This window comes from Alosa sapidissima, chromosome 2, assembly GCF_018492685.1.
Source record: "Alosa sapidissima isolate fAloSap1 chromosome 2, fAloSap1.pri, whole genome shotgun sequence".
Lineage (NCBI taxonomy): Eukaryota > Metazoa > Chordata > Actinopteri > Clupeiformes > Clupeidae > Alosa > Alosa sapidissima.
In genome coordinates this window covers 27361440-27505618 of record NC_055958.1, presented here as the reverse complement: position 1 = coordinate 27505618, position 144179 = coordinate 27361440, and the positions used below count along the sequence as shown (strand labels likewise).

At 42.6% G+C, this 144179-nt stretch overlaps 8 protein-coding genes and 2 long non-coding RNA genes across 30 annotated transcripts in view; 4 read left to right on the top strand and 6 right to left on the bottom strand.

The window, feature by feature from the left end:
* sik1 (salt-inducible kinase 1) overlaps positions 1-838 on the top strand; it is an 11965-nt gene extending 11127 nt beyond the window's left edge. Inside the window, exon 13 of the mRNA XM_042079516.1 lies at positions 1-838. This exon is cut by the window's left edge and continues 2684 nt beyond it. The gene's annotated coding sequence lies outside the window, so the exon portion shown is untranslated.
* Positions 839-25415: 24577 nt separating this feature from the next.
* LOC121696249 (cystathionine beta-synthase-like protein) lies at positions 25416-42767 on the bottom strand. 3 transcript variants are annotated; one of them, XM_042077633.1, is made up of 17 exons: positions 42623-42767; positions 39157-39510; positions 38516-38622; positions 34862-34996; positions 34355-34434; positions 34016-34220; positions 33651-33742; positions 32960-33085; positions 32762-32846; positions 32483-32588; positions 31779-31856; positions 31074-31208; positions 30072-30180; positions 29286-29370; positions 28477-28554; positions 26646-26794; positions 25416-26607 (listed from the first exon to the last, which is right to left on the bottom strand). In XM_042077633.1, the coding sequence occupies exons 2-16, from the start codon at positions 39501-39503 to the stop codon at positions 26652-26654; spliced, it is 1911 nt and encodes a 636-aa protein (XP_041933567.1). In that variant the 5' UTR covers positions 39504-39510; positions 42623-42767; the 3' UTR covers positions 25416-26607; positions 26646-26651. The 3 variants fall into 3 exon arrangements, with proteins under 3 accessions (XP_041933567.1, XP_041933563.1, XP_041933572.1); XM_042077629.1 differs by having other exon boundaries at positions 25416-26794; XM_042077638.1 differs by lacking the exon at positions 28477-28554 and having other exon boundaries at positions 25416-26794.
* A 693-nt stretch (positions 42768-43460) lies between these two features.
* On the bottom strand, positions 43461-51924 carry LOC121696268 (splicing factor U2AF 35 kDa subunit-like protein). Of its 3 annotated transcripts, none has more exons than XM_042077653.1 (8): positions 51799-51924; positions 51023-51110; positions 49452-49518; positions 46328-46386; positions 45729-45827; positions 45415-45548; positions 45128-45220; positions 43461-44195 (listed from the first exon to the last, which is right to left on the bottom strand). In XM_042077653.1, the coding sequence occupies exons 1-8, from the start codon at positions 51840-51842 to the stop codon at positions 43991-43993; spliced, it is 789 nt and encodes a 262-aa protein (XP_041933587.1). In that variant the 5' UTR covers positions 51843-51924; the 3' UTR covers positions 43461-43990. The 3 variants fall into 3 exon arrangements, with proteins under 3 accessions (XP_041933587.1, XP_041933596.1, XP_041933605.1); XM_042077662.1 differs by having other exon boundaries at positions 46328-46383; positions 51799-51868; XM_042077671.1 differs by having other exon boundaries at positions 46328-46377; positions 51799-51867.
* Positions 51925-53755: 1831 nt separating this feature from the next.
* LOC121697039 lies at positions 53756-54430 on the top strand. The gene has a single exon (XM_042078313.1). The coding sequence runs from the start codon at positions 53756-53758 to the stop codon at positions 54428-54430; it is 675 nt and encodes a 224-aa protein (XP_041934247.1).
* Positions 54431-56758: 2328 nt separating this feature from the next.
* On the bottom strand, positions 56759-62957 carry ehhadh (enoyl-CoA, hydratase/3-hydroxyacyl CoA dehydrogenase). Of its 2 annotated transcripts, XM_042067987.1 has the most exons (7): positions 62821-62957; positions 62200-62303; positions 61903-62072; positions 60731-60842; positions 59191-59295; positions 58696-59037; positions 56759-58367 (listed from the first exon to the last, which is right to left on the bottom strand). In XM_042067987.1, exons 1-7 carry the CDS (start codon positions 62892-62894, stop codon positions 57115-57117), a joined length of 2160 nt encoding a protein of 719 aa, XP_041923921.1. In that variant the 5' UTR covers positions 62895-62957; the 3' UTR covers positions 56759-57114. The 2 variants fall into 2 exon arrangements, with proteins under 2 accessions (XP_041923921.1, XP_041923929.1); XM_042067995.1 differs by lacking the exons at positions 62200-62303; positions 62821-62957 and having other exon boundaries at positions 61903-62092.
* tmem41aa (transmembrane protein 41aa) lies at positions 62941-67115 on the top strand. Of its 2 annotated transcripts, XM_042068046.1 has the most exons (6): positions 62941-63021; positions 63457-63536; positions 63990-64140; positions 64337-64498; positions 64877-65015; positions 65680-67115. In XM_042068046.1, the coding sequence occupies exons 1-6, from the start codon at positions 62965-62967 to the stop codon at positions 65898-65900; spliced, it is 810 nt and encodes a 269-aa protein (XP_041923980.1). In that variant the 5' UTR covers positions 62941-62964; the 3' UTR covers positions 65901-67115. The 2 variants fall into 2 exon arrangements, with proteins under 2 accessions (XP_041923980.1, XP_041923972.1); XM_042068038.1 differs by lacking the exon at positions 62941-63021 and having other exon boundaries at positions 63243-63536.
* Positions 67116-67557: 442 nt separating this feature from the next.
* Positions 67558-70200, top strand: LOC121688435. The gene is made up of 3 exons (XR_006024579.1): positions 67558-67823; positions 69946-69980; positions 70124-70200. It is a non-coding gene; the product is annotated as an uncharacterized LOC121688435 (long non-coding RNA).
* Positions 70201-71702: 1502 nt separating this feature from the next.
* Positions 71703-126017, bottom strand: igf2bp2a (insulin-like growth factor 2 mRNA binding protein 2a). 4 transcript variants are annotated; one of them, XM_042068016.1, is made up of 17 exons: positions 125951-126017; positions 125084-125272; positions 123851-123911; positions 96411-96459; positions 94147-94198; positions 90662-90725; positions 90088-90390; positions 86698-86832; positions 85903-86025; positions 84169-84304; positions 82550-82684; positions 82048-82116; positions 81248-81367; positions 80575-80649; positions 80107-80238; positions 79761-79874; positions 71703-73324 (listed from the first exon to the last, which is right to left on the bottom strand). In XM_042068016.1, exons 2-17 carry the CDS (start codon positions 125256-125258, stop codon positions 73229-73231), a joined length of 1839 nt encoding a protein of 612 aa, XP_041923950.1. In that variant the 5' UTR covers positions 125259-125272; positions 125951-126017; the 3' UTR covers positions 71703-73228. The 4 variants fall into 4 exon arrangements, with proteins under 4 accessions (XP_041923950.1, XP_041923951.1, XP_041923943.1 ...); XM_042068017.1 differs by lacking the exon at positions 125951-126017 and adding an exon at positions 125374-125393; XM_042068009.1 differs by lacking the exon at positions 125951-126017 and having other exon boundaries at positions 125084-125934.
* A 1523-nt stretch (positions 126018-127540) lies between these two features.
* Positions 127541-138797, bottom strand: tra2b (transformer 2 beta homolog). 12 transcript variants are annotated; one of them, XM_042066848.1, is made up of 8 exons: positions 138644-138797; positions 136712-136857; positions 129955-130156; positions 129372-129572; positions 128968-129083; positions 128251-128394; positions 128007-128083; positions 127541-127871 (listed from the first exon to the last, which is right to left on the bottom strand). In XM_042066848.1, the coding sequence occupies exons 1-8, from the start codon at positions 138674-138676 to the stop codon at positions 127861-127863; spliced, it is 930 nt and encodes a 309-aa protein (XP_041922782.1). In that variant the 5' UTR covers positions 138677-138797; the 3' UTR covers positions 127541-127860. The 12 variants fall into 12 exon arrangements, with proteins under 12 accessions (XP_041922782.1, XP_041922783.1, XP_041922788.1 ...); XM_042066849.1 differs by having other exon boundaries at positions 129384-129572; XM_042066854.1 differs by having other exon boundaries at positions 129997-130156.
* A 942-nt stretch (positions 138798-139739) lies between these two features.
* Positions 139740-140993, bottom strand: LOC121686808. The gene is made up of 3 exons (XR_006024302.1): positions 140910-140993; positions 140556-140600; positions 139740-139927 (listed from the first exon to the last, which is right to left on the bottom strand). It is a non-coding gene; the product is annotated as an uncharacterized LOC121686808 (long non-coding RNA).
* Positions 140994-144179: the final 3186 nt, after the last annotated feature.

Here is a 144179-nt window from a genome sequence, read left to right as displayed (position 1 = left end):
AAGTTGTTTTGCTCGAGATACAATTGCTCTTAGGTGCTAGAAGTAGATTGCGACCCTGTGTCTAAGTTTTATGTGCTTTTTTTATTTTATTTCAGATGAACTGTATGTTGTTGAAACACCACCATTGAATTTGCTGTGACAATTCTCCATAAGTGGTGTTCCACTTTTATGCTCTGCTTGGTCGATTCACAATATCTTTGAAAAGCGTTTCTCCTTGTCAAGAACAATACGAGACAATGTTCAAAACTTTATTCAGAAAAAAGGTTTGTGGTGGGATCAGTCAGTCATTACACAGTGTTAACATGTGCTCAGTCCAATGATGTAGTTTGATTGCACTCACCACCAACGCTTGTGCCTTTTTCCGAACAAATCTTACATGTGGAAAAAAAATACAGGTTGATTTCGGTTCAGGATTCGAAAAGCACATAAACCGGTTACCCAAACGCTTCTCTATGGTTTTCAAAACAAAATCCATTTTTTTGATAATTCTGTTTACTTTGCTTTGTTGGAAAGAAATGCACTTTATTAGAATATTGCTCATTTGAAAAAAAAAAACCTCTTTGTTTCCGAGGAAGAATTCAGAAGGTTACGACCAGTGATGTAACATGTAACCATGGGAAACACTACACCATAGATGCAGTTCAGTAAACATGTCTCTGTTTCTTTTTGGTTATTTTCAATTGCTGGTGTAATTTCCCAATTTCCTTGCTGTGTGTGTTTGTGTGTGTGAGTGAGAAAAGTGTGTTTTGTATGAAGGTGAAAGAGTGAACTAGAAATGAAAAGATTGTTTTATTTATGTGGCTATTTATTTGAATAAAATTCACTTCCTAAAACTTCACGTGATGCCTTGTTTTCCTTGGAACTGAATCTCCCTTAGTCAACTTTAGACAATAAATAATAATAAACATTAGAGAATTTCAAAAGAATTATGATTTACAAAAATATATGTTCTTTCAAAATCACCTCCGCTGACAACATGTTTCATAACCTAGCTGACATCACAGAGGTACTGAGTTGCCATCTGTAGGCTAGGTCATTAGTTTTCTTTTGAAGCACAAGTATCCAATTACCAATACACATCAATGATAAAGTATTACTTTGATGCATTGATGGACCAGTGCTCTTTTTCCAGGAAATAATTGCATTTCTTCTGCAGCCTGTAAGCATGAGTTAGTAGTCCTCAATCCAATCAGATGAATTAGCTGCGGTTCGAGAGAGACTTCAACAAGTCTTCTAAATGAAACCTCCGATGCATGACCAATACATACCAAAGCACCATCTACGCCAATTGACGTTATTGAAGAGGCGATGGCGCATATTGATGGTGCAAACTATGATACTATGATATGCACAGGTGACCCTGCTGGTCCTGTGTTACTCATACAGCCAAGGGTCCACTGAGTCCATGCCAGGGCTGTACCAGATCTGAGCCAGAGTGAGACAGGCACACATGCCAGAGAGCCTTCTGAGCTTCTCATGCACCACCAGAGCTTTCTGCACACAAGCTAATCACAGCTACAGCACGACATATAGCTGCACTCTTACATAAAACGAATGTTTTGGAAACAACACAGACTGTGTTATCCCTATCTGGACACAGAGATGTGTTAAAAAACAATGCAAGTTGTGTTGTTTTCAACACAATTGCTTTACAGTAACACAGAGTGTACATCTATGAATATTATACATGACAGAGAAACATGTCTATTTTAAAGAGATTGAGAGATTATGGTGGTAACATACACAAGCCCAATTATAGCTCTCTCACTCTCTCTCACTCTCTCTATCTCTTTCTTTCAATGCATCAGCTACATCATATTTCTATCACTTTGATACTACTGTGCTAACAAGAACAGCCTACAAGTGGTGAAGATCTACGTACATTAGGGATGGTTTCCATTGTTGCATTGTTGAGAGATAAGTCAATTAACCAGTTGAACAACCCGACATCTCATCAAGTGCAAGTGAAAGGCAGGTAGCATTCTGGGGCGTAAACAAGGCCACTCCACTTACTGACAGTGCGTCTCTGAGAGGACAGCTGGAACTAAGCCCAGGAGGTTTTTTTTTTTTTTTTTTCTTGAGGATTGATCGGAATGCTGAGCTCTGAAGTGGTCCGCCAGGGCGGAGCAGGGCAGGGCAGGGACCGTGGAATAGGCAGCCGCCAGTGATCCATCATTCTCAGGCGTCTGGCTGGGGAAGGAGGTGGCCATGTTCAAGCTTCAGTTAATGAGGCTGTTTTGCCAGTGAAATGATCGCCACTGGCTGATGTGATGATTTGTGAGTCTGCCCCTGCAATAGAGTGTGAGTGATTGAGCGTGTATGCGCGCATGTGTGTGTGTGTGTGTGTGTGTGTGTGTGTGTGTGTGTGTGTGTGTGTGTGTGTGTGTGTGTTTTAAGTGTGTGGTGTGTGTGTGTGTGTAGATTTATGTAGACGTATGTGAGTCTATATGTGTGTGTGTATGTGTGTGTGTGTGTGTGTGTGTGTGTGTGTGTGTGTGTGTGTGCGTGTGTGTGTGTGTGTGTGTTTGTGCGTATGTGTGTGTGTCTATGTGTGTGTATGTGTGTGTGTGTGTGTGTGTGTGTGTGTTTTGTGAGTAGATGTGAAGTATTTCGGGTGAGCCGCAGCTACACCCCCTCCCGCCCCTTCCCTCCTGCTCAGCGCGGGGACACGCTGTGGTTCTGGCTGTAAGCTGAGCTGTGGACAGGGTTGAGATGTGCTGAATCTGGCAAGGTCAGTTGGTGCAGCGGCTAACAGTACACCCCGTTAGCGTCAGGCGCACTCTGATCAGAGACACTGCTCCACGCTGAGTTCTGTAGGAAAGTACTGACAACATAGTGCTTAATGGAAGCACAGCTCAACACAGCACTTCAAAGGCAGCCAGGTTTAAATGCATTCCGAATGGTTTGTGATGACGTATACAGCAGATGTTTGGTAAATAGGAAAACAAAGGCGGCTCCGTCACTGATAAGGGTTGAGTGAGAGAGAGAGAGAGAGAGACAGACAGAGAGAGAGAGACATCAGTTAAATCACTCTAGGAATATAAACAAGGAAAGTCCCTCTGCTATGAAGCGCAACCATGTAAAGCCTGCAGGAGAAAACATCATGCCACACACATACACACGCACACACACACATGTGCACAAAGTTAAATTACAACTTGTTTGTCTGTGCATCTCCTAATGTCAAAATAATAATGCATCAAACTTTTTACAGTGTGTAATTCGGCCATTGAGGATATTTTTAATTGCGACAAACAACAACACTGATTAAAATAGACAATAGATCCAAGTATGGTGACAAATCCCATTTGTACTCTCCTCCACCAGTTGCTAGACATCCAGAGCTTCGATTCAAGGCCAAATTCGCTGCACAAAGTTTTCAGGAAATACTTGTATTACACGCGAGAAACACGAAGACGTGCATTTGTTTGTAATGACGCGGAAGCGATGCAGGCCATAGTTTTGCACAAATTGAAGCAGAAATAGACCTACACCAAATGTTGAAAAAACGTTCACGTGTGATGAAGTCTTGGGTAGGCTATGTTATTCACCTAGATTCTGATTCTGAAGGAGAATATCTGCCTTTTGGAGATTATGATCGATCGTCTATTGACAGTGATAGTCACGGTGCGTCTGTGAATGGAGCTGCGTCTTTGCGTGTATACGACAGTGTCCACTAAGCATAGGCCCTACCATGCTTATTTCGACCCTCTTCCCAACATAGCTGGAGGTGGCAGTGGTAATCTTCATGATAAGTGTCCGTAATGGACGTGGTACAGACAGTAAAAATAGGGCTCTGAAGAACAAAGTCACCCATGATAGGAACCGATTTGACCAGGCTACTTTATTGTAGGCCTATAATAACGGTTTGTGGTTATAGGCTAGTAATAGTTTACTATTGTTGGTTTACATAGGCCTACTGTTTTCCTGTTCATTTCTTATGTGGGTAATATGACAAAACCTGTAAACCTGCTCAAATATGTTCAACATCCAGTATTTACTGAAAGGTGCATAATTTGAGGTGCTTGCCATCCAGTGGCAAATTAGATACATTTACCCCCTTCATAAACTTTTTTATTTTTTACTCAAAGATTCACAGTAGGACTTTCAAGCCTTACAAAGACTACTTTCAAGCCTTTTGAAATTTTGATGTCAAAATCCAATGTTGTTGTTTTCTTAACCCTGGTGCCTAAAGTTTGCCATGCAGGTTTAAATAAGTTATGAGAAGAAAATATTTTTATTTGGAGTGAAACACACACATACCCGTTTTTATGCTTTTTGTTTTTTATAAATTGTATTAATATTTATCATAATTTTATTTATAAGCTAAGGTTGTTAGCACAGGTGCACAGATTTGCACTTTCTCTTTGCAGTGTTGTGTAGTATTTGAAAAAAAAAAACATTGCATTTTCAGAAATAGCCCGTCTTTTTGTATTATTCTTTAACACTGGCGTGGCCCTCCAATCAGATGACGTTGGCCGAAGTGGCCCCCAGCTCATTTGAGTTTGAGACCCCTGCCTTAGAGTATAACTATGGATTTAGTGTACAGCAAAGAAACCTATTGCCATGAATAAGCTGTTCTTAAGCATCTATCTGTGAACAATGCAGATATGAGTGCTTCACATCCACTCTGTTTCTAGAAGGTCCCATTTTCATACCACTCTGATCAGCCCTGTGCCAAGACATTTTGGCTGCCACCTGGACTCCATATCCTTTAGGGAGGTGTAATAAGCAGGCAAGCCAAGACCTGTGTGAAAGTTGTCATGTTGTGACTGATGGTTAGGCCGGGGTACAAAGTCTTTTGTGGAGCCATGTTGCCCCCATTCATTTTCTCACACAGGGCAGAGAACTAGCAGTGGTGTGAGCAGAGACATTAGGATCACTATGCATTTGTATCTTTTCAACTCAGTACTCTCTCTACCTCTCTCTCTCTCTCTCTCTCTTTCTTTTCTATGTATCTCTAGTTCAGGCTGTCTTCCTCCTCTCTAGCACCTGCCATTGAGATCTTCACTGTTTGAACACAGCGTGCTAAAACACTGACAAATACAGTAATTTCCTGTGTATTAGCCGCATTGTGTATAAGCCGCATGACAGTGTTTTATGCAAGTTAAAATAAACAAAATCATATTAATACCATATTAACTGGCCCCGTGTATTAACCTCATAGGTGAAGAAATGTGCAGAATCAATGTATAAGCCGCGGCTAATAGTTGGGAAATTATGGTAATAAAACTACATCCTCTAACTGGACCATAAAATGCTCATCTTATTTACACCTAGGGCAGACTGCTCATCTTATTTACACCTAGGGCAGACAGACAGACGAGTGAGACTCGACTACCTTGTCACTGCCTTGCCTTGCCTAGTCATTGTCAAAATTGGCTTGTCACATCTGTAACTTACTTCACTGCATGACAGCTTCTCAATGTGACTTCAAGGATTTATGGCTCCATTGCATAGACATCACCCAGCATACTCATTCACTACACTTTTGGAATGTATTGATAATATGTGTTCAGAAATATATATCTCTTAGCTTCATTGTATAAGCAGACCCAGGTGAATGGTGGAGTAATTAAGATGCCATTATAATGCCAAAAACAAAGGGAGCCATAATAGATCATGGCCTGTCCATTAGAAGTAAGTATGTGTGTGTACCGAGCAAGAACAGAGATCAAGATATCCCCAGCATGTAGTAAATACCATGTCCTCTGATGGCGTTCCAACAGCCATTTGAATCTTGGCTGTATTCATGAACAGCATTTCTGGGAATGGGGGAAAAGGAGAAAGCTTTTCAAATACAAACTCTTCCCTCCAAGCAGTCCCTGTTTCAAAAGCTTCAAAAGAGCAGTTGTGAAGTTTAGAGATTAACACACAAAAGGGTTTTGATTGAGAAAGCTATTAAAGTTTCCTACATCAATAGGTTTCTCATGTATGGTTTCATGTCTAGTGCTTGTTCATGTTATTGACCAATACTTGCCAATTACTTTCCAATACAAGTGTGTTGAGTCAAGTTTCTCTTTGAGTTTCTCTTCTAAGTAAATCATTCTGAGATATTTAAGAACCCTTTTAGATGCAATAGCTCAGTATATGAAACTCTTAACCCTTTTAACTCTGCCGAACTTGTCAAAGCGCTCTGATTTTCTCCCATGAACTGCACTGAAAATGATGCAAAACTCAGAAATGATAACAAATTAGGGTGTGCATTAATCTACAGTATGTCGTCACTGTTTGTTACAGCCCTTAAGTGACTTAAGCCTTTCACACCCATTCCTACAATGGCAGCACCTCACTAACACAACTTGTGACTAATGCCAGTTAGTTCCTTTGGTAAAAGCCCACATTAATGCAACGACACCAACACCTCTCACAATACGTGCAAGTCATAACATGTCACCTAAACCCTGATTCATTTTAACTTCATGTTCCGAAAACAAAGGTTGCGCCAAACAAAAATTACTTTGTGTTTTCTTTCAGCAACATTTGAGTTTGAGTGGATCTTTGAACTAGCCTGTTCATGTTTCAGTTCTGTATTTGTATCATCTTGGCTTCCTGTCTCTGATACATTTGTGTGACTATGGGCCTTCTGTCACAAGGGTATCACTCAGGAAGATGTGGGCCTTAGTTCCTGACTTATAGGGCAAAAATCAATATAGTTTAGAGAGAGATTTTATCCCCAAAGAGAGTATCACTCTTTCAATGGATCTGTCTGTGGACATCAGTCTGACATTGAGGAGTTCCCCCTCGGCAAGCATAATTCAATTCTAAATGTCAGAGTTTATTTACACTGGCCTAAGTGAATCATTTTTATACTCTATGCCAATCAAATCAAATCACTGTTTTAGAATTTGTTTGTCAGGGGACACCGTTTTACAGAGAACACATGGTCGAAGTCCACCAAGCGACCAAGCGAACCTACGTATTAAAGATAGTGGTTCTCCCTGTGCTTATGCAGATAGCTGCGCATTCATTCTTCACTAAAGCTAATCATTAGCTTGTTATCTAGAACCCGGCACAATTTAGTCAGTGATCCGTAGCAGGGGTAGTGGTAATATAACCCAGGCTTTGGAATTGTGCACAGGCAGAGAGAAAGAGAAGACTAATGATTCAAAAGAAAAACAAGAGAGAAAGAGAGAGACTGAAGGAAAGTGAGATAGGGATAAAGAAAGAGAAGAAGGGAAAAGATTGGAGAGAGAGAGAGAGAGAGAAAGAGAGAGAGAGGCCAAATCAGCACACAGCTGCTTAGTGAACTCAGCGTGAAAGGGCTCTAATGGAATGCTCAGTCAGACGCCAATGCCTCCTGTACAATATTAACTGGGGCTCAACGTGCGTCATTCAGCAAACAGCTGACCCTGGGAGGGAGGGAGGGAGGGAGGGAGAGAGAGGGGGAGAGGGGGAGAGGCTAATTCTCACCCTCCTTTTATCTCTTGTTCTCTTGCCACCCAACCCCCCCCACACACACACACACACACACACACACACAGAAATTATTCTCCCTCATTATATTCTTTACTGTACCCTTTGCCGACATGTTATTCTCTACCAGCTTGTTGCAACATGGGGACAATACGTAAGCTGCTCCTCACAAGGATTGCATACAAATGCAATAGAGATGAACCCTTTAACAAATGTTAGTTTCAGTATATTTAACACTGACACAGAAGATCTTGATGGATGGCATTTTCTTGTCACGTTTTCAAGGCTGCATAGCCTGCCTAAGGTGGGGCTCCTCTGCATGCATCATGTGTCAAGAAACTTGACCGGTAAAATATGAAAGCAATTTGACTGCATCACTAGTAGCCATATTTGCTATAGTTTATTTTCTCGAGCACACGTCATCATCCTCTGCAAAACTTCTCTGGTGAGTCTCTCCATCTTTTGCAAGCGTCACCACTGGCTGCCTCTTCCACTCTTGTGGATGGGCTAGGACATGGGGCCGTGGGTACAGCTCCGTGCCAAATGGAAAGTTGACGGAGAGTGGAAGTGCAGCAGGCCCCAAATGCGTCACACAGCCCTGCTCTACTTCCCTGGCTCCCCGCACACTGATCTCTCCTTGGAACGTTCAGTCCCCGTACATGCACTTGTGTGTGTGTGTGAGGTGTGTGTATGTGTGTGTGTGTGTGTGTGTGTGAGTGTGTGTAGTGGGTGTGTGTGTCAGGAGGGTTTGTGTGTGTGTGTGCGTACGTGTGAGGTGTGTGAGTGTATGTACGCGCGCATGTATGTGTGTGTGTGTGTGTGTAACTGTGCACATCAATTTGGGTTTTTGTAGTCTGGATTTTCCCCCTGTTCTTCTAGGTCTGGGATGCTGCTGGAAGGACAAGAAGCAATCCTAATGCAAATGCCTTCCTCCTCGGGGCTTTTGTGCATGGCTGTCACTCGGCTCGCTGTTCGCATGTTGGATAGAGGGGTGCTGATGTCATAGCTGTCTGGCTCTATTAGACATACCGGGCCGCAGCGTGCCATCATCGGGCTTGTTGTGTCAGACATGACTGCATCGGTGGACGTGCTTCAAGTATAACAGTGTTTTCAGTGATTGTCAGTACCGATTGCTTCGAAGTCAGTGAGGGATGCTATGATGACGTAAGCCTCCCTATCTCTCTGTTTCTCTTTCTGTCTCTCTCTCTCTCACTAACACACACACACACACACACAGTCTCTCTCTCTCTGTGTCTCTGTTTCTCTCTCTCTCTAACACACACACACACACACACACACACACAGTCTCTCTGTGCCTCTGTTTCTCTCTCTCTCTAACACACACACAGACACACACACACACACACACACACACACACACACACACACACACACACACAGTCTCTCTCTCTCATACACAGTGTCTCTGTCTTCTGTCTTCTGTCTGCCTCTCTCACATTCACTACTCCTTACAACACACATACACACACACATACATTTTCTGGCTGCCACCCTAAGTGCTATCGCACTGTACATATAAATGTGTGCGTGCGTGCGTGAATGTATGTGTGTGTGTGTGTGTTTGTGTGTGTGTGTGTATGTGTGTGTATGTGTGTGCATGCGTGTGTGTGTGTGTGTATTTTGGAATACTTTTCCTCAAAGACCTCCCTTGGAGACCTACAGCCTTTTAGTAATGAACAAGGCTCAGAAAGAGGACTGAGGGCTGTTAGGAAGGAAAAAGAGAAGGCCAGGGCCGCTTCACACACCCTCCCAGGCAGGACATATCTGCTGGATAACCCCAATGATGGAGCTGTTCTCAAATCAAATCTGCAGACCAAACAGCAGTATGCACTTAAACCTCCCTCCCCTCTCTCCTCGCCACAGTTACACAATCCCTTTTCTGTGTGTGTGTGTGTGTGTGTGTGTGTGTGTGTGTGTTAGAGAGAGAGAGAAACAGAGACACAGAGAGAGAGAGAGACTGTGTGTGTGTGTATGTGTGTGTGTGTATGTTTTTTCCCTATCCCTCTTTCTCTCTCTCTGTCTCTGTCTCTCTCTCTCTCTCTCTCTCTCTCTCTCTCTCTCTCCAGGGGCGTAGAGGTTATCCTGAATTGCACCCTCCTTTTCTCAACCCTCATCAAGTTGGGAAGGTCAAGGCACAGCGGCAGGAGTAATGGTCGATCAAGTCGCAGGCGAAGGAGACAGAGAAGCTGAGGACCAGAGAGAACCAGTGAGGCCAGTGGTTGAGGCCGAGGAGACGTACGTCACACACACCCCTCCCTCGTTTGGCTTCACATTCCATAAAAGCCTGGCCCGCTCTCCCGGTAAATCATCCTTGTCCTGGGGGGGGGGGGGGTTAAAACTTTTGTGTTTTCATGTTGCAATCAGGGCCACTGGAACTCGTCCTTCTTATGTCTTATTCATTTTGTCTGTGATAGAGATGTATTGCTTTACTGATGTAACAGAAAACAGAAAACTACTGCTTTCTCATTTCTTTCAGTAATGTAATTATGAAGACTAATTGTGTTTGGGTAAAAATGTGCCAGTGTTGGTGAAAACCGAAACACCATGACAAATGGGGAGTAATCCACACTCCAGAAGACAAGTAAACACAAACAGCGCTGCTATCCTCTGTGTGTGTGTGTGTGTGTGTGTGTGTGGGTGTTCTGCTCGCCTTTGCAGTTATTACTTCATGTCAGCACATATTTCGTGCTGATGCCAAGGAGGTAGTCTCTCACCTCGGGGCAGATGTGTGTGGAGCATGGGGGGCGCAGACGGTGCAGTCACACCGTCACCAGGCTGGGCTGGGCTGGGCTGAGCTCTCGTTTGCTTGGGGGAAAGATGTCACCAACGTTATCAGGTGTTGTTCTTGTTTGGGGAGATGGAAAACATAATGTACCTCCCAGTCTCCAAATGCTATCAGATGTTCCTTTTGGCGGACGGGAAACATAGCGCCTACCTTCCATTCTTCAAATGTTGTCAAGTGTGATCATCATAGGTGCACATGTTTCTTCCTTGGTTACAAGCCCTGTCTCTCTGCAACACCACTGCCACTTGGCTCCCCAGCAACACACTGACGTGCCAGAGCTCATTAAGGAAGAGGGAAGACATTTGGGCTGGCTGTCATGCTACAACAGTCAATGCTACAAGAGTGAAGCAAACATCAGCAGACATCCCAATTCCAGAAGAAACTCATGCAGTCAGATATATTTGTCATGCTCTGTATACGAGGTCGTAGAACCCAATAAGGTTATAATTTCTCAAGTCTGTAATAATGGTGTAGTGTAATAACCCAATTACACTACACCATTATAACCCAATAATGTCATACAAATGTCTTCTTAACTCCATCAAAAAAGCAATAAAACCTTATCATGTAACCACTTCCCAATAATGTAATACAATGTTAGTTAACCATATCTTTTTGAGAATGTAAAAAAACATTCACATTGTATTAACTTGATCAATGTTTTGGTAGCATGCCACCAATAGTAAGGGTTAAGCAGTGAACTACATAGGCACCCATTGTGTGCCTACCTTATGGGGAACAATCAGAGAAGCTGTGCATACAGGCACTGATAGTGTTGCTAATTTTTAACACCATAATTAAAAAGCATAACTGTAAATTATTACATCATTGGGTTCTACAAGCCTTGCGTGTTGTTTGTGCGTCCGACAATGGCACATGTTGAGCCACAAGGAGCCATTGCTTAATCTGTCAGTATAACTATTTGTAAGTAATCATTATCACTAGTTTTGTTTGTACCGTTAGTAGTATCGCTTGTTTGCTAGCTTCATTAAAGGATAATTCCGGTGTGATTTTGACCTAAAGTGTGTTGAAACATGATACCGAGTGTGAATGTATGTCTCATAGCTCACCTCGGCTTGTCCCCTGCACTCAGAAATCTGGCGCTAGTTAGCCAATGCTACCAACACAGTGTTTCGTTGTGGTGCCTCGGGCATCGGCCTAGCCATGCAAATAAATCACTGTCTTACACTATTTACGAGGCTCAAAGTAGCTCCATACTTCATTGGTAGACTTCCGAGGGCCTTGACATTTAAAACGAGACATAGAGAACTTTGAAAAAGCACTGGTAGTTTATTTACAAGACGATTTATACAGACAGTACCTTAAGGAATTTTACCGTTCGACGCCATCTTGAATTTAGTCACGATAAGTCGAGTGACGAGTACGAACGAACAAGTATGATAAGGGATCAGATTCCAAAAATAATTCCGTGAAAATGCATGGATTCCAGTTGCTGCTACTGGAAGCAACTGAATCCATGCATTTCCACTTAATTAATTTTGGAATACGTTCACACTCGGTATCATGTTTCAACACACTTTAGGTCAATATCACACCGGAATTCTCCTTTAAGCATTAGGCTAAACCGGAACTTAGATGCCGTCAAGAGGAAGTATCGTGTCTCATGGCGAAAGTTGCTTGCCTCGCAGGAAAGTTGTGAATGGATATACTATTAGACGTGATTTTCAACTCTTGGTAGCCTGTCAACGATGAGTCAATGAACCACAGCACAATAAGTAGACCCCCCCCATTCAGCCAATCACCCCCACAGAGCATCACAAACTTACCTGACAACCACAACAACACCGTCACACAGAATTATGATATCAAACTTTGTAATCAATCAACTAAAGCCATGCAACAGAAGCACATTGTACTGTTAAGCTACAAGGCAACAGAGGCCAACAAAACAACAAAAACAACTTCAAACAACAAAATAGTTGATCTAGAGAATACATGATCAGCATGGCAGATTAGGACACCATGACTAAAGGACCAGAGTGAACAAAACAAAAGTAAGCGGAGAAAACGCAAATGGGATCTCTTCTTTCCCGTCACTGCATCTGCCTTTGGATCCAAGAAGCTGCCATTGTGAGCGAAATGGGTTTCTCCAAAATTCAATCAATCTAATCTGTTTTTCATATCAGTTATCAGGAGGACACAAAGGAGTCATACGAGAAAAGTCATTCATACTCATTTAGAAGAGTGTCTATGTCTTGGAAGAAGGCCTGCTCTCTCTTTCTTTCCCTCTCTCTCTTCTCTCTCTCTCTCTCTCTCTCTCTCTCTCTCTCTCTCTCGATTTCTCTCTATCTCTCTAACTTCCTGCCATGTGTTTCCATAACATACACTGAGAAAGTAAGGTTACTCTTTACGTGTAAATAAAAGCGTGTCACAGGTTATTAACCTTGCATGTGTTATAAACGGGCTGTCCTTGGCCTCACTCTGCCTGCCGACCCCCAGTGGAAAAAGGTCACTGAACAGCATGAGTGCTTCGTGTCGAGCCTTAAGCAGGTCCCATGACCAGGTAATTAGGAGAGGTACAGCTTATTTTTTTGAGGAGCTTGAGGGTGAAAGTGCGGCAGCCAGTGCCTAATCTGCGCCCGGGGGCCGGTGAGAAGGGCTGATAGAGTGACGCACAAAAGAACATCAACAGCAGCTGTGCTCTCTCTCTCTCTACCTCTCTCTTCCCCCCTCTCTCTCTCTCTACCTCTCTCCCCCCCCCTCTCTCTCTACCTCTCTCCCCCCCCCTCTCTCTCTACCTCTCTCTTTTTCCCCCATCTCTCTCTCTCTACCTCTCTCTTCCCCCCTCTCTCTCTCTCTACCTCTCTTCCCCCCCCTCTCTCTCTCTACCTCTCTCCCCCCTCTCTCTCTCTACCTCTCTCTTCCCCCCTCTCTCTCTCTCTACCTCTCTCCCCCCCCTCTCTCTCTCTACCTCCCCCCCCCCTCTCTCTCTACCTCTCTCCCCCCCTCTCCCCCCCCTCTCTCTCTCTCTACCTCTCTCTTCCCCCCCCCTCTCTCTCTACCTCTCCCCCCCCTCTCTCTCTCTACCTCTCCCCCCCCCTCTCTCTCTACCTCTCCCCCCCCTCTCTCTCTCTACCTCTCCCCCCCCCCTCTCTCTCTACCTCTCTCCCCCCTCTCTCTCTCTACCTCTCCCCCTCTCTCTCTCTCTCTACCTCTCTCTTTTTCCCCCATCTCTCTCTCTCTCTGCATCTTCTCCACTTTTATTCATTTTTATTCATGGTTAACTCCAATTTCCCGTCCTCTCTCTCTCCATCCTCTCTCTCTCTCTCTCCCTGTCTCTGTCTCTCTCTTTCTTTTTGGTAACCACAAGAACATGCAAGAGCGGGTCTCATAAAGAAGTGTCATCTCCATGATTTATGGCATTCGTAGAGATGACGCAAAACAGCCAAATTAAAAGAGATACCTTTTACCCCCCCCCCCCTCCAACATACACACACACACACACACATGCAACCAGAAACTTCTGCACAGATTTGTCACCACACCACCTTTACTGCAGTACAAAATCAAATCAGCACACACAATGTGCTTCATTGTGCAGCTTTCACCCCACAGGGATCGCAGGTCTCAAGGCTCCTACATGCAGAACGTTCGTTCCCAGCCTGTCAGCGTGCTAAATCGCACAATGATGTGTCAGCGCGCTAAAACGCACAATGATGTGTCCCAGTTCAGCATGTGCGTGCGTCGCTGAGTTTATGGACATATGCACAGTATATGCTTTTGTTCAGAGTTAGCAGAGATGAATGGGGTGTGTGTGTGTGTGTGTGTGTGTGTGTTTCACTACAGTTACCTATTGATAAATCAGAACGATGTGACCTCACACGTTCTACCCTCCATTCCCTCCTGTTCCCTTTTTCCAGACCCAGTTCTGCTGATGGGTATTTCTGTGTATGATGATGACTGGCACTCCATTGCACAGTTACAAAATTACATCAGTTTTGGCTTCAGACCAAACACACCTCACCCCATAGCAACAACACAATGCCTCATCTCTCCTCCTAGTATAGCAACAAAAGGAAGACAGCAGTACACCCAAGATCTGACATATACACAGTTGGTGTCAATGTCCAGAAAATGTACAGAAACTAACCTTTCACTGGTTGCTAAGCAAATTACCATCATTAACGTTACCATTGAAGAAACATGCTTTCTTAAGAATGCTTGGTACATTCTTTAGAAAGAACATTCCTAACCACTGCTATCGCTAGGGCGCTGAGCCACATGCATTTCAGACTGGCTCCTTTCTGCTTGCATTCTCCCCACCTCCTCTAAATCTGGACTATGAACATCAACCAGCACAGTTGGATGTGTTTGTGTTCCTCGCAGTTAGGGTCAGGAAGTCATTAAGTTGTTCATCTGTGGGCTTCTCTCTGTGTCCCAGCGTGGGTCATGCTGGCTAGCCAGCAGTAAGCGTGGAGCTTGGCACACATGTTGAACCACCCAAAGAACTGGGCAACCTTTATTTATGTCTTTAATTTATTTATAACATAAATGTGTGTGTGTGTGTGTGTGTGTGTGTGTGTGTGTGTGTGTGTGTGTGTGTGTGTGTGTGTGTGTGTGTGTGAAAGAGAAAGAGAAAGAGAGAGAGAGTTAGAGAGATACAGAGAATTGAATTGAATTTTCAAAAACCCTTTATTACATTCTTGCCACAAAGTATTTACATGATCACTTTGTCACAATGTACAGTCGCATTAAAAGTAAAAAATAATAAATAAAATCAAGGGGCAAGTCAATCCTCCAAGAAATGTGCAAACTGCAATTCACCATCAGCAACCCTACACAACACACTATTATAACACCAAATTTCTTCAAAAGATTCAATATTCATCATGGCTTTGTAAAAAGGAAAATCAATTAACATGCGAGACCTCACAAGTATTGAAAAGACCATTACTATGTTGTCACTAGAAGTTTGCTCAATTTTGTTTCTACGACTAACATAGATACAGAGAGAGAGAGAGAGAGAGAGCGAGAAAGAGATACAGAGATAAAACATGAAAAAAGACAGGAGGCTTGTCACTGGGTCTCTCCAGGCATCTGGTCAGATATGCAGCCGAGTGAGAGGCTACACTGGAGAGCCGTAGCTCCTTGGGGCTGTCACTGACACCGGTCAGCCCATACATACAGTAATGGCCCTCTGGGACATAACGCCCCATGCAGTGATGCCAGTAACGCGTTACTTTGATCACTTTTTTCGGTAACGAGTAATCTAACGCGCTACTATTTACAAACCAGTAATCAGATTAAAGTTACTGTGCGTTACTATTTTTGTCATTTTCCTTAGTAAAAAGATATATTCTTTGCTTTCTTCTTGTCTCGGGGATTAACGTCATGTACTGTAGGCTATGCCAACCTTTTCAGCATGAGGACAACTCACGTGTAAAACCATGCAGCGACACAAACGTAAACAACAATGGAGGGAGGAGAGAGATGCACATTTTATCTAGTCATTATTTTGAGTTTGTGTCAGCTAAACATGACAACATTAAGGTACATTGTACATTCTGTGCTGGCGACAAAGTGCTGTCTAGCTAGACATCCCAAGTCTCCCGAAGTTTTGGGAGTCTCCCACATATTGATATCCTGACGCCCGCAAATTACATAAAATCTCCCGGAACCTAGAGCGAACAAGCCAGACCGGACTTCAAATCGTGTGTGCATCTGAGTTTAACGCGCACACAATGGAGAGGGGGAGAGAGAGGAGTGGTGCGTGTGTGCCTGCAAGCGCATCCAAGACAGAGAGCATCCTGGTCTGTTTTGCTAAATCAACCAATCAGTTTTCAGTGTAGGTGGGTTTATATCTCTAAAGGAACATCAGACTACACAAAAGTGTACCAAATTGTCTCATAAGAGTAAAACATAATGATAGTCTTGCACACTGCACTGTTTGTAACAGTGACTTTAGCATTGCTCACAGCGGGTTAAATGATTAAAAGACTTGTTGAGGTGAGTTTAACAAGTGTAACTTCATTTGCATATTACTCAGGCCTATACTAGATGACTAGTTGCCAAGGCTACATGAAAAGGCCAAACTGCCAAAATCTACATATTTTAGCCTACTATCACAATTTCTATCAATAGGCCTTCCTTATTTGGTGTACTGACTAGACATTATTGAACAAACATCTGAATTTCAGTATCTAAGTAGGTTAGGTTGGGATGTCTGCTATACATTGTTGGCATTACTGTTAAAATGCACTTCCAGTATAGTGAGTATTGGCAAAACCGGTTATCATTTTTATGTTGAGGCGGTGGGGGTGTTGTCGGCAGCTGCTGAAAGTAACTAATAAAGTAACTTGTAATCTAACTTAGTTACTTTTAAAATCAAGTAATCAGTAAAGTAACTAAGTTACTTTTTAAAGGAGTAATCAGTAATCAGTAATCAGATTACTTTTTCAAGGTAACTGTGGCAACACTGGCCCCATGACCGTGGCCATGTAACATACACCAATGCCCCCTTCCCTACGTCTGGACATGGACGCACCACAATGCTGGCGAGCGAATATGGCAGTCTATTAGTTCGAATTACCAAACACGCATGTCGTCCGGAGGTGTCAGATACTGTAGTTTTCAACGTCAATCTCACTCACTCACTCTCTCTCTCTCTCTCTCTCTCTCTCTCTTTCTCTTTCTCTCTGTCTCTTCTTCATAACAGCTAATGGTCTTTTAGTGTACGGTGGGCCCTGATCATCACTTTTTCTTTTCAAAATAGCTATGGTAGCTTTACACTGTTGCAATCAATGGACTCTAGTCGAATCTAAAATAAATAAATACATAAAAGGGTGTGTATTGACACTGATAAACATAGCCGGTGCTGAAATGTCAATCTATTAAACTTTTAAATATAATAGTTAATGCCCCGGAGACAAGAAAAACTATTTTCTGATTGGCAGACAGGGGGAAACCACAGTCACAGGGGTATAAAATACTGGATATTTGGGAGTCTACACCATATAGTTGACAGTATTCATTGTCAGGCCACACACAGGTGCAGAAGAGGGGTAAAACTGCCCCCCCCACACACACACACCACACACACACACACACACACACACACACACACACACACACACACACACATACACTCATACTGTATAATGTATACTCATAATGTGCTTTTGTTTCTTTTTGTTCTTGTTTAGCAGAGAAGAAGTCGTGGATGGGATGGCAGGGTTTGGGGGGGGGGGGATGTAAAGGTGGCATGCTTGCTTATTTACTTTGACAAATTATCGTTCATGTTTTGGAACTGAATGTAGGCCTATGGTAACTAGGGGTAATTGGGAGGCGCGAAATAGATTAAGGGGCAATGGTAAAATATGGACAGGACTGATAGGCTATTAATTAGCATCCTTCAAGAAGCAGTAAGAATCCACAGTTGGTTTATTTAGACTGTTAGTTAATATTTAAAAGTCTGTGATTAAATTAACTTTACACACACACACACACACACACACACACACACACACACACACACACACACAATCAAATCAACACTATCAGACACATGCATACATCAGCACACATAAAATAAAGTCATCAAACTCATTTGACCCAACATCAGCAGGAACTGCATCTTTGCTGAATTTCAAAGAAAAAAAACAGTCAAAAACAACAATACAATGTGGATGAAAGGCCAGACGGTTTATTAAAGTCAAACGCAAAAACATGGATTTTAGGGGGCACGGGTACAAATATGACGCACATTACGGCCAAAGTGCAGAGCAACAAAAACAGACCAATTGGCCCAAGCCAAAAACTACAATCACAGATACAATGCAGCTTTTGTTCCACAACAACGGCCGAGTCTGTCTAATGCCTGAGTCGAGGGTGAAAGAGTGGTTAAACCCATCTGAGAACAGAACATATCTTATGTCAAAAGACCACAGTCATAAGGCCTTTTCACACAGAGATCCCGCTAAATTTGCGGGAAGAGGAGACGTCTTTTTGCTGTCTTTTTGTGTCTGAAAGCGAGATGAAAATTTGCCGGTGTTATACGGTAACTGGCTTTCATGTTAACTGGCTGAACTGTTTACTTTGCCTCTGGAGTTAACGTAGCCCCCTTCTTTTGCAGATGTGTTCAGCTGATGATTTAGCCTCCGATACCTGGCCGCAGATTCGTCTGTTTAACTGAAGTTCAAATAGAAACATTTGTGATGCTCCACTTTGTTGTTTAATAAAGCTTTACAACGCGATGTGTTGGCGTTGGAAGTGTCAGGTTGTCTGTAGTAGGCTACATGCGCTGGACCATGAATATGCTACCAAATAAATCAAACTAAATAAACTCCACGTGGGTCTCGAACCACTACTAAATTAAACTGCTTGCATGATAACCTGACACCAACATGCTTGCACCACTAACCAGTTGACACTTCCCAGCAAAATTGGTAATACTAGGCCTACTAGTAAATGAGGTCACCTAGTATGTTATTGTGTTTAGCAGGTTAACACAGCGGATTGTGACTGGCTACTGTGTTATCTTGGAATGTTGCCCAAAGTAGCCTATCATGATTCAGTTTACAAACGTTTCACTGATTGCTGCCAGGCTGTGGCCGCCTCTACTTGAAGTGTCGTATTATGAACACCAGCAAATAAATAAAATAAAAAAGTTCAACTATGAGAATCGAACTCGAATGACAAAACTAGAACTATAATCTGCATATTAACCTGATGCATATCGCAACGAACGTGAAACACGCATTGAAACTCACAATGTGCAGGAGAAGTCTATGTCTTCATTTTACACAAAATGTTACATATCACAAAAGATATGTAATATCAAATATCACAAGATACGTAGGCCTAGGCTATTTACGTTCGTGTTTTGACATGTTAACATAGGTTTGAGATGTATTGGATTTTTATATATTTTAGTAATTTATTTCTTAACAAGTGATAAGTTGCATGTGGCTCAACAGGTTGATGCGTTGACAATGTTTTTTTAGACTAGCCTACGGGTTCAATCCTCACCATTCACAGTTTTTTAAATGTATATATTTTTAGACAAGCAATGCTTCCTCAATTTAGGCTGAAGATAGACTAGGTGGCCGCGGGCCGCCTGACCAGCAGTCAGTGAAACGTGAAAACCATTAAGCCTAGGCTATACTTTGAAGGTCTAAATGGCTTGGGCAATGCAGCAAGATAACACAGTAGCCAGTTACCATGATCCACTGTGTTAACCTGCTACAAACACAATAACATACTAGGTGACCTATTTTACTTGTAGGCCTAGTTAATAAGTATGGCCAATTTCCCTAGCTTGTGTTAGCTTGGTTAGTGGTGCAAGCAGGTAAATGTCAGGTTATAATATAAGCAGTTTAATTTAGTAGTGGTTCGAGACCCACGTGGGTTTTATTTATTTGGTGGCATATTCATGGTCCAGCGCATGTAGCCTAGCCTACTACAGACAACCTGACACGTCGTGTTGTAAAGCTTTATTAAACAACAAAGTGGAGCATCACAAACATGTCTATTTGAACTTCAGTTAAACAGACGAATCTGCGGCCAGGTATCGGAGGCTAAATCATCAGCTGAACACACCTGCAAGAGAAGGGGGCGGTTACGTTAACTCCAGAGGCAAAGTAAACAGTCCAGCCAGTTAACATGAAAGCCAGTTACCGTGTAACACCGGAACGAAAAAACTCGGCAAAATGTCTAGGGGGCTTGGTAGTAAATTTGGCGAGACAAATTTACGCCGTTCCGCCTCGGTCTATGTGAAAGGGACAGTCGTTCCGCGATTCTGGTACATAAAATCGCGGCGATTTCGCCAGTGTGAAAGGATATATGCACAGAGAGGAAAACAGTTGTCCAGAGGGGTTAAGGCCAGTGACGATAACCACTGATGCTGTGTAATGTTCTCTCTAAACCACCTGCACTCACATACAAACTATTGATGCTTGAAAGCCAGCCAGAGTGGAAACTCCAAAAACTGTTTGATCACATTTAAGAGGCACATTATAAGATCACTATGGCGTTCTTATTGACTAACCAACATGGTTAGTTTGCAAACAACAGCAGCACTGCTGACATCCAGGAAATGTCGCAAGCTTGCTACCTCGCCAAACATACTTTTGAAATGTCAAATGCCTTCATATTGCGTCTTTATTTGCCCATAATTATATGTTACAATTACATAACACATTTCCCTCAAACCGTTTGAGACGGGAGGTATGACTAAAATTTGACCGACCGCTTGAATATGGGACCCACCACACCCATGTCAATGACTCGTACCAGGGTAAAGAAATGAAGACACTCAGGTTACACACAGAGATGAAATGATGAATGCCACGTCTCTGTTTGTTCTCCTCTCAGAGGTGGCTGGACAAAGGCCAGACACACCTCTCAGGTTAGAAATGTTCCACTGTGTGAGTGAGGAACACTGGGCACAAAAGAGGGGGAGAAAGAGAAAATGTTCCCAGGGTTTTTCTTTTCTTTTCCATGGTTCTGTTTTGATTAAACGTCTTTGTATTTTGGATTTATCTGTCTCCCCCCCGTAATGTTCCAAGAGGCACAATTCAAGATGATGTCCTCGCAGTGTTACATGTGCACGATGTTCCCGCCAAGGAACAATGCAGGGATTTCCCATGTGCGTGCTGGAGAGCGAGGGCCAGGTTTCCAGAAGGTTCACAGGAAGAAAAGAAGAGGGTGATGACAAGAGGAGAATCCACTGGAGGAAGTCGACCTTCCAAAACAAAAAGGGAGAATGAAAGATACAGCACAAACTCATAGAAGAACACACACACACACAAATTCACACACACCCAATCAAATACAACAAAACATCTACATAAATAGAGAGAGAGATTGAGTGAGAGAGTGAGAGAGAGAGGGAGAGAGAGAGAGAGAGAGGGGGGAGAGAGAGAGAGAGAGAGAGAGAGAGAGAGAGAGAGAGAGAGAGAGGGGGAGAGAGAGCCCTAGAGGCAGACAAACAGAGCAGGCAGCAGACAGATGGTCTTACCAACTGAAACCAGGTCAGGAGGAAGTGATGTGGTGATGTAACGGCACTGGGCCCCAGGCAAGAGGAAACCCAGCAACTGGGGACAGGTTTCCTCCATAAGCACTGCTCGTCTGTGTGTGTGTGTGTGTATGCCTATGCGGGTGTGTGCATGGGTTTGCTTGTGTGGAAGTGTCCAGCTCTGGCTGGCAAAGGTGACGTGACCATGACTGTCCAGGATGGTGTGAAAGTGGGATGCCGGCTGCCTCTGCCCGAGAGAGTGCGAGCAGGGCAGGTCGTTCAGACACCCAGACACACAGGGGGCCCGTAGAACCCGGAATGTCCGCAGCGGAATTGCCAGTGACCTCAGCGGCATCATGACTCACATTAAAAACATACACCTCAATTAGCCCTGCATGGTGGCAGGCAACACATAGTGCGCATTTAGAAGTACAGTTATATTGGACCTTTAATGTGATAGGACAGTGAAGATGCTGACAGGAAGCAAGTGGGAGAGAGAGAAATGGGGTGGGATTGGGAAATGACCCAGGTTGGACTGTAACCTGGGCCTCCATGGGCACTTGGACCCCGAATGTAGTACAGACACTGCAGCCAGTTGTGCCCCAGTGTCCTAGCCTGGAGAGCCAGACCCACATTAAAATGTAGGGTCTGGGCACTCACCGTTCGCAGTGCTCAGTCCGAGGGGCGGGATAATCGGTTGTCTTTCAAATTCCCTCTGCACACAATAGGACAGTGCTGAGTCTTATGCATTTTCCCACCAGCGGAGCTAGTTGGCTAGTTCAAACTTTGGCTAACTTAAAACAAGCTTAACTTGTGTTACACTGTTGGCCAACAGCAACATCCATCTTCTTTGTTTTCAAGTAGCAGGGAATTCAAGCCAAACCGTTGCAACTCTGCCATCAATCATTATGTTAAGCCCGCCTAACGACTCTATAGGCTACACGATTTGATTGGCCTGATAGAAGTTTAATTTTTCGAGCTCGCAAGCCAACGGAGCGTTGCTAGACTAGCCCTGGAAGCAAATGTAATTTGCTGCCGCTAGGGTGCGTCTAGATTTCTAGGCTACCAGTGTCCCACAAGAAGTACAGTTTTAGAGCAAAGTGCAGAACACTCCAGAGGGGTAAATCAGACTGCCTGTAATCACCTGTGGAGATGCTCCACTACGCTCCAATAGCACAGCGGAGGTAGTTCACTTTAAGTTCCATTCAGCAGCGCGAGCAAACACTGGAAAATGAAAACACTGACTGCAAGCACTTTCCCATCTGGCTTCTGCTTGTTACCATCCTCTGCCAGTTGTCTCCTGAGCTTCTGGGCCCAATTAGGTTACCTGGACAACTGGCCTAATCAACGTAATCACTGAAGAGGCACAGGTGAGACCGGTAGCAACCAGGAGCTCTCCTCACTGCAGCAGCAAGACATATTAACACTCCAGCTTATCCAGGGATACACTGCTGAAAGATTCATGTGTAGGTTCAAGGTTGAAGGTTATTTTATTAGGGAGACATTTGTTTCGGATAAAGGTAAATGGTTAACTGGTGGTCAAACGACCGTGAGAACACCGCAGTTGGTGCAGGTCCTGGTCTGTCTCAGGGACTCTCATGATGACGTGAGTGTAGATATCAGATAAAACAATAGGCTTTTATAGGTTTGAATACAGTGGAAAGCTGCAAATGTAATCTTAATTGATGGCATGTTTGCAGAGTATAAAAGGACCTAAGCTCAGTGATGTCTCTATGTTTGTGTAAAAAGTGACTCATCTCCACCACATTACCAGTCCACCTGGGGTTCTGGCTGCCTGGGGTTTTCCTGCAGGTGTGGAAGTGTTATTGTTCGTGAGGGGTTTGCCTGTGATGACTCCCCCTCCTCAGTGCTATTGAATTGTATGGACTTTTGGCCACGCGCGCACGCTGGCTGGGCACAGAGCGCACGTGGCTCTACCCTTTTTCCGCCATTCACAATTTCCTGTTTTCTGTTCCACCGCGGGTGACTACACCATCCTGGTCTGGCGCCCGAGCCACACATTCCACTAGCGTCAGATCTGCTGCTACTTGGGATTTTTGTTTGTTCTGTAGTTTCGTGTGCTCGCTGGTGGCCTGCGTGGTCAAATTGATGACCAGTATTTGAGTTGACATCGGTTGCACTTTTAAAATATGTCTTGAAATCTGAACTTGAACTGATATTCTGGATATCTGGGTGTATCAACCTTATTAACCCAAATGTTTCGTTGTTATTACTAACGAGTGATACAAAGCTAACTTTGCATTCATTGCAAATCTCCATTGTGCAACATTGCATTTAATATCTGTTCTACAAAAGCATGACTTGCAATACCTCAACAATACAAAATGTGACTATTATAAGCAATCCCCTGCGGATGGTTTGTCTTGGGCTGCCTAGCCTCTCAACCCCCTTCCCCTGCACTGCCCCCTCTAGCCCATGGCCCACTGGGTACAGTAATCCCTTAAAGGGACACCAGGCAACGTTTTCGTGTTAATTAATCATCTTCGTAAGTCGGTATATGGTTAAATGACTCATTACGGGGCGAATGAAGGCTCTCTCGCCCGCCCCTACTGCCTGTAGGAAGAATATCCCACTTGCAAGTTCGGTGTATCCTACCCGCCGACCGAAGCAGGATCAGTTTACAGCACAGAGGCAGGCTAACGAAACGCTAGAGATTGTTGCAAACGTGTGTATAATGGCAGAGCCGGCGAAGAAGCAGCGAAAACCCTTGACGGAAGACGCAAAGAAAAGGAAAAGAGCTTCAGACCGAGGGAGGGGGAGTTTCGTAGAGAAAAAGCATCAGGCTTGCCTGGTGTCCCTTTAACCTTAATGAGGGAAGAGGGCCAGAGGAGGCTTAGTGAATACCAAATGCCTCCCTCAAAGCGCTGGGGCCCCAGGGCTGGGTGTGGACCAGTCGGCACGGCAGGCCCTCCTCATGGCGTAGTGAGTTACCGAGCAGCGGACACAGTGGCGCTGAGCCGAAGGTCTGGTTCCTCACAGCACGAGGGGACGACACTAGAAACGGAACCGAAATTAGCTGAGCGACAGAGGAGCCGAGTGTCGGTATAGTGGGAACGTAGCTGAGCTGTTGTGTTGCATGCTGTGCAGGTCATTCAGGACATGATTGGAATGAGCAATGTCCTGTTTGTGCTCGCAATTACAGGATGTCCCACAAAACTAGCATGTATTCCCGTAACATGCAAATTGTGGCCAGACCGCCAATGTAACTATTCCCTGTAGGACACTAGCGGTTTTACTGTTGTAAACTCCATCACTGACTTCATAGTCATTATCATTACTCATGTGATGTAATATTTAAAAGATGTTAATGATTTTCCTGACATATAGGCACAATGGAGTATGATATTAACACATGATTACATGAGACCGTGTATGTCAAAATATCTATGTGTACGCATGTAGGTAATAAGCTTAATGCTGCACATTCCAAGAATGGACACTGAAGCTGTACTGATACTGCCCTCAAGTGTTCAAAGTGGGCCACAGCAGTATGAAAAATACTAGGGCTGTCAATCGATTAAAAAAAATGAATCTAATTAATTACATACTCTGTGATTAATTAATCTAAATTAATCACATAAACAATTGTTTCTGTGAAAGTATTTTACATTTTTAAATTCAAATAAATCATTGAATAATCAACATTAGTGACATTAAAGTTCAAAAACTCTTTTATTATTATTTTAATAATGACCATAATAATCTATGATATGACCAAATATGCTGAGAAAATAAATTCAAAAGTGCTTTGGGAAGAAGTTGTTTTTCACATACAAGGTATTTCAGGCCACAGATATAACCTAGGGGACACAATAAAAATAAATTAACACTTCCCTCAATGTCAAAACACTATTTCTTTGCATTGATGTGTGACTTTAGAGTTGATGAACTCCGGTGATATGCAAATTCCTTGCTGCAGACATTGCAGAGGACTTTATTTTAATCAACACTTTATTTTTATCAGCACCATCAGGCCGTTGTTTAAAAGTAAATGTTCCAAGCAATGATCTAGTCAGCACATTTTCTTCTCTCTCCTTCATTTTACAGTCTAATGGTTACTGACTACAACGGCTCAGGGTCAAAGGTCATACGGAATCGATTAATCTGCAATATTTTTTTTAATCAGTTATTTTTTCTCAAATTAATTAATCAAAATAAGTTATTTTGACAGCCCTAAAAAATACATTAATCTGAAGGTCGCATCAGAAGAGAAAATCTTTATTTGAAGCAAACTTATGCAATTACAAAAGACATGAGACATTGGGAAACAAAAAACACAAAACTAAGGTACTTACATTGGTTTGTACACATAAGCATCAACTACAAAGCAAAACAGATGGGGGAAAAACACAAAAAGAATAACTGAAGAAAAACTGAAGCATATGATTCATTCATTTTTAATTTCTTTATTCTCAATCACTCTGTATTTTAACCCTCTAGAATTCAAGAAATGACACATTTAATCTAATTTCAGATACATTTATTCATTTTACATGTAGTCAATACCATACATTGTAAGCGTAAGAAAATAACCCCACCCCCCCAAAAAAAAAAAAAAAAAAAAACAACCCTGTTCCATACATGGAGATCTCTATAAAAGATCTGTCTGTATAAACCTAACCTCAAGTACTCTCTTTAAATACACCCATCAAAACTAAAACATTTTTTTTTTAAAAGATCTTGTCTCAATACAAGAAAGAAATTAACCAACACAAGTCACCTTGGTTGGGAGCTGTTTGGTGTCTGCCAAACACACCTTAGTACTTGCGTTTAGAGGACTTTGTGAGCCAATTCTTCAACCCTGTCAATCACATTTGACCAATAACTGTGCTACCTTTTTCTGTCACCAGGTGGCAGCATACCCCTGAATGAATGCCAGTCGGAAATTAAGTGTAGGGCTTTTTTTCTTTCAGTATAACACCATTGATCATGAAATGAAGTATGAGCTATGACATTTTCGCATGGCCTCATAAACAATATCATAGATATTTGGAAGTCCCAAGACAAAAAGACAAGTGTCTCAAAAGTATCAAATATATACACTTTCCAATGGGATTATAATGTGTGCGCTTGCTCTGGTGCTAGGCTTTGGTTCACTAAATCTACTGTGCATTCTGTTTTCAATGTAGTACTCATGAAAGAATAAAATGCTGACGTTATGGACAACAACAAAAGGAGATTGCTAGATTTTGCTGGCCAAAGAACCCTTATTATGACGCAAGGCAAAATAAACAGATAAATCATATATATTTCTATACATTCTCGACTAAACAGTAATACAGTAATTTTTTGGTAGTACCGACTGATTTTTTCCCAAGCTTGATGGAAAGAACTTGTCATAGTGCAAGAATTTATGACATGTACCAAGAGAGGAAATGCAGAAAAGGTCTGATTAGTCAAATGCAGAACATCAGAAGTAGTCCATACATGTGGTCACTGCTCGTCATTGCTGGTCATGGAGCACTCAGACAGGGACCGCTCCCTCCGCTCCCGCGTGGTCACGTAGTTGAGAAGGTCGATGGCCGTCACGACCCCGAACACCATCTGCTTGAGCGTTGGCGAGCCATCCGTCATGTCTGCAGCACAGAGAGAGAGACGAGAAGAGGAGCGAGACGACAGGTGAGATGTTTAACGTACGAATGACAATGACAATAATAATAATAATAATAATAATAATAATAATAATAATAATAATAATAATACTACAGACCAGGGGCCTGTACTACGAAGGGAGCTTAACCTACCCAGATATAACCCAGGGTTACTTTGTTAAACCGGGGTTGACAAAACCTGGTTATCTTAAGTGGTGTTAATCGGTACTACGACGCTGATTAAATAGTTGATTTGTTGAACCGGGGTTAACCTAATTGGAGTTTGTGCACGTTCACATAAAAGGGGCCGGTTGCAGCGCAAGTCACCACTTTCAATGATGACGCGATCACCTTATTTTACGGAAGAGGAAAGCACAATTATTGTGACAAGTTACGAGGAATTAAAACTCACTCTACGACAAAAAAAATCTTTATATACACACACACACACACACACACGTATATATATCTGGTGGTCTCTAAAACCCCTCGCCCTGCGAAGAGAGCCCCTCACGATTTGCGCTCCAATGTCATATGGATCATCCAGGTACGCCGACAATGTCTCGGGAGAAATTGTTAGTGGAGGGGTGGTACTTATAAAGGGTGTGGTTAACGGAAATCTCCGGTTAACCAAGAACATAACCTGCTCGGAGCAGGTTTAAGATGCAGCGTAAATTGCCATGGCAGCATACCTCGGTTAAAACCTATCCACCTTTCGTAGTACGGGTAAGTAATGGGTAGTAATCGGGAAGTTACACCAGACGTGATCAAGTTACTCTCGAAGTTACCCAGATAAGCCAGTAACCCCGCTTCGTAGTACAGGCCCCAGACCAACAGTGAGAAAAGACAGAAGGAAAAACACAACAAAAAATAACATAAAAAGAAAAGGAGTAGAGAGAGAAAGCAAGAAAGAAGCAGTGTATTCTCTGTGCCAATTAAGATTCACAGGAATTCATTTCGAGCAGTATTTAAAATTGTTATTGGAATATAAATATTATATGTAAATATTCAATTTCAGATTTAAAAAGTCATGTTGTTTATATATGTTGAGATTGAAGACCAGGCTCTCGGAAACAGGTAGGCTAAATACATCATCAGCAAAACAAGCTACATTGGAGAACAATCTGCCAGCTTGCAAATCTGAAAAGCAAACAGAAAACTTGTTTGGAGCCCAATCAGACCATATCGCCCTGTGCCCTTGACCAGACCATGACACGTCCTTGGGGTGTCTATCCCCAAACACCCTTATTCGGTCATCCTAAGTTCCTGAAGTAACCCAGACAGATAAAAAAAAAAGTCTGCAAGCGTTGACATGGGCCTAAACCTGTGGACTTTGCAAGAACATGGCAAACATGCCAGTCATAAGATGCACAAATGGCCCACAGAAACAAAACAAATAACAAAAAAAAAAATTGTATGTCCTTCAGGAAGCTAAACAAAGCTTGATGGCTATCGGAAACCAACAAAACGAAAGTTGATTCACCTAACAAAGTTTAAAGACTATCCTCAACTGCAAACACATTCAAATTTCAGATAGAGACAGGAACAATTAGCTAGTGGCAGTTTAATTGATTTGCAAGGTGTGAGGGCTAGTGTTAAAACCCTAAGGAGATCAGAAGTATATGGATGAATGCTCTGTTTAAGGAGCTCTGTGGGGACGCACGCACCCTCTGAACACTGCCCATTTGCCATGCAGGGCTCGGTGGACGGACTCACTGGACTAGAGCTGCTGGCTGCAGACACGGCTATAGACACAAGGGAAAGCACATGCACAAGCTTATGGATCAAAGTGACTCCTGAACAGGGCACTGTCCAGAGGCCTCAGTGGAACTCTCAAAAGGAATCAAAATAACAGAATGTTGAGAGAATTCTGGATTCCATGACCCATTTTTATTCTGTGATAGTGACTACTAACACCATGTCCTAATAGGATCCGGGCGAGCAACTGTCTTGTATGTCTGTCTACACTGAATCCATTAAATATGCCCTTCTATTGCATTAGGGCATATTTCTCATTTAAAATAGCAGAGCAACGCGAGCAACAGAAAGAAAATAGAAATGGGGCGTCCGACAAAAGTTCTCAAAGCGTTGTGTTGCATCGCGCTGCTCACGTTGATACTGTACAGTCAGGACACTCCAATTGAAAACAATGTAATAAGACGGATTTTATCGCTAATGTTTGCTCGCATCCCATCCTGTTAGGACATAGTGTAAAAGTGATGACAAATGGGGCAACTTTTTTGAGCAATGTTGTTAGGCAGCCACATAATCGGTTCCATGTGTTCTGATTGGATGATCCTGATCATTTGTCAACTGATGATTAGATTACTCCATAAGAAACGATGGCAATTATCAATAGGAATGTACTCAAACAAACAGTAGTGAGGAACACTGTCCAGCAACACAGCTCAAAAAGTTGCCTTGTATATTAGTAGTTTAAGAGTGGTTAAGAATGTTTGGAAAGGAAAAGACTCACATTGGATCTGTTCGTGCACCACCAGGGCGAAGTGATCAGTCTCCAGGATACGAGAGAGTTTGCCCAGGTTATCAGTCAGCCGCACCTGAGAGAAGAGAGAGGGTTAGATCCTGAGGGAAACCAACTGATTAACATTAAATGAATAGCTTTTTAGTGCTAGCACAACATCATCTTACTAGTAGTTTGACCACTACTAACAAAGACAAAATCTAAAAAAAAAAAAAAAATCTCCATTTTCATTTTTTTACAGTAACCATAGTAATAGTGATAGTAAGTAAGTAAAAGTAAATAGCAAGTAATAACCGTATATCAAGACATGGCTGCTCTCGTGTTAAAATAAGTGCTTTTGGTACATTGTGCATGTCCAGCATATGCCTGCCTGTGCACCTCTCTGGCTTTATCCAGAGACTTTCTAATGTGGAGACACAGCACTCAAAAAAATACTCCATAGAAATGCATGGGGCTAGTTTGTCACGCCAATATGGCCGTTGTCTACACATATCCCACCCCTTCCTCGGCAAAACGTCGACATGTGAATACATTGAGCCAATCATGTGGTGTGATGTGAATACATTGAGCTAATCATATGGTGTGTTGTGAAGACATTGTGCCAATCATGTGTTGTGATCTCGCCGCTGGAGCAAGATTGGTGTCGTGAAGCCTTGCGCACGCGCATTTCTGCCGAAATGGATGCCCAACGAGTGCCCAAAAAGCGTTGTCAAATGGCCGCCGAGTGGAGGGACTTGCCTAAAAGGACTTTGCTTTCTCACTCAGAGAGATCCTCACCTGTTTAAACTGCTTGTACAGAACCTTGCTCACAGGGTCCGATGGCTTGACCTTCCCAGCCAGCACAGAGGAGAGCATGTTCCCCAGAGTGACCATGCCCTGAATCACCCTGTGGACAGAGAGAGACGGTTACAGGGAAATTGGTTAGAGGCAAATGAAAGGCCTGAATTTAAATATTCTCACTAGACACGAGGAGGCAGAGAGTGATGGAGAGGAAGATAAGGTGAAGGCAAAGTGAGAGGGAGAGAAGGCTACTTGAAGTGAGTGATCTAATGGTTGTACCCATAATTTCCCACCGATTAACCGAGGTTTATACGCTGATTTTGCAAGATTCCTCCAGCTATGAGCTTAATACACAGGGGTGGGCAATACATGGGAATGCATTTCTTTTTTTTTCATTCTTCCTTATGATTAGAGCACTAATCTGATTCTGATTCATTGGGATATTGGCCCCTGTAGTTAACAGATGGGTGCCGATAATACATGGCTTTGTTTTTTTTATTTGTATTACTGTTCGGCAGTTGATAAACAATGTGGCTACATACACAGCAGCCGGTTGCACCAGTTGAACGTAAGTTCCATAGCAACGTGGCACAACCGAGTTTACGAACTACTAAAATATAACGGGTTGCACCACCCAAAATAGTTTCAACGCAACACTAAGTTATGACTTAAATTTTACACCTCTCTCTCCATAGGTGTAAGGTCATTCTTGTCCAATTTGTTAACATGGTTGTCTCATTTAAATGATGGGAAATTAAATTTAACAAAGTATAAGTCGAGAGAGTTACACGACCGATTACACATTTAACTCACTTGAACTGTGTTTGAATCTTGTATTCACTGGAAATCGTATGGACCAGTACAAATACCAAACATCTACCTATCAGCACCACACATTTCATTGCCGTTTCTTACACTTAAACTTACGATCGACTTTACATTCTACTGGTGCAACCAGCTGCAGAAAATGACTTGTATTGCCACAGGTAGAACTCTCACCCAGTCTCGTCCACCACTGGGGCCTGGTCGAAGGCCTTCTCCTTCAGGATCTTGATGGTCTTCTGACAGGTGACGGTGGGCAGGACGGTCAGAGGAGCGGACAGGCGTAGCACCTGCAGTGTCAGGTTCCACCACCTAGAGAGAGAGGAGAAAAGAGACAATGAAAATGATGAGCAGGATGACTCCATCCTGTTTAAGGCAACATAGCTATTGTGTTTCATAGCTTATCGTGTTTCCTCAAGCGTAGGGGGGCAAATGAGGCACTGGCATGACTAATGGATCTGATCATTTGTGTGTCTGTGACCCACATAACTTCTCAAAAGTCACATGTAAGATGCACAGAACTTAAACTGAAAGAGAAACAATCGTAAATCTTGTGGTAATGAGGGAATCAGCGTCCGTTTCCCCCGACAACCTGACGTTTGAATTTGGCTATCACGGTCTTCAGTTGCTCTGAATGCAATGGCCGGAAAAATGAGAAAGCCTAACTTTACCTTAGTGACAATTATTTGATTATTCTCAGCCGTAAAGAGTAATAAAATGAAAAAAAAAAAATTGTATTATAACTTTTACTCTCAAGATGACGAACACAATGACACATTCTAAAAAGAAGATTTGGGGCATGATAACAGAAAGTAAACACTGTAAATAGTGGGGTGGCAATCACTGGCAGGCTATAACGCTTTTAGTGCAAGCTTGACTTACCAAGGTTTCTTCACCATCAGGTCTTCATATCTCAGAAAGCCCTTGTCACACATCCACTTATCACTCAGGAATTTGGACCTATGGAGGGAGAGGCAGTTAGGAGAGAGAACTGTATGTGCTTGGCATTCTGCTGGGCACTTGCATCCAAAGCCCTCAGACCAGAACATTGCATGCCACAAAGTTTCAGAATAGTTCACTGCTTAAGAACAAATACATTTTAACCGCAGTATTGTGAAACAAAAATAGCCATTGTTGAAACACTTAGCAGTGGAATGCAAGTGTAATGGAACACCACTGGCCACTAGGTGGCAGCAGTACACTGTTATGGTTTGCTAAGGCCATAAAATGAAGGCAGCACAAAATAGACCCAGCAGGCGATCATCTTACCACAGAACCATCTACAACTCTAAGGGTACATTTTCTCATTGCCCTTTCATGTAATTTCATCCTTTCTTACAAACTTTCCTAGAGTGTTTTTAAAAGTGAACGTGAATCACTGCACGTAGCAGTTAACGGTTATCTCAATATTGAGTGAGCAATTGTTATATTATATAATAATATATACAGTATACTGTAATATTAAATACAGTGGAGTTAGCCTAGAGCAGATTCCAAGTTTACTGTGCAATTCTAGGCGACTGTACATACATCCATCAGGGACATGGCCCAAACTCTAAGAAGATAGAGCACTGATGTGCATTTACATGTAATTGCGAATGGAGTCGGGCAGAATGACCACACAGCGCTGACCCTCCTTCAGCTCCTTGGCCACATTCACAGCAGCAGCCATGGCCGTCCCAGAACTGCCCCCTACACGCAGGAAAGCACCGAGAGAAGGGGAGGGAGGGAGAGAGGGATGGAAGGAAGGAGGGAGGGAGGAAGGGAGAGGTTATTGCTTGAGTAATGAGTCATTAGCTCTTGAGGAGTGTGTGAAGTGCGAGGGGAAGTGGTGCAAGGGTGAGAGAGGTGGGACGTTAGCGTACCACACAAGAGTCCTTCATCTCGGATGAGCATGCGCGACATAGCGAAAGACTCGTCGTCATTCGATTTGTACCAGCCATCGATCACCTGAATAAGGGACACACAAAAAGAGGACGGTGGAAGTGTCCATTTGAATGTGCCCATAGGGAGAACAGTAGAACTGGGCCTGTTGAGAGATTGACAGACTGGGACACACTTACCGATCGGTCCAACACAGTTGGGATGAAGTCGTAGCCAATGCCCTCCACTTCGTACTGGGTCTTATCTGTGACGTTCAGTTCCTCCGGTTCTGCCAAGATGGAGCCCTCGGGGTCCACACCAATAATCTGACACACACAGAAACATCAGAATCATTTTATTGCCAAGTTTTTTTTTTTCCCAACACGAAAAAGAAAAGACAAGGAATTTGACTAGGTGAAATGGTACAAGACACATAATAGTATTACGAGAATTTCCCTCACGGGATCAAAAGAGTATAAGAGTAGATATAATATATACTTTAAGAAACATTACTAAGAGTCCGGGAGAAAGCAGTCAAATATGTAAATGCCCATCATTCAGTTCATCTTAAAAATGGTCATGACATTGGGAATATGTCACGTCATATGTGCGGTCATGTGTTACATGTTATATATGTTGTCGTGCCCACATTCTTCGCTGTGAACATGGAGTGATGTGTAAAAGTCGATTATCCCCTGGGCACATCCATCCATCCATCCATCCATCTATCCATCTAGAGTGAATTGCCCTAATGTGGGCCATTTCCTGCCTTTCGGACCTCTGTAGTAGGCTATGTACAACATTAAATTCACACTAGGTGACCAACATTACGGCAATTCACTTGATCTTTGACCAGGAAACGCGAGATAGCGGTGTGGTGTGGTGCTTCACCTTGATGTTGGGGCATCTCTCCTTCAGCTTGCGGGCAATGCCAGTGATGGTGCCACCGGTGCCAGCTCCTGCCACCAGCATGTCCACCTTTCCTGTAGAGGACAACATGAGGAATAGTCAGAACTGAAGCCATTCACTTTATTATTCCCCCAAAAACAACAACAAAAAACAACAACAACAAAGAACTATACAGCTGCCATGCAAATCTACACAGTGGTAAGAAACTGCTTGTGAATCATACTTGGACCAGAGAAAAAACATAATAACAATGTACAGAAATTGCTATGTTGTGTAATCCTATGTTGTGTAATGTAGTTGTGGGCTGCCTCCCACTTGTTTGGATAAGAACACAACAGAGGCCTCACCGTCACACTGCTCCAGGATCTCCTCAGCGGTGGTGTCGTAGTGGGCCAGGGGGTTGCTGGGGTTACGGTACTGGTCCAGGATGTGGGCATTGGGGATCTCGTTCTTCAGCCGCCAGGCCACACCCACGTGAGACTCCGGGGAGTCGAAACGAGCGGCGGTGGGTGTTCGGACGATCTCGGCACCCAGGGCACGCAGTACGTCCACCTACACACACATGGACGCCCCTCAATTAGATGTACTTACTGCTAACAATCTTAAAAGGATTAACCTTCTCACACTCACATTCACATTCACACTCACATTCACACTCACACAACTCACACACACACACCCACAACCTTCTCCATGCTCATCTTCTCCGGCATGACAATGATGCAGCGGTAGCCCTTCACGGCGGCAGCCAGAGCCAGACCTATGCCTGCAGAGAGGAGGACCAGAGAGAGAATTGGCTCCAGGGTCACTAACCAGTCACATACTTTCCCTACTTGTTAATAATTGCATTGCAGGATTCTGTCATGTTAGGTCTTGGACAAGAGCACTAAAGGGCATGCAAAGGGTTGAGCACTTGGTTCAACATGGGGGATATATGAGAGAAAACTAATTTCTGCTTAATCCTTCACTAACCTATCTTCCTGGATAAGCAGGGCTTTGGCTGCAACCGTACATAAATATTACAGTGCTCGCCTGCGGGTCCCGCTGGCGCCTGATTAACTGCTCTCAGATCAGATGCCTTAGATGGATTAGGTGAGGGGGAGAATGAAAGTTTTAACTGGAGAGCAGATCTTCCTGGGGGTAGCGTGAGCAAGTTAGTGCCTCTTCTGGGAGAGGCAGGTCAAAAGTCATACCTGTGTTGCCGGAGGTGGGCTCGATGATGGTGTCTCCAGGTTTGAGGATCCCTTCCCTCTCCGCATCCTCCACCATGCGCAGGCTGATGCGGTCCTTTACACTGCCGCCGGCGTTGAAGTACTCGCATTTTGCCACTGTGGGTGAGAGAGAAAGAAAGAAAGAAAGAAAGAAAAACAAGGTTGAGTGAGATTGGCCAACTCAAATGGTAGCCTGTGTGTGTACTCCTTATCAGGTACTGATACACCACTGCATGATAGAGGTGTTTTCTGAGGAAGTGGCCTTCAAAAAAGGCTTGCCAGCAGTAATTGCCAGTGTGTACAAGCCTAATGAAAAGCAAAGCCAACGCCTACTGTTAATCTATAGATCAGTCATTCACCTGCCCAGATGATGTTTTTCAGATCTCTTTATTGGCCCCTTTGAACTGCATAAACAAACAAGTGCATTTCTAAGGCATTTGCGGTGGCACAAAAAACACCATTGACCTAATGGTAACTTGGCGACAAACTAAAATTGTAAAAACAAGTTTTAAAGCAACACCAAACAGTTAGTTGCACCTTAAAATAATGTTTCCAAAATCGTTTTAGTGGTTCATCAACTCGTTTTAGGGTGAACGGCACTTCTGCATTCGCTTCGCGGCCCTCTATCGGCTATAACCGCACTATGTAAGTTTGCCAGATCGGGTAGCGGATCTGTAGTTCGATGGAATGAGACATAAGAAACTACAAATTTGACTTGCATCTGAAGTCGCAATACATCGTACTTTCATAAAATCATGCAACATATTCTACCTTGTCTGTGGACATTGTTATTTGCAAAGCCGGTGCTGGATAAACAAATAGTGCGTTTGACAGAGGAAAAGTTCTTTGGTGTTGCTTTACATGAATGTCTATACATGAACAAAATATCAAAATGAACACCATACGACTGTAGGACGTCCATAGGACCTCCGAATTTTGTACGTATGAAGACTCTGGGAAGTTTAACGGATCAGGACAATAGGGGATTGTGGATTCCTTTGTTCTTTGATGTAATTCTCAAAGGGTCACAGAAAGGTCGGTGAACTCTGTCTCTCCCTCTAAAATTCCCACACAAAGACCAGTTGGCACACAATTGTAAAGCAGCGAAATCCAGTGAAGATCAGATTTGCCAAAGACAACAATCCAGCTCGTATGAAAACTCCAGAAATCTCAAACCCCCACCACTGATTTTGAGCTTCGTTAAACCGTTTCAATCAACTAGGGCTTTGACTACACATTAGGCCTTAGCCAGCACAAAAAGTGGGCTTATTTGGTTTAGCCTAGAGCTGGTGAGAGTGGTTCAACCAGAGGAGCAGTGAACCCGCTCAACTATATGCACCGGCATCCAAATGTGCTGTGGCTGCAACAGTTCATTCATTTGTCTATAAACACTAACCGTCCTCCCCCCACAAGAAGAGCCTTTGCTCTATGTACACAGACAAGCCGACTCTTGTCTAGTTGAAACTGCAGTGTGTAGTTATTCGTAATAGTTGTAAGAGATGGATACAACCCTGCCTGTACTTCAAGAACTTCAACCTGTAAGTGAGAACTTAATTTACACAACAGGTAACAGATTATTAAACATTAGAAATGCAAATAGTTATTAAACACAGGAAAGAAAATGTTTCTTCATGTATTCCAAAGTACCTGTACTCTTTGCTACTGCTTATTATTGAATTGAACATGGAGCTTTGCTTCCACTTTCAGAATTCAATTCATCCTCAAAGTTTTGTTCCTTTCATAGATATTGAACTGAACTCTCTCTCTCTCTCTCTCTCTCCCTCCTCTGTGCAGACACATGGCTTAACAAGGCTCCTTAGGGTTTTACTGATTTTGCACTTGCTTGTTCTACAGCCTCCTCCAAGCCTCTTATTATTAAAAGCAATCTCCTACATTGACTCCAGACACATTCACACAAACAAACAACTGTTTCTAAAAACATTCCTCCTCCTCCTATCTCAACGAGATCTGGGGAGAACATATCCAATGCAATACCTCGGTGAAACTCCACAAGAGAGCTTTTTGGGAAAGCTTTCTAGGAGAGCTTTTTAGACCTCTTCTGGACACTTTGATCCTCAACCCAAACCCCACCCCACCCCCAACTCTTCCACCAACCACCCTGAGGACTCCGACACTTAACCCCTTATGACAGGGCCCAGCATACCCAAACAGGTGCTCAGGCCCCGGCCAAGTCTTTTTTCAACCTCAAACGGACGTGATAAGATGGCCATGTGAGATGGAAATAAAGGGACATGGACGCCCGCCTGTGCCCAGTCTGAGTGACTCGTGAGGGAACACGTGAGCTGGCACAGTGACATCACTCATGGTAGGAAATGAGAGGAGAGTGAGTTAGCCAAGGGCTTGGCTGTTATGCAAATATCAGGTATGGCAACTTTCTTATCCTAGTAACGATATGGGAACAGACAGAGATAGCCTGGCAGTAGCAATGGAAGTTCAACAGTGTACTGATAACTCCTTCATAACACCCCTTTATTACAAGGCCTTCTAATGACTTCAAGTGGGAACTATTACAATTTAACACTTTAGACAGATAGGCTAAATAAATAGCTCCAATAACAAGAACTAAATGTCATCTGGCAATGAAATCTGCTAACGCTGCAAAACTAATAAAAAGAACTAACAGCAAGATCATGAGTAAATAGGCCTACAGATAAAACAAATTATCTTAACTAGAAATCACACACACACACACACACACACACACACACAGAGAGAGAGTCAGGAACACCTGTTGCTTTCCACAGAGCACACAGCTGAGAGGCTGAAATCTGACCCACGCCTCACACACCCCCAACACGCCTGCTCACATCCCACAACGCACACGCACACACACACCTCTGAACACGAACGCTAACTTCCTGCAGAGTGCAGACTTATACATCTATGCCTTTCCTATGCTCAGAGATAGATAGATAGATAGATAGATAGATAGAGATAGATAGATAGATAGATACTTTATTGATCCCCGAGGGGAAATTCAGGTCCAGATCCAGGGTCAGTATGACAGGAACAGCATCTATCTGGGCCCTTCTAACAATAGCATATGGAGCGTCCATGCTCCAGGGACAGGCCAGCCCAGGCTACGCTCACACAACAGACATTCTTCTTCCTGGAGAGTAGGCACGCTCGTTAACTCCACTGTGCCCTGGGGGGACTACTAAGGCTGGTTTTATGGCAGGATGCTGGTAGGAGTTTCGTTGAGAAGTGCTGGGAAAGGAACATTCTTATCTGCCATTTTTTAGGAAAGTCACAGTACTGTACATCTGGTATGTGGAAAGAGGACAAATGTTTTTTTTTATTATTATTATCTATGGACGCTCATGGTGGTCAAGTTCCATTCATGGGTATCTGCTTAGGAACTTAGGATACGTCAACAACATGGAATGTGGCACATTTGTACAGAAGCTCAAAACTTGAAAACGTAATAAACTCAGTTTATGAGGTTGAAATGAGATGCAACAAACAAACAAATAATCCCTACACAAACATACTAAACATACATCTGGGGAATATTTCAAATATATTCATTCATTATTCATTATGTTGCAGAAATATTTCAAACATATTTCTGCAACATAATATCTCAAAACAAAATCTGAATACAACCATACTTACAGAGCTCACACTTCAGACCAAAGGCCTTAGGGATCTTATTGATACGGACAAGAGGGGTGTCTCCAATTCTCGTCAAGATGTTTGGCAGAATGCTGGGAGGCTTTGCCCTGAAATACCCATAGAGGAGACAAAAAACAAACAGTCAGTCACAATATCTCCTCTTCTACTCTTGAATTTTGAAGCCATTTAACTTTTTGGCCAAGAACTCCGTTGGAAGTTATATGAAATAGCCCTAATGGCTTAACTCTAGCACCAGCCAAACCAATTAATGGTTGCGCAATTATATGAACCTAAATTAAAAGGTTTTCTGGCGATAAAGCCTTTCAAAGTCTGGGTGATATTTTTAATCTTATGCAACGGTCACTGAATTTCTAAAGCCAACCAGCATTGATGGGCACTGGCCTGGCAAACTGGAAGCTTAAAAACAGCTGAGTCACTGTGATTTGATACTTCCTTAAAGAAGTGTTGCAAGCGCTCAGACAGGAAAAACAGAGAGAATGACTTGCAGAACAAACGCAAAACAAACTGTTTGTGTGGTTGGGCTTAGTGAGTGAAGCACACCATTCTCGGCGAGTACATCTTTTCTGCATATTCATGTTTAAGCATGTTAAGCTGTACACCACACAGTTACTGCCCAGTACCTTTCCACGTGGTGGTGAGGGTTGCCTAGGTTGGGGCCTCCAAGTCTCCAGGAGCATCTGCTGGGCAGGTCCGGCCTGATCCACTTCCTTTCCATTGGTCCCTCCTCTCCATTCTCGTCCTCAGCGCCCAGCTCCGCATGCACCTGGGCCATGCCATTGCCTTCTCCATTTGTATGTCCATTGGACACGTGACGACCGTTCTCTCCGGTCATCTTCAGTTTGGCGTCGCCGTTTAAGATGGCCTCCCCATTGGCTTTGACGTCACCACCGAGGAGCATCATCTTGGCAGCATGCGGGCAGATTTGGGCCAGGCCACCATTGTCTGTACTGGAGGGTACGGATGGCATGGCTCACCTGTTTAGAAGACCAAGGCATCGAGGAAAACATTACATTCTGAATTGCAAATGCTGAAAGCAAAGACAACAAGAGTTTTTTCTTTAGAAGTTTCTTTAGAAGAAGCCACAGAAACACGTGGTTGTTCTATTCAGAGAAAACAGGAACAACCTCTTCACGGAAGTAATATGCAAGAGAAGCACTCCAGCTGGCTTCAACAGCTGGAGAAGTTACTGTAAACTTTTGCTTGAACATAGTGAGTGGGTATCACTCGTGTTGTTACGTAAAGGTGACAAATCCGGACAGGCTGCGAGACCGAGCGCCAAGACACCGCTTCGCTGCCAAAATTCCAGTTCTGAATTTGTCCATCAAAGCTCCACACCCGACCACGCACACCCTGCATACACACCCTCATTTAACACCCCCCCATCCCCCCATAAACACACACACACACACACACACACACACACACACACACACCAACCACCCGAAGGACACTAAACACCATTTTGAGTTTGGCTACAACCAGACAGAAGAACTGGAATTCTCTTGAAAACATTACCAGTCTTGAAAGTATAGGGCTTCAGGCCAAAAACTAAAGCTGTTATTAAAATGTGTTCCTTCTTCAATCTATGCAAGCTTAACCAATAATTTCACAGGCCTAGCTAAAATGCATGACAGAACCGCTATCCAATCTAAAGAAAACTGCTAGCAATGAAAATGAGCAGTGCATGCCGAAGAATTAACTTCACCAAAGCATTACCTTTTACTACAACTGCTATTTTTAAACTGGCCCTTCACATTCAGATGAACCTTTTTGAAACCTGAGTATGACACACACACTTGTGCGCACACACACGACTGGTGAGAGTTCCATGTGCTCATGTGTTCAAAAGCTGTCTTATGGTGGTGCTGACTTACATCTGCAAACAATTGAGTCCAGTAACACTGTCCGAGTTAGTGTGGCTTACTCATAACAGATAATTGTAACCAGCCTAATTAATTAGAGTGAGGAAAGTCTATGATGAATGGTTGGTCATTAATTTGGTAGAAAAAGAATAACAGTTCTGGACACATTTAAACGAAACATCTGTTAAGCGCGCTTTATTGCCATTCAGAAGAAACACTGCTGTTTAGTTCCATGCTGTGCTAAATTCATTCATCTTTTTCAGCGCTTTAAGGCACTTTACATCATGGACTCAAATCAATTAGCCTAATCTAATCTCAATCTATACAGTCACAAGGCAAACACAGACTGTTCAAAACACAAGTTATATCATATTTTTCAGAGCTGCTACAATTGTTTGTCTTCCCAATGCATTTTTGAGTATCAAGTCAGAATTATGTCCTAGGTGTCTCAAATCACCTAAAACCTACATAATATGGAATTGCATAACATGCAAGCTGTGGCATAATTGTTTTATCATTCTAGAGTAGCATACAAAATTAACTGCTAGATCTGTTTGGCCAATCAACACATTCCAAACCAAAAACATCAACAACACTAGAGCGCATACCTGTCAACACTCCCGTTTTTCCCGGGTTTCTCCCGTTTTTCAAGGTCATCTCCCAGCACCCTCCTGTGTTATTTCTCCCGGAAAATTCCCGTAATTTGCATGGCCATCAAACTTCATTTTAAAATCATTGATCCATTCAGGTTGCCAGATTGTGTATGAAATACACCCTACACATACACGATCACTTAGTTTCAATTTCAACCGTTTTGTCATAAGCTAAAACCTGGCAACCCAAAACCCAAACAAGGAAGCGGGTGCCGACTGCGCAGCCCGAGTCTCGTCGTAAGCAAGCGGGCTAGTTGAATGGCCTAGGCTACTCCAGAACTAGCTGTTGTGAAATTGTTGGGAATTTAATTGATTAACACATCACATAAACTGTTATTGAGTGTTGTTGATACACTGAACTTGAGCCCTCGGAACCAAATCTGACAGCAAGCAGCTTTGGAGTTTTGATAGTAGGCTGCAGGCAGGCAGCTGGTGGATACATAACTGGCATGCGTAAGGTGATGGTAAGGTAATGGTAAGGTAAAAGCAACGACCGAAATGCATTTTTGAAACACGTGTATGAAACAAACACAGATTCGGTATAACCCCCCCCCCCCCCCCCCCCCCCCCCCGACATGTATGTTGACAGGTATGCTAGAGTGTAGAGAACCATTCCTTAGTCAGTAATATATTATGTAATATAAGCCATAAGAAAATGCAAAATAAGGCTTTGACTAAAATATTGCCTTTCCATTGGGGGCATTTACATTCTCATCACAAACAAAAGAACACAGCGGTTTCTGCCCCCTTGATATGGCTCTGATATTTGGGGGGAGTAGGCCACTCCAATGACATGCTCTTGATTTGTTAAGCCTTTGTAAAGAATTTCAATTGGTGTTGTTCACTATTAGCTAGGATAATCTGTGAGCAGTAGCCTACTTGCTAATAGGTGAAAATCCTTTAACTGCGACCCACTTAACGGGACAGCTGTAACAACCAGTTAACGTTACGTTACATTATGCTTTCAACAGAGGATCTAACGTAACTGCACCTCAGTCATCAATGTTCGCTCCTCTCTCACATATTATATAGCAGCATCAAACAGCAATTTTAAATGTTACCGTTACATTGACACCAACGTTACCATTGCAAATGAACTATACATTTGAGTTAACCATTTGCATCATTTCGCTGTCAACCATATCGTCAGCATTATGTTAGTTAACCCGAATAAACTACTAAACCATATTTTAGGTGCTGCAGTCAGATGATGCAATAGTCACATTTCCCATCCGCACAGGATGCTTTGCTGGTGATGCTCAGGCGTGACGTGAAAGCTATTTCATCATGTTAGTTCTCGCCACCCCGAACGACCTAGCCTATTCTCCAGTGTCGATCGTGTGAATAATTTCAGATACAGATAAATTATTAATCACGTCATGTCAGAATAATTGTCGCCAAACATATCAGGATTCTTAATGTCCTTAAATGTGTAGCTCAACCAAAAACGTTGGCGCTAGCGAGCTCCATGTGTGGAATTTATGTACGGATGCTAAATTGCGCCATGAAATAAAACATAAAACAATTTTACAAAAGGCATCCGTTAACCTGAAAACAAGAACGCATCTCACCTGTTGTTAATGACTTCGGAAAAGACGACGAGGTTGAATAACAGCGACGACGATCTTTCGTAAAATGAAAAGGATGCGCTCCTGCCGGTCAGTTCACATGCGTTAAAGCGACAAACCTTTGTCCAATCCCATCTCAGTACGCCTTGTTTGGTGTACTTGTTGATTGGCAATGAAGGGGGCGTCTGTTGAAATGTATCCGCCAATCACAGCAATGCCTTTTGTCGTGCCTCTCTTTTTACCAACTTCGGTTCGGATAGCCACGTTTCTTAAGATCTCATGACCACGAAGAGAGTAAGCAAACGAGTTTCGGTATTTATCATTCAGTTTTAACAAACAATTATCTTAATCTCTGAATTTGAGTAAAATAATATATACCATTTCATAACTTTCATGAGTGAAAACAAATGCATGGAGTCAATTAAAAAATGGCACCATCTGGTCGTTTTTCTATGATCCAGCTGGAAGTATGTAGGAACACTTACTCAGCATACAACAAAATAGTTGTCTGACATCTTCAATGCACAAATACAACCACGTGGTTTTGTTTTCACTGAGTGCAGCCCATAGACTGCGCTATGGCAAAAAAGAAGAGAGAGGGGGGCATTCCAAATAATCTCGTATTGACAGAGAACATCTACCCTTTACGATCGTAGGTGTCTGCTACATGTTCTGGTAGCCCATAACACGTGATGCCTGTTCTTGTTCTATTAAACGTCCAGGTGCAAATTTGGTCATCTGCTGTCAGTTTCCTACGAGCCTTCCAACACCGTGAAGAAATTGCATCATAACAAAATCAGAACTTAAACATATAGGAAATAAATGCAGACAAGACCAAAAGGAATATGAAACCGAATGTGTCGTTTAACTATTAAGTATGTGACACATTGTCCATTTATTCCCTGGTATGATGTGTCAACAAAGCATTGGCAGGAATTGGGTGTTAGTCACACACATAACCTTACAATAAGGACAGCCTCCCAAAACTGATGCAATTCATCTGATCTCTTGCAGCCTCATTCACACATGCATAGGACATTAAAAAAATCTTGTGTATTCACCAAACAATTTTGCACAATTTTGGTAGCTGTTAATCAGGTCACATTTACCATCAAAAGAGCAGATTCAGAAGTTTGCAATGCCAAAACATCAGATGGAAAAATAAGAACTGTACAAAACTCACCAAAAAAAGCTTTTTTTATTGAGAAGACATGTCTTTACTAAAAATGGGAGAAAGCTAAAAAAAAAAAAAAGAAAAAAAAAAAAGAGACAAATCCAACAATTCCATCACATTTTGGTCATAATGAGACTACTTCTACACCCATGAAAGGAGGGGGTGTGGGGTGGAGGGGGTTTAAGCCACAGCTCAGCTTAGAATCTTCCAGAACGTTCCCGGTCCCGCGACCTCCGCCTCTCTCGGTCTCTGCCTCCGCCTCCACCTCCGCCTCCATCTCGTCCGCCACCGCCACCACGACCGCCGCGATCACCACCACCACCACCACCACCGCCGCCGCCTTCTCTGCCACGGTCCCGGGAGCGAGAACGGCGTTCTCTGGATCGTGATCGTGAGCGATGTCTGCTTAACAAAATGGTTGGATTAGTAAATGCGGATAAATGGTCCAAACAACAAACAATTAAAAAGTACAAAAAAAAAAAAAAAAAAAAAAACCTCCTGGGTCAGCATCCTAATACCTTTAAATGTTCAATGTAACTAGCCAAGAAGATGGAATGCAGGCCAAGTGAGCCTTTTTCTTCAGGGTCAGGGTGTCCAGAAACTTTGTTTGTTTGTTTAAACTAAGGCTATTTAATGGCCAGAGCATTGTGTGTTAGGAGTTTAAATATGTTTTTTTTTTTTTTTTTTATCTATGTTAGTAAGATATTCTAAAACTTTCAAAAAGGTGGGACCTTACTAAAAACATCGTCCAGAAACTTAAACCCTGTTACTGCCGCCAGGAGTTTTTAGTAACCTGAGCCATCCTTGGCCAACTTTTTTCTAACCATTCCGTACTCACAGCCACAGTTTCACTTTCCTCCACTATTTTTATTTCGTTTCATTTCTCAAAATTAAAACATGCAAATGCAAATAAACACTGCTGGTGATAATGGAAACCTCATCCAGCTTAGTAATAAAGGCCAATTACCTAATATTACTTTGCAGTAATGATTATTGCCCAACCAAAAGCTTTAGCCAATTATCTAGGAGAGGTAAATATTCAAGCAGGCCAGTCAAAATGAGGTCACTCAGTGACACCCAATCCTCCAGGACAAGCATTCTTCACATACACAACTTAAAGGGGGTTAAGCTCAGTCTTGTGACCACATTAAGTGCACCAAGTGTTTCCCTCCCAATCTCACACCTTTTGACACGCAAACCTGAACACCTTTATGGAGTATGGCAGTGAGAGGAGTCATAAGGTGCTACTTGGCTAAAATAATAAGAACACTAAGCAAAAAAGCCATGTTTTTTTTGTTTTTCCCACTCAGTCATCCACACACACACACACACACCTTTTCTTGCGCCGGCCATAGAGCTCTCGCCTTAGCTCCCGTGAGATGGGCTTCAGGTGCATGAAGTTACAGAAGCCGCCTCGAGTGCACTCCCTGCAGGAAGAGAGCGGTACTGCAGTCAGTCAAATAGAAGTCAAGAGGTAAAGTATAAGTTAAAAAAAACAAACAAAAAACACTCTTCCTCCAGTTCACTCCCTGCACTGACTAAGTCAGAATTCCTGTAAGTGGGTGTTAAAACAGTTAGATGTGAGAAGAGCCACGTCAACATTAAAAAAAATTCCACTGACCCCATCTCATACTGACGACAGCAGGCTTCCCTGAAGTCGGTGACCGGGGACAGCTCGGCATGGATGGGCTGCCCATTAAACCAACGATTATTCAGGTCAATGACCGCTTTCTCTGCGTCCTCTTCACGACGGAACTATAGGGGAGCACACACAGACACGTTATAAGTTTACCAAAAAAAAAAAAACTCTACAAAAAGCAAACAAGATTCCAATGTCAGTAGGAGTGGCCCAACATTTTTTGCTGGGAAAAACCATAAACTGCCCTTCGAAATACAAAAACAAGTTGCCTCCCACCACCACTCCCTTTGACTCACCTTGACATAGACATTTCCCACGAGGTGATCTCCCAGGTTATCACACACGTTCATCTCCTCCACCTCTCCGTACTTTTCCTCCATCTCCGTGAACACCTCCTGTGGGGTAAACAGGGGAAGAGACAGGGGTAGAGATGGAGTAGAGGGGGGAGATTCGGACTCTGGTTAGCAAGTGTATGTAAAGCGCTCCGCACATTGATGCCAACATGAATGCGGTGCACAACACTTTCAATATTCGATTACGTTAGAGATCATTAGATTCTATTGTTTTCAACACAACTCAGCACAGCAGTGTCACACTTTGTTGCTGCCGAATTTGGAACTGAATACGATTCAGTTCGACTTTGTCGGCGCCGCTCAGTAAAATCAATTGTTTATCTAATAGTTGCTAATTATAAATGTCAGTGCTGACGTGCATGGCAAGTGACAGTACCCTCACGTCGGCACCTATTTGTGGAGTGTTTCAGAGTGAACTCTGAACACATGCATGCAACAATGTTCCATTCGTATTACAGACTGTGAACAGAGAACAAATGAAGAGAGCAAATTTGCTCTGGGAGCAACAGACACTTACACAAACAGTGCTACTGGGCACTCACCTCAAAGAAGTCGTCGTAATGCTCCTGCATCTCCACATCACTGACCGTGCCTGAACATGCAACACAAAGGGTGAAAAAACATAAAAAAAATGACATGGCAGTCCAACACATAAAGAAGGGCAAATCATATGGCCTCTTCTTGCTATATGGACTATAAATCCAGATAGAACTGGCAACAGCACACACTCATGAACCATTTTCTCACTATACTAAAATACCTGTGCTTGTGTGTGGACAGCTGGTCCACTTTTCATAATCAGCAATTCAAGATCCACTTTAGGAGCATAAACAAAAGTTTTACATAAGCATAAACATGCTGCAGTTTTTTTCTGCCACACAAAAAAACATTTTACAGAGGAAACTACTATGTGAATGTGATGTAACATCCTCAGTGGCAAATTAATACACTAAACAACCACAAACTATTTGGTTTAATAATGGTATTAGTAATGGAGTAACCGTTACTATGTACTTTGGGTTGTGATCCGGAAAACAGGCATATAGGAGACCTTTACATTTCATTAGGTTGTGCAACGGTAGTCAGGCATGCAACACAACATACAACTTTAAAGAATGTTAAATACTGAATGCAGAGAAATTTCCAAACAGCCCCATGGTTGCATGTTAACCAGAGAAGCATTTCTGGGAATTTCCCAGAAAAATATTCATGGCACCAAAAAACACCAATACAAAAAGGAATATGTGGAATATGTTCAATATTAATGCATTTATTGTAAGTCAGCAGACTAAGGCCCGTTTCGCTAGCCTGCCTCTGTGCTGGGGATGCAGGATGTAAACTGATCCTGCTTCTCGCGATGTCTGAGACTTTGTAAGACTGAAGGTCGACGGGTCGGATACACCGAACTTGCAAGAGGGATATTCTTCCTACAGGCAGTAGGGGCGGGCGAGAGGGTCTTCATTCGCCCTGTAATGAGTCATTTAATCATATAGACCCTTTCAACAAGGTAAACAAAAACAATGCTTCGTTCTATTTGGGCCCCAATCTACTTCCTCTGCATTAAGATAACATATGGAATGTTAAAAAGGAAGTCTTGTGGGGCCAACTATGATGCTGAGAATGGAACTCTTGAAAGGGTCCATACCGACTTACGATGATTAATTAACACAAAAACCTTCCCTAAAAACGAAGGAGGCAGCCTACCCTGCTATGTATTTTGTTATCCAAGATTTCGCTATCACGTGTACAAGATATTGACAGCACAATAACTTTTAAAAAGACCAGAAAACAATGTTAAGGCATTTGTGGAGAAAAAGGATGGTTTGTGTGTTCTTCCTACAGCTCACGGTAGGCTATTTCCTTGCTCTGATTGGTCTATCCAATTAAGTGCAGAGGCATGTATATGTATGCTAGCCTGGAAAAATCCAAACTCTTTCACAAAGTGAATAGAATCTGGGGACTCATGATTGGGATTCGTTTCCAACACTTGCAACATGATGGGCTTTGAAATCATTGGCCCAGACCAGTCCTTGCGCACGCCAGCCATTGAAAATAATGCGTTTCATAGCGCAGCACTGCCGTTTGCGTGTGCAATGTGAACCCCGCTTCACACACACACTGCATCATAAGTCAACAGTCAGTCATTAAATTCCTTTGCCTATTGCTTTGCTTATGGACCCTTTCAAGAGAGTTCCATTATCAGCATCATAGTTGGCCCCACAAGACTTCCGTTTTAACATTCCATACGTTATCTTAATGCAGAGGAAGTAGATTGGGGCCCAAATAGAACGTTCAAGCATTGTTTTTTGTTTTTATTGTTGAAAGGGTCTATAACTAGCTTCACGGCTGCGTCACCATCTTTTCTGGCTCTTGATTCTACTGAAAGACACGTATTTGAAGCTATATATGCTGCTCTTCGCTCCCTCTCATAGACTACTACTAATTTGCATGTTTGATGGTAATGGGGCTTGAGATTTTTTTGTCCTTGCGCAAAACAGACAGATTGTTGCCTCATTACTTAATGATGAAGAGCAAGTCACATGGTCTACTCTTCTTGAAACTGCTGATGGTTCTGGTCAACATTTCCCTTTCCTTCAGAAAGACATTCTGGGCAACTACCACATATTTGTGACCCACAGCCAACAAAATGCAAAACTGAGATGTGGGCCAAATCTTATCAACAAATATAAATAAATTCAAGGGGCCTCAAGAAACTGCCTGGCGGACCGGATATGGCCTGCGGGGTGGGTGTTTTGAACCCAAAATTATTCCAATATGTTTGACCAATATGTTTGTTCTGACTGAAAATGATACTGCCACATGCCAAAAGGTAAGAAGACACTGTTGTAGAAACATGGATTTTAAAAAAGTAGTGTTTTTCATCAATGGTTCTTATAATAGCTACCAAGCCTCTCCATGTCTCCATAATGATTCTGTACCACACCTTTTAAGCAACAACTCAGGTTTTCTAGGAAGGAACGGTACTTTGTCACCACTCTGGCTTTGTTCTCCCTTTTTGACAGATTCAGGTCTGGACTCAATATCAATCTCAGAAAACAATATAAACATTTTAAAGTGGCCCAGCCAGAGTCCAGACCTAAATCCAATCAAAGAACTATTGAGAGAGCACAAGGCCAGAGTGATGGCAAAGAACCATTCCAGACTAAAAAACCTGGTAACTGTTGCAAGGCAGTTGTGGTCCAAAATCACTGTGGTGACATGCAAAAAAGTGCATTGGTTATTACAAAAAACATTTTGGTTGCCTTGATGGCAAAATAAAGGCTTTCAGTGATTATTTAGGAAGGGTATGAATAATTGTTGACATGACATTTCTCATAAAAATGTTAAACAAATGACACGAACACATGTCAAAAGGTTGTAAGACATTGTGGTAGGGAACCAAAAGAACCTTTTGACATGTGTTCGTGTCATTTTCAGTCAGAAGAAACATAAAATCAACATTAAATTGATATTTGCCTGGGGTATGAATTTTGAACTTAACTGTACATGTTACTATGCCCATTAGGTTGAAATGACTGGAGGAAAGCACACACAAACTAGCTTGTATCAGTTCGCTTCTCTTCTCTTCATCAGCAGAGCACAATCACCAATGGAAAAAATGACCCCGCTCTCCTCTACAATAACAAAGAACAAATGAATACTTACTACGTAGACCATCAGCCGATTGGGCAGAGTTTTGAGGGTTTCGGTAAATATTCAGGAGGGCAATAGTCTGAAACACAAAGAATCACAAAATTAAGAGTAACCTGAAAAGGTGCAGAGAGTTTTAAGTCAGTATTTAGACTAAAAGTGTGTCCACATACAGCTGACTACTCTTATCACTGCCCTGTCATTGCGTTTATGGGTAACCATATTTAACCTTCTCTTCAGCCAATCAATTCAGAATCCCTTAGACTGTAGCTGTACAACTAACACATAATGGTCTTCAGGGATACCGTTATTGCCTGAACTGCATTGATATCAAGGCCTCTCAATTTCTTACACCGTGAAAGAGTTTTTGGGGGATTTAACTGTCCAAAACAAAACCCCTTAAGGTTATAACTTAAACCCAGTATTTATCCATGGACAAATCTGAAGAGAACAGACTGGCCTACTTTAAGGTTTATTTTTTATTTTCATTGGGGATGCACTGATACCATTTTTGGCTATGACTAATGAAAATAACCAAGCCAGTTAAAGTCAAAAATATGTTTGAACATGAGATTTTTCCCCCCACAAATGTAAATAAAAAAGAGCATGTGTGTGGTGGTGCAAGTGTGTCAGCTCAGTTGGAAATAATGTTACATCACTTTCCACAGCAGTCTCCAAACAGAGAAGGTAAAGGAGTCAAGGAATATAACGCTTATTCAGCTGTTTTGGGTGGAGATCAGCTAAGTGAATAAATGCTACTATGCCTACCAAATCATGAGTAACTCTCGACCATGTTCATTTGAAGTTCTCAGAGGAAAAAAGGTTGGAGACTGCTTAAGAGGAAACGGTGTAAGAAAGCGGAAGCTATCGAACATTTATTAGGAATAGGAGTATATAAGCACGGTATCGGCAGATACCTGATGCCGGTATCAGTACATCCCTAATTTTCAGAGTTTTATCCCCTCACAACATCAGAAAAAATGACTGCAAATGCATTTTAAATATACAAGATTCTGAAGACTTTTATAGATGTGTTAGTGACTATTCTATGCATGTTTTCATGGTAGTAAAAGCAACACCAAAGGACTTTTCCTCTGTCGCACGCACGTTATTTGATTTTCCAGCACCTGCTTTGCAAAAAACAAATGTCCACAGACAAGGTAGAGTATGTTGCATGATTTTATTAAAGTATGATGTATTGCGACATTAGAAGCAAGTCAAATTTGTAGTTTCTTATGTCATTCCATCGAACTACAGATCCGCAGCCCGATCTGGCAAACTTGCATAGTGCGGTTATAGCCGACAGAGGGTCGCAAAGCGAATGCAGAAGTGCCGTTCACCCCGTTACGAGTTGGTTATTTTAAGGTACAAAAACTCTTTGGTGTTGCTTTAATGCAAGTCTCTAACAATCCAGTTTTTCCATTTCCTTGCATCTTGATTTTGGAAAGGAAAGCAATTTACTTATCTAGAGGTTTTGAAAGAGACATCAGAAACGAATGATGAAACCTAGGGTGTATTATATACATTTGCTCTTGGAAATATTCTGAAAGTGAATGGAGAAACACTTAAGATGTTCAGTTACTAACCTGGCTGAAGGTTGGCTTGTTGTGAAGCCTGGAGCATCGATCTCCATGGCGGCATGCTCCGATTTTGAAATAAAATGAGCAATTGACTCTATGAAAAGATCATGTTTAACGTTAGACACCATCGTGAATTAAAACTTTCCTCGTCTGCAGCATAACAAACATAATGTTATATCAAGTAACAACAACGCCAGCTAACTTTGCACCAACAAAGCCACAGTTTTGTGCTTCTGCAGCTACGCATGGTTTTACATAAAATGTCAAAACCAAATCAACCATTAGCCTACTTATTACAGGCCAGTTTGGATAGTTACACTTGTAAGACATCTAGCTATGTGAAACATTGTTTCGGAATAATGAATCGGAGATATATTGAATCTTATATCAGGGTGAAACTCAATGAATGAGCTGTGCTAGCTAGCCATTATTAACTGTTAGTCACTTCGCCAGATATATAGCCGCAAAGTGCAAGTAATTAAGCCAATGTCCACGAAAGTCCAATTATGTTCACTTATTTATTTAGGTAAGTATGATGGAAATGCATCTGGGCGCTTGTAACATACTATTGAACGAGACATGGAAACAAGCATGTGAGCTTGCTAACTTAGCTAGCCAGCTAGTTAGCGTTCAAATCGCTAGTGAACTAACGTTAGCGTTTGCTTTAGCAGTTTCTGTAAACTTGATTCTCAAACAGTCAATCGTTTTAATACATACACTAGAACATCTAGGGGTCCACATGATTATACTGTTTTCGAAATTAAATAATAAATGTTACTCACTTATCTTTCTCTGTTCCGAAAATGGACGCCAGGTATTCCGCCATGTTTGAATTCGTCAAAAATCATTTGCATCAATGGCGTCATTTCCTCTTGACCTCAGAGAAACAAAAAGATTTTCGAATGCTGACCTCTATGGTCTCTTCTTCTTCTTCTTCTATAATGTTTAATGGCAGTTTGCATACTTCGTGCACTACCGCCATCTTCCATCTTCATTCTTAAAATGGAAAAAAAAAAAAAAAACTAAATTCTATTTGCTAGTTGGGTCTCTTTTATGAAAGCTTTATATAACAGCCTTAGCTGTGGACTGTGTGCTAGATATACTTAATAAGTTTTCCATGGTTAGATCTTTTTTAACCACTCCCTTCATGTTTTCTCTTTCTCTGTTATAATATGTGCAGTCTATAAGTATGTGTTTAACACTTTCTATTGCGCCACAGTGTGCGCATACCCCCGTTTGATGTTTCCCTATAATATGTAATCCACTGTTTAAACTTGTGTGTCCCATCCTCATTCTGGTAAGCCATGTTTCCTCCTGCCTTTTCAGTCCACTGATTTTACTAGATGTTACATCTTTGTGTATGTTGTATATTTTACTAGGCTATATTTTATTCTTCTATTTATCTAGGCCTATGTTCTATCTATGAATCTCTATCTATACTTTGTTATGCTTATTCATTTGCCATTTTTTACTAGCCTACTGTTTATGCTGATTTATTTGCTTTTATCTATTTATGAAATTCCTCTTTTAAAGCTGTTCCTCCTTCTTATATGCTGTATTATCTACTTGTTTGCTTCACCTGTAAAGCACCTTGGGTTAATCCCTTTTGTTTTAACATACTCTGTAAATAAAGTGACTTACTGAAAACTTGAAAGTGTTTTCTTCTATAATTGCATGTTTTTTTATTATTATTTGAAACCTGTTACTGCAATTCATATATTTGTAATAACAGTTCAGAAAATTAAGGAAGATTAAATCGACAATGATCCAGGCAACATATAGCCTTATAGGCTACATTATGGCCAAATGTGTTCAACTGACAGAAGGTCACTGAGGACATTCTGTTTTGAGTGGTTTGTCATGTTAGTTTGTTATGTTAGAGACCACAAAATGGATCCAGAACTGATTTACTTTTTTACTAGTGTATGCTACACTATTTTAAACACTTCTCAACAATACCAAAAGTTGAATAACAAAACTGGAACATTTCATCAGATCTAATTGAATTCTGATGTAACTAAGACAATAACACAGCAATAAGGACCAGTCTGAAAGAATAACACAATTTGATACCAAGCAGCATGATATCCTTTTAAATCAACATAAGCAAATGAGAGATGAGTCCCTGATGAGTGAGTACAAGCAAAACATACAAATCAATCAAGAAATATGCAAACTGATCATGCACTTCTTAAAGGCAAATATGGCTTCATCACAAAAGATTATCAAAACAGCGCCTATGATCATATTCCAGTGATCCTGCTATGCATTGCGTTCCTATTATGTTACATACAGATGATTTACTTAGAAATCCAATTAATCTAGACTGTCTCCCAAGCAAGCATCTTTGTGTAACGCAACGGGAGCGAGACCGTGTTGAACAAACAGTAGTGATGCAAAGCAGTACTACAGCACAGAGTATTTAACTGAGTACTAAATGAGCACAAGAGACAGAGACTCCAGAAAAGAGGCGCGTTCACCCACACCATGGAAGTAGATCCGACTTGTGTCATATTTTTCGCATTTAATGGGCCTATTTCTCTTTGTTGTGTTTTCATCAATGTATTTTTCATGTTTTGTATTTTTTCTCAAAAATGTGGAACGGCGGAGGTCAAACAACCCTTGAAAATTCTGCTGCTTTTTGTCGCGCTGTGCTCTGCTCTCCTTCAAGCTTCTGTTTTTAAGTTCATTGTCATGTCCCAGTCCCAGACTTTGCTTTCTCTTACAATATTTCACATCATGCTCAAAGACCTTGTGGAGATCAGTATGACAACAACCGTGTGGCTCAATGTTTTCTACTTCTCGCAGATTGTTCCTGCACAGAGGGCCTTTTTCGTGTGGCTGAAGTCAAATATCAAACTTTTCATATATTGTGGTTTGGTCTTTTACTGGGTATTTCTTCTCATCAATGGTATTTTTGAGGTTTTCATTTCATTGATAAAAGCAAAGAATACTGTCAATTCTACAGGCAATGGTACAGATCCACATGAATATTCACCACACCATGTCATTTCTTTGGTTGGTCATGTTATTAAGCTGCTGTATCTATTTCTGAGTCTTGTTGTGATGTTGGGATCTGGCTGTGCCACGGTTTCCTATCTAAGGCGTCACATGGAGAACATGAAGTCAAGCATGAAGTCTTCTCTGGAGAGTCAACTGAGGGTGACCACCACAGGCATCGTGCAAGCTGTTTTCTACTTCATGTGTGCCACATGGATCTGCATCAGCATGTTACATAATGACATCTTCAAATACAAATTTGACGAGAACGACTACATCTTCTACTCTGTTACGTCACTCTATTCTCTTGGAACTTGTATAAATCTCTGCATTGGTCAGTCTCTGTTTAGGCAGAGGGCTGTTGACCTGTGGCACAAGGTCTCAAAGATGGTTCAATCAAGGAGACATGTCTAAATACAAGACACTGTGTGGTTGAGGACCATGGTTAATTTAAACAACTTTTTACTTTCTACTTTCCATAGATGAGTGACTATTTCTGTTGTATAGATGAACCAGATATCTGTGTGTATATCCACCTGAAAGATAAGATTGTAAGATTTGTAATTAAGATAACACTTCCTGTTTGAACATAAGTGTACTTTTTACCTTTTGCCAGAATAATAACTGACAATTATGATAGATTATTGTATGAAACAAATTCTTGCACAGAAAGTGTGTACTTCTGTGCACTCACAATGTGTCACTATTAGTTTGCTACTTTCTGTTTTTTACCACCTTTTACAACTCATAGTACTATCTTAAGTTTGCTCTGGATTTTTACATATGTGGGCATTTTCTGCTCCGTTTCATGTAATGTTATGTAATATCATGTCATTATTAAATATTTAAATTTTATAATCCTGGTTGAGCTGTACCTTATTTTACACACTTATTTTTACTACTCTTATAATGTTACTGTTACTGTACACTGCACATAGCTGTACATGTACATACAGTATCTGTCTATTACTGTTAATACACTGCATACAGAATTATTGGCACCTCTGCTAAAGTTGACTAAAAACCTGTATAAAAAAAAAAAATCTGTTGGTGATTTATTGTATTCTCACAATGAAATAAAATAGGAAAAATCTAACCTTCAAGGGAAGCAAATTTATTTTGAGAAAAAGGAAAATCTCATAAAGAAATATCGCTCACAATTATTGGCACCCCTGCTTGTTAAAACTTTCTTAAGCCTCCCTTTGCCAATAAAACAGCTTGTAATATTCTATGACACCCCATAAAGTTGGAGAATATACAAAGCAAGGGATTTAAGACCGTTCGTCTTTATCAAATCTCCCCAGATCGTCCAGATTCCTAGGTCCACAATTGTGCATTCTCCTCTTTGACCCACCCCACTGTTTTTCTATGGAGTTTAGATCAGGGGACTGAGATGGCAATGGCCGAAACTTGATTTTGTGTTCAGTAAACCATATTTGTTTTGATCTGGATGTTTGCTTTGGTTCATTGACCTGATGAATGATCCAATCATGACCAACTTTTAGTGTCTTGGCAGAGATTGACAGATTTCCTTTGAAAATGTTCAGGTTTTTCTTGGTGTTCATCATACCATGCACCGTAATTAGGTTCCTAAGGCCTTTGGGAATAAAAACAGCCCCACAATAGCAAAGCCCCTCCACCATAATTCTCATTAGGCATGGGGTTGTTTTCAGTATAGTCGTTCTTCTATGTACGCTAAACTAGCTAAAGAGCCCAATTTTCATTTCATCTGACAATAGACCACACTTCCAGACAGTCACTGTACCATTCAATAACCCCTGCTGTTTATATTGTTAATTAAATGACTGGACAGGCCTTTACCTGGCATGCCCTCTAAATAATCTATTAGCAGAGAGGTCACTTTTGAAGATTTTTTGGGGGACTTGGTGACCCCAAGATGATACCTTTTTCTGTAACTTTCCAACAGTGGTTCTTATGAATTGTTTTGCCTATCTTACCATCCTCCATACTGTGCGTGGGGGCAAGATAACCATGGGTCTTTGTCCAAGCATGTTTGCCACATTTCCAGTTGATTACAACCTGTTAATCATTGTTTTAACTGTAAATATAGGCATTTTCAACAAAGTACCTAGTTTTTATAGACATCCCCTGACTTACAAATGTCAACACACTTTCTTTTTATTTAAATTTAGTGTATTCTCTTATCTTTCCAATGTTGAAAAATGACTAGAGGATTTATTTCTTTATGAGATTTTCCTTTTTCTCAGAATAAAAAATGCTTCCCTTCAAGGGTGTTTTTTTCCTCATTGTTTTCATTGTGAGAGTACAATAAATCACCAACAGATTATTTTTCATACCTGTTTTTAGTCAACTTTACCAAAGGTGCCAATAATTCTGGGAGTACTGTATATCTATATTAATTTTACTTCTCTTATGTTACTGCTACAACACTACACATATCTGTACATGTTGTTCATACATTGTTCATACTGCATATCCATATCTATTCTGCTCTCATAAGGCTACTGCTAATACATTGCACATATTTATATTTAAGTTTTATGAATGTAAACCGTACCGTTTTCTTAACTGTATACTACTGTCCACACTGCACTGTCTTATACTGTTTTATCACATTGCACTTTTCTGCACATCTGGTTAGACACAAACTGCACTTCTTTGTCTCTGTACTTGTACTCTGCACAATGACATGATATATTTATATCTAATGAGAAAGAAATCAATATCTTCAGGGATATATCAATGAAAACAAATCATGAGAACAGTATGAAAAATGTTTTATTTCAGTGTTTGCATTTACATTTAGAATTATGTAAATTATGGCTGAAAGCATGCCTGAATTACAGGTGACTGATATTTAGCAGACACTTTTATTCAAAGCGACAGACTCTCAACGGCAGGAATCAAATCTGGGTCAACCAACCATCAGTCAGTGACATTATGGCTGCTCCACCATGGTCACCGAATTAAAGAAATAATTAAAAAATCTGCCTGAAGTTATTAGATATTTTCAAAACCACACCTGAATTCTGACACAATGCCTGAGAATGTTAAGCGCCGTTGTTGTTAGTAGTGCAAAGGATTTGGTTGATTAAAATGACCTCAGACCCAACACCTCAGAGTTGACTGTGGGGTCTCTGGAGGAAGTCCCTCCATTTGTCGAGAGGAGGGCTGCCATTCACCACCAGCCTGCGTAGCAGCGAGCTGGGCTGCAGGTGAGGCACGTCTGGGTGGACCTGCTGGTAGTACTCCAGCCTCTCCAGCACTCTGGGCAGTCCCACCATCGCGGCGTAGAACATGGGCCCACCCCTGTGCCGCGGCCAGCCGTACCCGAACACGTAGATCATGTCGATGCCCTCAGGCCCCGTGGCCATGCCGTCCTCCAGGACACGGAAGCCTTCGTTGATGAGGGCGAAAAGACATCGCTCCAACACCTCCTGGCTGCCAATTTGACGAGGTCTGATGCCGTGCCGGACGCGGTAGTCCTCCAGGAGCTTATGGATGTCTGGATCTGGTGTGGCAACTCGGCCCCCGGGCTTGTCGTACAGGTACCACCCTCGGCCGCTCTTCTGCCCCAGGCGGCCCTGCTCGCAGACCAGGTCAGGCAGAGGGCTGTATCGGTGACCCTGCCGTCTCCGCGAGGGATCTTTTGGGTCGACGTTCGGCCCGGTCAGCCCGGCCTCCTTCCGAATCCTCCAGCCGACGTCGAGCCCGGAGAGGTCGGACACTTTGAAAACCCCCATGGGGAAGCCAAATTCCTCCAGGGCCCCATCTACCAGCTCAGGCGTGGCCCCTTCCTCCAGCAGGAAGTTGGCCTGGTCCAGATAGGGCCTCAGCATGCGGTTGCCCACAAAGCCAGAACAGTTGCCCACCACAACGCTGACCTTCCCGAGCCTCTTGCCCAGATGCATGGCAGTGGCCATGACCTCGGGGGACGAGCGGCTTCCGCGGACGACCTCGAGGAGCTTCATCACGTGCGCCGGGGCAAAGAAGTGCATGCCCACCACCAGCTCCGGCCTCTTTGTCACACTGGCCAGCTCGTCCACATCCAAGCCAGAGGTGTTGGTGCAGAGGACGGCATCGGGTTTGCACACAGATGAAAGCTTCTTGAAAACCTCCTTTTTGAGGGCCATGTCTTCGAACACAGCCTCGATGATCAGGTCAGTGTTCTTCAGCTCGCTCAAGTCTGTCGTGTAATGAAGAAGGTCAAGGCGCGGAACGGCGTTCATTTTCTGAGCGTCGTGCTTGAGCATTGCTGACACCATTTGTTTCCCCATTTCCAATTGCTTCTTGTTCGTCTCCACCGCTACAACGGAGAGCCCAGCCTTCACAAGAGCCACAGTGATGCCCCTTCCCATGGTGCCAAGGCCTGTTTAGACACAGAAGGACTCCTCAGTGGCTGACAATAGTGTGGTGAAGGCCAGGGAAGTGTACACAAGTATACACAAAACCTATACATAATAGGTGATGGTATATAGACCCTTTCAAGAGAGTTCCATTATCAGCATCATAGTTGGCCCCACAAGACTTCCTTTTTAACATTCCATATGTTATCTTAATGCAGAGGAAGTAGATTGGGGCCCAAATAGAACGTTCAAGCATTGTTTTTGTTTTTATTGTTGAAAGGGTCAATACATATACTGGCAGAGACTATTACCAATCTATTTCATAATCACTGACCACAAAGCATCTCTCACCAATGACGGCTGCCTTGGTCACAGGCCTTGGCTTGCTGTTGCCACTGTGAGCCCCGCTGGAAAGACTCCATTTTCCAACAGCCCTCTGGGCAAAGAAGCAGTACTGCAGGGCACGGGCCTGGCTGGAACGGAACAGGAAGGCCATCAGCTCCTGCTCCTTCTGCATGCCAGCCTGGTAGGGTAAGTTGACAGCTGCCCTCACAGCCTGGACACAGGCGACTGGTGCCATGGCGCCCCTCGCCCGCTGCTTCACTCTGGCCATGGCCTCGTCCAGGATGGTATCAACATCTGGAGGGCACGGAGTCAGCTGTGTGCTCAGCTTGCGGGGCAGCAGGGGCTGGCCTGCAACACAAGTTTAGATTATGATGACCAAAGATGTAAACAGATACACTGACGTAAGTAAACAATAAAAGGCTGGTAACACTGACCCAGTGATTTCTCATGACAGACTAATCATGGATCTAATGCAGATAGCAGACCCTAGATACCTCATACCTACAACTTCCTGGGCAAACTGTATAGCCAGGTCCTGAGCACTTTGGTCAGTCACTTTGTCCACGATACCATGTTTCAACGCCTCCTGAGCAGTCACATGACGCCCTGTGAAGATGAAAAAAGATAATGTTATACACTGACGATATCAGCTCAATTTGTCAACAAGCATGAATGTGTTATGACTCAGCTCTTTAAGACCGCTAAGATTATGAGTTTATAACAAGCTAAGGCAGATGCTGTCATTTTAACGTTGATCCTCCCAAACCAATCTACACCACAAAATATATTAATATGAGCCAATACCAGAAGCATGCCTCCTCTAAAATGTTTCATAATATAATAGAAACCGCCCATTCTCCCAGACAATCAACAACTGCACTGTGAATACAGAACCCTCTTCTGGTCATTTATATCAGTGTTTCCCATACATTGACTTATTTGTGGCGGCCCACCACAATATCAACATTGACCACCACACAATGATTTTCCAGGTTGTACTAAATTGTGCTTAAATTTGGTTAGCATCATAACCAGCTGTGCTAATTTGTTAAAAACTGTTGCATTCAAGTTAATTCTGCAAACCAACCACCACACATGGAATTCAATTTGTGGGCAGCCGTGGCCCACTGGTTAGCACTCTGGACTTGTAACCGGAGGGTTGCCGGTTCGAGCCCCGACCAGGGGCCGCGGCTGAAGTGCCCTTGAGCAAGGCACCTAACCCCTCACTGCTCCCTGAGCGCCGCCGTTGAAGCAGGCAGCTCACTGCGCCGGGATTAGTGTGTGCTTCACCTCACTGTGTGCTGTTTGTGTTTCACTAATTCACCGATTGGGTTAAATGCAGAGACCAAATTTCCCTCACGGGATCAAAAAAGTATATATAGTACTTATATATATATATATACACTATACAATTCTCTGGGAAACACTGTGTATATATATATATATATATATATATATATATATATATATATATATATATATATATATATATATATATATATATATATATATATTCCTGTCTGAGAGACAACTGTTGCCGGCAGCTGCTATTTCACAAAAAGCTTTACTCTCCCCTACTCTCTCTGTATCCCCAATTGTTTTGTTAGCTTTCTGCAAAAACAAAGTGAGGGTAGGCACCACATTGCAACATTATACAAAACCACATTACAACACTATACAATACCACAACTGTCACGTCACCAGAGGGGTATTTCACAAAAGCGGAATTAAGAAATCCAAGATAAGAGATAAAGCGAGGCTTGACCTAGCATTGTCGGGTCATCCTATACATTTCATGAACGCCAAGCCAGGATATGTAGGAGCGACTATGTCAAGACTAGGTCAAGTAATTCAGGATATGCACATCCTCATCTTTACTCAAAGGAACTCATGGTCGGAATAAAAAAAAGACACAGAAAATAGCATCATTCACACTAGTGAGCTACAGCTTTTGCTTTTGTTGTTGTTGTTGTTGTTGTTGCTGGCCACCAGCTGTGCTGAGGTATTCTCATGGCTGCAGTGAGTGGGGTGTGTTCAGTACCGGTGGTGATGAGCTCTAGGGCAGGAGCTAACCCGATGAGTCTAGGCAGACGCTGTGTGCCCCCAGCAGCAGGGAGAAGACCCAGGGTGACTTCAGGAAGTCCCACACGTGCCTGCATCACAACAAGCATACATCACAAGTGTATGTTTCTCTCAGATGCATGTTCAGTTAGACATAGCCTATTTTCATAAACTTAACCCATTATGTGATTTGTCTTGTAGTTCATCCCAAAGGTGCTTGATAGCATGAAGAAACCTGTTCTCTGTGGGCCAGTCAAACTCATCCACACCAAACTCGCAAAAACAATGTTTGAGATGAACTAGAAGAAAAATCACGTAATGGGCTATGTTTATGATATATATATTCTTAATAAATGGACAAAAATTCCTACAGACCCTGCAAAATTGTGTGATAAGCCTTTCTAGGTGAGTGGAAGCTGCAATAGTTGAAAAGTGGAGACCAATTCCATATTAATGATTTCGAAGAGACCAAGGACCACTTCACCAATAAAAAAAACCCCTCACGGACCACCTAGCTAAAACAAAAAGTGTAGACCTACTTAATTAGCATATTACATATTAATAGGCCTTGTCACTGAACCACCTTGCTTATTGTCTTTGCACCTTGCTTATTGTGTCAGAGGATTCATATAATCTGGCACAGCTTACATAGGCAGTGTTGCAGAACTGTTAGTTCAATATTGCAAACATCCCATCTATATTATATTTTACCACATCTGCTTGCGGACCACTCTGGATAGCTTGCCGACCACCAGTGGTCCCCGGACCACACTTTGAAAAACACTGATTTAGAATGAGATGTCATTGCCGTTTCTGTGGGTGAAATGGCAGGCGCCCCTATTCTTTTGTCTATTCATGGGTTTCATCAGGTCCCTTTCCACAGGTGTATTAATCAAGCACCATGCAGTCTGCATTCATAATCTAGGTGCTTGATTTTATACACCTGTGGAAAGGGACCTGGTAAAATCCATGAATAGTGTAGGGTTAAATTACCTAGCAATTAACACTGAGGTATTAATTACCAACAGATGCACTTGCACTTTACAGATGAGATATTCTGTAAATTCCCAGATTATCAAAAAAGGCTAAAATTGTAATGAGTAGCTAGTGCATCGGACATTGCACCTGGCCAACGTGCTGCAGAACACTGACCTTTGAATGAGCAATACGGTAGTGGCAGCCAAGGGCCAGCTCCAGACCGCCACCAAACGCCATTCCTTCAATTGCTGCTACCACAGGCTTGTCTCCTTCCTCAATGGCAGAGATCATGGGAACCAAAGGAGGGCCAGTCATTGGCTTGGCAAATTCACGGATGTCTGCCCCTGTTGTCCAGTGGTGTGTGTGTGTGTGTGTGTGTGTGTGTGTGGGGGTGGAGGGGGTAAAATTAATCTTTAACATATCCGTGTTCACCAGTTCACTGTTGATGTTTAGAAGTAGTCTATACTTTACCGCCACAGAAAACACCATTTTCTCCACAAATGACCACAGATTTCACCTTGGGGTCACGGAGGGCTCTTGTCACCGCTTCTGTGATGCCAAGGCGTACGGCAGCACTAGAAAGTGAGCAGTTGTAAATATCAGTTCAATCCAGACCTAATCATTTCATATTAATTTTACATTCATGTGATTGTTCGTAAGTCCAAATGATTAAAGTTGCTTATCTCTCCCTCTGTCTTTCTCTTTCTCTCTCTCTCTCACACACACACACACACACACACAGCAGATAGCATACAGTGATAAGAAAACAAATATGAGTTTACTGCACAACTGACAATCACTGTCATCAGCAGCACTGCAAGGTAAAGTCAAGGCAAGAGATAACTTGGTTAACTTGGACAGGTGTAGGCAATGATTTGCAACACGTTGTTTCAAACACAAAATTGAACACCCAGCCAGGGGCATAAATAAACATCCAATGCTGTCTATCAAAGCGTAGGCTACCCTGAATGAGCTTCTAACTTGTTACAATATTGCTACATTGTATCCACTAACCTCGACATTCGAAGTAGGTCAAAGGTAGCCTAACTTTATTTAGCTAAGTAGCCTACGAGTTAAACGACGACAACTTACCTAAGTGCATTTACGGGTGGATTCGTCAATGTGATCAATGCAACAGAACCCTGTACCTGTGCATATCGAGCCATTATGCCTCAACAGGCAATCTTGCCTCAGGCAGAGATCTAAATATTGCCACTTGAAAAACCGCAATTTGGAATGTCACAATCTTGTTTGTGGGTGGTCCGCACGCAGCAACTTCCTGGTGGATATGAAGTAGATTTACAAATCATCTTATACAAACCTTTTGCACAAGCTATCTTTTTATATATCAGCCCGCTCGCTCGCAGCAGAGAGGTGCTAACTTGGTTCTTCGTTTCAGCCTATTTGTGGAAAATGGCAGATTTGACTAGCTTTTATAGGAGGTTATAGGACTGTTCTCTCTACTTTGAAAATGTGCTCATAAATGCTTATTGGCGCTACAAAGTTTCGCAACTTTGAGATCAGCCACCATTCTAACGTTCTGAAGGAAACATGATTCCTTAGTGTCACGTGACTCACGCTCTAGTATTCAGCTTGACATACTGCTCCTGTTCCATCCCCTACTGGTTCAACAGTATGCGTTCTGTCTTAGGTTTAATTGTGGTGGTAATTGGGGCGACATTTTACCTATATTTGCTCTCTACCTACCTACCTCCTGTTCGCCGACAGGTTAGGGTACAAAATGAAGACGCGGAGCAATCTCATAATGAAGGACAGAATCAGGAAATCTTCAGAACAGTGGAATACAGGTCAGCTAACCTGCTAAACTAGCATTGCAGGCTAGGCAACGTTTGCTAAATTCAGTAATTTGTACAATAATGTTATCTGCTTAATCTTTTAATTTATTCAAGTATTGATTATTTGTGTTTGGGTATGGGTTTCAATGTATTTTGCAACATAGATTAATATTAGCATAATATGGAATTATTAGCCACTAGTCGTCGCTAGGTGAGGAATTGACGTTCTTGCTTTGCATTCTTGCCTAGTAGTGTATGAGACGAGTCATTCCAAAAGTTATGGAACCTAACTAAACCAGAGAAATGGTAGGCCTATCTGATAGTTGCTGTTTTTACCTTTTACCTAATGATGTAGTTAGTTATTTTGCTCAGTTCCTAGTTTGATGGACCTGCTAGATGTATGAATGAATGAATGAATGATGTAGGAAATTAACTGAGACAACTGTCTTTCTCGCATACCTTAAGGTTGAAGTTCCCGTCAGACCTGGTGGAGCTCAAAGAGTTGGCTGAACTCCTTCAGTTCTACAGGACGGAGCACACGTCTTACGTGCTGCTCATCTTCTGCAGTGCGTACCTATACAAGCAGTCATTTGCTATCCCTGGCTCCTCATTTCTGGTAAGAGCTTTGTCCATGCAAACATGAAACATGCACCATAGCCATTACTATGGCCCTTCATTTGTTAAGCGAGTTCACCCAGCTAGCACAACTTAGAGACGACTGCAAGAACACAGATGCGATTCGACAGGTGTTATGTTGTCTGCCTGTTGTTTACACACACATACTTAGTCTCACCCTCTCCTATTTCTCTAAGAACATCCTGGCCGGAGCTTTGTTCGGGCCATGGCAAGGGCTGCCGCTGGCCTGTGTCCTCACCACGACGGGGGCAACCTTCTGTTACCTACTTTCTCAAGCCTTTGGCAAGCAGCACATCATAAGGCTCTTTCCAGACAAAGTAACCATGCTTCAGAAAAAGGTGTGTAGATAACAACTTGCAAAATGATTAGTTGTGGTCTTGTGTTGTTTTGGGTTATATGTTCTTTCTTTGGATATTATTCATTATTCCCATGACTGTAGTTGTGCAAAATAACTTAGCAAGTGAGTTACTTACTGAGTGACCAAGGCTACTATTTCTTGTTAACAGTAAGCATACCATGTTAAATAAGCATTGCAAAACATACATTGTCACTAATAACCAATTTTGGGACATCAATTTGACCTTTTAATCAAAAATATTTTTTGGTCTGTTTTTTTTTTTATTTTTTAAATTGCGTTTTGTCTGTGTGTCCACCAGGTGGTAGTAGTAGCTTACACAATTGATTATTTCCTTCTGCACCTACTATTTGCTTTGTAGGTGGAGGACAATAGGGACAGCTTGTTGTTCTTTTTGCTTTTTCTTCGATTTTTCCCCATGAGCCCAAACTGGTTCTTGAACATGACGGCACCAGTCCTCAACATCCCGGTCACGTTATTTGCTCTCTCCATCTTCATAGGTAAGCACATATTCCAATGTTACAGTACAATGGGCTCTGTGCACTAGCTACTTGACTTGAAGTCGGCAAACCAGTTTCCTGTTCGTTGATACCGCGGTTAGGGATCGTCCGATATGTTTTTTTCAGGGCCGATACCGATATCAATTATTACCGAAACAGGAGGCCGATAACCGATATGTAAAACCGATATGTCAGTTGTCAAAAAGGGGGGTTGATAGTAAAAGCGATGTGCTGCAAAAAATTTATTCAAAAGCATTTAATTATGCAAACTTTTTTTCTTTTCTTCTTTTGATACACAATTGTCTATCAGCTTCACAGCATCACAAGTGTAAATCCTGTGTATCATGTTAATCCAAGATCTGAGTGATGTGAAGCAATTATTTTCATAGACTAGGCCTGTTTTTGTAAGTTCAGTGTAGATTATTGTGATTCATTGCAACCCGAAGCCCATAGTAGATTATTGTGATTCATTGCAACAGAGCCCATAGTAAGTCAAGTAGTGTATAGAGTTGCTCTTAATTCCAAACACACATGACCATCTTAAGATATGGTGTGTGTGTTTGTGTTGAATCACGAGTGTGAATCTCACTTACTTTTTTTGTGTGTTGAATCACAAGTGTGAATTTCAGTTCCATTTCCACTGACTGTCTTCATTTCCCCGTAGGTTTGATGCCGTACAATTTCATCTGCGTTCAGACAGGTTCCATGCTGTCTGAGCTCACCTCGCTGGACGACCTGTTCACCTGGGGCACGGTGATGCAGCTGCTGGCTATCGCCTGCATGGCCCTGCTGCCCGGGGCTCTGATCCACCGCTACAGCCAGAGCCGCCTCAAGCTGGATGGCGTAGAGCAGAACGGAGTCAGCCAGGACCGCAAGAACAGATAAACGTCCCCCAGTGATGCCCACCGTCACTACTACCACCAACACCAGCACTGGACTGCCACACAGAGTGGTTTTGAAGTGTTTTTAATGAGGGAAAGACTGAATGAAGTGTTCACTTCGGGTCTGTGGCCTAATATTTGTTTGAGTCTGGCTAGGGTCAAACGCTGAGCGCCAGTGATGAAAATGAGAATGTGTTCTAATTGCTGCAGATGCTGCAAATGTCCACAGTGTGGACCAAGCAAGATGTGCCTCCAAAGGAGCTATGGCCATACATTTAATCTGCCTAGATTTGATAGAGAATGTTGTATTTCGGTGTGTAAAGGGTCGTTCACACCAGGAACGATAACTATAAAGATAACTATAACAATATGAGTATCCAAACAGACCAACGATAAGAGAAGTCTCTTGTTGGTGAATGTGATGTCTAAAATGTGATTGATTTGATGTCAGCTTTTTATCCTTCTCAAAATCGCTCTGAAAGTGATCCCCAGCGATATTGTTCTTCATGTCATTATCGTTATAATTCATGTGTGGAGTGGACGTTGTAATTCATATTAGCTAGAGCAATACTTTTTAGCTGTTATTGTTATAGTTATCATTTTTGGTGTGAATGGCCCTAAGACTGGTCAGAACAACATTGATGTTGTGTGTTTGTCATTTTGATTATCACAATTCAATCATTTGATGTGGGCTTTGTGAATCTGTGACTACGTGACTAAAGCTGTCTTATTTAAATCACAGGCTTTGATGTCTGACAAACCAGTTTCCTTAAAACTTTTGTTTATACTTGGGAGTCAAGTGTCAAGACACTGGCTGAATTTTTAATGAACTAGCCATTGTAATAGGAAACCCACAACTGAAGGTGGATTCAAGGTCCAAGTCTGCATGACTAACTTGACATTGGTTCTCCCATGGCTGATGGTGAGGGCATTAATGCAAAATACAAACTGCACCCAACGCACCTGTTGGTTGTTCAGTTGCAAATAGAAACAACAAAAATGTATGTATTTTGTATGTGCTATAATGTTTGATGTATGTAAGGGATTGCTTTTTAATTGCATCCAAAGCTTTGGTCTTTGTATTAAACTGCCATTTATAGAATATGTTCAGATATGCAAGTGCCTCCTGGATCTAAATTGTGATGTTTTTATTTAAAAAAGGGATCTATCTCCAAATAAAAATTGAATATGTCCTCTTTTAATATGATATATAATTGTATTTTGGGTTTGTGGGTGATTTGTTTTTTTTTTTTTTAGTACTTCCAGATGCGCAAGTGGTCTCTGGATCCATCCATTTAGCAGTGTTTTTTTGTGTAGTCATCTAACACACAAGACCATTTAAAGCAAATGTGCTTATTATTGTTTGTCTTGCTTTAGAAGTTATGTTCTTCGAAGGTCCTTCAGTGGTTAGACCTTTTGATGTCATATTACACCACCAATGATGTTGCGCACAAAGAAGCCTATGAAAAGAATGGAGAAGTATCATAATGTGTCAGTATACTAATTACTGTTGTAATATAGTTACAAATATAATTTTAATATTTTGTAATTGAGTCTTTTCTGTTTCTTTAGATAGAAATGAGGGATAGCCACAAATAGTTTCCTGAGAATTATTCAATTCTAAATCAAAGGCACGAGGACACACTGCTCTTACATTTTTTAGAAAGACCTTTTTATTGCTCAGATCCATGTTGATCAGCAGTACAGTTCACCTACTATTCAAAACAACAGCATGGCTGTTAGCAAAAAAGAGTGATCATGAGTCAGCTCTCAGCTCTCAACACCCTAGTTACCCCCTACCAAGGTTAAAACTGGGATCATCATGCGTGCTTGTTTGTGTATGTCTGCAGGGGGGGCGTTCAGTGGCAGTGCAGTGGGCTGAGAAACCAACCCCATATCGCTTCAAAAGAACAGGGGACAACTCAAGGTATTTAAAGTCGCTGTTCAGAAATGGATCCTCCGTTTAAACTAGGGTGTAGAAAAAGGTTAAAACCGGTGAAGCGTTTGAATGACTCGGATCTTTTTAAGCAGAGCCTAGTGAATGCGTAATGACTGCTCGTGCGAATGTCTCCTGTGGAATCTCGTACAAGGATGACGAAAGGACCCCAACAAAAAGAGCAGGGGAAAAATGGCCTTGCAAGTGCCGCTATAGTGACACGAGGTTGTGAATGAGTGTGAGCTATCCTATTGCTCCATGCTATATATTTAAGTGATGGTGGAATAAGCATCATGCCTGCACCCTCTCATACACTGGAGCTGGAGCACTGGAGAGGATGAAACAGCATTGTGTGTCTTTCCCATTTTCCACTTTTGCATGTAGACTACAACTATCACCCCACACTGAATACCACCTGGTAGTCTAGATTAGAACAAACATTTTGAGCAAAGAAAACCCAGCTACATTTCAGAGCTACATTACACTGATTGACAAGACAGCTGGTTCACCACAATAGAAGACACACTGTTATGAAGACATCAATGGATGTGGCGGCTGATACAACTCTTGTATAATGCCTTGCTCTGGCCTAGATGGGCGATCTGTTCATATCTAACATACATTACAAAAAATAAAAAATCATCCATTTCTGAGAAAAAGGTTAAGAATCACTGTAGAAAGATTTGATTAAAATGCTTTGTTGTTGACTACATGTTGTGTCTGTGTCTACCACATTACTCCTGAAGCAATACTGTTAACAGCTTTCAAACACCTGAACGATTCAGCTCTACCACCATCACTGTAATGCAACCTGGCCTCAGTCTCTATAAGAAAAAGCCCCGAGACGCAAGGGAGATCTGTCAGTATAGAAGAAAGAGCCATGAAAATCAGACCTAGGAATAGACTTACAAATGGCGGGAAATGCTGTTACGTAGAAATAATCTAGATGGTGTTGGGTGTCTACATCAGTCGGTGTATACAAAGGAGATTTAGGGGTTGGAACTTCCCAGAAATACACTTGGGACATACAGCAGCATTGTATATTTTTCACAGAATTCACAGATCTGACAACAGCTTGTTTTAAATCAAAATGACTCCTTTAACCTATGCAAGTGACATGCAAAAGTGAGTTCAATTAAGGTTCACCTTAATTAGTCAAAAAGAGCAATTAAGGTTCACCTTAATTAGAATTAGTCAACAAAAGCAAACTCCTGCAGCATTGATAGCTATAGAATTTGTTTGATTGTAGAACTTTCATTGTTTTAAAATCATATCTCAAGGGAAATGTGCATTGAGCTGCTTCTTTCACACATAATTAACACCTTACATCACAGACCAGGTGTGCTAATTGAAAAAAAGCACAGTGAAACAATATGACCCATGGGCCAAATAATGTTTTCTGTCTCGTTTTACAGTAAACGCACACAACATTGAGTTTGTCTCCTCTTGTACTCTGTCTTTTATTGACCTATCCCCTCCCTTTGAAAATGTTACCTTCATCAAGGTCTAAAATGTCAGCCGTAAGGTAGGTGAGTGAGGTCATTCACACATGCACAGCATCAAGGTGAGGAGAATGAGTCTGATAGTGAGTAGTCCAGGGAGGGAGACCTCAGAGGAGGCACTCACACACCTGGCCAAACCTCTCCTTCACAGAGCATGGATGTACAAGGGTGGTTACAGAGATAAAACACACACACAAACGAATGAACCAACCGGTACAAAACAAACAAAAGAAATTTGAAATTTTGTGAGTCTATAGTACATGTTTACAGATATACAGTTTGCTCTTTATCCAGACAAAGTGACACCCTAAAAAGACAAGCGTGGTTCATTATACATGACAACTGAGTGTTACACATTGTTCAAGATAGTATCAGTGTGTTTCTTTTTTTGGCTAATTTAGGTCCTACTTATCAAGTACACACATTCTTTTTAAAAGTTTAACTTGGTGATTAGGTCAGTATAGGAAAAACAAAATCTAAAACCGGTAGAACGTTTGTCAACTGGTCTGAAGCAATATTGACAGTTATCCGTGAGACAATTTATTATTTTAAAAAATTGCTGTTTTCTATTTGTATAATTTTTGTTTGTTTGCCTTTGATCATGACATCAGCACACAGCGCCCATATTCAGAACCACTCCGGGCTGGTAAGGACCCCTGCAATCCCATTCATCCTATGCTACAGAGGTTGATTTGAAAATAAAAAAAATAATTATAATAACAAGATTTAAAAAAAAAAAAAAAAAAAAAAAAAAAAAACATAACTAATCATCTTGTCTTGTTTCACCAGAGACAGAGTGAATGTCCACTAAGACAGGGGTGCACTACGTGTTCAAAAAGCTTCAAGACCCATCCTTCCATTTCCAGCCAACTGGACATAAAAGTGTCAACTCTTAACTTGCAATCTTTTTGTTTTATTTAAAAAAAAAAGAAAAAGAAATTTAAAAAACTAGTTTTACAAGGCATACAAAATATTTTTTTGTGAGGGAGAAGGTTTGGGGGGTTTAAAAAGGGGGGGGGGGGGGGGAATGAAAGATTGGACTGAGGTACCCTGAAGCCTGAGGTAGATCATAAAAACTAACATGCGCACTGTTTACATCCTGATCAAAGTAATGCGGTGATTCATGTGTTTTATTTTCTCCCCATTAGCGTTGAATTATTACAGAGCCTCTATGGGGACATAGTGGGTAATTATTTTTTAATTGGGGTGGGAATTTACTTTGTAAGCACCTATTGCTTTCTTAACAATGGTTTTGCATTCCCTTGCAACGTTTTTTGCGTTCCCTCACAATAACTTTTGCATTCCCTCTCAATAGTTTTTGGTCCCCTCACAATAGTTTTGCATTCCCTTGGAATGGTAAATGCAAAACTATTGCAAGTGAATGCGGAAAATATTATGAGGGAATGCAAACATAGAGCTAAAAAAAAAAATCCCACCTCATATAAAAATGTCCCACCATAGCCCTTTAAGGGCCCTGTAAAATATACTGTCATTATTCATAGTCATATTTTTTTAATTCTTCTTTTAGTTTCTCAAGAAAATAAAACACTTCCCTTCAAAGCAATATGGCAGTGTCCCCCCGAATCAGTAATAGTTATCGTCATAAAATATAAAAAAAAAAAAAATAGATTCATAAATATCTTCTCTTTCTCTTTATATATATAATATAAACACACGCACGCATACACACCAATGGAGGAAGCTGTGCGTATTGGCATTAACCTTGCGTCTGGAAGATGCAGCTGGTAGCTCGCAGGTTGGGAAGGAGTTGGGAAGGAGAGGGGAACTCATGGTGAGGTTACTGACTTGGTGACAATTAAGGCCACAAGCTTTCACTCGCACAAAGAATAAACAAAATGAAAATAAACGAAAGCACAAAGGGATAAATCTGTACCTGGGTGTTGAGGAAAATGTGAAAAGAGCTGAGATTTTTCGTCCTTTTTGTCTGTTTGATTGTTTTTTGAAATGATAGAAAATTTTAAAGTATCAAGATTTAAAAAAAAAACAAAACAAAAACACATTCTGGCTGGCCCAACCACTGCACTAAGACACATAGTGCAGGTGCTACATATTTACATTCACATCTGTCAAGCCACTTAGAGAAGCTCCCTGACTAAGAGGTTTAAAGCCAAACGCTGTTGTGTGTGTGTGTGTGTGTGTGTGGGTTGGTGTGTATGTGTACCACAGGTCATACTAATTCTCTCTCCAACAAATGTCCAAAACCCCTTTGTCACACGCATGCGCCCATCCACTCCTCACTGAACCCTACCCCCCACCTCACATCCCACCCCACCCCACATTCCATCCCACATCCCACATCCCACCTCACCCCACCCCACCCCACCCCACATCCCACATCCCACCCAGCCACCCTTTCCTCTGTCACACGCTTTTGCACTGCACTGCTCCCCTCTGCTCAGGGTATGACAAAACGCACCGGGACAGACAAACTCCACGCTCGATTTGAGATTCTTCAACAGCCCCTCCTACGACAAAATATCTAATTGAGCGGTCACTCTCCTCGTATGGATGATCAATGTGTATATGTATATATGTATATATAGGCCTACAGTCTCACACTCTCTGTAATGATTTATCTCATGTCTTCTTAACCGAGAAGAGGCAGTCAAATCAGCCGTGTAAAAGTCAAAAAGTCAAAAAGGCTGCAAGGCAATATCACAGGCAATGTGGAATTTCACTGTGACGCAACAAAAGAAAGCAAAAAACAACAACAACACAGACATCAGCTGACGCTGATGACAGCACCCGAGAGTGAAAAAAGAAAGTTAAGCAAAAAGACTGAAACGTTAGTAACAACAAAATACAAGTAACCAGCGTTGGATATGTGAACTAAGAGCAGTTGGCACACACAGGCTGAATAACATGGATTCCGAATAATCCACTAAGTTGTCTTTCTCTCTTCTAAGTTTGTCAATGCTTTTGCGTATCTTTGTTTCACTTTAAATATCTCAAATGCAAACAAATAATAGATATGAATCAAACTCTTCCCCCTAAGTATGCCCCAAGATCCCCTCCCAAGTTTCTTTTTAAAAGATCTTTATCATCTATGAAAAAATATACTGTTATATACATACAACTATATATGTATACACAAATATACACATCAGTCTGTATATAAGTGCTTATATACTCCATGTATAAACAAGATTAACAGTACATCTTTTCAGTATATAACAGTATATTTGTTCTAACGTTTGTTAATACTGCTAAGGAAACCGACACTTGCAATCTTAGCATCAAAACCGTTGGTGAAATAAAAAAGTGTTTTTTTTTTAAATATCTTAGTCACTATTCCACACCTGTACCTAAGTCTACACCAATCCCTCAAACACTATGCATGAATGTACATACTGTCTGTGTGAACAGAGCTTTTCTTGTGAGTGTGGTTGTTAGGCCTATATTAGTCCAACTAAATGAGATAACCTAACACAGGAGGATGATGCTTCCTGCTTTTAAACTTGTGAACACAAAAGATACCCAATTCTTTCAAGATACCCAATTCTTTTTTTGTCATTTTTTTTTTTGTCAATGTTTTAGCACATGTGTGAACAGAGTGTGTGTGTGTGTGTGTGTGGGTGGTAGTTTTTGAACAGTCATGTCTCTCCGCATATATCCACAGCCCTCTTAGGCTGGCAGCCGACTTAGCCCCGTTAGCCTTTGGCTCACACCTTTTCCCCCATGTGAAGTTCTTTGGTTATTCTTTTGTTCCCGATGCCGCTGGTCTTCCTCTTGCCTGTTCCCCTCTGACTCTTCTCCGTCTCGCTCTCTTCCACTCTTTTCTCTCTCGCTCTCGTTCTCTCTCTTGCTCAATCTCTCGCTCCAGTTGGGAGGGCTACATTCATTGGCTGGTGCCCGCTGGGGCGGCCCTGCCGGTCACTTGGCGTGGCGTGGCACGGGACCCCCCTGCTGGTGCTTGTGTTCTTGCTGCTTCACCTGCTGGATGATCTCCCTGATCTTCCTCTGTGCAGTCTGCAACACACACACACACACACATATATACTTTAGTGAACTATTCCATGCACTCCATGGAACACTTCTATTCCAACACAGAGATACAGTGTTACACCTGTCTGTCAGACATCTATTCAAGTTTTTCATTTCCCAGAGCTATATCAAATGCTTTAGATTTCTCACTGCGAAAATCAAATTATCCGATTACGTTATATCATATTATGTTATACAATACAAAACACACAAAAGGTGATTGAATGTCTTGTATGTGAAATCTAGAGTTGAGTCACAAGACAAAGGTATTACTTCCTTGAATAAAATAGTGAACGGGCTACAACCAGGGTAGCCTACTTGAGTGGCATTGTATTATGTGTATGTGTGTGTGTGTGTGTGTGTGTGTGTGTGTGTGTGTGGAGGTGGAGGCTTCTGGAGTAAAGACTATCTCTATCTTACAAATTACATAAATGCTACTCTTCACATAAAATATAATTTGGGTGTGAGCAATCTACATTAGTTTTTTTTATTTTTATTTACACATGGTTCAGGCCTAAAAAAAAAAAAAGACAATTTCTGAGCCTGAATTATCAGGCATTTTTGAAGATGTCATAGGCTTTATGGACATTTATTAGCATAGCCTACTACATAACTACATTAGAGAATACCAACACTCATTCCTGGAAAGATTTTTCTGCAACTCTTTACTAAACGGATTGTGCTGCTTTACTCTTTAAAATATCCCAAAGATTTTCTTTTATTTCAAGTCAAGTGATGCACTTGGCCAGGGTACAGTTTTCTTTTTTTTCTTTAGAAAAAAACTCTTGCATAATGTCGTCATTGTGCTTTGAATCCTTATCATGATGGATTACTCCTCTTCTGCCAAGCTCCTTGACACTGGGAGTTCTTTTGCCAGCCAGTAATTTGGTATAGAGTATTCACACACATTCAGAGTGCCATCTATACATTTTATAATTTTTTTCTGCAACACTTTTTTTGCACTAATACAATACAGCCCCATATCACCACACTGCCTCCTCCCTGCTTCACCTTTGGGACTGTGAATTATGTGTGCTACTCCTGGCCAGGTGAACGCCAAACATGCTTGACCCAATCTGACCAAATTTATCTTGGTCTCACCTCAACAAAAAGAATGGCAAAGTTTTTGTGCAGTTGCAGTTCTAAGTGTCTAACTGCATGTTTGGTGTAAACCAGGGTGTAATATTTTTATTATATATATATATATATATATATATATATATATATATATATATATATATACATATATATATATATATATATCACCTTTTGTGTGTGTTCGTATAACAGTATGATGAAATAGACTAGGCAGGATTTTGGAAAATGGAAAATGTCCTAAAGGCAAATCATGTTAATTTTTGACAACATGAAAACATTTTCAGGGGTTTTGAAGGGTGCTGAATTCAAATCTTCTGTATGCCGGGCTCAAAAATGTCCCATAATGCCTCAAAATGGAGAAATCCAATATGGCCGCCACCACCATGTCAAAATCTAATTAATCACTTATCTTTTGGACTGTACGAGGTAAAAACCTGAATGTAATGTGCTTTTATAGGTTCACACATATAGGGTATTCAATGCCATGCTCAGATTTAAGATCAAGACTAAAGAAAATGCTTGAAATGAATGTATAACATATAACAACAATGTTTTAACATGGTTAAAATTGTTGTCTTGGATAATGAATAATTCATGAAAAAAGAGGACCATGAAACAGGTTGATGGCTTTCTGAAGAATTAACTTGAAACATGTTTAGAAGCAAGGTTGATTACCATATTTTAACTATCTATTTATATGATTTATCTGTATTTTAACTATTTATTTAATACATTCCACGATCACATGATCGCAATTGAAGTTCTCTCACAGGTCCCGCTAAGGTTCTGTTGGCGCGAAAACGGCTCGGCTATAGACCGGTTTCAGGTCCTTAACAACCATTGTTAAGGACTAACTCGGAGGACAAGCAAACCCAGAGCCGTATAGCAATACATTGAGAGAAAGACGCAAGGAGCTTGAAAATTGTTAACTTTTGGCAGAAAAAGGCAGACGGAAATTCCCCTGTGTGGTACAGGAGACATTTCATTTTTTTGTGATGTGTCCGTTCAAAGCTAAAAATGTTTAGAACGCCAATAAAGTAGGCAGGCCTAGGTGCTAGACATTTGGATACGAAGCATGCATTATGAAGCTACGAAGTTATGCCACAAATGTTATCTTCATGCTCAAGAGGAAAAACTCAAGTCATGTAGGCTAAATAACATAGGGTAGTGACGTTAACAAAGTGTTTTTATCATATTTCTCAGTATATCATTTTAATGAGAGACTTATGATCCATGAGAACGGAGGCTAACGTTAGCCTACATTTCACGCAAATTACAATATGCAGGATAGCCTAAAGTTAAAGTTGACACTCCATTTGAGTTGTTTTAAGAAAGAAGACATGGGCTTGCAAGTAACGTTATTGCATAGGCCTACTATAAGGTAGCCTAGCTTATAGCTAATCCGTCATAGGCTCCTGTCCTGTCAGTTTACATCCAGCACAATGCATTTTGTGCATTGTAACGTTATTTCAGTCAATCGTTCAATGTGTGGCCAGCATAGGCTACTTTATAAAGTAATTATCCTCTGACCTCAGGGGGAAATGATTGTCCACCCCTGTCATTATGTACCCTTTGAGTAAGTAATGTTCTCACTAAATCTAAACTAATTGTTTCTGCAGTCAAAGCCCTAACGTTAACATTAGCTTAAGCCTAACCTAACTTTACAGTGACTGGCCACATGTTTAGCCTACCTTCCGTAAAATCCGTTGCTTTTTCATAGGTAAATCCGCTACACCTCTAGATGAAAACAATCCAGACTCGGCTACACCGAAATATTTCGGCAATATGTTTTTATTCTTCATCTTATATCAAGTTCAGCCAGCTTGTTTTCTATGCGCTGTCAGTGTAAACAAGTAGTGCTTGTCCTCCGAGTTCGTTCTTGACTACGGTTGTTAGGGACCTGAAACCGGTCTAAGCCACCGCGGCCAACAACAATCACTCTTTCATTCTTCAGCGACGTCGCTTGAAGTTTCCCACAAGAAAACAAAAAACAAAACGGTCTTGCGAGCAAGAAGAAAGGCGCAGATATCGGGAGAAGTAGGCGGAACAAGGGAGACGGGTGTCATCGGCTTCAGCCTTGCCAGGGAGGAAGACGACTGCCGCCGAGTCTCTCTTTTTCTTTCAATACCTCTCGCTAATTTTTCCGCTTTTTCTGTCGTTTGTTTTTTCAATAAAGGTTCTATAAAAAAAAATATCAATCAATAATCATGATAAGGCACAGCCAAGCCCATGTGCCTACCGCGGTGCTACAGTCTGCAGTAGACACACAGCCGGCCCCAGGCTTTGTGGCTCCGGACATGGATGCCCCACCTTGAGTGGGTCGGCCTGGGTTAAACCCACGGCCGCCCTGTCTGGCGAACCACATTGCGGTGTGGCGGAAGTGCACAAACTCCCAATGGGTTCTCCATACCCTGGAGCACGGGTACGAGCTACAGTACGCCCGTGCTCCACCTGTCTTCGCGGGCATCAGGCAGACAAGGGTCTCGCTCATGCGCTCCGCAGGGAGATCCGGGAGCTAGCGGCCAAGCAGGCCATACGCCCGGTGCCGCGGGGCCAGTGGATGGAGGGGGTGTACAGTCAGTATTTTTTAGTTCCCAAGAAGGATGGCAGCCTTCGGCCCATTCTGGACCTCCGGCCACTGAACGCATCAAAGACTCCGTTTAAGATGCTGATGTTGCAGCGTATTGTTCAGAGCGTGCAGCAGGGGCATTGGATGGTCACGATAGACTTGAAAGATGGATATTTTCATGTTCCGATTCATCCTCGGCACAGAAAATACCTGCGCTTTGCGTTCGAGGACGAGGTGTGGGAGTTTTCGGTTTTATGTTTTGGGCTGGCTCTAGAGCCCCGCACCTTCACCAAGGTCGTTCAGGAAGCGTTGGCCCCTCTCAGGAGGCGAGGTATTCGCATATTGAATTATCTGGACGACTGGGTCTTACTGGCAGACTTCAGGGCCCTTCTGGAACAGCATGTAGCTGAGACGCTTGGCCATCTTGAGTGGCTGGGTTTCCAGGTGAATTGGGGCAAGGCAATCCCCTACCTGGGACTGGAGTTCAATGCGGTGGGCATGACAGTGACATTGTCTCAGGCACGTCAGGCAGGCCTTCAGCACTGCATCAGCGTTTTTCGCCGAGACGCTATGGTCACCGTGCGCCAATGTCAGTGCCTTCTGGAGCTAATGGCGACGGCTTCGCATGCGGTTCCCCTCGGCCTTCTACACATGTGGGATCTCCAAGCATGGTTCGCAGCGCTCCGCGCTCATCCTGTCAGGGACAGACACAAGTGTGTTCGGGTGGATCGGAGATGCTGGAGAGCTCTTGCCTATTGGTGTGCCCCCGAGAACCTCTCAGTCGGAGCCCCGCTGGGGAGAGTAGCCAGTAGCCCACCGGCAGGTGGTGACTACGAATGCCAGCCTCCTTGGCTGAGGAGGGGTATGCGACGGGCGAGCGATCAGGGGGACATGGAACAGGCAGCTACAGCGGCTGCACATAAATGTGCTGGAGCTCTTAACTCATTGAGTGACAGAAACGTAATATTACGTTTTTCCTTCCCATGCGCTGAGTGCCAAAAACATAATATTACGTTTTTAGCTTCTTTTTTTTAATTACGAAACTAGACACTCTAACACACCTTATATGTGATTTTGGGAACTCTGTGATGAATGGAAATAAAATATATGACGATCGAAAACTCATGAAAACGCAAGATCTGGACATTTTATCTGGAGGTTTGATCTTAACTCAGCTTTTGATGGTTGCCGCTTTGTTTCGAATCTGTCACTGACTAGCCTATCAGTGACATGCACGCCAGGTCAAAATCAGGTAATTTATTTTTGTGGGTTTATCACTAGTAGTAGTTTTTATTTGTCCCAGAAGGGCAATTATTTTGCAGAGGTAGCATGCAAGGTTACACACACACGCACACGCACACGCACACACACACACACACGCACACACACACACACACACACACATCCACAAGATAAGTCAAAACACAGAATTAAAATAAGTCGAAGCACAGAATTAAAAATAATAAATAGGAAGAGAAGTGTGTGGGGCAGAGGGTTATCTCCGTGTCCTAGAGTTCAGTAACTGAACAGCAGATGGTATGAAGGAGTGTTTGTATCTGTTGGTTCGGGCTAATGGATATTTAAGACGGGAACCAGAGGGTAAGATCTCAAATTCGCTGTGCAGAGGGTGGGTATAATTTAACAGGATGGATTCAGCCTTCTTAATTGCCTGTTCCTCATACAGCATTGACATACTTCTCTGTTGGACACCAGTGACTCTACTACACACCTTAATGACTTTAGCATGGCAATGGCATTTTTCTGTTTAACATTGAGCAGGGCATACCATACCAGATGGCTGAGAAGGTAAGTATTGACTCAATGAAAGATCTATAGAAGAAAGTCATCAGGGATTTATCTACATTAAACCTTGCCAGCTTCCTAAGACAGTATAGACGCTGCTGACCTTTTTTACACAACATGTCTGTGTTATGGGTAAAAGTTAGCTTGTTGTCAATAATGGAACCCAGATACTTGTATTGCTGGACTATCTCAATGTCCTGCCCGTTGATGTTTGTGTTTGTGTGGTTACAGTCTTTGTGTCTAAAATCAATTAACATGTCCTTAGTCTTGGTCACCCTCTTGGTAAGGGTAGGGGTGGGATGGGCACACATGTCATCATAGCACACTGGACATCAAAACAATAGGCTGAGGTACAATATTTCATTAGTAGGCAAATCTAGTAGTAACAGTTTTAAACATAGGCCTTTAGCTTAAGAGTTTCAAGCATTTTCTTCAAATACTAAATAAATAGTTAAAATACAGATAAATATAAATAGATAGTTAAAATATGGTTATCAACTTTGTTTCTAAACATGTTTCAAGTAAATTCTTCAGAAAGCCATCAACCTGTTTCATGGTCCTCTTTTTTCATGAATTATTCATTATCCGAGACAACAATTTTAACCATGTACATTCATTTCAAGCATTTTCTCTAGTCTTGATCTTAAATCTGAGCATGGCATTGAATTCCCTACATGTGAAACCCTATAAAATCACATTACATTCAGGTTTTTACCTTGTACAGTCCAAAAGATAAGTGATTAATTAGATTTTGACCTGGTGGCGGCGGCCATATTGGATTTCTCCATTTTGAGGCATTATAGGAAAATTTTGAGCCTGGCATACAGAAGATGTGAATTTAGCTTCACCTTCAAAACCCCTAAAAATGTTGTATGCCAATTAACATGATTTGCCTTCAGGGTTAATCGTACACAGACATTTTCTCTAAATAAGAGTAGCATCCACACACACCTGGCTAGCGAAGAAATGCCCACTGATTTTGACAAAGACCTCGTCATTTTCGTCAGGTGTTTGGTCCCGAGGCACAATGACCTCTGCGCTGGTGAGGTTCTGCAATTCATTCACCTGTAAAGAGCAATGCGATATACAGACTATTAGCTACTCTGAAGGAAAGTACAAACTCATCTCCACCTGTGACAGTTCCTCCTTGGACTGTGACATTTCTTTCAGTGATCCATAGAACACTACTGCCCACATCCTGTCAACGCATCCTAATGGCAATATGGTCCAACAGTCAGTGCCACTGGCCATAACCCTATCAGACAGCTGTCTGTTGAGCCTCTTTGTGAATCCTCACCGTTTTGCCACCTTTGCCAATGACCCTGCCAGCGGCAGAAGAGGGCACTTTGATATGCGTCTCAAGCTTGACCTCCTCTTTCGCCGTGAAGAAGTTCTCCTCCTTCAGCTTCCCAAATATCCTGCCCTGAGCCTGTCGTGGACAAACACATTTTAATTATACTTACACTATTGGACTCCACATTACGAGTTTCATCAGATATTAACAACATGGGTGTTACATTTCAAGGATAGAGAAAACAACATATTTTCCAGATATAACATGCCCACAATAAATGCAGACACACCCCATAGACACACCAACACACCAACACACACACATAACCCATCCTATCAGACACAGTTACCCACACACACACACACACACACACACCTTACGGTATGGGTAACATCAATCACATGGCTGGTGCTGCTGACTGCCCTAATTATTGTGTGTGTGCAGATGGGGATGTGTTAGGAGGGCCCTCACCTTAAACTGGGCTTCTGGGGGCCCTGTGATGATCACCATCCTCTGGGTGACATCAGGGCTTTCTGCCGGCGCAATCTGGAAGAGGACAACAACAACAACAACAACAACAGAAAAACAGAGTGAGCCATAAAACGCCAGTCACATTTCGGCAAATTCCAAGGGCTTAAATGAGTTTGTCTCAAAACACCAGTGCGTTCCAGTGTTTTCATGGTGCGTGGGAACCCTGCCTAGTGGCCATAAAAATGGTTGGGGGATGGGGTGGGGGGGTTCTTGAGGAATGCCTGGGCCGCCAGTTCAATTTGTTCGGCGGATGGCTCTCCGTGAGTCAAGACGGCAAAAACATTACAACATCCTCGTGTGACTCAGCGTCCGGCTGGCAACCGCAAAGAGGGAGGTGTTTTCGCATGAGTCAAAAGGGGCCCTCGCGTTCCCCTCCTCTGAGTGTCTGCCCACTCTGACACCGTCCAGCGCATCGTTGCATCGCATGCGAGAGCTCCGACCACTCTCTCTCTCTCTCTGGGCCGCACTCTAATTGGCCAGAGCAATTATCACAGTCGTCTGGCCGAGGTCAAGGCAACAGTGGGCCAAAACAGAGACACGGGGGCTGGACAGGGCCAACCGTGCGCACCGACAACTCGGAGCGCGCGGAGGTAAACAGGCGGCCGATTCTTACCTTAATGGACGCTCCGGCGAACCGTGCGAGTTGCTTAATGTGCTGGCCCTTTTTGCCGATAATTGCCCCAACAGCCTGAGTTGGAATAAAGAGGTAGACCACCTCCTGCTCCGGAGCTGACTGTGGACAACAAGGGGGAGAACAGCGAGAGAGAATAGAGAAAAGAAAATCAGCGTTGGAAATGTCAACCAGACTCCACTCTAACCCTGCAGCTAAGCCATCTGTCCAAAGATTAGAAAGGCTGCCTCTGCTAAGAATTAGCCATGAAAAAATAAATAAATAATAATAATTCCAGCTAATCTAGCCGTCACTTCTCATTGTGTCTAAAAATTGTATGCAAATAAGTAGCTGAATGAGCTGATGAGTGAATGAATGAATACATGTGCATAAATGTCTGACGAATCAGAGAGGGGTAAAAAAGAGTGCTTTCTTTGAACGTAACATCAATAAACTTTATTGTACCAGATCTGGATGTTACAATCAGGGCTCACAAGGTTATTGCTTGCTGGCTCTCTTCCTACCGCCTTTAACTGGAGGGGCTCTTAAAGGTTTAATGAAGGAGTGTGGACAGCTATTTAACAAAAGAACTTGACCTTAAAAACGCAACAGAAAATACTAACATGGCAAGACAATAATGCACGGAAAGCTATTCACTGTGATCTACAAGCATTCTACATGACCAGTGTGGCCGCTTCCAAAGTGCTCCACACCACAGCATTAACAAAAACGAGCTAACTGGCTAGCGGGAGTGTCTACACGTCCCTGGTGTGTGTTAGACACAAGGGGGACAGGGGACTGACCGTGTGCTGGTGGGCAATGGCACTGGCTGGAGGAACTCCGTATAAGCCACTTAGATGTGACGAGGGACTCTGTGGACACAAACAAAGAAACAGATCCCTTGAAGGGGTCAACAACAAGTAGATCACTGAATGCAGTGATGAAGTACATAAATGAAAGACAACTGGTGTCAAGCATGCACACACCAGACACACACACCAAATAGCTCCCCACGGGCCACACACACAGCGTGTACCAATAACAGAAAGACTCTGGTATTGTGTGTGTGGGAGAGTTTCTGGTGAGCGCTACAGTGTGTGAGTGTGTGTATGACTCATGACTCGCACTGGTGGAAGGGGAATTCTGAGGATCACCGGCTCATCCACTCTCCCTCCCATACGGCTCCTCCTCCTCACACTACTGGACAGATCCACGGAGGCAACCCGCCCGCATGCCCCCACCCCACCCCGACCCCCACACACACTCCCTGGGGCCCGGGAGGCACCCCGCCCGCCCCAGACTCACCAGGAAAGGGCTGTATCCCGCAGGAGGCACAGGGGGGACCCCGCGAGGCCCGGCAGCGTGAGGCAGCATTGGAAGGCCCGTGGAAAAGATGCCCAAGGCGTTGAGGTTCAGCCCCGGGATCAAGTTGGTTTGTTGCTGACGGAGGAGGAGGAGGAGGAGGAGGAGAGGAAATGCAAAGAGTAAACAAAACACTGCAAAAGCAAAACAAAACAAAAACCAGTCAGGCGCCGGGCGGCATGCTTGCGCGCGCGTGTGTGTGTGTGTGTGTGTGTGTGTTGTGTGTGTGTGTTGTGTGTGTGTGTTGTTGTCCCTCCTCCGCCCACTCCCTCGTTCTCAGCTCATTTCTCTGACGCCATGGCCCAGCCATTGCAGTGACTCTGCAGTGGCGCTAGGTGGCCCCACACGCACACGCACGCGCCCGCACACACACACACACACACACACACACACACAAACTCCCCCGGCAGCGCTGCACTCTACGAATCCGGTTCGTCCCGCACGACGTCTTCCCTGCAATAGGTTTCAATCACGTTTCCCCTTACCACACCGACCCCGGTGTCACTGTCAGTGACCTCATCAGAGAGCCGGCCAGTATCAATAGACAGGCAGCTCTCTCTATGAAGTGTCCCTGCAGCCCATGTGTGTGGTATAGAGATGGGGGAATTCACACCGTCCGCTGACACAATGAGAAGAGTGAGTAATGGAGGAAGAGGCTGATTAAATATCTAATCCGCACTAAACTGATCTTTGAGTAAACATTATTCCCGCATGACGGATGGGCGGACAGCTATTCCATATAAAAAACAGCAGAAAATTAATATGCTGCCTAACTGGAATCTGCTGGACTCCTCAGTTTAAATTCTCCAGGGGGCTGTATTGATGATATAGGAAATGGGGACATTGACGTCAAGAGTATTATGTAGGTATGAGTGTGTGTGTGTGTGGGTGAGAAACACAGCAAAAATGAGAGTTTGTGTGTTCATGCATATAAGAGTGTATCTATGTGTGTGTGACAAGAAATGGTGCATGTGCTGCATTGTATAGCTGTTTTCAACACACATTCTTCCGCTTGCACAGACAACTGAACACACAACTAAGTCATGAATTATAATGAACCTGAAATATGTTTGAGTAAGCCTATGAAACAACCACAACTGCAGATTCCAGTGTTAACTGTACTCTAAAGAGGACAGCTCCGTTATAAGCCCATGGACATAGTTTTCAATTTCTTAATAAACTAGCAGATCAGCTATATGGAATTTGTGTAAATAGTTTAAAACCCATATAGATGGAGAGAGTTCAAATGCTATGGAAATGTTCCCCACAACTTATTTATCTCATAGAGCTTCACAGTGTATTCTTGCAGGTTGTGAAGCATGTGTTGTAGAGGACAGCACGACTCTGCCCAGGCGTGAGGAGGAGTTGTGAGAAGACCAGCCCCAGGAGGATCCATCCTCTCTTCTGCAGTGAGACCTGAGAACCCACCCTCCCTTTCAGAGCCCCCTACACATCTCCCTCGCTCAGGGGATAGAGAGAATGAGCAAGTGGATTGAGGTGGGGGCGAAGGAGAGAATAGAGAGAGACAGAGAGAGAGAGAGACAATGTGCTTGAGGCCTCACGTTTATAGCAGCAATGTCATTCTCGTAGGCTTCCCTCAGCTTTCGCATGATCTCCACCTCCGCCTTACAGCAGGCCTCCAAGCTGCCTTTTATTGTGATGGTCCGCTCAGGGTTGTAAATGGTTAAGTCTTGTAATCTACAGACAGACAGACAAAGAGAGAGAGAGAGAGAGAGAGAGAGAGAGAGAGAGAGAGAGAGAGAGAGAGAGAGAGAGAGAGAGAGAAAGAAGTTTGTGAGATTAAAAGTCTGTTCCTTGTGCTGAGAAAAGGGGAGCACTTCTACCCATCCCACGCATCTTTAAGTCTGCATAAACTCAAGGTTCTGTGTCTGTATGACACAATCAACTGTCAAAAGGAAGGAAAGAGACAATGTACAGAGACAATGGGGCCACTAGCAGAGCTGAGAGTTTAATAAAACTCTTCAAGAGAGGCTTGGCTGAAGAGGGACAACCTCGTCAAAGCCGGCAGTGGCATCCTCGTAATTGGGGGGACTTGTTCACTCAAAAGACTTTCACTGCCCACGCAGAGCCATTCATTAGGCCACATTGATGAGGACTCAGAAACATGGCCCGAATGGGCAGATCCCCCACTATATGACAGTGCGTAGAGAGGACTGCAATGTCTGTAATCAGTGCAGGTTAAATTGGCTGACCAGCCTCAGGCCTAGCGCATGTGTAAGGGATAATGGACGACACGGTGGTCTGTTCACAGAAGTTAATGCACAGTCGATGTTGTAAAACGGCCCCACTGTGGAGTCCATTATCCCGCTTATTCGACTTGCGTTGTGTTCATTTCCTGTTGCAATTTAAATGTTTTAATCGCTAAAACTGTCTTGTTTGTAGAACTAATTTCTTCCGACACATATCAACTAATTTCTCAACTCAACAGGACAAACTGCCGTTACTAGTTCTAAATGGATGGTTGCTAGCGTAGCGCTCTAGAATCTTTGGTTGCTACGGCCAAAGGCCAGTCGTTAGTTCTATCTCTCAAGATTCTGTCAAGATTCTGATGAACTTTAGCTTTGAAACATCGCTATTTTACTTAGCCTGCTGTCATCCATCTAGCTAAAAGCCACCACCATCATATGCTACAATGTTGCAATGTTCTGTTCTTTACAGCTCGGATGCAACGTGACAGTTCATTTAAACTTCACAACGAATTCGGCGAATTAATATACATGTGTGATACGGCCAAAAAAATGGATCTACTTCATAGGTGTGCAAATAACATACGGTTAATGGTCGTTCTAAATTACGTAGGGCAATGGGAAATTCAACCAAGCAGTGGAATAAGGTAGAGTTAATAAGGTTGGCCACAGTCCAGACTCCCCTGTGCTGACACTAATATTTAATAATAATAATAATAATAATAATAATAAAGCTTTATTTGTATAGCACCTTTCATACACATTTACACGTGAATGCGCAAAACTAAGGGGAAGGGATGAGACACAGAATTGGGATTGGGCCTTACTGTGAGTGACTCTGCTACTCTGCGAATGCTGATGATAAGCTTGCACAAGCTGGTAAAGTGGGTGGCAGTTTATACTCTCCGAGAGTTTATGGCAATTACATCAAATGATTTATTGAATTAATTTGCTGCTCTGTCACATAAAGCACTCTAGTCAAACTGAGCAAGCAGCATTTTCCACAAAGGCCCACAAAACCTTAATATCAGGATAATTAGCCTCGTGCTAATGAGCACGCATAGCTAGAGGAGGAGCAGGGCTACTTACGAGGAGATGGTGATCTTGGTCCCCGTTTCCTCCTCGATCTTCTTCAGGTTCCGGCCCTCCTTCCCAATTAGCCTGCCCACCAGGCTGTTGTGAGCCAGGATCTTCAAAGGGATCTCCTCCGTTCTGTGAGAGTCCAGAGAAGAATCAGAGATATTTACAATTACATTTATTCGTATAGCAGATGTTTTTTTATCCAAAGTGACTTACATATGTCAATTATATTACAAGGGCCATTGGCCTAAATGCCTTGTTCAAAGGACACAACCGTGGAAGTCAGGAATTGGTTCCACAACTTATTAGGCTACTGCATGCTAGCCCAGCTCCTTAGCCACTACGCTACCACCTCCTCTAAGACGAAGCCTTTAAACTAGGCTTCTTGTAAAGCTGGGGTAAACGATTTGATTGATGTGATTGTGATTGTGGAATGACATGGATAGGTTGGCAATGGGCTTAAGTGAAGACGGAGATAGTTTACCAGACGGTGCAGAACTTTTTGTATGGGTGTTGCGAAACCAGGTAGCCTTGAGTTGAAAGAATGCCCCTGATGAAGTATCAATTTAAAACGTCCAGAAAACAACCTTGCAAACCAGACCAAGTGGTAAATGTGCAAGTAAACACGTTATGTACTCCTTTAATGTGAATCTGTGCAAGTGCTCATTGTGCAAGATGAACATTATAGCTCAAACCACTGCTTAAAATCAGTGAAAAGAAATTCCCATCACGCCATGGTGGGCGATTGTGTTTCATGGACAGACACAGATTTGGTGGAGTGGACGGTCGGTGGTGGAGACTTACACCTTGGTGTCGTTGGCCTCCTTCTGCATGATGTCCAGGATCATGCGGCAGGCTGCAGAGCAGCCATCGGGGGTGGAGTGGATGGTGATGGGCTTCTCCGCCGCTCCGGCATTCTCCTTCCGGTGGATGTCTACCCTGAGAGAGAGAGAACAGCCCCACATATCACAAATTAAATGTCAGGATGCCATCAGCAACAGAGATCAGACCTTTGTTTATACACCATTTCTGTGAAAAGGGTCATGTTGTCCGAAACTTTCGTTGTCCGAAAGCATAGGCTACTCAACTCTGACCCCCCCCCCCCCCCCCCCCGCAAATTCACCCCGCGAACAAATATTGTCCGTTTTAGGTCAGTCAGCAAAAAATTAGCCTACATACATAACAACATCCACATGCAATAATACAATGACAAAGTCTACAATGACCTATTAATTTGGACAACTTGATACAGCCCTATACAGACTAAAGTTACCTTTAGTTTTGTTCTAGCGTAACTTGACGTCTGACTTTAGTGCAGTCTAACGTTCTGACAAGCACACCAATTGCCTACCTTGTTCTTGTCCATCTGGAATAACTCCTAGCTTTGCTGCCTCCATCCTTTCTGTTTTCGTTGTTTAAAACTTGTGATATCCATGATGAGTATTGAGTCAGTGAATTAGCTCAACATTGTGTGCTGATAACCATATATAGATAGCCGAGTAAAAGAAAACAACAAGTATAGCCTATTCACCCCTTGCAGACACGTGACTTAAGTCACGTGACGGCTCCATGCTGGACGGCAAAATACATTATGTCATAAAGATTATGATCATAGACATAATATACATAGACGCCGCATTGGCTGCTGGAAACAAGAAATGCGGCCGCCATCTTGGACCGGTCATACTCCTCATTGCGTTGCAGCAGAAAACACAAGATGACAGCACTGTGCAGCATGTTCCTGCTCAAATCGGCGGACCATACTCGGGGGATTTACTTTTCACAAGTAAGATTTAACATTACCGTACTATTGGTTGTATTTTGTATTTTCGAACAATGTGGCCTGTATCATAGCTACATGTATGACCTTTGCAGCAAAAAAAACCGCGTGAAAATCTGTTCGGTATTCAGTGAGATATGATTAATTAAGTGTGCTGACAGCTCATTGCACCGGCCAAACAGATTACACTGAGTGGAGTGGATGACCGGTCCAAGATGGCGGCTCCAAATCTCGTCAGCGCTAGTAGGGAGCAGCGGTCGATGCGGCGTCTATGTATATTATGTCTATGATTATGATGAACTGAACACCATTACTATAACATCTTTGTAGTTCAATGTATTGCTGTTTGGGGTCTGATAGTCAAAGAAGATGCCAGTGGTGTTGTTAGATGAAATGGGTCATGATCGCAAATGTAAAGTTATTAAAACTGGTGGTAACAGCAAGGGGAGATAACATTACTTTAGGCTACTGTAATTAACATTATGGTAAATGAACACCCATAAGTATTTCTGGACTAAAATATTGCAAAGCGATTTGGTTACTTTATTTGTCTTGCTTTTATCAGTTGTAACATAGTCAAAACGTTAAGAATGTCATATCAGAACATGAAATAATAACTAGCTGCCACACTTAGAAGCTAGCTATTCTAGCTAACGTTTATCGTAGCTCATAGTGCTAGGGCTAATGTAACTCGTCAGTTTGTACGTTGCCCAGCGAATAAACTTACTTCTTACATCTTAATTTAAAGAATTGAAAGAAATAGGAAATTAAAAAAAAACTTGAACGGTATTATCTGTTTACATTCAGATCTTGCCAAAGACTTTGCCTAAGTGCTATCTGCCGTCCTGTTCAGAGTCTATGGTTGCTATAGCAACCGCTGCTGTGCTTCATACACTGAGGAGATAAGCATGCAATTGTGGTTGAAATACTCCCGAAACACAAAGAAAACAAACCAAAATATATCTATGCAAGAACATGGGATGTTGTTGTATTCCAAACAATAAGCCAACAGTCGTGGAAGGGCATTACTACGGTTAAATCTCACTATAATCTCCTAGCTGTGCGATATGTCCCATTACAACCCATTGATTTGATTCGTGTTCTTGCCGTCCACTAGGCTATTTTGCTGTGGCGCGAACAAAACGTGACGTCACTTGCAAGGGGTGAATTGCGTGCCTGCGTGCGTATTCTCTCCTGCTCAAACAAAATGTGTGCACGTTAATTTTGATAACGTGTTCACTAACTTTACGTAATAGAAAATGGTAAATAGCCTGATGGCATACAGCTAATGGGATACTGTGCATAGTTGGGAAGGTATGGTAGGCCAATTTGGTATGAATACACACACACGCAAGGGAAATTTTCTCACGCTGTTGAGTAGCCTGATGGTACGCACAGTGCGTACGGACGTACACCTGCAGGCGCGCCTGAAGTAGCCTACTCATCATACAGACATCACAAGTATCACATCACATGAAAGAGTTTTTTCTCAGCTTTTAAACGATGTTAGCCACTAATTGCTGTGGTGAACGGTTCGCGAGACAGGCCAAATACAAAATAAATGTTAAAAATATCGCCTAGATATCGGTAAATAATAAAATCAGAGGATATACAGCTGACTAAGAGTTTGTGAAAGTAGCCTTAATAATCACAAAATGCTAAGCATGCATCTACTGTAGGCTTTTTGAGTTTCTTAAAGCTGAGCTGTGCTTAAATTGTTCAATATATGATTTCATAACAGGCCAAATATAAAATACATGTTAAATATAGCCTAGATATCTGTAAATATTAGATGATCAGATGATTTACAGTTCTATGTAATATGTCTTGTTTCATGTTTTTGTAATGTTTCAGTGATGCAGGTCTACTGCTAGGCTAAATACAACTTTGATCATTTTTATAGCCTACTACTGTATAGTTAACTTTGGCTTTGGTGCCCTGACATGTGGCCTTTGTGGCCCCCACCAAATATGCCCAACTGAAGGCCAAGTGGCCTTGCCCCTAAAATGGTGAAATTCCAAACCTGAGTGTTTCTCAAACTTTTTCAGACCAAGGACCACTTAACCAATTAAACACAAACTCACGGACCACTTAGTTTAAAAGAAGAGTAGATCTACTTTAACAGTCTACACAATAGCCTACTGAACCACCTGCTTATTGCCTTTGCACCTTGCTTATTGTGTGGAGTTTTTGTGAGGATTGATATGATTTAAACTGGCAAAGCTTTAACTGTTTGGATTAACATACAAGTTGGTTCAATATTGCAAACAACTCATCTATATAATATTTTACCACGTCTGTGCGCGGACCACTTGGGATAGCTTGCGGACCACCAGTTATCCCCGGACCACACTTTGAGAAACACTGACATAGATGATGAGGAGACTGGACAACATGGGCAAACCCACACATACTTGGACTGTGTCTGTTTGGTGACATTCTTGATGGTGAGGCCCTCCTTGCCGATGATGGCGCCGACAAACTGCGTGGGCACGAGCAGGCGCAGGGGGAAGTCGTGTTGGGCCTTGTGGCGTTGTGAGGCCAGTCCGCCCGACGGACCGGGCTGCGAGGACGCATCCTGCTCCCGTGACGAGCGTCCGCCCCGACGCAGGCGCGGAGACTGCTGCTGAGGTGGCGGAGCGGCGTCCGTGTCCATGATGTAGGACACGTGGAAAGAGTAGTCCTCGAACTGGTGTCCAGTCAGCTTCTCGATCGCTCTGGTGACAAACGGGAGATCGAAGGCTCGAGGATGAGATGAAGACAGAGGGGGGACTTCACCCCATGGAAAGTCCACATGATGACAGATGAATTAATCTGATCATTAAATACAAACAGCAATAGCAATAACAAAAGTAAATAGTAGTGATTTTCTAAACCAAACAAAACTGGATTGCTCCAATTTGTTTATTTTTTTAATTAATGTGAAAAGAGATGTGTGGAAAATGAAAAGAGTCAGACTTTTACACAGTCGCTCCCAAGTTGGCTTACACTTTCGTTTCTTCCTTTGTTGCGTATGTGACATTCACCACAGCTGTTTCTGTGTCAGTGTTGACTGCAGGTAGAGACAGACGGAGAGAGAGAGGAGAGATATAAAGATATAAAGAAAGAGAGGAAGAGAGAGGAGAGAGAGCACATTTAAACATTGGCCTGTGTGCATACACACATCTGTTCATGTGGCAAGTCCACAGCTTAACTGTCAGCCTCATACGGTGATGTGGAGGGCCACTTTGCCGTCCTCATCCATAATGGTCATTACTGAGGCAGGGCCCGCAGGCCCACCAGACAATGACCACACCATGAAAAAGAGAGCGCTCTCCGAGATCAAAGCCCATCTCTTTCCATCTCTCTCCCTCCATCTCTCTCCCTTTCTCCCTCTCTCTTTTCATTTCTCTCTCTCTGTCCATCTCTCTCCCTTTCTCCCTCTATCTGTCCATCTCTCCTCCTTTCTTCCTCTCTCTTTCCCTCTCTCCCTCTCTCTGTCCATCTCTTCTCCTTTCTCCCTCTCTCCATCTCTCTGTCCATCTCTCTCCCTTTCTCCCTCTATCTGTCCATCTCTCCTCCTTTCTTCCTCTCTCTTTCCCTCTCTCCATCTCTCTGTCCGTCTCTCCTCCTTTCTCCCTCTCTCTTGCTTTCCTGTGTATGGGAGGCACTGGGCTAATGATTGAGCCCTAAGCACAGCGGCCAACATGGAGTCGCAGCATGGGCTAAAACTGGTAAGGGCGGAGCTACTTGCCCAGCTGTTACAAGTGCTTTGAGAAATTAACTTCGATTTATGAGTGACACACATGCACATGCAAACAAACACACACACACACGCTTAGGTATGTAAACACTCTAATACACATACACACACACACAATTGTGGGCATGCACATATAAACAGATTTTCATCTGCAATCATCAGTGTGTGCACACATACAGATAATGACACATAAACACACGCACACACATGCAGATGTTAGGAAAGAACCAGAGAAGCACACACACACACACACACACACACACAAGAGACAGGAGTTAATTATGCCAGGAGCAGCCAGCTGCTGGAGAGGGAGAGACAGAGCAGGTGGAGACTGGTTATGGCCTGTCTGTTTCACAGTCTGCACAACAACAACAACAACAGATCAAATCTCTGAGTTTTGTCTGTTCTAAGAATTTTTTTTGTTCAGTTTCTGGACAGTGAAAAAAGGGTTTAAGTAACTTTCAGCTTTTAAATCCGTCAATGTCTATTTTCCACAGAGCCTCTTGGAGAGAAACTGGATGAACGTCTAGAACAGCACGGCGATCAATCAGAGGTGACGCCTCAGATAGATCTCCTCACTCTCTCTCTCTCTCTCACACACACACACACACACACACACACACAAACACACACAAACACACCCTGATACGGGGATGACAGGGAGGTGCAGCAAATAATCTACTTAAAAAGAGTAGACGACAGGTACAATCTGGAGTTTTACAAAACCAAATGTAATTTTAGATGAAAGCAGTGGAGGCACTGAAATGGACCAGTGGAACACCATCTGAATAGTGAACAAACGTAAAACTGAGAAATCAAACAAGAAGTTCCTACAAAAAAAAAAAACATAGTAAACTGCCCATGATCCACACAAAAACAAAATCATTAAGCACAATACAGACCTTCAGATAAAGACATACTCAGATGAATGCGTTCACATCCAAATTAATCTATACTAAAGAACCGCAATTAAAGTGTGCAAAGGCTTGAACTGTCCACAGCACGTAATTAAGTACCAAAGATTATACATAGGCGGAGTAAGATACTTCGTCGTAGTTCATGTCTATGGACGCGAAATGGGCATCGATTCCTGTCTGCATAAAGAAGCGTGTCGTTGACGTATTGATGACGTTCCACCTGTACGTAGCAACCGGACAACAGCAGCAGAATAAATAACAGGCACACACCTGATATAAGGTCGAACACTGTGTGTTCACTGTGTGCTGAGTGTGTTTCACTATTTTCACGGATTGGGATAAATGCAGAGACCAAATTTCCCTCATGGGATTAAAAGAGTATATATATACGTATACTAGAAGGGGTTGAGGATCATGAAACCGTGCCTAAAATTCACATTCCTAACTCTATAGAACAAAGACCTTAGCATATGTGGTGAAATTCTGAGCTATGGCCATAGACTTGAATGGAACAGTCGCTGCCTCTGCTCTGCCTGCGCCCCCCCCCCCCCAACCCCCCCCTCCCCATTCGGTCCAGGTTCCCGGAAGTGGCTCCTGATGAAGTATCTTGCTCCACCTACGTATACTCTTTGGTAAGTACCCAGTCATCCGACCCCAGCAGCGTCTTAATAGGCCTGGTGGCCATGTTTAATGGTTGGTTTTCAGCTGTCATGTATCACCTGTCACAGCCACAGAGGCAGCTAGCAGTATGCACTGAGCCAGAGTGCTGACCGCCACCGGACACTATGGGGTTGGAGTGGACCTGAATGTGAGAGAGAGGGCAATTCTGACAGAGCAGACAGACAAGGAGACAGACAGTGGTGGTAGGTAGGTAGAGAGAGAAAGTAGAACAGATGGTCATGAGGAGGAAGAGAAGAGAGAGAGAAAAAGAGAGAGAGATGGTCAGACACAAGAGAGAGAGGGATGGTGTTGGAAAGTGCTGTAGAAGGAGGCAGAGGGAGAGAGGACCAAGGAGGGAGTGTATGAGAGGGAGAGAGAGAGGGAGCAGGAGGAGAGAGAGAGAGAAGCAGAGAGACACACCGCAGGCGCCTACATCTCCCTCCCTGTTCCCTCCCTGCAAAACACACATACACACATTACCGCTGGCTGGCTGGCTGCCACTCTCCTTCTCCATCTCTCTCTCTCTCCCTTTTTCTCTCTCTCCCTCTCTCTCTCATTCCATCTCTCCGTCTCTCTCTCTCTCTCTCTCATTCCGTCTCTCTCTCTCCACTTCAAGCCTGCCGGCCTCACTGGACGCCACCCGCACCGCCACACAGCGCTCATTATTGGGAGAGTGCATAGGGTTCATGCGCGCTCATGACCACGTGTAAAAACACACACACACACACACACACACGCACACACAAACATGTATGCACAGACACATATTCACAAACACACCCAGGTATACGAGCACACACAGATGCCTGCACACACATACACAAATATATGCATACAAACATTCACACTGTATAACATGCAAAAAGTACACACATTTTATGTCACAAAAAAACTTTTACTCATTTAACTTTACGCATAGACACCAACGTCAGCAACATGATGGATTAACATCCCATAACCCAAATCACATTCCCTTATGATCTTGCATGAGATAAATGACTTCAGACATAGAGCTGTGGCTAAGAGCACATTTAGCCACATAATGACAGCTTATTTCAACATTGTGTGCGCATACTTCGCAGCCTAAGACAGCCTAGCATGAAAGACCCCACAGACAGGCACACACGCGTGAAGCAGAAGAAGGAGGTTTTTACCTTGTTCCACGTTCTCGACTGTACCATACTGTGCTAAAAGGCTGTCCAAAACCTGGAGCAAAGAGAGACAGGAGAGAGAGAGAGAGAGAGAGAGAGAGAGAGAGAGAGATGTAGGGGTGAGATGTATGTTCTCCTGGAGGCTGCTTTCCAAATTCCACTCCAGGCTTCACTTTGCTTCTCTGTCGGGACAAAGACATTGTCGTGCTTGACTAAAAACAAAAGATGATTCAAGTTGTCTTGGCAACCGTCAGCATTCGTAGTCTCTTCCAGATATCTGTGTATGCAGGTAAGATAATGACAAATGTGAATGTGAGCGTAGGCCTACAAGTATATTTCCAAAGCAACTTGCATATTTTGACTTGTTAAAGTTGTGAGGGGTTAGCCAATGGTTAAAGTGGGATTTGGCAGGTGGGGGAACCCTAAAATCCGGTGTTGGTGCAACGGGGAAAAATGACTCCCCTTTGGACAACATATTGATCGTGGTGAAGCAATAGTTTTTGGTCAAGAATTGCTAGCTTCTTGGTCACCTCTGTACATGTGAAAAATTAACTCACCATTTATTTTAACAATATTATCGCGTTATATCGTTGGTATGAAAGAATATATTTATTATTAATTTATCTGAGGTGGCGGAACTGCGTTCCTCCCCATTCCCCCCCACTTTAACCCCTGGGGTTAGCAATAGCAAAGACACATGGTAGTCATTTGGGAAATCCATACCCTACCAGTAACACTGGCTATGTACTATTACACTATATGTGTGTGTGTGTGTGTTTGAGTTGTAATCGGGCCTTAAAAGTCCCGAGAAGGCCCGAGCCCGACAGAAATCAGCCCGAGCTCAAGCTAGAGCCCGAGACTGACAGCTTTTTAAAAGCCCGAACCCGTTTACAGCCCGACATTATTCAAATGTCCGCACGCACGCAGCTCTTTTGCTTTTTGTCAAGAATGAGTCATTCATTTATACATTTTTTAACATCATTTATTCATGACTAACGTAGGCTAGGTCACTTGGAAGTTGGAACAAAGAAATAAAATAGCCTAAGTCCTCTGCAACATCATAACATCTCTACACTCTGAAGTTTGCAGGAACCCTCATATACGCAGCCTCGACATTAATTAGTTATTGCGCCAGCTCTTCAAACCCCTCGCCATTTATGATATTAAAAGGCCTAATGTCTTTACAGCGAAAGCTGACACTTGTTCTCCGTAACCATTTGTAGGGTTGGGTTTTGTTGCTGTAACAAACAATGTGATTGTAGGTTGATCCTGGGCACTGGCAGGTGTGGACAAGCGTTGATCAACATGCCTTATCAGCGACGAATTCCCTGTCATTCTGCAGAATGTTACATCCTTTGGATTTCACATAGGCTAACCCACTGGCTCATTATTCTCATTATGGACATGCCAAAACTTTTGTTTGTTTTGCCGGGGCAACTAAAGCGTAATCGCCAGAGGCCAGCCTCCGTTCCATTTTTACATCTTTCTCGCAGCTAATGGAAACGCATCACCTGACCGCTCATTTAGCCTACCACGCAAGCCTGAGCCTGGGCCGAGCCTGCGTGAAATTATAGAAATTAAGCCCGAACCCAACCGAACCCGTCGGGTCCCGTCGAGTTCGGGCAAACATCTTCAGCTCTAGTATGTGTGTGTGTCTGTGTGTGTGTGTGCTAAGCTCCCCAAAGCAACACTGCATATTGCATATTGGGGAGGAGAGTGACAGAAAGGTATGAGAAGGACAGCGGACAACGGAGCCAGCTATGGACAGTACAAAGACCCAGATGGCAATACAAGAGGAGGTGCGATAGAGTTAGAGGAGAGAGACGGAGGGGTGATGACTTAGACATGCTCACACTGTACTGCCATGGCCTTGGAGCCAGGACCTTGCTGTGGATAACAACAGCAGTCGCAACACAGGTTGTGGGCAACAACAGCAGTCGCATGTAGTTGTGGAGTTAAACAAGCCTCGCTCAGTAAAAAGCTAACGGAGTTGGAGCGTGGGGTGTGGTGGTTTTGTGTGTAAAGATGATAGCAGGACATCTGGTCTGGATGGTCAGTGTGATGTCAGAAACACATGTCTGTCATTTACAGGGAGGTGACCGTCAGGGTTGGGATTCACAGACACCTATATATATGTGTGCATGCACACACATAGAACAACAGAAACGCAGGCAGGCACGCATTCACACACACACACACACACACACACACACACACACACACACACACACACACACACCCTCTGAGCAGAAAGCTGACATACTCACCTCCCACTGAAGATGAGGGGGGATGTTCCGGATCTGGATCTTCCGACTCCTGCAGAGCGAGAGAAGCAGGGGAAGGAGGGAGAGAAGCAGGGGAAGGAGGGAGAGAAGCAGGGGAAGGAGGGAGAGAGAGAAGGAGGGAGAGAAGCAGGGGAAGGAGGGAGAGAAGCAGGGGAAGGAGGGAGAGAAACGGGGGAAGGAGGGAGAGAAGCAGGGGAAGGAGGGAGAGAGAGAAGGAGAGGAGGATTAGAGAGGATGACAGTCATCCCTCTGTAGGCTGACATGCTGAGACTTCAGTTCATTCAGTTATCCATGTTAAAAAGGGAGACAATGCAATTTAACAGAACTCTCATTCTCACAAACTAGCAGAAACAACTATACTATAATGTACTAGTGACATAATTTGGCACAAATGTAAGTTTGCCATAAACTATTTCCTGCTCTTAGCACTTCTCTTATCTTAGCAGTGAAATTATTTGCCGTCATGTGAAGGCACGGAAACATAAAAAACAGAAATATCTCTGTCATATAATGATGCTCTAAAAAGACACTCAATAAATACTGTAGAGCCTATCACCATCCTCTGTGAGTGCATTAACCTGAGCAGCTGTGCAATAGCTAGTATCTGATAAGAAAAGGTGCAGGCACGTGCACACATAAGGTGCATTCAGACACAACAGTTCTAGGAACACAGTTCTACGAACTAAGTGAAGAGGCTACACTAGAACTACAGTTCCTGGGGCTTTTTTCTGTTTGCATTCGCACACATTAGGAACTCTGAGATGACTTCACACATTAGTAGCCCAATGATTACATGGCCATAAAGTAATGAAACGGACAACATTGCTATTTATTCACTAGCTACTGAAGTTTACTGACAAACTAGAAGCTCATGGTATCAAAAAGCCTTTAAAAAAGAATCAGCATTGCCAATAATCTCATCTGTCCAGAAGGCATTTGTTGTATCTCAGTAAGCAGTCTGCAGCCTTCCCATGCAGGTTTTATGTTTTGCAAATTTAAACAGAAGCTGAATTATTTGATCATATTATTTTTAAAGGTGAGTGAGAGAACGAGAGAAAGGGAGAGAGAGAGAGAGACAAAGAGAGCAAACAAGAAAATATTATCCAAAATGCTGCCTTAGTTACTGTGCCAAGCTTTCGGCTAGACCAATCAGATATAGTTTTTTGTCTTTCATCCAGCACTAACCCGAGAGCTCCTCTCACTCCTCGCGGCGCGAGCGCAGCACTCCCTGACCAGAAGCCAGACTAACCGCCCGACCACAAGTTGTTAACAACTGCATTAACATGAGGGAGCCTACTTGACCAGGAGAGAGATTTAAAGAGCATCGAGACGAGCAGGGGAAAGGGACTAGAAGAGATGCTAGACAGGGGGTGAGAGAGAGAGAGAGAGAGAGAGAGAGAGAGAGAGAGAGAGAGAGAGAAAGAGAGGAGGAACATGAGTATTATTAAGATAGAGAATTAGTGAGGAGACAAAGAGAGGGAAAGTAAAAAAGAGAGGGAGAGAGAGATATAGATAGAGGAAGAACTATTATTTACAAGGATAGAGTGAGTAAGAAGAATGATAGAAAAAGATAGAGGGAGAGAGAGAGGGAATAAGAAGATACGTCTTATTAAGAGGGATATAGTGTTAGTGAGGAGACAAGGAGAGGAAACGTAAAAGAGAGGGGGAAAGAGAGACAGAGAGAGAAGGTGAGAGAGAGCACTAGAGAGGAGAGAACATGATGAAATGTAAGAGTGGGAGAGTAAGGTAGCGAGAATAGTGAGAAAAATGAAAGAGCAAAAGAGAAGATGAGAGAGCGAGGATGAGAGAAAGAAGAGGTAGAGAGGACGAGAGAGATAGAGAGAAGAGAGGTAGAGAGGGTGAGAGAGAGAATAAGAGAGAAAAGAGAGGTAGAGAGTGTGAGAGAAAGAACGGGTAGAGGGGGAGAAAGAGAATAGGAGAGAGAAGAGAGGTAGAGAGGGTGAGAGAAAGAACAGGCAGAGGGGGAGAAAGAGAATAGGAGAGAGAAGAGAGGTAGAGAGTGTGAGAGAAAGAACAGGTAGAGGGGGAGAAAGAGAATAGGAGAGAGAAGAGAGGTAGAGAGGGTGAGAGAAAGAAGAGGTAGAGAGGGGGGGGGGTTGATTTAGGCTACATCCATTCCTTGTGCGTTTGAATGCGAAACTCTTTGGTTAGCAGAGAGAGCAGAGGGGAGTCTCTGGTCCCGCGTGGCTGTGCTCTGGGAGGACTTAGCAGAGCCGTGTGCAGGGGAGCTGACAGTAGCACGCTGAGGGTTGATTAAGAGAGATTACATCTGGGCTAAGGTGCAGTGCCGCTGTGCAGACCTGCACCTTTCTCCTCTCTCCTCCTACACCACCAGGGAAGCAGCAGCAGCATTCGAAACCGGAGCCGACAAAAACTCCATCACTGTGACAACACACTCAAAGACTACGGAGCGAAAACATCCTGGACTTCTGTCGTTTGCAATATTTATATCCTGCTGTAAATGTGTTGGCATCAGTCCTTCATGCTGCTCTGTGCTGGTATTGAGCTAATCCACACAAAGCTAGTTCTGGACGTGTGTGTGTGTGTGTGTGTTGTGTGTGTTTGTGTGTGCGTGCGTGCAGAGTAATACATCCCTCACTGAGACGCCCAGCAGCCTCCAGTATCACACTTCCAGAACACTGTAGTTAGCGTTTAGTTTACATACAGGTTACGCATTGGTTAAAAAATTAACCCTGTGTGGTTGTTCTCCTCTCCACTCATTACATTTTCATTTCTGTTTGGGGTGCCCTCAAGAGCACGCTAAACTACGCTGGCAGCCTAGTGTAAGTGTGTAAAAGTGTGTGAGTGTGTAAGAGAGGAAGTCAAAGTCCCTGAGGTTGGAGGGCTATGCTTACTGACTGACGTCTGTGCTGGAAGACAGAGGAATACACCAAGGAGAGGAGAGGCACAGTGGAACTCAGATCTGGGAAAGCCCAATTCCCAATTACACACACACACACACACACACTCACTGTTCTCACTATTCTCTATGCACTTTTACAAAGCCCAATTCCCTCACTTATTATCCTCCGCACACACGCACACACATTATTCTCTTGGAGCTTTTACACAGCCTGTTCAAGGCGGGGATATTGTGCTGTTATTACATTGATCCACACCATCCACCCAAAATGTAGTATGAGTTTGAGCTCCAAGTGGCTTGGTCTTAAGTGGTCTTAAACACATTACAGGTCACACTAAACTCCTGGGGCAGCATTAAGTATAAGTATATATACTCTTTTGATCCCGTTCGGGGAGCGCTCGGGGAGCTGTGAGGGGTTAGGTGCCTTGCTCAAGGGCACTTCAGCCGTGCCTACTGGTCAGGGTTCGAACCGGCAACCCTCCGGTTACAAGTCCGAAGCGCTAACCAGTAGGCCACGGCTGCCCCATTGTGCTGCCTTAGCATAATGAGGGGTCTTCTTGACGGAAATAGCTGGATCTCTTTTTCTTCACTCCTCCTCCTACTCTTTCAATCTGATACTGCGCAGAGGTGAGAAATCACTACCTCGCTGTTGAGACAAGTCCGGCTGGAGAAGAAAATATGCCAGATGCATCGCAAAAAACGATTTCGGACTCCGCATCATTTCAAAATCAAGCATAGACACAGCTACCAATGAGGTCCTGACAGTGACGGAAGCCTTGCCAAACAAACACCCACATGACAACAATGACAGCAGGGGAGCTGCTTGCTGTTATCGCATTGCTACCATTCCACAGAACTAATATGCTCCCACTCCGAGCGCTGCTGTTTGCTTCAGTCATGCAGTACTTTTTCATTACTGGGGAGGAATCAATTCTGAGAGGTGCAGACTGATGGTTGCTTTGGTCATTCAGTCACTTAATAGCCTACCTCGACTATGGTGACGATGACTGGACCGCTAAGCGATTACCATTATCTATGCAACTACAAATATGCTGCTGAATACTTTGACTGTCGTGTGCAAATAAACACATACACAAACCAGGAAAGAAATGCTAGAAATCCAGCTGAGGTGCACTAGGTTTAGGAGACCTAACCTCTAAACAAAGAATAACTTTCCAGAAAAGTTATTAATTAAGAACATGAGAAGATTGGGCGTCATGTAGCTTCCGTGGCCTAAACTGGAGAGTGTAAGTTATTGTAGTGGACCAGGTAGATGGGATGGGAGAGGTGAGGGGGGATTGAGGGGGAGAGAGGAGAGGAGAAGAGAGGAGAGGAGAGGGGAGAAGAGGAGAGGAGAGGGGAAGAATGGAGAGGAGAATTGTAAAAGCCACACTAGAGACTCTCCTCGCAGTCATACAACACAGTCGTAGATTCCAGACACACTGTACCACAGGGGGCATAATACAAATGCACACACACGTGCACTCATATGGCGCACAGGCAACCCGTCCTACCCACCGATGTACATTTAAGCTCTCGGATGTGTACAGCCACACAGACAAACCATAGTGACAGTCCTGCAGCTGGAAGGCAGACATACAGACAGCCATGCACAGCATGAGTGTGCACACACAAGACACACACATCCACAGACACACACACATGCACACACACAGACAGACACACACACACACACAGAGACACAAAGAGAGACACGTGGTGTCTGCCATCACGCCGCGGTTGGCGGCTCCTCGTGGAAAGGGTCTGGTCCACAGAAATAGTGACAGCGCCTCCCCACAGCTCTCAGGGAGACCCCTAATTTCCAGCGTGCCTGTGGCCGTGCTGCACCCACCCCTCTGCATGGGAGGAGCTGAGTGGGGCGCACGCCCCAGACCGGACCACACCCCACCTCCTTCAGCCCAGTCAAGACCAGCCCTCTCTTTCCACACCCAACCCCATCTTCACTCAGTCCTGCTCTCTCTCTCCAACTTCACACATCAGAAACAGAGAGAGGAGAGAGGTGAGAGAGAGAAGGAGACAGACAGTGAAAGGCAGTGAGTGAGAGAAAAAGAGAGAGAAATAGTGTGTGAGAGACAGAGAGGGAGAGAGAGAGTTGTGTACATGGTGGAAGGATGAGCCCAACTCAACTCAGCTATTGACTGTTGATCTTTTGCAGTCTGACATCCTTATGGATTTGCAAGTTAGCATGGCCGACATGATGAGTGTAGCCATCTGTAATCAGAGTGATTTATGACACTGAGCTACTTCTAAAAAATACAGGCAGATACCACAATGAGTATCTAACATAAATCAGGGTGTGTGTGTGTGTGTGTGAGAGAGTGTGCAAAAGACAAATCCTGAAATTTGCTCTTCCAGAGTTTGTGATTCTCTTGATCATTTCAACTGAGAGAGGACTGCTAGATTCTAATATTAACACTGCAAATAAAATCACAGTCTGGAGTGCAATCTGTGAGTGCCTGTTAATATACAAACACTGCAACGAAAATAAGCACTTGCAAGCCCACATTTTGGGGAGGCATTTCGAGGGTGGTGAGTCAGGTCAGAAACTGCTCTTGTTAACATCATCCTCCAGCGCCATTAGAGTCTGAAGTACCACAGAAACGGCTTCACGTGTGTTTCTCCAAGGGGCATTTTTACGGCTGGTGACCAGCATGAACTCTGTGCCCTTCACACAGCCATGACCGCAACTCCACTCCCCATCAACTCTACCCCACCCTTACACACACACACACACAAACACACACACACACGGGCTCTCAATATAATCCACCAACTGGGGCCTGCTTGAAGATGCAGGCTGCAAGATGAAGATGCAACGCTTACCTAATGTTTACCTACAGTAACCACGCCGTCTGCCACCACTGCCAAAACCAGTTGTGAGGGAGACGAAAAAAAAAGGCCTACCCAAAAAAAGAGAAAGAAAAGAAAAAACACCTTCTAAATTTCGGCCTTTGAATAAACCAGGGTGGGCAGCCATGTCTGGTCTGAAAAGCTAATATTGATTGCAGCCAGCTGTAGGCTAACGTCGTGCGGGGGTGTGTGTGTGTGTGTGGGGGGGGGGGGGTGCGGGTCGGCACGCGCGCTGGCATACTAATGCACGCATGCAGTGGAATGTCAGGCTCGACGGTGGGGACTGCGGTATTGGGGAGGAGAAGAGAAGGAGGAGAGAGAGAGAGAGCGGAGGACAGAGGAGGCCCAGAATGGAGGCATTCACCGCTTGCCAGCCAGTCACCGGCCTCTTCCTCCTCCTCCTCCTCCTCCTCCTCCTGCTCCACGTCGTCTCCAGCGCCTGCTAGCCTCCTCCACAGAGTTGCTGTCATGGCCTGTCCTGCTTGGACCTGGTCTGGTGAGTTCCATGTGCGTGGGGCCTACAGGACCAGAGAGGGAAAGGGGGTGAAGGGCCCTGCACAGAGGGGACCAGGAGAGAGGGATGGTCTGAGTGTGAGTCAAAGTTAAAGGATGCATAACTCACACACCCAGCCGCGGAGTCCATGGATTGTGTGATAAACATGGAGGGAGGGGAAAGGGGGGGGGGGGTGCGATGAGTTGTTCAAATTGGTCCCCTTTTTTCATAGAATTATTAGGAGTTAATTTGTATTCAGTTCAACATGTGCATCTGGTTTCGAATGCTTAAGTCATTATCTTTCTCAGTAATGGAACATCCACTGTGTAATGCTGAGCAAATTTCATGCAAAGTCTGATTTCAAATCAGTTTTTTTTTCACGGCTCAACCTGTTGTCAGATAGCCTCTCCTCAGCAAGGCCCAGTTCTGTCTTTATACGGCATGTAAACAGAGCCTATTGTGGAGACTACAGTGCATGTAATATGCTGATAGGAATTTTCAAGCACATGCTTGCTTTGCCGAGACAGAATGATTCAGATTGATTAGCTGCCAGCACACCATTTCCAGGCAGACGTGTGTCTTGAGTCCAGGACAGACCTGTACGTAAGAGCTTCGTTTAGGTATTACCGGCACCATGGACACACAAATTAGTGGACAGCAGGGTCACCACTGGTATGATAGCACCAGATAAACAGAGTCAACTTAAGTGGATTAATGTGATGGTCAGATGAGGGTGTCTAGTGTGAGTCAAGATAGCTCTGATATAAATACAATATAAATGACTTGAACAAAATATCAAATGAAGACACTTTAAACTGATAAACAGAGATGAACCAAGGTTTCCAGCCACAACAAAATCACACACACACACAAAAACACACACACAAACACAAACACACACACACACACACACAAAGAAGACTGTAAGACTGTGGAAGAATTCTATTTAGATCATTGGTCTTTTGAGTCATTCTTCCTGGAATCCACATGCAAAAGGGTTAATGCGCTAACCCTAACACGTAATGAGATCTTCTCGTACACACGTGCCTGGCCAAATCATTCTACCAAGAATCTGATTGATTCAGCTACTCCAAATTTTGTCTGTGATTCCGAGATCCTTAATGAGTGCATTTATAGGCTTGCTACTGACAATGAGCATAAAAAGTAGGCCTAAATAAATATAGGTCACGTTGCCACGGAGCAAATAAATATCGGGTATATACCATATCACAAAAAGCAATATTTTCCAATTCATGAAATATCATGAAATCAAACAATTGATGCAGTTAAGTCATATTTTGCAAAACAATGTCACAGCAATACATTTCATCATTTAAAATATCTGATACCTTTAATAGACATGAACTTGTAATTGACATCTCTGCTACACTTCAATATTTCCAGGAATCAGCAGGGTTATAGAATTCTACTGGGGTCTATTTTAATCTGTTGTTGAAAAGCATTCAGGGAAATGTAATATTATTTATGTATTTTTATTGATTAAATGCATGTTATTTTGATCACAGTCAAAGTGTGAGTGACATTTCACATGTGAATTTGACAACTGTACATTTAATCTGTTTTGTAGAAAATACCAGTATTTTATCTCGCCACTCAGCCAACAATATAGGATATGGATTTTGGTATATATATCGCCGAGCCCTACAACATATCAACCGTTGTTTATTCAGCCCTACACCATATTCACACATACATACATTATCATGGGTGTATCATGTTCTCAGTAAGTACAAATTCACACGGAAATACTCATGTATAACCAACGATACTTCTAGTCAGACAGTATGTCTCGTAAAATCCCAATTCATTTTGGTCCCATATACAAGTATGCATTCACAATGGCCTCCGTCCATTCTATAGTTATGACATTCACTACTTCTGGTATTATTTTGTGTTTCAGTAATTTTACACTAATTCATCCACCTATTAGTCTAAAAAAAGTACACAGGCCACAAAGATATACATGATCTTAATATTCTGGCCACAGTCCCAGTTTGGAGTGTGCCCATCGCTCACACACTGTATTTTTCTTTGATATCCTCTGAAGGTACAAGAGTATAGAAGAGTCAGAAGGAACAGTTTTTAAGATATACAAAAATCTTGCGGTCTTAGAGAAACAGCAAGTATAAGTATAATCAATCAATCAGATTTATTTATATAGCACGTTTAAACATGACTTGCATCAACCAAAGTGCTTTACAGAGACCAGTGGGAAGCTAACATATAACAAATAAGACAGAGGCAGGCCATACAAAAAACACATCATAAAGCAGACGATACGAATACACGAAAGAGACGACAGTACAAGCAGGGCTCCGGTATATACTCTTTTGATCCCGTGAGGGAAATTCGGGAGGGGAAAAAAAAGGGTCTCTGCATTTAACCCAATCCATGAATTAGTGAAACACATCACAGCACACAGTGAACACACAGTGAGGTGAAGCACACACTAATTCCGGCGCAGTGAGCTGCCTGCAACAACAGCGGCGCTTTGGGAGCAGTGAGGGGTTAGGTGCCTTGCTCAAGGGCACTTCAGCCGTGGCCCACTGGTCGGGGCTTGAACCGGCAACCCTCTGGTTACAAGTCCAGAGTGCTAACCAGTTGGCCACGGCTGCCCCAGAAAACTACCACATCGCAGCTTTCAGAGATATGTGAAATAATATCTAAAGACCTAAAGTGAAATAACGATACCCAAGAGATGGTGGTAAGATATTGGACTTGTTCAGAACACACCGACATTGCTCCAGTGGATTGTCTTTTCAAAGACATCAAAGCTTTGAAGGCATACAACCTAAAAATGCCTTTACACCACACATACTGATTGCTGACTATTGGGGTCTATGAAATAAATCTCAGTTCAAACACCAATTGGTGATGACCATTATTCATACAGTTATACAATCCCATTGGGTTCTATTTGTTGATATTGCCCTCACTTGTGCTCTCCCAGATAACTGCCAACAGACGTGTAACTACTTTGACTGCTGAAAAACATTAGTGCCTGGCAAAAACAAACTGCCCACTAGAGACTAAACAAGAGTATCAAACAAGCCAATGACTCTGTCATTACAGACTGACTGACTGTTCATTATGTATGCACTCACAGTTACAGAAACTTACAGGGATATATAGAGAGAGAGAGACAGAGAGAAACAGATAGGGAGAGTGTGTGTCTGTGTGTGTGTGTCCTCTGGCTCGTATGACTGCATGTGTGGGAGGACAAGGCGGAGTGCTGCTGCAGGATGTGCATCCCCGCCGTCACACCCCGTGTCATGTGACATCTGCTGAAAACTACAGCCATGTGACCTCCCTGTTCAAGACACACACAGATTCACACACACACAGGCATTCGTCTCACTGCCATGTCCTGTCTGCAAGCAGTTACCTCTCCCACCAACACCCTGAAACTGCTCACTAACTCTGTGTGTTCATCTGGTTTGAAACTTTCTGGCTGTACACAGTACATACTGCTTTGCTGGAGCCACACTCATCTGGCCACTTCTAAAAACTACTTGACCACATCGGATGATGGTGCAGCAAAACAAAACAATTGAACAATACAGCAAAACAGAGCATCTTTCTTTCTGGAATCAGGTATGATTTGTTTTTGGAGACCAAGTGCGAATTCACTGAGCATCAAGTTACCACAACAGGTCAAATCATCAAAGCGAGGAATAATAACACACCTTGAAATGATGATGCCAAATAGTAGATGAGAGATAGAGGGAAACCCATTGGGACAAACAGGTAAGATTACGACTCTCTTCCTCCACTGCACCACCACGTTGCTATCGTTCCTCACTAGAGCACAGAAAAGTGAGACGTTGTCAATGGTTCACACACGGGGAGCGATTTGGAACAGCCTTTCTTTTTTTTTTTTCTCTCGCTCTCTCTTTGTTCCCCCCTTCGCCCCAACCACCCCCTGCTCTGTTGTCCAAAAATATCTCACCGGGAAGGGAAAAAGGCAATGATGCATCATTCAGCGCGCGAAAGATAATCTCCAGCTTCATTATGCCGCGTGCGACGGAGGAGGAGGAGGAGGAGGAGGAGGAGGAGGAGGAGGAGGGCGGGGTGATGAGGGAGACCACGAGGGCCATAAATCAAACCCGGCCATCTCCTGACTCTTCTGGGCGCGCGTCCCGAGATTCACAGATTCAGCCACTGACATCAAAATAGATGCAGAGCAGGCAGCTTCTGCTTTAGCAAACTGCCAGGCTGGTAGACCACCAAGGGCCGAAAGCAGAAAAGACAGGAGCTGGCTTTGAGTTCTTTTTTGGTGTGTGTGTGTGTGTGTGTGTGTGTGTGTGGGTGGGGGTCGGGGGGGCATTTAGTCCAGTCCCATAGTGCAACTGTCTCCGTTAAAGTTAAAGTTGTTGAAACACTTTAATCCAAAGCGACACGTAGGCGCAACAGTGTGTGAATCGGTGGCGTTCCCGCTGCTCCACCATGGCCACAATATGACGGGGAAGAGTGACAGCCCCCTGCAAAGATCCAGACATGCATATAATCTTAATTAACCTCATTTCCAGCTTTGTCCCTTAAGCCCTTAAGATGTTAAGAACTCTTGAATCTGCAGGAAGGAGCGCGTTGGCCCTTGTGTCTAGAGTACCCTTAAGAGGCCACTGGGTCTTAGCCTCTGCTCCACTTATATGCAACGAGCACCGGCCTAAAGCTACCCTTACTCATCAATGAGGACACCATAGGATACTCTGACACTCTAATTCATTTATGGACAAGAGCCACTTAAATGTACTTTCTCACAGACTGTTAGGTGTACTGTGGCCATGCAGTGAATATATATTGCAGATTGTGAGACAGGACTGACAGGTGAAAACACTAAAAGACTTAACACACATCAGACTTCACAAAAACACACATCAATTTTAAGCAAGTGTCTTAAACTAACTCTCTGCAGCTCTCTCTCTCTCTCTCTCCCTCCCTCCCCCCCCCCCCCTCTCTCTCTCACAGCATGATTTCAACAGTGAATCATTGCAGGCGTTTCGAGTGTGGTGGTGAGTCCAGCAGGCTTGTGTTGATATCAACAGCGATGCTCTCCCTGGGCCCAGCCCTGACTCATCAGAATGCTGAGAGCGTTCACCTGTCCGCGTCAGACCACCGTCTCCTGGTGCACGATGCACATGGACGCACACACACGCACACTCACTCACACACACACACACATGCACGTACACAGACGCGCGCACACACATACGCACGCATGCACACACACACGCACACGCACGCACACACACGCATGCATGCACGCACACACGCACGCACACACGTACACACACACGCACACACGCACCACAAATGGCAGTCAGGCTTGGTCGATACAAGCCACTCAGCTGTGGCAGGACTTAGTCAAGTAAGAAGCCAGCACCCGCAGGAACACCCAAAGGCAGCATTGCGAATGTGCAGACTACTTTCGGGCTGTTGGTGTGTTGTTTGGCTGAGTTGGATGGAATGAAGGGTTGTTAGCACTTAGTTCTGGTAAAGAATAGAGGCTATGTTTTTTCTCACAAGAGGCTGAGATCTGACTGAGTGTTATAATACACAGTTGGGTATTCAAATATGGTCTAAGAAGTGTGTGCACTATCCATCTGATAAATGCTGCAGTAGCCTACAGCCAGTCAACACATCTGGTGGAAGGTAGCTGTTTTGAAACATAATTCATCACACTGATTGGTAAGATGTTCAGCCATTATTTAGATCCATTTGTCTAAATACAAACTGTACCCAAAAACTTGCTATTTTATTGCAGTCTTATCTGAGGCTTAAATACAACTGTGTCATTCTCATGCAAATAATAACAAACAAAATGCTTATTTGCTTCTTTGTAATGAATTCTATTGTTCATGGGCTTTCGTATAACCTCTCTCATTCAGCGACAACAGTAAGAATTCACAGACTGACGACAGTGCATGTGTTCAATAGCTCAGCTGAACATTAACAAGTCACTGTGGACTGTTCCCACACCTCACTCTTAGTGTTGGCAATTCTGGGATGCTCTCTAAAGCACAGTTTATCTCCATTAGCCCGCTGTTTCCCTTAATGTCCCCCCGTAAGCATAAAATGCCGTTGGACAGATCAGTCAATAAATAATTTGTGGATGGATTAGTAACAAGCGACCTGTTCCTCTTCAAAACAGTTGCTTTCTCCACAGGGAAGGATATTAATATTTATGACTAACAAAAAACCATCTGTGTTTCACAAGCACAGGGAAACGGAGAAAGCGAAAGAGAGTGAGATTGTGAGAAAGCGAAAGAGAGTCAGATGAAGAGAAAATTAACGAAAGTGAGATCGAGAGAAAAAAACAGTTTGGGTGGGAAAGAGAAAGAGAGACAGGCAGGGAGACAGAGAGAAAGACCAATACAAGGCGGTTCCAATGCCAATACACATTACTTAAAACTACACAAGGGGGACAGAAAGCAGCTCCTGCAGTCTTGTGGTCTCTCTACTGGAGACCTGCTCCAAGAAAGTCCCTGTTTGGCCCTACTAAAGCGCCATTCGGCTTGATCTCGCCCTTTTCTTTGAGCACAATTGGTGTGTGTCTGAGCGCCGTGTAAAGAAACCACCTTCCCCGGTCCAAACAGGCGACAACAGTCAGAGAACTGAGCTGAAAGCATGCAAGGAACGCTTCCACAGCGAGAACAGTCCCTCTGCCCCTTGCTGCTGGGCAACACGCCGTTACCGCACAGGCAGCTGCCACGCGCTCACACACACACACTCACACACACACTCTCACACACACGCACACACACACACACACACACGTACGTGCGCACACACACACACACACACACACACACATAGCATAGCAAAACACACACACACACACACACACACACACACACACACACACACACACACACAGCCCCACCCTCCGCTGGCCGCACAACCAATCAGGGTTCATAAACGCACCCAGCCAATCAGCGAGGCCGAGTAACAAATCCAAACGAGAGAGAGGCTGAGGGAACGTGCTCCAGTGTGCATCAGAGTCCTCTCATCGGCAACACATGAAAAAAACATGACCCGAGAGAGGATTAATTTGTAAAAACAATATACAAACGTAATATTTGCCAAGGACATTATTAAAAAAAAACTTCCAGCAGACTTATATTTACAATTTACAATTTGAGATTGTGAAATTAACAGCTTCCTTACATTATGCTTTGTCAATTAATGATCAAGAGGTGGCATTTGTTTACTAGATTAATATAAACTGCATTTTTTTGTTAAATTAAGGAAATTAAGTGAATATCCATTCCAGAAAATTAAGTTTCTTTCACCATCAGCCAAAAATATTCCAAAGCACTTGTGCATGTGCACACACACACACACACACACACACACACACACACACACACACACAGCTTCTCTCACTCACATCCTCATTCTCCATCTCCAAAACACACTCTCAGCATTCTCACTCCCAAACAAGCACATACACAGAGAGAGAAAGAGAGAGCGAGAGAGAGTTCAGTACCCGTTCATCCCGGCCCAGACGGTTCAGCTTTAGGTGCTGTGCATGGCTGTGTGGTGTCAGTGCATGTGACAAACTCTTTCTCTCCCTCTCTCTCTCCATCAGCTCTTAATTTAATCCCCCAGGTCTGAGTATTATAGCGAGGAGGCTGGGCTTGTCATAGGTATAGCGGTCTCACTCGGTTAACCTAGGACAATATGGACCTGTGTGGATACCACCTAATAGGATCTGTATATGTGTGTGTGTGAGAGAGAGAGAATGAGAGAGAGAGAGGGAGGAGGGGGAGAGTGTATCTATAATATAATATATACTGTATCTGAACACTCACTTACTACTGTATTCCTCTCTCTCTCTAACTCTGTTTCTCTCTCTCACACACACACATATAATGACTATTTCTAGAAGACAGGCCATGGGAGTGAGAGAGGCTGACACTCCAAGCAACAAAGTGACAGTGAGAGGCATGCACAGAGTCTCAACTCCCAAGCAATCACTCACAACGACTGACAGCCATCAACTTAGCATTCCCCATTTCCCTCACACACAGACCTTCACACAAATTTGTGCATGCACTTCACTGAGACATAAATAAACTTACTCAACTAGTGATACAGAATTGATAAAAAAAATAAAAAAAAATGTCCACAATACACCCCAGTCATTCATTGAAAGTTGCTGAGCATCTTATTGGACTGATTGACTTAAACACGGTGCAGAACATTGGTGGCAGTGCCTAGATTCACACACACAAACAAAAAAGTAAAAGTGGGTGTGTTCTCTGAGGGACGAGGAACACCTTAATGGTGGTAGGTCAGGGGAAGAGTAAATCATGCCTCTGAGGCCGACCGGTGGCAGGCGAGTGGTTGAGAAAACTGTCAGTTATGTGACGTTGTACGGAGTTGTAATCCTGCGGCTCAGCCCTCCAAATCCCCTGGCCGAGGAATGGTCCAGTGCTTGAGCTCAGCACACAGGCGCGGCTCAGCACGGAGGAGGAGGAGGATCGTGCCGGGGCTGGTGGTGAGGGATTCTGGCTGAGAGGCAGGTTGTCCCAAAGAAGATCAATTGGCAACATCACCCATAGCTAGACACGGCCAAGAGGCCTGGGAGTAAATGAGGTGTAAGGTCTTCATTTGAGAGCGATAAGTGAGATAATGTCCGACACGAAGGTACGGAAATCGGACTTGGACGGCCTCTGTCTGAAAAACACTGAGCCAGTCTGCAATAGCAGCTCTTTCCAAGACAGTTTACAACTCTCTGGATCAAGCAACAAGGGCACACACACACCATGAAAAAACTGTTATGAAATGTGTAGCTCTCTGAGTGCTATTACTTGAAAATGTGTAGCTTTCTGAGTCCATGTCCCTTTAGAAAGTAAAGCATCTCCTGTCAGAGTGTCAACCCATCACATCCCAGCCAACTGAAGTGAGAAGCAGGAGTGACTGTTTTTAAAGTCTCCATCTACGTGATCATGGGCATGTCTTATTTCCATTCCAAAAGGATGGAGACATTTGAATAAGAAATGCCTTCTTCTTTTTTTTATCACCTTCTATCCACAAACGCGGGCAAAATAATAAAGAAAATGCCAGGTCAGCTGGAAGGAATGCTAACTTGACTAGCATACATTACGTGTGAGAAATGGAATCTGTCTGACATGGAACTCATTAGGCTAATGACAGGGGCTTTCACACATAGCAAGTACCCTCCAAATCTGAAGTTACATGCTGCTGTTCTGACCGTACATAGCAAGAGACGCTGCTACAGCTTTGTGTCAAAATTCTAGGCAGAGACTAAACCTGACTACTTGAAGAGGGGAGAAATGAATGCACTCAGTCTGAGAAATGAATAAATGGCAGAAAGATATGGTACTTGAGAGGAAACACATTTTGCAAATAACCTCACAAGCCCTTTGACTTTATCCAAGTGCGAGCGAGCGGGCCAGTGTCTAGGCCAACGGCTGCTGACGCTTACCGTAAAGCAGCCGGATTGCATTAAGGGGCAACTTGACCCCCCCCCCAACCCTGGGAACAAGTCTCTTTTCTGAGGGTTAGTTTCTGCCTAATTGCTGGTAATGCATCCACGAAATACAACAGCGGTGCAAGCTGCAAAATCACTTAATTTCTTTCAGTTTATTATACTATTGAGCTGTGCCCTAACAAAACACTGGAGAAACGTGGTTAACTATGTCTGCATTTAGTAATATCATTGTATTGACAATTCTTTGTTTTAATGTTCAAATAGTTTTCACCAAGTGTGTAAATTGAACAATCAGCTAAGAAGCCACTTTTAACACCTGCATGCAAGAAATTCAGTCTGTCTCCGATAATCAGTGGCCAGAAGTTGGACGTCAGAGTAGGCCCTACCTCACTTGTGCTACACAAGGATGAGCAAGCTAAATGTGTTCTCCGAAATGATGTAAATCCGTTTTCTAAAAAGAACTTTCCAAATCACAGCCTTTTAAAAGTGCACAAGTGGTACTCTCGCTCAGACAGCCCTAAAATATATTTGTTCCTGTTTCCATGTGTCTCTCTGTAGTGCCACTAAGGAGCTGTGCACTGAAATCAAGAACAAGCCAGTGAGATACTGAGACAGACAACTGCTGCTACCTTAAGTCAGGAGGGAGAGAAAAAAAAAACAAGAGAGGAAAAAGAGAAATTGACAGAGAGAGAGAGAGTGTGAGAGAGAGAGAAAAGGAGAGAGAATGACATGAAGACCCACTTGAAGTTTAATCTTTAAAATAATTGCATGGGGGTAGGGGGTGGGTGGGTAGGGGCTGTGGAGAGAGCTTCAGAGCCTAAGACACACTGTGACTCCTCTAAACGCACATCAGGGCTTGGGCATCACTGATTCCGGGGCACCAGGTAATCTCCAAATTACACACTGCGTGTGCGTGGTCCCTTTTCTGTCACTGTTTCAAGCCCCCGTTCCCCTCCATCCCGAACCTTTTTCCAGCATTTGCATTCATGCGGGGGATACTCACAAAGGATCTGGCAGTGCCACCAACGGGCAGGGATCTGCCATCCATCCTGGGCATAGGCAATTCCCATAGGGATACACAGTCCATTACAGTGACAGAACCATTACAATGGACAAAAGGAGAGGAAACTTTGTTTTGGCATGCCACTTCCCAGAGCTGCCTCATGGTCACTTTTTTAAATGAGTTACAGCAAATAGCCCTCATCCCGTTGTAATGGTAGAAAACCAGACACAGCCAAAGCATGAAGTCTTAAAACCGCATGCTGTTGATTGCAAACTGCTTTCAATTTCAGTCCGTTTTTGCTGATATATTCTTTGTGAAACTATCGCTCTCTTTCTCTCTCTCTCTCAGCCATGCAATGCTCTGGAGTTTGTTTGGACATGCATGTGGAGAGCAGGTGGCGAGCTGAGGGGCAATGAGATGACGGACCTCAGAGACAGCAGATAGTGGAGTAGCATCACACTCTCTTGCTCTCTCTCTCTCACACACACACATTCACACACACACACACACACACACACACACACACACACACACACACACACACACACACACACACACACACACACACACACACACACAAACACTCACTCACACACACACACACAAACACTCACATTCACACACACACACACACAAACACTCACATTCACACACACACACAAACACTCATTCACTCACTCACACACAAACACACAAACACTCAAACACACTCACACATATCCTCCTGCTTCTCGCCTCTGCGGGCCTACTGTACTGTATGCAGGCTGCCAACTGGGCCAGTGCAGTAACCTAGCAACATGTCTGTCGCCACACTTCTATCAGTAAGGCGCTTTGTCATTTTTTTTATTTTTTTTGGGTGAGTGTGTACTTTTTGTCAGCTTTGAGCGAGTGTGTGAGAAAGGGTGCATGCATATGTGTGTTTGTGTGCATGTATCAAAGTCTCCGAGAGGAACAGTGAATGACTGAGCGCAGATGGGCTCCAGAACAGACGGGTGAACAGACTCATGGACACTTGATCGCCATTTTTTTTGTTTCTTGCCGCCATGGGAAAAGTTCAACTAGGTTCAAACCACACACTGAATATGAAGAGCCTACTGATTGGATCTACTCTACTAGACGGCAACTGCACTGCAAAAAAAAAACTCGCCAGACAATCTCTCTACACTTTGCCTCACAATGTACCCACGGCCAAGTGCCGGAGCGTCCTTCTGCCAAAGTGCGACTGGGGCAGTCACGAGCAGTGAGCCCGGACAAGAGCACTCGGACGTGCTCGCAACGGTCGCTTACCGGTCCTTCTGTCCAGGAGAAGGAGAGCTTCAGAGTGCACCACTATGGCCAGGAAGTGATGGGCTGTTGAGTAAGGGCTCAGCGGAGGGACGGGCATGGGTCTGTTTAAGGTTCTGCCACAAAATTGCAAAGCAATCAAGTCAAAGCCAGTCTCACATCCCGCTACAAATCACTTACTGAGTGGGTGCTCAATTCTACAGGTACAGCTAAATGTATGGGCTTGCTTGTCCATGCTATGATGCTTTTAGACAACAGCTTGTAGCTTTACAAAAAAAATGGATATCAACATGTCCACCACTTAATGTGTTAAAGTGAAAAGTAATAATAAAAAAATATGTCAAATGTATTTAAAAAAATGATGCTCCCCACACAGTCTACTGCTACAGGTCTGACTCCACCAAGCCATACAATAATAAAACATAAAGTATGGTAAGAAGGCGGTACACAGGTTCACAACTACACAGGGTATAAACACATTTCATCTAACCACCAATCTCAGGATTAGAAAATGCAACACAATGTAAAAGCCTGTTTCTATAATGCTAAACTGTAGTGGCCTTGCTTTTGTCTGTGCTATGAAAAAAATATATATATTCAGAATAAGGACCCTTATTACAACTGAAGATGTAAAAAACATACCCTATGAAAATGTATATATGACTCATCAGAAAACATGTTTAGAGCTATCCTCCTTCTCTCACTTTGCCTGAAAGAGCCTTCTCTTTCAGTCTCCATTTCTGCTGAGTCATGTTCTTCATGCACATCTCCTGTCAGGCCCAGCACTGTAGAGACTAAATATTTATCAGCCTGATGCCCACTGGATGCACCCTCAGACCACTGGCCACAAAGAAACCATCGGAGGAGTCGGCTCAGTCACAACAAGTGACAAAACAAAATGCACTCAGCAACAAAAGATGGAGGGAAAGAGAAAGAGAGAGAGATGGAGAGAAAGAGCTTATTATTAGAACTGTTTATATTGTTACTAATATTAATGCTTTGGCAATATTGCCAATAAAGCTAACTGAATTGAACTGAGATAGAGAGAGAGAGAGAGATAGAGATGGAAAGAAAGAGAGATGGAGAGAGAATGTGTGGAAACAGTGGCCTCTGAACAAGCTTGTCCCGGGCTTGCTCCAATCACAAAGAAACAGTGCCCTCTATCCACCCCTGACGCCCACCCGCAATTCGCGACGTGTACAAGCCCTATTGCCTCTGGAACTAAAAGAGCATTTTTCTCCCACTTCACAGTAAAACAAGCACGAACATTTCAGCGACAATCTCTATGCATCCCATGCATAAATTTACACTGACGATGTGCAGGAGGGAGGAATGCCATTTGCTATTAAGCTACATTCAACACTGGATGGAGCTCAGAGGTGCACTTCATGACGCAAACAAGAAAATGAATAAAAAACCAGGACAACGTCAGTGTTTCACAAAATATTCACATAAAAATGAATCCTCCTCCAAAGCTCCCAAACACGTCACACTGAGTCTCATTGAGGCTCCTGGAGTCCATCTCCGATCACACCGACCACATCCCGCACTCGGTCCATTCACAACGCATCACAACAATGCCCACACTTGTGCTCTACCCAGCGATTAGAATGCTTGTGGCTCATGGGGTTTCACTGAACGTCTTGTCTACCCCCCCCTTTCATTCTGAGATCATTCCCCCCTCCCCCCCCCCCCCCCCCCCATACATGTAAATGGAACTGTTTGAGTGGGTTTGTGAATGAAAATGCCATCAGAGAACAGTGCGGCCAGCTGAGCTCCTCAGAGTGGGTGACATCAGAGCATTGCGCTGCGTCTTCAGATGATGCATGAGGACATGTCAAGAAAGAAGCGTCCCCCCACATCCACACGCAACAACTATGATATTGCAGCAGAAGGAGAGTGTTTTTTTCCCCTTCTCCTTAGATGATCTGTTAAGACAATCAATGACTAATGGTTGGGAAAAAGGCAGATGAATCTATAACTTCTTGTCTAATATTCTTATAGAGCTAGCAGTTTCTGAGTACTGCGTGTTATGTATGTGTGTATTTTAACCCCAATGACTAAGGTTAAACCCAACTCAGAGTGCTCCATCTCTGCCCAGCGTCTGTTGTTTACCTTGCTGGTGGGTTGCCATAGAAACCATAGGGATAACACTGCAGAGGGTGCATCTTGCTTTTATGTCAGTGATCTCACCTATAGGAAGCCTCAACAATAAGCCAATCTTTTCAAAACCTGCGTGATCTGATAGATGCCTAGTGTGCCTACTGTGCTGTGACCAGGGGCTTTGTACATGCACATATACAAGTGTGAAAACATACAGTATACAGAGGCAACTTCAGATTCATTTAGTGATATAACATTTACAGTCAAGGTAAACAGGATGACTGAACTAAGGCTCTCTTGAACTATGCGGGGAGCATATGGCCTTGGCCAACACACACCACAACACAACACTCGTCACCAACACCCGTAAACAAGCCATCAGCACCGCATCAAATGAAAGGTGCCCTGTCAAATCCTCCTCTATATCTGAGAGAGGAACGTCCACCGCCTTCTCGACCAGCACTTTGGCATCGACCGACACCCTGTTTTAGTGCCCCCGCTGCACCTTATGTGCCCGTCAACCCTGTGCCACCCACACCACTCTGGCCCTGTCAATTAAAAGACTTTCAGCATGCCTGTCTGTTGGAGCTCAGGGAACAGTGTGGGCAACGCTAGTGTTCCGCCTTGAGTGACTTTTACTTTGCTCGATGAGAGGTGTTGCCTCACTTTTCAGTGCTTTGTGCGAATGTGTCAAGAAAACAGCTCTGGGTCTGTTTAGCTGTGGCCTCCAACAGTGTGAATAGTGGTTGTCAGGTGTGTGGAGGACAAGCTATTTCTTGAAAAGACGTCCAGAAATACAGCAGACGTCAGATACACAGAAGGTGGTCAGTGTGAAGGCAAATGTAATCAACGCAAGGACTCATGACTGAGGAATGGATGGTCCCATCATTGCACTGCATTTACAATCTGGGTTTGTGGACAGTGGATTCATTAATTTCCATACTACATACATTTGAATGTCATTAAACAATTTGCCGGAAAAAAAAAAAAAAAAAACACCCCCTTGACATCCTGCCCTCTGTCCATTTCCCACCACCCCACCTACTGACCAGTGGCACTTTGCGCTGGGCACCCGAAAGCCGGCGTTTAACTGTCAGCACTCTAGCCAGCCTTCGCACAGACACTCAGACTGCACTCACCCAGCCTCTCTTTCAGCACTCTGCAGTACACCCCCCTCCCAGCGGCCCATGTTAATTACTGTCCGCTGGCGTCGTGTTTTTGTGTGTGTGAATGAATGAATGAATCTAAAGCAATAACTTGCTAACGATTCACAGGCTGCCATTATGCAGTGCCGAGACACACGACTGTCATCACCTCAGCCACAGAACATCCCTCGCTCTAGTGCTGGATCTTCCCTTCAGGGTGGAGAAGTCTGACAGACAGGGCTACACATGGGCCCAGTCGCCTCAAAAGCCAAGCAGGGGTGTCCCTCTATTTTCATACAACTTCTGAAGACACAGCTCTTCAGAGAGTACCTCCTTTCCTAGCACTACCAACACCTGGACATGCTAAATCTACCACTTAACACTTGACTATCAATCTTCTAGAACTGCCACTTGATTCTATGTGAGGAGCACTTATTGCTGCACTAACATATCCATGTCACACTGTACCTTCATTGTTGCCTTTATTTGTAAGTCGCTTTGGATAAAAGCGTGAGCTACACGACTAAATGTAAATGTGCAAATGTAAAGAATAATTATTTTTAAAACTGTGATGAAAATGCTAATTAGGCTCAGCGCCATTTTCACAGATGAGGCTGGTGAACACCTGTGGCTCATCAAATGCTCAGTCCACCTCAATTATGCAGGCAGAAGTGAGTTTACAGTGACAAAGCTTGTAGCACAACGCTCCAGTAAGGCAGGCAATCTCTCTCATTCTCTCAGTGGTAATCCTGTTCTCCCCAATGAACGTAATACTGTAGTAAAGATAAAAGGATTAACGAATGAATGAAAAGGGGCATAGATTCCAAGCCCGCAGTGGGTGTCGCTGGAAATATGAGAGGATGGATGTACTTGAAGATTCTATGTGTAAACAGGATAACGACTCGTTGCTATTGTCGCAATTTCAGTCTCCAGTATCCTACTGACTGATGTTCTATAAATTGTGTATCTTCCATGCTTCAAGTACAACTGCGCCCTAGCAAATTTGTGCTACAAAACTGAATCAAGTTCCAATCAGTGGTCCATTTCAACTATGGCACCATGTCACACTAACCTATTTTTTGAGGCAAACCTCTCTGCAGTGCCAAGACAGTGAACACACAAGTGTGGTTATGCTTATGGAAGGGATTTAACAGCATAGATTGCACATTCAAACCTGGATACCAATAAAACAGAAACCAGAATCATATACAACATGAAATCATTTTAATATCGCTCACAAGAGTTATGACAAAAGTTTATGTTAAACATAATGTGTTAAAAGTGATTTTCAAATGTTCTATCCCAACTTATAAACTATAAAATACAAACCTTGTCAGATTTATGTCTACAGCATGAGAGTTCTCCACATGCTGAAGGTTTCAGATCCAAAGCAAGTGTTTGGATACTGACTCACATTAACTAGATGAGTGAATATGTGTGGAGTGACACAGATAGATAGGCAGATACAGACAGGCAGAAAGAAAGAAAAAAGAGAGGGAGAGAGAGAGAGCGAGAGAGAAAGGTTCATTAATGGACACTGACTGTAGAGAAGAGGTCAAGACATTCTGTGCCTCTTAAAGAAGTGGTTTAAGATTAGAACTGAAACTCAGCATTGATGGATGATGCATCTATTATATCTTTGCGAGCACTGCTATCAAACCAACAAAAAACACCTTGTTTACGTATACACAAACACAGGCGCACAAAAACACAAATACGTGGTGGTTTACATAACCATAAAGCATGGCATCTGAATGTTCCCCAATTTCCACTTTAATTATTGATACACGAATTATTGATATTTAAATTTAATTTCGGTTAACTGAAGAAATCTTTACATCCATATCATGGAACAATACGCCAGTCCAGAGAATTCAAAACTCAGGACCTACAAATTCACTTCCACAAGCTGATTATTTATCAGTTCCAGATGACGCGTGTCATAGAAGCACAAAGATTCCATCCCTACACACTACCCAAAGCTGTTGAATTACTTATAATCATAAGATGATCAATTTAACACAAATCAATCTATTTTAAAAAAGCTCACAAAAACATTACTGAATCAATACATCAGTCACAAAAGCACCAATTACCTGAACATTACCAGGAAAACTGAAGATGCGATACGAAATGTCCAACTCAGCTTGGATTCAGAAACTTATTAGCTTTTTTAAAAAACGTGTGTCCATTTTTTTTATCGCACTACACTGAAATAATTATCTTGATTAGCCACTTACATTTGTGACTTTATCAATTTAGTTTCATGTCCACATTAATGGAATGTCATATTTTGATGAACCTGAATTACCTCAAATGAAAATATGCATTTCTTTATTTTGGAATAGAGTGTAAGCATCTAATTTAATAAATGGTGCTGTAAACCGTAAAAGCTTTCCCTCACTTTGTTAACCAGCAAAGGCTGTTTTATAGACTGTTGAGAACACAAATCACAAACTGTCAGTTTGTTCCTGTCTGGTGTGTTGGATCTAACCATTTCCATTTGTACAACAACAATGACACCTATCAAACACTATTTTCATAGTGCTCCGTACACATTTACATATAACAAAACTAATTTTCCCTTTTCAATAATATCATTTTCATTTTAATTAATCCAAAAATAAATTGATTCAAACAATATATCATACCATTTACGCTACAGGATGATTCAATTTAATTTGCATGACCATAAATTACAACAATAGTTCTTAATAATAAATGGGAATTTCATTGATATTCTGCTTACAGATTTCAGTTATTCTGAATATTAAATAAAAGGACAATTATGACAAAACAGATATGACAACATTAATGCGAAAGTAGTAATTGGTTCTTTAAATTTCCACTAACTTGCCATTCACCATTAGATCCCACAGTAATACTTTCCATAGACTTTCCTTTCATTGAACTGAGTGAATGCTTAATCTCAAATTCAGTTATGTGAAAAAAATTTCTAGTGTGCATTTAACAATTTGTTTCGATCTGCATGACTGTAAGACTTTATTTTATAATGTTTTATCAAGCCTATTAGTAGATTCAGTGACATTGCAACTAATATACATTGTAATGATACTAAGTCTGCTACAATGATGTAAATTGATGTTTCTGGTTAGGTAAATATAATGATGAATGAAATATGAGTATATCAGACTGTTAACCCATTGCTTTTATACAGCAATCATTAACCTAGAAGGCACCACAGGAAAAAAAACCAGCAGTGCCCCCTATTGTGCTTTGGTCCATGTTACATAGCATACTTCCTCGAGACGTGCTGTCAGGCGCCACCGTTCAATGCTCAAAAATAGTGCAAAGGCGACAAGAAAGCACTCAAGAAGGGGAAGATCTCTGCATCTGTTCCTTATACAAAAGACGACCAGAAAATGTTGTCCAACTGACTTTATTTGTTCAGGCAAGCATTAAGAAAAATCCTATTTACAATGACAGCATGTACCACAGAGACTGTATGCCATTTCCAACATATTCAGCCATTAAACAATTATGTCATTATTCAACATATTTAATTTGATCATTACTCAGGCCCTGATAAATGCACTCAATGTGTCTAACACATTTAAATGGTTTCAAACTTTTGCAAACATGTTTCCTCAATAAACATATATCTAGTCTATCTAAGTAGCCTAGTCTATCTGCATCATAGATGTATATATATCTATGTATCTGCATAAGCAGTTCAACATGTGTGTCTCACTGGACTCTTTCAGAATGCATTGTAATGTGATAAAGTTTGCACAGAATAAAATTAATTTTGTTCTTGAAACCATGCAAAGTTACAAACCATGCAAAGACTAAAATAATTTCTAAAATAATAATAATTAAACAAAACGATTATAAACGCACAGCGAGCAGCAAAAACTCTCAAAAAATAAAAATAAACATAATCACAAATGTATATTTCTTGTACAAAATGTTTCTTGTAAAAAAATACAAAAAGTATACATGTTGAAAATATCTCAAAATGTAATTAATTGCATGCCCCTGCATTATTGGATTACATTTTAGGATAGTGTGCTTGTGATTACTTAACCTAAACAGAGATGTTGTTAAAACGGAATTTAAGGCAGAATTTTTAAAACTTAAATGTTGACTCTCCACAGCCGAGACATTTTATGAGAACAGACAGCAATCATAGTGCTTAATCAAACCTGATCACAGCTTAACTTTGTGAAATAGGCCTAGTGGACATTATGCTGATGCAGCCAATTGATGCACATTTAAACACATAAGGCTTAAAGCCACGTGGCCTTAAGATGGTGGTCTGCTTTTTTGGAGCTGTACTAATGCAAAATAATAATGTTTACAAAATTAACATTCCCGTTTGTCATATATATTTCTTGTTTACCTGAGGCAAACGTGATCATATTCTCAACATTCAGAATAGGAAATTACAAACTGACTGTAAAACAAAGTTTCCAAATCTGAGTGTTCATTTTGAGCCATGCGCAATACGACATCCAAAACCATTTGCGCACGCTATTCTATCAGTGTCCTCGGCCTACATTTAGTTAGTTGTTTGCGTCATATTAATGATCAGTAATAAAACACTGATTTAACCAGTCATTCACATTCTATCTTACAGCGTAATGTTCTAATCAGTGAGCCTAATTAGTCTAATTGACTGCTGTAGACCAGATTTGCGTAAAGCACACACCATCTCTTAAGCATCTGTCAAATGTTGCTGCCGTGACATCAACATACTCAACAAACCCATTTATACATTGTTGACTGGCGAAATAATAACTTATAATCGTAATATGAAACGGCATGGTTCGTAATCAATTCAATTAAAACAAATAAATAAATAAAAAAAAGAGCACACAATTTAGTGCTTATTAATTCTGTGCTGTCGCTACACACACTGCAAGCAGACTAGGGGAGAGGCTTGTGGGGCGTAGGCTATTACTCCACCATGGCCGCCTCTTCCACATCAAGGCTGTGGCCATCTTAACTTAATCTCCATGAACTGAGCTACAGTGGAAATACATGCGAGGGCTTTCACATAATATAACTTACAGCGCTGCAAGAGAACACCTAAAACGTACACTATTACGTCAGAAGTTTTGGGGACGCATTAACATTTTGATGACTGTCTGGGTCAAATCTAATTGCAACAAAATTAACCTTGTTTCAAGAACAGTATCTCAGTCTCACGAGAGGCCAAGCTTTCACAAAAACACCGAGGCCGAGACTTGCATTTCTTACAGCATATAGCCCATCTTTACCTCAGACTTAGCCCTACATTCTGATAGACGCTAGCAAGCCTACTCATATACCCCCCTTATAACACCGAACCCAGGTTGTGCATGGAGGAAGTACATACAGAGGGAATCACGTGACCACCAAGGCCTAACCATTTGCCATGAGGTCACGCACTGGGAACCCATACCGCATGGGCAAAAACTGCCGTCGAACATGAATCTGACATATCAGCAATCAGTAGGCTAGAGACATTGATTCACGGCCAAGATAAAAAAAAATACCCTGTCCAATAATTTAACACGATATACGTTCGTTGTTCCAGCACTGCAGTGGCTCATAAACATAGGACTACAATCGCAAACATGGATAGCCAAACAATCTCGATGTACAGAAAAAAAAACTCCACATTTCATGCTTTTAATTAGCTTTACATTTTACGTAGTCTTTCACTGACTGTTCGCCAAAAGCGTAAAAATATAGTCTACTACACCTACAATATACAATATACATATCAGAATTATCAACGACATTCTATTGCTTATACTCAGTCCCCATTTAATTCACAACGTTCATAAGAGGTAAAATTACCACCAACAATGTAAACTGCAACGTAAAAGGCCACATCATGTTTGGAGAGGTCTGCACTGGTCTAAGTAACTCTAGCGTAGGCTAGGCTACTGTTTGTTGTAATGGCAACTACACGAGAGGTATAACGTCAAGCTTGTTTACGTTGTGCATAAGACACGATTAAGCTACCCTATGAATCCTTAATGTAAAATGATTCTACATGTCATCACACTGCCAGTGTCTTGGGACAACGAGACAGCGACTAATTCCACACAGGCCTACAGAAAAGTATTTGCAATAGGCCATAGCGAAATACAAGCAAGAAGGCTGCAAGATGGTAAAGGAAAACATAAATTAAGCAATAACATTACCTTAGTTTTTTGGGAACAGAGTAGTCTACCTCAATCACCTTCCCATGTAATTCAACTTTTCCTGAGGGGGGAATGGAACAGACAGTATCATTAATCATACGTAACCTAATGTAACATTTCTCACAGGACGACTGATAGGAATTTATAGAACGGCAATGTTCACATTGTAGCAGCTACATTTCCTCCAAAGCTACATACAAGTGCATTGGTACAGTCTATGCTATACCATATGAGGTAAACGTGAACTTGACTAAATTACTGTTGGAACAAATGACGGCATAGGCCTTTAGTTTAACCATTCAACACAGAGTAAGGCTTCAAGGTGTGTAACGTGTGATATTCATTGGCGAGAAGTTTTGAAATCATATTTTGGAAATTCGGCGCCAAATGCTTCAGCTCATAGTTAAAAGCTCACGATGAGGAATGGGCAGCCATGCTTTCCACTCCCACAAACCACACAGCAATGAGGATACTTTTTTTTTTTTTTTTTTTTTAAAGAATGGAACATCAAAGAGGACCGATTTGTACCCACGAGAATGTGCCTTTCTCTCCTATGCATGCATCTCCTCATCATGTTTATGAAGCTCTGGTGGTGCGAAATACGTCCAGAGCAAAGTGAGGTGTTTTCCATTTTCGATACCATTATGTATGAGTGGCCTGGCGCAGCTTAGAATTGGGATCTCACCTCGTCCCCCCAGCTACCTGTTTATTAGCACTTTGCTCCGGACCCCCATCACCTACCTTCAAGACACCTCGTAAAAACATACCTAGACATCGTAGGAACATGGATATGACACATTCTTTCCAGTTAATACGGTCGGTTCTTTTCAATAAAATCAAGATAAAAAATAACTGAAAAATAATTATGCCTACCCGAACATCAGACCATCCCATACATTCCTATAGCTGATTGGTAAGAAGCCCCATTCAACACAGAATGTTTCTAAAATAAAGGTGAAGAATGTAACTGCTGGGTACTGTTTCGTTTATCACAAAAACGCGTTGCATAGTCCTGCTTTATGACTTGAAATTTGCACACATTTACGTCCATGGTATCTGTGAGAACTCGAGCGCTGATGTAGCCTAACGGCGCACAGTCCCGAGCGGAATACTGGTAAGGTAATCACAATTACTTTGCTTTTCTTTTCCAATTATGCTCAGAGGGCTACAAACGTGAAGACCCGATAAAACACATGACGGATTTGTTATCCTTAGAATTGAAAATGCACTTACCAGATAGAGTTTCAATTGCTTTAATGGCCCAGTTTTGATCGGGGAAGTCCACAAAGGCATAGCCGGATTTGAGCAGGACCTGATCGGCCACTGGAAGCTTCCTCTCACCAAAGAGCTGCTTCAAGTCCTCGACGGTGACCGAAGGACTCAAATTCCCGACATATAGTTTGTTCATGATCTAATAAAATCCTGGTAGAGAAGTTACGGTGGAAGTAATGAATTCGATAAAATATGAAACAATAAGAAAATAAAAAATAAAATAGAAAATTCTGCTGAAAAGCAGCAATCACCCCCCAGATCCAGTCGACCCCCAGCTACAACTCGGTTCCTGGTCAAACTCTTTTTACTGGGATTGAAAAAAGTGTCGTTACGACGCTACTCTGAAGCCAACAAGCGCCGCCTCTAAATAAAATCGCTCTTATACATCAGAAAATTAGTTTGAATGTGTTTACGGAATACAGCATCATATTATTTATGTAGGGGCACGCGTAGCCTATTTGTGACCAGACACCCGAGTATGAAATTGAGCTCTGTAGGCCTACGCTATGGAAGTTCATTCAAATCATGCCATTGAGGAGTGTCTCAACCAGTGGTTGAACAAGGTAAGAACTGAACTGTAGGATCCCCACGGTACATGTGGACTTAGGTTATGATACATCTCGATGGGATAGGCTATAGCCTAGGTTACAACGTAGGTTTGTGAAGTACGTAAACGCAAGGAAGGCCTATTCAGTATCAGACTCTTCATGTAATGTGATGACAGCTCATATTTACGGTCCACATATCTAAAACATAGTTTAGAATGATTGAGACGCCGTATATCGCTAAAGTCCCCAGGTTTTCAGGACCATTGAAAAAAACTACAACCTTATTTGGAATCACACCCCCGTAGTCTCTTCAATCGATGTAGGCTATGACATATTGAAGGGCGAATGGATAATGTCCATCCAAGGTCCGAGCGCAGGGTATCTGTAGGCTACAAGCCGAATGCAGTGGGGAACTCGGGGAATCTCCTTAGAGAAGGGCACGCCCACACAGCCTAGGCCCTATATGGAAAAGGCGCATCTATAGCCTACATGGAGAGATTTCTACTGTTTTAGGGCCATCTTGTGGAATGTTTAAAAGACGTGTAAATACATAATAATAAAACCATAATATAAACCTTTATGTCCACGGCTTTGCAAACAGTAACGACCTACCTAACATTTACCTGATTTTTGAAAACAGAATTTAACTTTTGATTGAATTTATTGTCAATCAGCATAAGGATAATGTATGTTTATGCAGCCTAACGAAACCTTATATCTATGTACAGGCAATAACATACTTGATGTTATACAAGAAACATAACTGTACACACCGCCGCCGACGACTTGAGCTTCCAAAGAAGCTCTGGTCGCCCTGTCAAGGACGCTTGTCAAAAAAGTCCAGGGAAGCTTTGGCCGCTCTGACGTGACAGCATTTTACGTTCGATCATGTTCTATCTTAATACTTCCGTCTATTCGATTGGTTGCTGGTCGTTGGTCGCTGAACTGCATCATAGCTCATTACCATAAAGCTGACTTTCAACTTTCTGCTTGACGCTCAAGACGCCCAAAACGCGACGCCGACGGATTTGACGCTTCTGGCAGCTGAGAGAAGCTGGCTTCCATTGAAAATGAATGACTTCCTGACTCTTTGGAAGCTCAAGTCGGCGGCGGTGTGTACATAGGCCTACAGTAAGCCGTTAGAATTCGTTGTAATTTTATTTGAATGAAGTTACACTAGGCCTATACTATACTTGTGCATTCAATTAGAACAGTCATTACTAAAATACTTACATCACTTAGCAGGAGCTGTTCTTGCTGCCTATTATAGGCCTACAAAAATGTCAGCATTACCTTTTCTACTTCATTAGGCATACTTCTTAAACTAGTTGATTGTAAATAGTACTATACTGGACAAGTCAAACAATATTCAGCTACCTTTTCCTCGTATTCCTGTTCTGCTTATCAGGAAGACTTATGAGCAGTTCCCTGATTTCCTAAGATATTCAGAGCAATAGCAATGTCAAGTTAACCTAGAGAAATTACAAAAAGGTAGCCCATCGCCGTACCCTTTCCATGAGATTGACGGAATTAATACAGCACCGCCTACTGGCCACAAATATATATGTCTCGAGTTCCTTCCCTACATCCAATGAGCACCAAATTCTGCATATAATCAGTTTACTCTCAGAAAGCATGCATGCATGACCTTCATTTTAGTTCATGTGTACCAGCATGTACTGCAAGTATCAAATGTGTTAATTGTGGGGAAGACGGAAAAAAAAAAGAAATTCAGCTTCATGTTATTAATCTGTATGCACACTTGTCAATGGCTACACTTGAATAATGAAGTTTCCATGTAATCACACTGTATGAGAAATGTGATCTTTCTACACCCTGAAACCAGAGACAAAAGGACAATAAACTTGGGTAAAACGTGTAAAGACGCAGTTTATTTTGTGAATACAGGCTACATGAAATATATACACATTACAAACGGGAGAGCTGTAGGTTGTGTGCTCTCTACACCTTCACAGAAGCCTTACATTACAAAGGGAAACCAGTTCCATGAGACATCGAGTGCAAAAAAAATTAGCAATTCACTTCTGATGTCACGACCGGAACTACATGCGCATACTCGGATACATAAAACGATAGCATAAAGTTAAAGAATGAAACCTAACACCAAAAGTCACAGACCACCACTGATCCTTTCTGGGTAAAGTAACGATCACCACATTATCCTTTCTTTCAGTAATGACCTGTGGTGGACAGAAGGGGGGGGGGGGGGGGGTAAAGAATATTAGTCATACTTAAGCCAACTAAAAGATGCTAATTTGTGATGAAAGTATATTGAGATAAAGCACTTAAGTGGTTAATAGTTTCGTTATACTTACGGGGAGAGTAAGAACGCGAGCGAGAGCGGGATCTGTAAGCCCCTCGGCCATAATAAGGAGATGGGGACTTCCGTCTACTTTAAATTAAAAGGGGAAAAGAAGAACCACAGGATTTAAGCATTGATATAACATACAATTCTATATCTTTGATAAATTATTTTCCAGAGCAATATGGACTGGGATGTTCACACCATGAGATGAGACAAAACATAAGCAAATCAATATTCTCATGCTTTCATCTTACCTATAAGATCTGTAGTATTCTCTATCGTCGTAACGATCATATCCTCGTTCTCGTTCGTACCCACGTTCGTACCCACGATCGCCACGGTCATACTCGCGTGAAGATCGCGAAGAACGAGAAGACGACGACATGCTGGGGGCACCACTGCAGGATGGAACAGGGGATTAATTCAATGCTTTTTCCATGCAAAGTCCAGCTATGCATTTATCAAGACATTACAGTACAGATTGACAAAATAGTTAATAGAAATAACACTATCCCCATTTACATGAATAAATTTAATCTGATTAGAAACGGAATAATGGCTCAATCGGAACATAAATGCCTCATGTAAACACCTCAACCAATCGTATTTGCCCGATGCGACTAAATTTCCAATCGGATCGAGAGAGGTGGTGCACTCCGTTCTGATTATCTGATGAATTGAAAAATTCACCCATGTAAACAAGAACTCTGAGTATATTTCTTCTTTCTGCGCAGGTGTCCCAAACATAATGCACAGTGGCGTAAACACATGGGGCCAATAGGACTTGGAGCTTCTAAATAATTAAATGCTTGTTCCATGTAAATGCAGTTTAAACAGCAATCGGTTTATTTAGCGTTCATGTAAACAGTTTGGTTGAAATCTTTGATTAGATTCATTTTAATCTGATTGAGGAAAACAAATGTGTCCATGTCAATGCGACTAGGGTAACATTATGAACAATCAAAACTCACTATGTGGGCCTTCCCATGTAGATCCCAGGGGTGGGGGTGTGAGGTCTTTTTGTGATTGAGTAGTCAACCCTGATCCTGCGACCATCTAACTCCATTCCATTGGCACGCTCCTTTGCCTGAATAATAACAAGTCAATATTTAGAAAAATAGCACAGCCAGTCAAGGAACTTCTTTGATTTAAAAGAAAAAGCTCTTACTATATGCTGTATCTATTAATATAATAAATACATTTTCAATTCAGTAACTAGCTGCAAGTTCACTCCCACCCCAACAACATCTCACAAGATTGTGATTGACTGATAAGTGCATTAGTCCCTACACCACATGTTTGATCACAGAAAGCAGTCACACCAAAGCAAACAAACAAGCCCAAGTTGTATAAATCCACAGTAAAGTCTCATTACCAAAGCGATTACCTCTCTGGAATCCTCATTGTTCTCAAAGTAGACGAAGGCGAATCCCCTGGAGCGGCGCGACTGCTGGTCGTAGACAATGCTGACATCAGCCAGCGGGCCGTACTTGGAGAACACCTCCCGCAGGTCCCTCTCCGTGGTGTACAGACTCAGACCGAACACGCCAAGGCAGTTGTTTGGGTCAGGGTTGGCCTGAGAGACCACAACGTGGGAGACAAAGATGAATGTGAATGAACTGAGCTCTTCATCATCAGAGAAAATCACAAGCTTTTCACAGTGCAACAATTATCCATACAATAACACTAATGCTGTAGACATTCCCTGTGCTTCCTGTACTAGTGAAGGAATACTTGTGTGTATTTCTGTTTTCTCTTCCATGGAGAGAAAAACCATTCCAGCCCATTATCAGGGCTTATTTTCAGGGCAACACTGAGCTACATGTGCATTTGCATTTTCTCTTCAATGGAATTCAACCCATTATCAGGGAATCTTTTCAGTCATACTTCTAACACTGTGCTACAGGTGGATGAGCCATGAGGTGCATTGGTGAACGGGGTGTGTGTGGAGGTCTTACCCGGAGGTGCATTGGTGAATGGGGGTTTTGGGGATCCCTTACCCGGTTCCCGATGTGGCGCCGGCGGTTGGACATGGGCGAGCGGCTGTGACTGCGGCGTCGGCCATACTCGCGGCTCCCCGAGCGTGAGCGGCGGCGGCGAGAGCGAGAGCCAGAACGAGACCTGCTGTAGTACCGGCGGGAGCTCCGGTGAGAACGAGACCTAAGACAAGGCAGAGAAGAGGGATAAACATACTATGACAACCGCAAACTGATGATCTGATACAATCAAAATTCACAACATTCTCTCACCAAGCTTTCACTTACATTCGAAATTTCTACAAATGTTAAAATTGGCATTTAATGCCACAGCACCATTCCCCATTCGGGTTTTCCCTATTCTCATCTTATAGTGATATCAGGAATTAGGGTTGTTAATGAATAATCGATGATCGATTATTTGTCATTAAGAAATTAGTCGAAACTAACATTTTTAAAACAGCACAAATCTCGGGTGGTGGAAAATCAACGCAACAAGATTCGAGGCTTGCTAAATTGCCATAACGGCACTATGTGTACTCCCGACCTCAGTCCCATCTGAGCGGGTATTTTCAGCTGCCAAAATGACAGTAACCCAATTGTGATTGCGTACACGCCTCACCCCCAAAACATGTAGATATGTTCATTTTTCTAAATAAGAACATATAGACTAACCAACCAGTAACTTTAGGAAATCACAGTTGTTTAATGGTCATGTTTTTATTTTGTTAGCCTACAGGGACCTGTACTACGAAGGGAGCTTAACCTACCCAGATGTAACCCAGGGTTACTTTGTTAAACCGGGGTTGACAAAACCTGGTTATCTTAAGTGGTGTTAATCGGTACTACGACGCTGATTATGAAGTTGATTTGTTGAGCAATTATTATGTCATTATTATGACAAGTTATGAGGGATTAAAACCCACTCTACGACAAAAATCAAATACGTCGGCAGTGAACAAAGCAAGGCAAGGCTGTTGGCAACGTATTGCAGATCAGGTAGCCTAAATGCATAAAACTAAAGTTTTATTTCCACATGTTCTTCAAATATGTGTTACAGAGGATTAATAGCTTGAGGAATGTCTGAAATAGTGTTGTCACGATACCAAAATTATGACTTCGATACGATACCTGCCATAAATATCACGATGCTCGATACTGAAACGATACTACGGCGAAATCCTAAGATATCTGGAAAAGAAAGTACTCATACCTCCTCCAAGTGTATTTAGTAATTTGTGTTGAATTCGGTGCACTTTTGTAGTGTGCAGGTCAATTCTGGGTTCTAAACTCCCTACATAATTATTATTTTTATAGTCAGTAAAATAGTAGGCCTACTTTGTGTGATTAAGTCCTTTATTTTTTGTTATAGTTAATTTACATCGTGTTGTATTTTGCCAATAAAGTAGCTTTAAATAGCCAAACTAGGCTAGATCAAGGTCAGTGTGGAAATTACTGCATGCAAATCACTCAATGCTATGCAGAGGGGGCTAATCTTTAGGCCATCTGATGTACAGTATACAGTAGGCTTCCCTAGGCCTTCCCGTGTTCATGGGATTTCTTTGACAGTTGCAAAGGGAAAAATGTGAGGATAGTCTTCTTTGCGCCCAGTGTACAAGTGCGACGTTCCAACCACTCAGGTCTTCGTCAGATAGGCCTACACCATTACCTGTTGCAATATGTCTGTGTGCATTCCTACATTAGCCTACGTCTATTTCTTTGATAACATGATTTGCTACCACGTAACAATAACCCGCTATTATTATTATTATTATTAGGACTCAACACGCTTTGATGCTGTGGGCTTTAATTAGCGCATTTCGGGTAGCCTATCCTACATCTGGACAATACTTATTGAATAATTTGCAGTCTACATGCCATGACAAATATTACCAGTAGTACTGACCGAACATGAAATAGATTGTTTACAAGTTATGGTAATGTTATTCTGGGGGGAACATTGTGCTTTCATCACGTTGGCACCCTATGATTACAGCTCGTTATGTCTCGTCAAAATTCATTGATGAAGGAAGGTTCGCTTTATCCCAGAGAACCATACTCGTTTCACTTAGGCTAGACTAAAACAGAAGAGAAGAACTTGCCACTAACCATGTAGTCGTGTTTTCTATAGCATATTCGTTAACCTGTCGTTCTTTAAACAAAAATGTTGGGATATGTCCGCGAGGTGTTTAGCCAAGTTCCATGCGTAGCCTACTGCTTTTAAATTACTTTGAAACATATTTCACAAACGGGCCTCTGTATACCTGATGGCTTGCCTTCACTATTCGTGATGTATCCGAAATAGTTGCAGATTTCACTTCACCTTTTGTTTTATCCACAAGGCCGAGGACTGTCGGCAAAGAACTACTGTATGTTGACGTTGGCTGCGCACTCACTCACTCAGAGCTGCCTGCTTGACACGCCCACTTGCCTAGATACGTGCAAGGAGCAGTGAGAGCAGCAGTTCACGCAGACACAGAACTTTAATTTTAATGAAGTATCGATTCTAAAAACGTTGGAAATCGCATCGTTTTTTGCGTGAAGGCATTGTGATACCTTTTTAGTATCGATACACCGTGCAACACTAGTCTGAAATGAGTTGAAATAATTAAATTGCCTATTTTGAGTTCATAGAAATGCCTACAGATGCAACACAATTCAGAAGTGGGCATATAGATTACAGTAATAGGATAATTGAATGTTTAAGTAGCCCCCATTGACTGACTTAAGGCTTCTACATACCTGACGCACCCGACCGGTAGCGCGACAATGTGACGTCAAAATGACGTAGATCTCTCTGGCGCGCCAGGGTTTTGGCCGTGTAGCGCGAGGTAGCGCACCACTCATTTTTTTTCAGACGAGCGCGACAAGGCGGAAACAGGAAGATGGACTAGTTCGAGGGCAAGCGAGTTGCAGTGTTTTGTTACAGTCGTGAATTTTTAATAGTTTGCTGGATAAGTTAACAAAGTTACCAGTGAGAGTTGCAACACATGGAATTAAGAGGAAAGAATAGAAACGATTTATTTTCAAACAAAGGATATCTATTAAGGCCTGAACAAAATCTCTTTTCACTTCAGGAAATTACACAAACTCAGCCAGCTGCTAGCTAGCTAGCTAGCTAACTAAACTGTTTAAATTATTAAAATTTCCCTTGGGATGACTAAAGTACCTATCTATATATCCATCTATCTATCTATCTACCTGTGCACACACCTTGGAAACTACATGATAATGATGATGGTAGTTGTGAATAGTAGCAACCAAAGTCTGAAGTACCATCACAGAGGCTAGCTACTGGTGTTTCTTACTGCAGCTTCTTCTGCTGTGTAAGTAGTTAATGTTAGTCTTTTCACAACAGCGACACCTCTGTTCAGGAGAATATTGCAACTAGTGTTGCGACCACCACGCGCGAGTATAAATGGTTACGGCGCTTCTGTGACGTCACATTGTCACGCTACTGGTCGGGTGCGTCGAGTATGTGGGACGTTTTAGTGTATGCCTAATCCTGTGAACATTTCAGATGCAACACCATTGCCAAATGTACATGGCAGCAGCTGAAAATGAAAACACAAAAACATTATTCAGAATAGTAGGTTTATATAGTTATAACTTGCATTAATATTTCTTAATTATGAAAACATGTAGGCCTAGTATGCTTATAGCCTTCACTTGGCCTCTGTTTTACAGCTAACAAGAAAATGGTGTCTTTGAACACTATTGTAAGGCACCAGAGTGTTTTACAGTAGCAGAGGAGTTGGCCATCGCAAATAATAGTGGAAGGCCGATTATGGAAGGGGTTGAGGGAGGCATTCGGTCGGATTCTGGTGCTGTGGAAATGTGTAGCCTTTATGTGCAGGGTACAGTATTTAATTCAACAAGTTTGTTAAAATGATGATTTTAATTTATTAGGCCTACTGTAGGCTATGTCCGATTTATTTTAAGCTATTCTTGCTCAGAAGTTCCGCATACCGTAGGCTAGGCTAGGCCTATGTCCGATTTATTTTCGGACATACAGTATTCTTGCTCAGATGTTCAGCATCACCGATTAGATGGAAAACATGAATGTCCACGTAAGGGCATTGCTATGACGGGTGACATTAGAGACTTCTGTCTAGATCATCTGACAAAGATAACAAATTCTGATGTTCGGCTGACAATCTTTATCTTCATAGAGAATATATATATATATATATGGCGGTCTCTAAAACCCCTCGCCCTGCGAAGAGAACACCTTGAGATTTGTGCTCCAATGTCATATGGATCATCCAGTTACGCCGACTGTTAGAAATCCCAGTACTTTCCCCCCTGCCAAATTGAGACACGGCCCCTTGCATTCCACCTGCACTAAATTAGGTAATTAACCTCTCTCAGTAGCCTACAGTGGTAGATGGCTCTCAGTTTGCAGTGGCGATACACTCATCCAGCTCGAGTGGGTTGTTGCGTTTGTGAATTTGTAAGTTTACTTTTCCCTTTAATTGTTAGTTAAATGTAGTATTTGTTAAGTATATCAAGTTCCCTGAATGTTATTTTGTGTACTTCGTTTAGAGCTTTAGTGTGCATGCCATATACTCTTGGCATTGTCTTTGTTCTAACCAGGCACATTCAAGCTCATAGGAGCAATGAAGATTTATTTAGTTTATCTAATGTGGTATTCACTTTGCTTAATTATTTCTGTGTTTAGTCATTGCTATTTGCATATTAATGTATTTCCTTTATGATTTTGAAGTTATGATACTGAGATTGCCTTGTTGGTTGTTTGCTTGTAGACACCAACAATAACACTCAAAGAAACCAAAGCTGGAAAATAAATAAGAGTTAACTGGAAAACTGGATTCCCGTGTTTTAATCGACACATCATTCTGGTAGCACCAATCCACACCAGCCAACACTCCTCAATACTTTACACCGACATTGTCTCGAATTGTTAGTGGAGGGGTGGTAGCCTACTTATAAAGGGTGTGGTTAACGGAAACCTCGGGTTAACCAAGAACATAACCTGCTTGGAGCAGGTTTGAGATGCAGCCGTAAATTGCCATGGCAGCATACCTCGGTTAAAACCTATCCACCTTTCGTAATACGGTTTAATCGGGAAGTTACGCCACACGTGATCAAGTTACTCTCGAAGTTACCCAGATAAGCCAGTAACCCTGCTTCGTAGTACAGGCCCCTGGTGTCCAGCCCATTTTTTCAAGGTAGTGTCTTGTTGCATAGCCAACCACTTGCCAATAAGTAGATTTCTGTGGACTATCCAACACAGTTTAAAAGGTTGAATGAAACATGGCATTAGGCCATGTTTTTGTTTTTTATATAGATATAAATAATCCATTTCCCTTTGCCTGTCCAGCCTATTTGAAAGTAGCCTGCAACAGGCTATGTTCCATTGCGCAGCCTTAAGCCACGCAAGCTACAATTGCCAATAAATAAATTGCTGTGACTATCAAATACAGTTTAAAAAGTTAAATGTATAAGGGCACGCCATGTTTTCATTACTGTTATTAATTTTTCTTTGTTTTCCTACAAGTGTCCTTTTTATTTCTTTTACAAGTGTCCTACCTATTTCTTTTTCTTAATTTCATACCTCTCACTGTTTTCATTGTAGACCATGTGATCAACTTTACCACACAGTATAGAAGTAAACCCCCTAATGGACACAGCTCAAATAAAACATTCCCAATCGTGAAGGCAAGGAAGCATAGAAGACGACTAGATAAATTACTATTAAATTCGCTTAGCATCATTAGCATGCTGCACATATTTGTTTAAAACTCTTGTATTGAAGTTGACTGATCATCTCAATACCAATGTTTCCCAAAAGGGCCTGTCCCAAGGAGAACAAGTATTACCTTGAAACTTACTCACATGGGGAAACTGAACAGTCCAATCAGTAGACTATGATTGTTTAAAATATTTCCAAGCTTCAACCAGACAGCTGAATAAAAGAGGTAGAGTTGTAATAAAAATAGTAGACCTAGGCTATAGGCTAATCTACATAAAGTGTGCCGTCATACATATCAGACATTCAGTATTCTCTCTTAATATCAGTAAATGAAATAATACAGATATATTGAAATGTTAGTTAATAAAATGTTACATTTTAACTACCCCCCTCCAAAAAAAGAAAAATCGAGGTTTGTATCAACCGTGGGTCAAAAATCGTGATACAAACCGAATAGTGAGGTTGGTGTATCGTTACAGCTCTAGGAATGACCGCATTCTCGCTCTTAATGTACTTCAACTAACAAGTTAGCAATGACTATTCTACTCATCACAGCTACAGCATGCAACACATTTAAAATAACCACGAGCAATTCTAATCTGCCCAACAACAACAAAAACACATCATGGAATTATCCAAAACTTAAGCGTGAACCAACACTGACCTACAGAACCACCATGACGACAGAGTGAACCAACAATAACTAAATCAGCCTCTGGATTTTGTCAGTAATCAAATTGAAGCTTAGTCAATCTGGGCTGGTGTATAAAAATTACTGTACCCAGACACCTCATAGCTGAAGCAGTGCAAGTACAGGCTAGATAATGGTAAAAACATAACCAAGGTATTTCAATATGCAGGTAGGTCCCTTTTGAAATCTGGAAGCACAAACTTCATTTCCTTCATGAAGAATCCATTAGCCTTAACCTACCATCATAAATCCAACTAAGTGGTTCAGTGAACACTTTCAAGACAACAGAACAATTCTTAACGTTCATTTCCATTTGAGTTGCGTTAACTCACCTGGACCTCGACCTGGAGCGAGAGCGGGATTTAGAGCGGGAGTGGCGGGAGTCCTCCTTGGAGTGGGCAGGGGAGTGTGCTGGCGAGCGGCTGGCAGACTTGCCAGAGCGCCTGGGGCTAACACTCCTAGACGCTGAGCGGGACTCCTGGATTAACCACACCGACATGAAATTAGCCACAGGAACACATGCACAACCCATGATGGGTAAATCAGCTTTATCATGGTTTTTTGCAACTATTTAGTCAAGTTATATCCGTTGGCATTTGCTGAGTGTGTGTTCTCAAAATAGAATTTAAAAACATTGTTACACTTAACAGGTGTTCCATGAGACTAACACTAGTCAAATAGATGTGTTGTGTGCAGAATTAAAAGCCACGGTGTAATTAATGCTAACGTTTTAATTTTATTTATCAATTTTATGGGACTATAGTTACCCTTAGCATTTGTGTGTAAAACAATTTGCATGCACGCATTGGATAAACATACTAATAATTACTTAGCACTGTGATCATATCCCAGATTACTTCTGATCTTAACTTCATTACTTCAAATACATCTTTTCTTCTTTCTTCAAATTTCTGACTTCAATCCTCTTCCCCAATTTCTCACACTGCCCATAGTCTACACAGGAGCTTCTTTCCACCTCATAACAAGCATGCATTCTGAAAATTCAGCTTCACACACTCGAGCTTCAAATTATTCTGATTAAAAACTTCATATTTGACTTCTTCCACATTTGTCTTCTTCCAACTTTAACCTTAACAAAAAGAAAAGGATAAAGAATGTTTTTACTACAGACATTATTGCAACCATAAGACCCCAAATAAACTACAGACATTCAGCCAATAATGCAAATGCACTGCATTTAACAGAGTTGTTAAGCATTGCTGACGCCTTAGTGAACTAGTATTCCTTAAGCCCATGTATCAGATGTTTTGCTGTTGTCCTATTGCTTCCGTGCATGTAGAGTTGGCCACTGGGGAGCAATGTAAGGTTAAACAAATTGCAACATAAAACGCGATATGTACACAAAAATCAGAAGGAAAAATGTCATACCACAATTGATTTACTGACATGTGTGCGCGACAGGCTGGCCTGTGTTAGCTTTAACGTTACCAGCTCAGCTTACTTAGCCAACTGGAATGATATAATGTAACGTAGCCTAGATAACGATTAGACTAGCAGGATAGAGAAAAATCCAGTACGAAACGATAGAATGACATCATTTTCTCCCACTTTTAATGTTAACATTAGACTCTTCTTGCACGGGGATACTGCTTATCCAGGACGTTGGGAATTATTCAATTGGCGGTAACGTTAAGCGTCGTCGACTGGGGAGTTTTGTCGTCACGTTCATACAAACTATTAACAAAACAAATGGCCAAAATATCTAAATTTCGGCGTTTCTTGCCTCCAAAGTGACATTCGACGTTGTAATACAAATGTGAGTGTATACGACCTAGCAAATCTATGCGAGGCCGACGGGGATGATGGCACGCGAAACGAAGAAACGTTAGCTTCCTTTGGCTAGTCATGGCTAGCCAACAATAGGAGAGCCATATTTCGCGACAAGCGTAAGCATTTTGCTCTGCGACGAACATTTACTTTTTTTGCAATTACTCGGACAAAAACCAATACAATCCGACGCAGTAAATCTCAGGTAACCAACACAACCCATCATTAATTTCCAAACGGCAATATTTCAGCTTCATTTCGACACATAACTCTATGGCCTGTGAACAGTCGTTGATCACAGATTATGTTAACATTACAACCACGCTAATGTTAGCCATTTTAACTAGCATAAATCGTTAGCTTCTCCGTCGCGAATGAATAACGTCAACTGTGTTTTTGACATAGATGTAAGATCGTGGGGGAAATACATTAACGGCGTTATATTACTTTTAAATCAGTTTTTTAAGCACACGTACCCGACCGACGAATTCCTTTTCGTTGTCACTCATTTTGGCAGTTGCTCTTTCGTAAGTCTTCTCAAGTAGCCTCAAGTTGCGCCAAGGTCGCGTGTGCTGCAATCTAGCTTGGGCTTTTCTACTAGGGAGAGCTCGCTCGATCTCTGTGATTCTATTGGTCAGTGAGTATAATGGAGCCAGGCGACTCCTACAGGACCACTTATGAATAGACGGAAAGTTACTAGACCTACTACTGTACAACACTACTACGCTCATTTTTACAGTCGTGCAAAAATGTATGATTTATATATAAAGAATAACTAAACACTGAAGTTTTCAACCTTATAATAAGCATAACTATGTAGTATACTTTCAATACCACCACTATTGTATTGAAATAACCAAGGTCCACCAAGATTTTCTAATCATAGCTCGATGCGGACACCTGCTGGTCAAACTTGTCACACCATAAGATAGGCAGATTTGCCATTTTTACATTAAAAGTTCATTGTTAAAAGTTCCTGTACAAGTGTAGAATTTACAACTACAAGCACAAATCGCCTACAATACCTGGCAATAACCCTGAATAGCTTTTCAACATTTTCAGTATCGATGGGTAGCCTACCATGGGTACCTCAGCCCAAAGCCTTCAGTAGGCCTAGAGGTCAACAGCGGGTAGCAACATATGGGAAAATACAATGCTTTTCCCCCAAACACTAAAATCTTTCATTATAAGAAGAAGGGTCGTTGGTGTGGTTACTTAGAATAAGGGATACCACAACTTTGCCCTTCTTTGCAGACTAGTAAAGATGGGTAAAGTGCAAAGTATCACCAAAGCCAATTTAATAACAAGGCCAAATCTATTTGTTACTTTAATACCACGATTACGATTCTAAGCACAAGCAGCTGTGTGTCAACTAACTCAACGCTCCCACACGTCACACAATAGCGTGTACGCGAGACCCTTTGCTCATTGAGTGTCTTTGCACATTGCCCATTATTTAAATTAGGGCCCCAATTGTTGAGGAGCAGAGCCGACTTATCGGGTAGTTAGTATGATAGTTATCAACAATCACAAAGAGCAGATATTCAAGGTAACAAGAGCACTCCCTCTCTGTTATCAACTTAACTTTTCATCAGACCACTTTATTTTGCTCCTGGCTCAGCCAAAACATTCAAAGACAAAATCTTCAAAAACATGCACTCCTCATATCATTCCACCCTGCTGTGGCATTGTAAAATCAACATGGTTCTGACAGTGTGTTCCTGTGAGGGTCATCTGTAGGCAGGACGATGTGGACAGCCCTGAAACAATTAAAGAAAAAAAGATATTTTGAGTTGTTTTTAAATAATCCCACAAGAGGCAAGCTTTTACACACACGCACACACAAACACACCTGCACGTGTGCACGCACACACAAACACACACACACACACACATTGAGAAGATATAGAATTATAGGCTAGTTATTACTTGTAGATTGACATATGTTGTCTGGAGGGGGTGCAAGATTGTATACAATGTACTGTAGCAGACATGATGATTATATAACCCCCCCCCCCCCCCCCAACTTTTCACGGAATTCACCTGAACGATTTGCTGATCGACCTTTTTTACAAAATCATGAAATGACAAATTCCAACTTCCACTATCCAGTGTCACAAAAATGAATGAGGCCCATGATTAATTTTTTTTTGGTGCAAGCAGCTTAAAAAAGCTGAGAGGGAACACAAGAATGAAATGAGATTTAGGATGCCAGCCATTGTGATCTGCTTTTAGTTTTCTTGATGTTTTATTTACTTTATTTTTATTTTAAATATGCTATAAGACTTTATTTTTGTTCAGTTTTGTTTTAGTTCATACATAGCGCTATTTCATGAAGATTTTGACATCATGCTGATTCTTTGGTCCTGCTATTTGTTCCTCACATACCTTTCTCTGTACCTGTCCATCAACTTCCTTCACAGCTTGCTCGCACTGGACAGTGGAAAGAAAAAACCAACAAAAATTCGTAGGAAAAGATGCAGGAGAGGAATGTCCTGGCTTTCAATGACCCTCTGCAAGAGCACTCACTAACGACCTGAGAGCACAGAAAACTGGGGAGCGCATCATCAGAGGTTTGTCAAACATAGCTTTTCCTACTAGATCATACAAAACTGCTTTGAAGAAAGTATACAGCACAAAGAAACAGCCTCATTCTGGCTTTGTTAAGGTTTTATGTAATGTTCGCAAATACAAAAACAGGGTGGACTAGTTCTTTAAAGCAACACAGTGCAGGTCTTTTACCTTAAAATAATGCCTTCAAACTCATTCTGGTGCGACAGTGGAGAATGATGTCTCTGAGATTGCCAGTGTACGCTTGGGACGCATGATGTTGCACAATGTGATGTTGACTGGGTAGGATAATGACCCTTTTAGTCAGTTTTTGACAAACTGGGTACTGGGTTGCGCCAAGGTCGCGTGTGCTGCAATCTAGCTTGGGCTTTTCTACTAGGGAGAGCTCGCTCGATCTCTGTGATTTTATTGGTCAGTGAGTATAATGGAGCCAGGCGACTCCTACAGGACCACTTATGAATAGACGGAAAGTTACTAGACCTACTACTGTACAACACTACTACGCTCATTTTTACAGTCGTGCAAAAATGTATGATTTATATATAAAGAATAACTAAACACTGAAGTTTTCAACCTTATAATAAGCATAACTATGTAGTATACTTTCAATACCACCACTATTGTATTGAAATAACCAAGGTCCACCAAGATTTTCTAATCATAGCTCGATGCGGATACCTGCTGGTCAAACTTGTCACACCATAAGATAGGCAGATTTGCCATTTTTACATTAAAAGTTCATTGTTAAAAGTTCCTGTATAAGTGTAGAATTTACAACTACAAGCACAAATCGCCTACAATACCTGGCAATAACCCTGAATAGCTTTTCAATATTTTCAGTATCGATGGGTAGTCTACCATGGGTACTTCGGCCCAAAGCCTTCAGTAGGCCTAGAGGTCAACGCCAGGTAGCAACATATGGGAAAATACAATGCTTTTCCCCCAAACACTAAAATCTTTCATCATAAGAAGAAGGGTCGTTGGTGTGGTTACTTAGAATAAGGGATACCACAACTTTGCCCTTCTTTGCAGACTAGGAAAGATGGGCAAAGTGCAAAGTATCACCAAAGCCAATTTAATAACAAATCTATTTGTTACTTTACCACGATTACGATTCTAAGCACAAGCAGCTGTGTGTCAACTAACTCAACGCTCCCACACGTCACACAATAGCGTGTACACGAGACCCTTTGCTCATTGAGTGTCTTTGCACATTGCCCATTATTTAAATTAGGGCCCCAATTGTTGAGGAGCAGAGCTGACTTATCGGGTAGTTAGTATGATAGTTATCAACAATCACAAAGAGCAGATATTCAAGGTAACAAGAGCACTCCCTCTCTGTTATCAACTTTACTTTTCATCAGACCACTTTATTTTGCTCCTGGCTCAGCCAAAACATTCAAAGTCAAAATCTTCAAAAACATGCACTCCTCATATCATTCCACCCTGCTGTGGCATTGTAAAATCAACATGGTTTTGACAGTGTGTTCCTGTGAGGGTCATCTGTAGGCAGGACGATGTGGACAGCCCTGAAACAATTAAAGAAAAAAATATCTTTTGAGTTGTTTTTAAATAATCCCACAAGAGGCAAGCTTTTACACACACGCACACACAAACACACATGCACGTGTGCACGCACACACACACATTGAGAAGATATAGAATTATAGGCTAGTTATTACTTGTAGATTGACATATGTTGTCTGGGGTGGGGGCGGGGTCCAAGATTGTATACAATGTAGCAGACATGGTGATTATATACCCCCCCCCAACTTTTCACGGAATTCACTGAACAATTTGCTGATCGACCTTTTTTACAAAATTATGAAATGACAAATTCCAGCTTCCACTAGTGTCAGTGTCAGAAAACAGTGCACAGGGAAGAAAACAATGACTCACAAAAATGAATGAGGCCCATGATTACATTTTTCCTGGTGCAAGCAGCTTAACAAAGCCGAGGGAACACAAGAATGAAATGAGATTTAGGATGCCAGCCATTGTGATCTGCTTTTAGTGTTCTTGTTGTTTTATTTACCTTATTTTTATTTTAAATATGCTATAAGACTTTATTTTTGTTCAGTTTTGTTTTAGTTCATACATAGCGCTATTTCATGAAGATTTTGACATCATGCTGATTCTTTGGTCCTGCTATTTGTTCCTCACATACCTTTCTCTGTACCTGTCCATCAACTTCCTTCACAGCTTGCTCGCACTGGACAGTGGAAAGAAAAAAACAACAAAAATTTGTAGGAAAAGATGCAGGAGAGGAATGTCCTGGCTTTCAATGACCCTCTGCAAGAGCACTCACTAACGACCTGAGAGCACAGAAAACTGGGGAGCGCATCATCAGAGGTTTGTCAAACATGGCTTTTCCTACTAGATCATACAAAACTGCTTTGAAGAAAGTATACAGCACAAAGAAACAGCCTCATTCTGGCTTTGTTAAGGTTTTATGTAATGTTCGCAAATACAAAAACAGGGTGCACTAGTTCTTTAAAGCAACACAGTGCAGGTCTTTTACCTTAAAATAATGCCTTCAAACTCATTCTGGTGCGACAGTGACTTATAAGCACTTGACAGACTTGCTCCTATGAAAACGCGAACTGTTTCATTTGTGCACTCTGCTCCTTGGTTTACACCTGAACTTATTAAGCATATGAAATCCTTGGGCCGACACCTGGAGCGGCTGTCAAAAAAGACTGGTCTTAATGTACACAAAGACATGTATTCTGAACACCTGCATCAGTATAAAAACGCACTCTGTGTTGCAAAAACATCATACTATGCAAAGATAATCAGTGAAGGACAAGGAAACACCAGGGCTCTCTTTTCTACTGTTAATGGTCTCCTTAAGCCACCTGATAACATCATCCACCAGGAACTCTCTGATGAACGCTGCTCCGCCTTCCTGAACTTTTTCAATACCAAAATTGAGGCAATCCACCAACAATTAGAATGTTCCATTACTCAGTTGAAACAATCATACTCACTGAGCACTCTGGGCTCACCTTCCATCAATGAACTCCGTGAATTCAGTCTCCCTGCTGAAAGTACCATCTGTGGCCTCATCAAAAAGTGCAATTCCTCCACCTGTCAGCTGGACCCTCTCTCAACAAGCCTGGTTAAGAGCTGCCTGCCATCTATTGCTCCGATGATTACATCAATATTTCACACCTCTCTTCTCTCTGGCACTGTACCACCATCCTTTAAAACTGCTATTGTCAGACCAACACTGAAAAAACTTGGATTGGATTCTGACAACTTCAACAATTACAGGCCTATTTCCAACTTGCCTTTTCTCTCCAAAGTTCTTGAGAAGATAGTGGCAACTCAACTCCAGGATCACCTGAAGGACAATGACCTCTTCGAGCCATTCCAGTCTGGATTTCGTCCTATGCACAGTACTGAAACGGCCATGATTAAGATTACTAATGACCTCCT

What these genes read in the sequence shown, in the direction of transcription:
- LOC121696268 (XM_042077653.1), bottom strand. Translation starts at nt 51,842, where the DNA reads ATGGCGGAATACCTGGCGTCCATTTTCGGAACAGAGAAAGATAA. An exon ending in ATTACGACGACTTCTTTGAG is followed by an intron (nt 45,828 to 46,327) that starts GTGAGTGCCCAG and finishes TTTACCCCACAG; the next exon opens with GAGGTGTTCACGGAGATGGA. An exon ending in TATGGCCGGCGCAAGAAAAG is followed by an intron (nt 44,196 to 45,127) that starts GTGTGTGTGTGT and finishes TTTGTTAAGCAG; the next exon opens with ACATCGCTCACGATCACGAT.
- tra2b (XM_042066845.1), bottom strand. Translation starts at nt 136,911, where the DNA reads ATGGGTTGTGCATGTGTTCCTGTGGCTAATTTCATGTCGGTGTGGTTA. An exon ending in CCAGAGAGGTAATCGCTTTG is followed by an intron (nt 129,084 to 129,371) that starts GTAATGAGACTT and finishes GTTATTATTCAG; the next exon opens with GCAAAGGAGCGTGCCAATGG. An exon ending in TACATGGGAAGGCCCACATA is followed by an intron (nt 128,395 to 128,967) that starts GTGAGTTTTGAT and finishes TCCATCCTGCAG; the next exon opens with TGGTGCCCCCAGCATGTCGT.
- LOC121697039 (XM_042078313.1), top strand. Translation starts at nt 53,756, where the DNA reads ATGCTCAAAGACCTTGTGGAGATCAGTATGACAACAACCGTGTGGCTC.
- LOC121696249 (XM_042077629.1), bottom strand. Translation starts at nt 39,503, where the DNA reads ATGCCATCCGTACCCTCCAGTACAGACAATGGTGGCCTGGCCCAAATC. An exon ending in CTGATGGTGAAGAAACCTTG is followed by an intron (nt 31,209 to 31,778) that starts GTAAGTCAAGCT and finishes CTCTCTCTCTAG; the next exon opens with GTGGTGGAACCTGACACTGC. An exon ending in CCAGTGGTGGACGAGACTGG is followed by an intron (nt 30,181 to 31,073) that starts GTGAGAGTTCTA and finishes CTCTGTCCACAG; the next exon opens with GGTGATTCAGGGCATGGTCA.
- ehhadh (XM_042067987.1), bottom strand. Translation starts at nt 62,894, where the DNA reads ATGGCTCGATATGCACAGGTACAGGGTTCTGTTGCATTGATCACATTG. An exon ending in AAATGGTGTTTTCTGTGGCG is followed by an intron (nt 62,073 to 62,199) that starts GTAAAGTATAGA and finishes ACTGGACAACAG; the next exon opens with GGGCAGACATCCGTGAATTT. An exon ending in ACCGTATTGCTCATTCAAAG is followed by an intron (nt 60,843 to 61,902) that starts GTCAGTGTTCTG and finishes GTTGTGATGCAG; the next exon opens with GCACGTGTGGGACTTCCTGA.
- tmem41aa (XM_042068038.1), top strand. Translation starts at nt 63,364, where the DNA reads ATGCGTTCTGTCTTAGGTTTAATTGTGGTGGTAATTGGGGCGACATTT. An exon ending in TCCCTGGCTCCTCATTTCTG is followed by an intron (nt 64,141 to 64,336) that starts GTAAGAGCTTTG and finishes TATTTCTCTAAG; the next exon opens with AACATCCTGGCCGGAGCTTT. An exon ending in TGCTCTCTCCATCTTCATAG is followed by an intron (nt 65,016 to 65,679) that starts GTAAGCACATAT and finishes ATTTCCCCGTAG; the next exon opens with GTTTGATGCCGTACAATTTC.
- igf2bp2a (XM_042068016.1), bottom strand. Translation starts at nt 125,258, where the DNA reads ATGAACAAACTATATGTCGGGAATTTGAGTCCTTCGGTCACCGTCGAG. An exon ending in ACCAAGATCACCATCTCCTC is followed by an intron (nt 84,305 to 85,902) that starts GTAAGTAGCCCT and finishes GTCTGTCTGTAG; the next exon opens with ATTACAAGACTTAACCATTT. An exon ending in CGGGATACAGCCCTTTCCTG is followed by an intron (nt 82,117 to 82,549) that starts GTGAGTCTGGGG and finishes TTGTGTCCACAG; the next exon opens with AGTCCCTCGTCACATCTAAG.